At 44.1% G+C, this 144,179-nt stretch overlaps 3 protein-coding genes across 3 annotated transcripts; all 3 read right to left on the bottom strand.

The window, feature by feature from the left end:
• Window positions 1-21,281: 21,281 nt before the first annotated feature.
• LOC126273202 (serum response factor-binding protein 1-like) lies at window positions 21,282-22,109 on the bottom strand. The gene has a single exon (XM_049976746.1). The coding sequence runs from the start codon at window positions 22,107-22,109 to the stop codon at window positions 21,282-21,284; it is 828 nt and encodes a 275-aa protein (XP_049832703.1).
• Window positions 22,110-24,332: 2,223 nt separating this feature from the next.
• LOC126272796 (keratin-associated protein 5-5-like) lies at window positions 24,333-24,935 on the bottom strand. Its single transcript, XM_049975947.1, has 2 exons — window positions 24,757-24,935; window positions 24,333-24,657 (listed from the first exon to the last, which is right to left on the bottom strand). Exons 1-2 carry the CDS (start codon window positions 24,933-24,935, stop codon window positions 24,333-24,335), a joined length of 504 nt encoding a protein of 167 aa, XP_049831904.1.
• Window positions 24,936-41,931: 16,996 nt separating this feature from the next.
• LOC126272794 (keratin-associated protein 5-5-like) lies at window positions 41,932-127,131 on the bottom strand. The gene is made up of 2 exons (XM_049975944.1): window positions 127,059-127,131; window positions 41,932-42,299 (listed from the first exon to the last, which is right to left on the bottom strand). Exons 1-2 carry the CDS (start codon window positions 127,129-127,131, stop codon window positions 41,932-41,934), a joined length of 441 nt encoding a protein of 146 aa, XP_049831901.1.
• Between the last annotated feature and the right edge of the window lie 17,048 nt (window positions 127,132-144,179).

The raw sequence follows: 144,179 nt of genomic DNA, 5'->3' as shown, positions 1-144,179 counted from the left end.
AGATTTCGGAAGATGATTTCATCGCCGATATCCAAAGTGACCCCGATTTCGACAAGATGTGGTTCACGCAAGACTGTGCTCGATCTTATCGAAGCGGGAGTGTTTAATGCTCTGGAGAAGCGCTTTGGGGACGACATTCTGGCTCTGGCCCAGAGCGGCTTCGATTGGCGGCCTTACTCTCCGGATCTGGACACTTGCGACTCCATTTTGCGCTGCTAGACATTAATATCGGTGAACAACAATATCCCAAAAACCATTGCTGAGCTGAAAACAACTATTCAGGTCATCTAATGCATCGATGTTCCGACACTTCAGCGGTTCATGCAGTATTTCGCTATTCGACTGCGCCACATCATCGCCAATGATGGCAGGTGTGTAAAACATGTCATAAACTGAATCCGAATATCTATAGTGACGGTTACATGTTGAATGAAGTGTGGGCACGCTGTAGTTTCGAAGTAATTTAAGTTTTTTGTCATGTATTTCAATAACTGTCACCTTTCGAGCAGAAGTAATATTGACAGATCAGTTACATCAGTACGTTCATGAAGTTGCACTGGAAACATATCACAAGCACTCAGTCTGCATCTCAGTTCATCTTAAAAGTGGTCGATATTTTGTGCACAAAATCAGATAGAGTGTTATTTGAACACTGCACTTCTGCAACTATATCGCGTCTTCTCCAAACTATAGCTGACTATTACTAAGATGCATGGTATAATTAAGTTCTCTGCAATTTATAAGGTTATCCAGATAGAACTAGCCTGTAACTTAGGAGGTACTGTGGTTCGGTAGCGTTTTAATTACCAGTTTTTGCAAATTTAGACAGTTGGACACTGCGCCTTCGTCTCTTCGTCTTTTTGAAAAATAGAGAAACTCATAACTTTTCCTTTAGATTTTCGTTGTTGGTATTAAAGTGTCATTTTAGCTTTGCTAGTGCCAGAAAACTATTTACTAATACTTTCTTACAAATAAGGCATAACCCATCAGATTCCTCGGTACACCCAATACACATAAATTCGAAGATAAATCAATTATTTTCAACGAAAAATGTAATTTTAATAGATATAAGAAGTTAAACTATAAATAAAAATAGTAAAAAACACGTTTTTGCAGCGATGTTAACTCAGAAGTAAAAAATTTATTTTGAATATAAAGATTATGTTCAGCAGCGATAAGAAGTGCCTTAGCTCAACACCACTGAGTTATTAATGAATTGCTAATCATAAAGGTTACATTAATTACGGTAATACGAATAATAATAATCAAACTCATCCATACATCGTAACAAATTACTTGTCACTTGATTTAAAAATCCATATATTAGGGTGAGGGACTTCTTATTACAGTTGAATGAAAGGTTTCTATTTGTAACTTATTTTTTAATTCACATCGTTAGGAAGGAATGTATTTTTTAGTTGTTTAAACTTTTATTTTGTAAAGGTAATGGGAAGACTGAACGCTTAGCATTTGATATGTGATGATAAACAGAAATTTATTTAATGCACATTTTGTGAGGCATACACACGGACAAGAAGGAAATTCCCATATTTTCCCGAATTTTCTGGTTGAAAGCATTCATTTCCGTAGGTGAAAAAATATTTTTTACCGCCTGAAAAACCATTTTTTGCGTCTTAACTTTTTTGCAAGATCCTCAATATTCGGCGACATGTACACTGCATGTTTTCGTAGAAAAGCCATTTACGTGGGAAACTGCTCAAGAATTCACGTCGCACTTTTTTGAAGGAGAATTGCAATTTTTTTAGTACATAATTTGTAATTTATAAAAGAACTAAACAAAAATATGAATCTGTAAATATATGAAACTCTCCTTGAAGTTTGGTCTTCTTTAGCGTGTGTTACTCTTTAACGTGCATTAGATACAAATTTTAAATACTGGCGTACATGACTGGTCACCTTAGCCCTTCATTTTTCCAACTTCCTTGTCCTGAAATGGTTAAGTTCTGAATTAGAATCAAACGCTAGGTGAATAAAAAATTTCTCTCTCATTCTCACAAGTAGCACGATTCATCTTGCGTAAAAGGCAATTTGCTTTGTAAATAACGCTTCTCAAACCACCGTTCGGAATATTTTGCCACGACCTGTTAAGCCGCGTACACAATTATCTTCAAATACGTTTAGGGAAACACAGTGATGGGTGTTAAAAAAATTTCGGGCTTGCAGCCGGTCGTCGTTCAATACTTCGCACGACATTTCACCTGGGCACTAACAGTTAAAACCAAGAAGCAGGAAGTGAATAAAGAGAAGAACATGCCGGAACAATCTTTAGCTTTTCTTACTTTCGTTGGCAGCACTACGTTTAAAATAGCAAGAACCCTAAGAAAATTTCAGGTAAAAGTGGTTTTCCACCCACCATCGAAGACTGCGGGCCCCGTGGGATCGTTAAAATGGTTCAAATGGCTCTGAGCACTATGGGACTTAACATCTGAGGTCATTAGTCCCCTAGAACTTCTAACTACTTAAACCTAACTAAACTAAGGACATCACACACATCCATGCCCGTGGCAGGATTCTAATCTGTGACCGTAGCGGTCAAGCGGTTCCAGACTGAAACGCCTAGAACCGCACGGCCATAAGGCCGGCTCCTCGTGGGATCAGTTAAGGACAATCTGTTACTACGAATGGCCGGAATTTACAAGATACCGTGCCAATGTGGTATGGCTTATATAGGTCAAACCACATGCACCGTGAAAGAACGCTGCACTGAACATCAACGTTACACCCGCCTTTTGCGGCCAAGCAAGTCCGCTATTACTGAACATTGTATTTCTACTGGACATTCAATGGAGTATGAGAAAACAATGATTTTTTTCACAGCAACCTCTTTCTGGGACTCCATTATTAAAGAATCCTTAGAAATACCACTGGCGGAAAATCTGTTAAACCGTGACAGTGGCTACCAGCTGGACAGTGCATGGAATCCCATCATCTCCACGATTTGCTGTAATCGAAGACGACAGAGTGCGCCGACGGCCGCGGTAAACAGCAACGCAGAGGGAGACTGAGTTCCACCAGCGAGGGCGCTGCTGGCGGGCACAGTGGTTCCTCCATCAAGTTTTCTACACATGCACAGAATAGTTACAATACGCTATATATTGCGGAATGGAGGACGTTTCCGAACCTGTGCATGCGCATTCAGTGTCTTCTCTGTGTTTTAAGAATCGCCAACTCTGTTTCTTTTCTTTTTTTTAACTTTCTGGTGAGTTTTTTAACTGTCCCCCATGAACGTCTCCATGTCAGCCTATATTTTACCTCCATTTTCTCCCCTTACTCTGTTTTATGTTCCCCTTTTTTGTCTCCTTATGTATGCATTATTTTATTCTTGTGTTAGTCGTAGTGTCACTGGGCTGAAGAGCGGCAGATTGTGCCGCTGACAGCCCTCCCCTGCCTATATGGCGCAGGGGAATGAAATCACAATAAAGAAAAAAAAAGACGTCTTCGCCAGTCTGCGACGGCCCAACTGAAGATGACTGGCAGGTGCCCAGTTGAAATATCGTGCCAAGTATTGAACGACGACCGGCTGCAAGCCCGAAATTTGTTTGAACAGTCAGTTTGCTGGGAAAATTTTAAAATTCACATTGATGGGTGCTTGATGTGCACACCGTTTGGAAACGCCTTTTTAAACACTGAAACATCTATCCGTGCCAGAGCCTGCACGGCCAAAGGGAAACACTGTTTCAGGGTAGCTGCTACACGTCAACGCTGAACGGCGCTAGTGGAAGTAGCATTATGTTGAATAGTGTTATTAGGCACCACGTTTTCGCTTGCTGCATTACGTTTTTCGGGAACAAGTGGAAAGAATTAGGCAGCAGAATGTCTAGCTCATAAAGATTGAAGATGCTCTGCAATGCATTGCTGCTACATTTCGTAGGATACTGACAGAAACTGTGTAGAAATAAAATGAGGTCGTCTGTCGTAGATCACTTCGAAATGCAACATAAATGCGCAAGGCTCGGAAAGAAATTTACTATTGTCAAAATATAAAGACTAACAGAGTCTTTTCGGTTGACTGTAATTGCTTATCTGAAAATTCTGTTTACCTGAAACAAATGGTGGTGCTATATGTGCCAGAAATTCAAACTCGAAGGATGACATCGGAATGAAATTGCGGAAACCAGAGCCGTCTTCCATATTCAGCAACTGATTCAAATTATTCGCACCAGTTGCAAGGCATGTTTTCGTCGACCAAAGACGACGACGCTTTTCACTTTGTTAGCAGGCCCTTCGGGTGTTAATAAAGGACCATCAAATGCAGTTTCCTTGTCTTTGCACACAATGCAGCAGACTATATGAAAACAATTCGGCAAATAGACTCTGTGAATGCACAACATGAATTTACCGCCGTTGTGGACAGAAACAGAGACAAGAAACAGAGTAGATAACATGTTGGTAAACACCGCAGGAAACATGTTTCCAACCGAAACATGATTCCGGTGATGGTGTATACGTGGCTTTAGGAACGTAAACAAACGATGGAATACAAACATTGGTAGTGTGCACACATCGAAAGCGTGTTGTTACGAAGTACTGCATAGTCTTCATCCTAAAGACTTGGACACATTTAACTGTCGGCAGACCCTTGTGTATGCAGTGTCACGGTAACCGGCCGATGTTAGAAATGCAATTCAAACAAATAAATCTCACGGAACAACTAGCAAGAACGTTCTCAGGAAAATTTCCTTTGGGCTTTGTTCTGTCTTTAGTATTAGTCACAGCATTTGAGCTTGTCGTGTGTCTGCCGTCGAAACTTAGCCATTTATCAATGATAAACTGGAAATTAAAATGCAGTTTTAAGCATCTACCTGTCAACACTGAAACAACTTTATAACAATGAGAAATAGTATTTGTAGTTATACATTATTACAACCATTATCAAATTTAGCATTACTAGCAGTGCACATAGAGCTGTACATACATATTCTGATCATCCAGTACGTTATGACCATCTGTATAATAGCTGGTATGTACACCTTTGGCACGGATAACAGCGGCGATGCGTCGTGACCTGGAAGAAATGAGGCCCTGGTAGGTAGCTGGAGGGAGTTGGCACCTAATTCCCGTAAACTCCGGGGATGGGGGCGATGAACTCTGACGCCACTTTCAATCGCATCCAAGATGTGTTTGGTCGAGTTAAGATCTGGTGGGTTGGGGATCCAGCACATGAAATGGAACTCTACACTGTGTTACTCGAGCCCCCCATCACACTCCTGACATTGTGACATAGCGCGTTATCTTGTTGAAAATTGCCATTGCTGTCAGGACACACGATAACCATGAAGGGATGTACGGGGTTTGAAACCAGTTTACGATACTGCTTGGCCGTCATGATGGCTTTCGCGAGCTCCAGTGGTCTCACGGATGCCAGCGTGAATGTTCCCCAGGTCATAACGGAGCTTGTCTCCGTCCCAAAAAACAGTTTTCAAGTAGCTTGTCCCCTAGAAGACGACGGTTTCGCGTCCTCTTTTCAGTACGATGAAGATGGGTCGGGATTCATCAGACCGTGTAACGCCCTGCCACTGCGCGAACGTCCAGTGCCGATGGCCACGTGCCTGTTTCAGTTGTAGTTGGGGATGTCATGCTATTAACATTGGCACATGAGTGGGTCGCTGGCTGCAGAGTCAAACCGTTACGAGACACTCTACTCTGCCAGCGTTAAGGCCTGGTGTTAGTTCCGCCAGAGTTCCGCGGCTTCACTTTGGTTTCGCCACGTGCTGCAGATACTCAGCTCAGAACTTCGCGGCTAGCCGACAGCTTGAGGCTGTTGCCAATGGGCATCACTGTGGGGGGCCGCATGGGGGTTTGTCGGGGACGGCCAGCTCGTCCCACGCATCCCCCGATCGGACTACGACTGTGGCTGCCCGGGATACTGCCCACATTGAGGCTGATCCCTCACCTGTGGTAGAGTGGGAGGTCGTTTCGAGGTGTGGCAGGGGACGAAAGACATTCTGGAGGGCTGAACGGAAGGCCTCTCCATTTTGTTTGACGAACCGGTTTCAGGCTCTGTCTCAGGCTGATACTGATCTTCGGCCGGACATGGCTGCTTGTCCTGTTCCAGCGGTTGCCCCTCAGTCGCAGAGGGTGGGATTACTGGTAGTTGGGAGCTCCAACGTCAGGCGCGTAATGGGGCGTCTTAGGGATATGGCAGCAAGAGAGGAGAAGAAAACCAATGTGCACGCCATGTGCATACCGGGTGGAGTCATTCCAGATGTGGAAAGGGTTCTTCAGGATGCCATGAAGGGGACAGGGTGCACCCATCTGCAGGTGGTCGCTCGTGTCGGCACCAATGATGTGTTTCGCTATGGACCGGAGGAAATCCTCTCTGGCTTGCGGCGGCTATCTGATCTGGTGAAGACTGCCAGTCTCGCTAGCGGGATGAAAGCAGAGGTCACCATCTGCAGCATCGTCGACAGGACTGACTGCGGACCTTTGGTACAGAGCCGAGTGGAGGGTCTGAATCGGAGGCTGAGACGGTTCTGCTACCGTGTGGGCTGCAGATTCCTCGACTTGCGCCATAGGGTGGTGGGGTTTCGGGTTTCGCTGGATAGGTCAGGAGTCCACGACACGCAGCAAGCGGCTACACGGGTAGCAGGGGTTGTGTGGCGTGGAGTGGGCGGTTTTTTAGGTTAGAAGGCCTCGGGCAAGCACAGAAAGTGCAGCAGCCTCAAAGGGTGCGGGGCAAAGGCAGGACATGCGAGGACCAAGCAGCAATCGGTATTGTAATTGTAAACTGTCGAAGCTGCATTGGTAAAGTACCGGAACTTCAAGCGCTGATAGAAAGCACCGAAGCTGAAATCGTTATAGGTACAGAAAGCTGGCTGAAGCCAGAGATAAATTCTCCCGAAATTTTTACAAAGGCACAGCCAGTGTTTAGAGAGGATAGATTGCATGCAACCGGTGGTGGAGTGTTCGTCGCTGTTAGTGGTAGTTTATCCTGTAGTGAAGTAGAAGTGGATAGTTCCTGTGAATTATTATGGGTGGAGGTTTACCTCAACAACCGAGCTAGGTTAATAGTTGGCTTCTTTTACAGACCTCCCGACTCAGCAGCATTAGTGGCCGTACAACTGAGAGAAAATTGGGAATACATTTCACATAAATTTTCTCAGCATGTTATAGTCTTAGGTGGAGATTTCAATTTACCAGATATAGACTGGGACACTCAGATGTTTAGGACGGGTGGTAGGGAGAGAGCATCGAGTGACATTATACTGAGTGCACTATCCGAAAATTACCTCGAGCAATTAAACAGAGAGCCGACTTGTGGAGATAACATCTTGGACCTACTGATAACAAACAGACCCGAAGTTTTCGATTCTGTAAGTGCAGAACAGAGAATAATTGATCATAAGGCCGTTGCAGCATCCCTGAATATGGAAGTAAATAGGAATATAAAAAAAGGGAGGAAGGTTTGTCTGTTTAGCAAGAGTAATAGAAAGCAGATTTCAGACTACCTAACAGATCAAAACGAAAATTACTATCCCGACACTGACAATGTTGAGTGTTTATGGAAAAAGTTCAAGGCAATCGCAAAATATATTTTAGACAGGTACGTGCCGAGTGAAACTGTGAGCGACGGGCAAAACCCACCGTGGATCAACAACAAAGTTAGGAAACTACTGCGAAAGCAAAGAGAGCTTCACTCCAAGTGTAAACGCAGCCAAAACCTCTCAGACAAACAGAAGCTAAACGATGTCAAAGTTAGCGTAAGGAGGGCCATGCGTGAAGCGTTCAGTGAATTCAAAAGTAAAATTCTATATACCGACTTGACAGAAAATCCTCGGAAGTTGTGGTCTTACGTTAAATCAGTAAGTGGCTCGAAACAGCATATCCAGACACTCCGGGATGGTGATGGCGTTGTAACAGAGGATGACACGCGTAAAGCTGAAATACTAAACACCTTTTTCCAAAGCTGTTTCACAGAGGAAGACCGCACTGCAGTTCCTTCCCTAAATCCTCGCACAAACGAAAAAATGGCTGACATTGAAATAAGTGTCCAAGGAATAGAAAAGCAACTGGAATCAATCAACAGAGGAAAGTCCACTGGTCCTGACGGGATACCAATTCGATTCTACACAGAGTACGCGAAAGAACTTGCCCCCCTTCTAACAGCCGTGTACCGCAAGTCTCTAGAGGAACGGAATGTTCCAAATGATTGGAAAAGAGCACAGGTAGTCCCAGTCTTCAAGAAGAGTCGTCAAGCAGATGCGCAAAATTATAGACCTATATCTCTGACGTCGATCTGTTGTAGAATTTTGGAACATGTTTTTTGCTCGCGTATCATGTCATTTCTGGAAACCCAGAATCTACTCTGTAGGAATCAACCTGGATTCCGGAAACAGCGATCGTGTGAGACCCAACTTGCTTTAGTTGTTCATGAGACCCAGATAATATTAGATACAGGCTCCCAGGTAGCTGCCATTTTCCTTGACTTCCGGAAGGCGTTCGATACAGTTCCGCACTGTCGTCTGATAAACAAAGTAAGAGCCTACGGAATATCAATCCAGCTGTGTGGCTGGATTGAAGACTTTTAGCAAACAGAACACAGCATGTTGTTATCAATGGAGAGACGTCTACAGACGTTAAAATAAACTCTGGCGTGCCACAGGGGAGTGTTATGGGACCATTGCTTTTCACAATATATATAAATGACCTAGTAGATAGTGTCGGAGGTTCCATGCGGCTTTTCTCGGATGATGCTGTGGTATACAGAGAAGTTGCAGCATTAGAAAATTGTAGCGAAATGCAGGAAGCTCTGCAGCGGATAGGCACTTGGTGTAGGGAATGGCAACTGACCCTTAGCATAGACAAATGTGATGTATTGCGAATACATAGAAAGAAGGATCCTTTATTGTTTGATTATATGGTAGCGGAACAAACACTGGTAGCAGTTACTTCTGTAAAATATCGGGGAGTATGCGTGCGGAACGGTTTGAAGTAGAATGATCAAATAAAATTAATTGTTGGTACCAGGTTGAGATTCGTTGGGAGAGTTCTTAGAAAATGTAGTCCATCAACAAAGGAGGTGGCTTACAAAACACTCGTTCGACCTATACTTGGCTATTACTCATCAGTGTGGGATCCGTACCAGATCGGGTTGACGGAGGAGATAGAGCGGCGCGTTTCGCCACAGGGTTTTTGGTTACCGTGCTAGCGTTACGGAGATGTTTAGCAAAATCAACTGGCAGACTCTGCAAGAGAGGCTCTCTGCGTCGCGGTGTAGCTTGCTCGCCAGGTTTTGAGAGGGTGCGTTTCTGGATGAGGTCTCGAATATATTGCTTCCCTCTACTTATACCTCCCGAGGAGATTACGAATGTAAAATCAGTGAGATTCGAGCGCGCACGAACGCTTTCAGACAGTCGTTCTTCCCGCGAACTATACGCGACTGGAACAGGGAACAGAAAAGGGAGGAAATGCCAGTGGCACGTAAAGTGCCCTCCGCCACACACCGTTGGGTGGCTTGCGGATTACAGATGTAGATGTAGATGTAGGTGTAGTATTTCATCAAGGCAGCACAACTGCAGGTGATGCTGACCAAGAAACACAGGAAGACTGACAACGACCTCAGACGGCCTATGTCAGTACAGTATTCATTCACAGCAATCGTGAGTGAAGGATGAGGACATTCACACAGCAGTTCTCGAATGGTCCTGAGACTTGTCAAGAAATTTAATGGTTGTTAGAGCGTTCTAATCGTTGTTTAAAGACTCTTAGTAACTCTTCTTCTTTTCCTTCAGCCGTTGCTCCGTAGTAGTGTAGGGTCGGTGTTGTTATTAACGGATATTCGATGGTTAGTTTAAGCGGTTGGCAAGGCCCCTTCCTGTCGCCACCCCGTTAACTCTTTGGATGGAACACCTGAACCCACAGCTGTATGCAAGTAGTGTTATGCATGTGAAAGTGAGCGCAAGTTTTCTAAACGTTTCTGAATAGTGTGGCTGATGCTGGCTTCGGATACCAGCCTGGTATTTGAGTAGTGGAATGTTTGAAACCTGATCCAAAAGTGGTGCTTCATACTCACCGGTGTCGGGGTGGGCTACAGAGACTTGATGACTATGTGAAAAAATACTGTTATTTATCAGTGTCGCTTTGAAGTGTAATGCTGCATTCTTACTCAGCCTCCCATAATGGTGTACAAATTCAGGCACATCAGACCAAATGCAATATAAAAGTTCGTCCATATCAGCAGTGCTTTGGTATACAGTCAACTGTGACTTCATCTTGCAAAAGAATATAGTTCCTAATTCTATCTCAGAAAGTTCGCCTAGGGTCTACAGTTGTTTCTTAACGTGCAACTGATAACTCAGCTCTACTTTGTCTGCATACGTGCCAATATGAAGTATGGAACTTCATGCCCCTGAAATAAATGATTCCGCCTATGTTTGTGTAATCTTGCTTCAGGTTGCATCTGCCGGTGAAACTTCAGTTATCTTTTCAAAAATGTAGCACACTGTCGACGAAATATTGCAATGCGTGACTGTGAAAATGTAAGCAGATTTACTTCTCATTCAACAGTGACGATTAGCATAAGTGAAACGTTGTAAATTCATAAAAGGGTATTTTTAAATTATACTAAAGCCCTCTTAATGAGGTGAAGTGACTCGACTAACACGAACTGTGATCTTCAATTACTATTGTCATATCTCATAAAGATTTATTTCACGCAAAATATTTAAATTATGCAAAATTTATTTTTTTCATTCCAAATGAAATACTCTGAACTAACAGTGGCGGGAGAGAGATATTAAAATATTGAAAACATGAATGGTCATTTACCCTGGATACTAACACTTATATTCTGTTACACACGATTAAATCTTTACGTAACAACAGTTAATCGCCTAGAAGTTTCAGCAAATACACCGAACTGACAAAAGTTATGGAATAGTGATACGCAAATATGCAGATGACGTCAGTACCAGTTACACAAGATATAAAAGGGCACTGCACTAGCAGAGCTGTTGTTTGTACTGAGGTGTTTCATCGTGACTGCGCTATGTGAATTAACTGACTTTGAACGCGAAATGGTAGTTGGAGCTAGACACATGGATGATTCCATTTCGGAAGCCGTTAGGGAATGCAATATGCCGGGATCCACAGTATCAAGAGTGTGCTGATAACACGAAATTACGGGCATTACCTGTCACCACGGACACCGCAATGGCTGACAGCCTTCACTTAGCGATTGAGAGCAGGAGTATCTGCGTAGAGTAGTCAGTGCTAACAGATAACAAACACTGCTCGTAATAACCACAGAAATCGGTATGTGACACAACATATCCGTTAGGACAGCGTGGCGAAATATGGCGTTAGTGGGCTATAGCAACAAACGAGCGTCGCGAGTGCCTTCGCTACAGCGCGACATCGCCTGCAGCCCCTCTTCCGGGCTCGTGACGCTATCGGTTGATCCTTTACAACTGGAAAATCGTGTCCTGGGCAGACGAGTCCAGAATTTAGCTGGTAACAGCAAATGGTAAGGTTCGACTGTGGCACATAGTCATGGACCCAAGTTACCAACAAGGCACTGTGCAAGCTGGTGGTGGCCCCATAATGCAATGAGATGTGTTTCCATGGGATGGACTGGATCCTCTGGTCTAACTGAACCTATAATTTTCTGAGAAATACCTATGTTCGGCTATTTGGAAACCATTTTCAAGGACTTAATTTTTATGAATGACAATGCATCATTTCACGATTTGGTGGAACAATATTCTGGACGTTCTGAGATAATTATTTGGCCAGCCACATCAGTCGACGTGAGTCTCATCGAACATTTATGGAACATAATCGAGAGGTCAGTTCGTGCACAAAATATTGCACTGGTAAGACTTTCACAATTATGGACGGCTATAAAGACAGCATGGAACAATCTTTCTGCAGGGGACTTCCAACGACTTACGATATCAGGGCTATAACATGACTTTTGTCATCCCAGTGTAAACTCGATGCAAGTTACGTTTAGTGAAATGAAGCGTCTCTCTGTAAAATCATCCTTTATTCTTAATCATACGTCAGGGAGAATTACAAATAAAACTCCATTTTCTGTGTGGCACGTCCGCTATCCAAGCATCTCACTCTGCGACGACACAACGCGCACTCTCTCTTTCTCTCTCTCTTCTGTCTGTCTCTCTCTCTCTCTCTCTCTCTCTCTTTGTGACTGATCCGCACTCTACTAATAATACAACCCCTGGTAGCCAAAGAATACCTATCACCTACGTGTTCAGGCAAGCAAGGAAACTTTCAGTGGCAAACATACCCAACATATTTCTCAATCCTGATTTCAGCTGTTGTCGCCCGTCCTTTTTGTTAGATCGAGACGAACTAACCTACGACCTTCTCGCGGAGTAGTCCCAGTGCAACAATCTGTGCCCACGCTTCTTGGCGTACTGTTGACATGATTCCTTCTCGTCACCATCGGTTCTGCAGTCATTGCAGAAGTATGGAAATGCCCGAGCATCAGTTCGGAAACGTTCGGTCACAATGTTCATCGTGCGAACGTTCTATTCCGTCGGAGAACAATAAACTTCAACAACGGGTCTTAGTGATATTCAGTGGAATGCTAGATCGATTCTTTGCATCAAAGCGACTACGGAAAGAGAGTTGTTGCAAAATAAACCATCAGCATTGGTGCGAACTGAGACGCGGTACGAGCATCAGTCACAGTTACGCTTCAAATGAAACGAGTATCTTAGAAAGGAGAGAGTAATTTGAAGAGATGGAGGTGGATCATATGACGAATTCCATTATTTCAAGAAGGTGAGAGAGAAACGGTCGTTTGGCTTAGGACATCACAAAGGATTGTTAGAGCTGCATAAAAAAGTGTTTCTTCCTACCGTACTAAATACCTCTACATATGAGGTCCGCAAGGCATGCATGACATCCATCCTAAGACCATCTGTTGAGTGCAGGTAACTGGAAAGTCGTGTGTAAAGTGCAGTGTCATCTTTGTGATGTATGAGAGCGACAGAATGTAGCGGTAGGAATCTTAGATAGAACCAATCGCTCAACGTGTCGATACGATGGAGTGAATGACCACCAGCAGCGTCACATAACAGTGCTTGGAATTTAAACGACTATTTCGGAACTTTAGGGCACCACCTCTTTTCCACATGCCGGCCAAACACAGAGAGTATCTCCTACCTGCAGCTTTCTGACTAGCTGCCTTCGAATGGTATCCGTTCCTAGATACACACATCAAAAATTGTTTGGCATCACCTCGGTTCCGAGAGTTCCGGAAGCTGTACAGAAAATTGGAATAGAGATCAACATAAACATCATTTCCGACCTTTTTATTGCTCGTAAAAAACCACACATTACATGTTGTACTACCATTAGCGAGACCTTCAGAGGTAGTGGTGTAGATTACCCGTACCTCTGATACCCAGTAGCACATCCTCTTGCATTGATGTATGCCTGTATTCGTCGTGGCATACTATCCACAAGTTCATAAAGGCACTGTTGGTCCAGATTGTTCCACTCCTCAACTGTGATTCGTCGTAGATTCCTCAGAGTGGTTGGTTGGTCACGTCGTCCATAAACAGCCCTTTTCGATCCATCCCAGACATGTTCGATAGGGATTATGTCTCGGGAACGTGCTGGCCACTCTAGTCGTTCGATATTGTTGTCATGAAGGAACTCATACACAAGATTTGCACGATGGGGGCGCGAACTGTCGTACATGAAGACGAATGGCTCGTCAGTATGTTCTCGATATGGTTGCACTATCGAACGGATGATGGTATTCACGTATCGTACAGCCGTTACGGTGCCTTCCATGACCACCAGCGGCGTACGTTGGCCCCCATAGTACTACCCCAAAACAGAAGGGGAACCTCCACTTTGCTGCACTCGCTCGACAGTGTGTCTAAGGCGTTCAGCCTGATCGGGTTGGCCTCCAAACATATCTCGGACGATTGTCTGGTTGAAAGTATATGTGACACTCATCGGTGAAGAGAACATGCCAATCCTGAGCGGTCCATCCGGCATGTTGTTGGCCCATCTGTAGCGCGCTGCATGGTGACGTGGTTGCAAAGATGGAACTCACCATGAACGTCTGGAGTGAAGTTGCACACCATGCAGCCTATTCGCACAGTTTGAGTAGCACGACGTCCTGTTGCTTCAATTAAAAGAGTATTCAACATGGTGGCGTTCCTGTCGGGGTTCCTCCGAGACATGATCAGTAGGTAGCGGTCATCCACTGCAGTAGCAGCCCTTGGGTGGCCTGAGCGAAGCATGTCACCGAAAGTTACTGTCTCTCTGTATCTTCCCCATATCCGGGTCACCGAAAGTTCCTGTCTCTCTGTATCTCCTCCATATCCGGATCACCGAAAGTTCCTGTCTCTCTGTATCTCCTCCATATCCGGATCACCGAAAGTTCCTGTCTCTCCGTATCTCCTCCATATCCGGATCACCGAAAGTTCCTGTCTCTCTATATCTCCTCCATATCCGGATCACCGAAAGTTCCTGTCTCTCTGTATCTCCTCCATATCCGGATCACCGAAAGTTCCTGTCTCTCTGTATCTCCTTCATATCCGGACAACCTCGCTTTGGTTCACTCCGAGACGCCTGGACACTTCCCTTGTTGAGAGCTCTTCCTCACACAAAGTAAGAATGCGTACGCGATAGAAACGCGGTATTGACCGTCTAGACATGGTTGAACTACAGACAACACGAGCCTCGTACCTCCTTCCTGGTGGAATGAATGGAACTGATCAGCTGTCGGACCCCTCCGTATAATAGGCGCTGCTCTTGCATGTTTGTTTACATCTTTGGGTGAGTTTAGTGACATCTCTGGTCAAAGGGACTGTGTCTGTGATACAATATTCACAGTCAATGTCTATCTTCATGTGTACTGGGAACTGGGGTAATGCACAACTTTTTTTTTCATATGTGCATAATAAAATCTGTCGTAACGTACGAAATTCCATACGACACAGAAAAATAACATCTAATCTTGCGTTTGCCTCCGAAACCTTCCAAGAACTTATAGGTACCGAGTGCAGGAACCTTCTGCGGTAACAAATCTGAATCGTGATAGTTTTTTAGTGTAACGATTTACCAACTTCCTCGTACAATAGCAAGCACAATTTCATGTAATAATCTTTTCAAGTATACGCCTCTTACGCTTTCGCCATGTGCACATGTAAAACTCACATAGTCATGCAGAGAAATGAACGATGAACATGGAACGGAAAAGTTACGATCTAACAAGAATCTAGTATCATTGAGTAATGGATCAACAACAAATGCAGAGTCTCCAATGTGGAGAGCATCGACCGTTGATATGGCTTGAAGCTCCATCGGGTTTCAATATTTTAACGGTTGGAACGAGAAAACTGACACCTTCGGCTCCGATCACTTCCCAGCTGAGTCCAACGTGAATGTTTACTGTGAGAATATGGCAGTACAACAATGTGGAAATAAGAGATAAATCAAAGAAGTGCGTCTCTTTGAATAAAATTTAACTGCGAAAAATTTATCGCTTTTCTGGATAAAATTAATGACATTTGAGAAAATTCGTAATACACAGTGTTGACAATTCCACAAAATACAGAAAAACTAAGAACAGAGCTTCAACCAAGTGGGTGAATTAGTAGCAGTGTAGAGCTGTACTCCGGTGAACTGAAGCATTAACGGGATATGGGAAACATGAGACACTAGGTAATTACTACGCTGTGCACGAAGGAACATATCCCTTTTCCAAACACCGTAATTGTCTCCCGTTGCGACGCGTAAGTTTCAAATTTGGCTGAAAGGTGCCTAAAATGTTCCTCTGTAATGGTGCAACAGGGTGGCACCTTGGGGTACCCTGGGGAACGTGTCACATTCTAAAAGAAGGCCGCAGGGCGAAAGTTCATGTGAGCTGCACGGTGGGTCAATGATGTCACATTGGCACCAAATTTCACCACTATTCCGTCCAATGTCAGCGTGCAAGTGCCACTCGATGCGAACGTCGTCACATCCCGTCTTCCCCACCCACGCACCTACGTCGAGCACATCAAAAGTGTACATGTCAGAAGCTTCGACACCTATTCAGCAGAGTGATGCATCGTGGCCGATCTAGCCCTGTAGGCAAGAACAGTTCTTACGTGCTCCACTATGGTGCGTGAGTGGCACCTTAGGTGTCGCCACACTAGCGATCTAAGAGGGAACCTCTGCCTTTCTCTTCAAGTAAATGCCAGTGGTTGACCCATCTGTTATCACGACACAGCCGAAAAAAGCATAAGCGTCTTTTTCTGCCTCAGATCGCGTTCAAATTACTTCGAATGGTTTTAAACGGGTCCTAGTGCTTCCACCCTGTCCACTAGAGCAAATACTGCCGTTACCCCACTGCCGTTACACTACGCTGCAAGTGGGTCAGATCACGTTCAGTGCCGCCGAACATCTACGACGTCCGTTGAGTGGGTGTGAATCTTATGAGGGCTGTCAGCAGTGTTGAGCATTGTCAAGAACCTCCTCCTGTTGCTCAGAGCATGTGGAGCACTGTTTTCGACAGCGACCTGTGTGAGAACCAATGCCCCAAGGGATGGTGTGCTTTCAGTGACGCCCATATAGCACTTCCTGGGGGCTTCTCGTGTCCGTACTGGGCTGCGGTATGTCTGAAATGCTTTCTTTGGCCTATTATAAGAAAACCGCGAGACATCAGCGCTAGTTGTCCTGGTTGGGACCTCCATCGCAGAGGACTTAAAAGAAGGGGTTAAATGTGGGTAAAAGGGGCTGTGACAACTTTCCCATCGTATGAGACGTCCATACTGGCAGAATTTTGAGCCAATGTGACATACTTAACCCACTTTACAACTCACACAAACCTCTGGCCAATGGCCTCCTTTTTTTAAAGGAAATATAGCTCTTGGAAGCATCACCCGGCCCGAGGGGGACGTCACAGTGCGCCACGTGTCTGTACCATCACAGAGGGAAGTTGCAGGCACGTCTCACATTGCGACATACAGGTCTGAAATTATTTCGAACCTACCCGTCAAAATGGGAAACAATTACGGGGTTTCGAAGAAGTGATCCTTTTTTACGATGTCTATAAATCCAAACACACGGTAAAAGGTGTGCTTTCGCCTGCATATCTGAGCTGTTGATTCCATGATATCGCTCTCGAACCTGCACAAAATCACACTGATAATTCTGGATTTATTGTCACCTACAGGTCTCTTAAACAAATAGTGTGGACCGTGATCTTTTTACAATCCAGTTACTTTTACCTGATTCTTATTCCGAGTAAAACAGTCTAAACTTCACACAAATTACTTTGTTTCCTTCATATAGAAGATGGCTACATTGAGTCTTCCTCAGATGTCTCAGTAACGTTATGGCTAGATACGGCAAAAACAGCTTCACTACTGAGTATTCAGCATGGTAGTTAGCGCTATTGGGTAGTTATTTTGATGGTTGGCAACAATGAACCGCATCAGTTAATCGAAGTGAACAGTGAACGCCCTGTATTCACACTTCTGTTGAATTTCTACTATCGTTTGCAGCCATTTCATTCACAAATTTTCTCAAAAGTCACAAAAATCTCACGAACATAGACCATTGGACTGGTATCGATGAGTCGAGATTTCACCGTCAGGCCACTTTACGGTGTGAAGACGACAGATCTGATATCGATGAATCAAGATTTCACCATGAGGTCGCTCGCAGCAGCTCACAAGACTTGGAACTTGTGTTCATGCTCTTTTGCAACGCAAGTCATTCATTATCCCAGATAAAAATTAAACTATGTATTTCTTTTCTTTCTATGTGTGATTTTCATTTGTGTATAATGTCTTGTTACTATGCGTCGTGCTATAACCAGTAAGTTTAAAAATTGTGTTGTAAACAGACTGATATAAAAGTACCTTATTTAAGTGGACATTTAGTGGCATAGATGTAATTGTAAAACGATAACTACTGTTCGATTATTTCATAGAACAATATATATTGCTCTTAAATTTTTAGGGGTTTATTGACAGAAGGAAATGTTCGGAACTTTTCTGAATTAATCCCACATTTATTTGTGCACTGTACTCAAAAATGATTTTGCACAAAGTAAGTGTTACAGAGGGAGTTGGAATGCAAGAAAGATCGCTGGAAATTGTAGAGATTGAGGGATATTTGTAAATGGATATGTTTCAACATATGATTATATTTTCAAAGTGTGATTATGGTATGATTTGACCCACCAGCCGTAAGGAGACGCACAGTGAAGCCTCCTTCAAACTCCGCAGGGAACTCATATTGCAGACTCACCCGAATAGGTGGTACATCCGTGTTCTTCATGAAGATCACTCAACATACGGCGATCACGCTGCTTACATGCCCTATCAGGAGTGGTAACAACACTAAACACCAACAACACTATTGTACCCTGATGGCTGTTTCCACTTGCCACAGAGAATTACAACTTACATACCGATCGATGGTGTATATCCGTGCATAGCGTTACATAAACGTCCGATCATACCCTACAGGTGCTTTTCATTTTTGGCAAGCATCGTAGATGTCATTTTCGTCACGTGCTCCATCGTCCCAACCTTATTATCAGTGGCTGCTCCTTTGCTTCAGGAGGTTTGTTGATGATTCAGGAACCTAGATCGTTTGGCGAGAAGATCTTATAGATGCAATCGTTCATGTTCCATAAACTCCCAAAGAATCCTTAGAAATAGTTTGTCTTATCTTTGTTGCTGGCCGAAGCACAGCAGACCGTGATCCTGCTGGCCAGTGCACGGCAAACTGTCCTGTCTCTGGCCAGTGCATGGCAGACTTTGAGGCTGCTGGCCGGTGCACGGCAAACTGTAATACCTCTGGCCGCTGAACGGCGGACCGTGCTGCCACAGGCCGGAGCACGGCAGACCGTGCTGCTGCTGGCCGGTACATGGCAGACAGTGCGGCCGCTGGCCGCTGAACGGCAGACCGTGCTGCCGCTTGCCGGTGCACAGCAGATCGTGCTGAAACTGACCGGTGCACGACAGACCGTGCTGCTGCTGGCCAGTGCACGGCAGAATACGCTGCCGCTGGCTGGTGCAAGGGAGACTGTGCTGCTGCTGGCCGGTGCAAGGAAGGCTGTGCTGCCGCTGGCCGGTGCATGGCAAGCCATGCTGCCGTTGGCCGGTGCACGGAAGACCGTGCTGCCGCTGGCTGTTGCACGGAAACAGTGCTGCTGCTGAACGGTGCACGGCAGACCGTGCTGCCTCTGGCCGGTGCACGGCAGACTGTGCTGCCTCTGGCCTGTGCATGGCATACCATGCTGCTACTGACCGGTGCACGACAGACTGTGCTACTGCTGATTGGTGCATGGCAGACAGTGCTGCCTCTGGTCGGTTCACGGCAGGCCGTTCTGCCTCTGGCTGGTGCACAGCACACTGTGCGGCTGCTGGCTAGTACTCGGTAGACCATGCTGCCACTGGCTGGTTCACAGCAGACCTTACCCCCATTGGCCGTTGCACTGCTGACCGTGCTGCCTCTGGCCTGTCCACGGCAGACCGTGCTGCAGCTGGCAGGTGCACAGCATACAGTGCTGCTGCTGGCAGGTGCACAGCAGTCCGTGCTGCCTCTGGCCAGTGCACGGTAGTCCGTGCTGCCTCTGACCGGAGCATGGCAGGCCGTGCGGCCTCTGGCCAGAGCATGGCAGGCCGTGCTCCTTCTGGCCGGTGTATGGCAGACCGTGCTCCTTCTGGCCGGTGTACGGCAGACCGTGCTGCTGCTGGCCGGTGCACAGCAGACCGAGCTGCATCTGGCCGATGGACGGCAGACAATGCTGCCGCTGGCTGATGCACGGCAGACTGTGCTGGAGCTGTCCATTGCACGGCTGACCGTGCTGCCGCTGGCCGGTGCACGGCAAAACGTACTGACACTGGCCGGTGCACGGCAGACTGCACTGCTGCTGGATGGTGCATGGCAAACCCAGGTGCCCTGGCTGGTGCACGACATTCCATGCCGCCACTGGCTGGTGCACGGCAGACTACAATGCCGCTGGCTGGAGCAAGGGAGACTATGCTGCTGCTGACCGGTGCAAGGAAGGCTGCGCTGTCGCTGGCTGGTGCATGGCATGCCATGCTGCCGCTGGCTGGTGCACGGAAGACCGTGCTCCCGCTGGCTGGTGCACAGCAAACCGTGCTGCTGCTGGACGGTGCACTGCAGACCGTACTGCCTATGGCCGGTGCATGGCTGATTGTGCCTGTGCTGGAAGGTGCACTGCAGACCGTGCTGCTTCTGGCAGGTGCAGGACTATATGTGTTGCTGTTGGCTAGTGCATGGCTGACCGTGCTGCTGGTGGCAGGTGCACGGCAGAGTGAGCTGCTGCTGGCCTCTGCACGGCAGACCGTGCTGCCTCTGGCCGGTGCATGGCATACCATGCTGCCACTGGCCGCTGCACAACAGACTGTGCTACTGCTAACTGGTGCACGGCAGACAGTGCTGCCTCTGGTTGGTGCACAGCACACCGTGCTGCTGCTGGCCAGTGCTCGGCAGACCATGCTGCCACTGGCTGGTTCACAGCATACAGTGCTGCTGCTGGCAGGTGCATGGTACACCTTGCTGCCACTTGTCGGTGTATTGCAGACTGTGCTGCCTCTGGCGGTGCATGGCAGATCGTACTGCAGCTGCCATGTGCACGCCCACCAGTACTGCTACTGGCAGGTGCACGGCAGACTGTTTTGCGTCTGGCCGGTGCACGGTAGACCGAGCTGCCCTGGCTGGTGCACGGCAGACCGTGCTGCTGCCGGCCAGTGCACGGCAGACCGTGCTGACTCTGGCCAGTTTACAGAAGACTGTGCTGCCGCTGGCAAGTGCGCGGTAGACCCAGTGGCCCCTGGCCGGTGGACGACATTCCGTGCTGCTGCGGGCTGGTTCACAGCAGGCCGTGATACCGCTGTATGGTGCACGACATTCCGTACTGCCGCTGGCTGGGGCACTACATTCCATGATGCAGTTGGCGGTGCACGGCAGACCAAGCTACTGCTGGCCGGTGCACGGCAAACTGTGCTGCCCCTGGCCGGTGCGAGACTATATGTGTTGCCGCTGCCTGGTGCACGGTAGACCATGCTGCCATTGGCTGTTGCATGGCAGACCGTGCTGCTGCTGGCCGGTGCATGGCAGCCCGTGCTACTGCTGACTGGTGCATGGCAGACAATGCTGCCTCTGGTTGGTTTACTTCAGGCCTTGCTACCTCTGGCTGGTGCAGGCAGACCATGCTGCCACTGACTGGTGCACGGTAGTCCGTGCTGCTGGTGGACGGTGCACAGCAGACTGTGCTGTTGTTGGCCAGTGCACGGCAGACCGTGCTAGCCCTGGCTAGTGCACGGCAGGCCCTGCTCCCGCTGTCTAGTATACGGCAGACCATGCTGCTGCTGGCCGTTGAAAGGAAGGCTGTGCTGCTGCTGGCCGGTCCATGGCAGGCCATGCTTCTGCTGGACGGTGCACGGCAGACCGTGCTGCTCTGGTCGGTCCACGACAGGCTGTGCTGCCGCTGGGCAGTGCACTACATTCCATGCTGTTGCTGGCTGGTGCATGGAAGACATGGCTGCCGCTGGCTGGTGCATGGCAGAAAGTGCTGCAGCTGGCCAGTGCATGGCTGATCGTGCTTCCACTGGCCGGTGCACGGCAGAATACGCTGCCGCTGGCTGGTGCAAGGGAGACTGTGCTGATGCTGGCCAGTGCAAGGAAGGCTGTGCTGCCACTGGCCGGTGCATGGCAAGCCATGCTGCTGCTGGACAGTGCATGGCAGACCGTGCTGCCTCTGGCCGGTGCACGGCAGACTGTGCTGCCTGTGGCCGATGGATGGCATACCATGCTGCCACTGACCGGTGCACGACAGACTGTGCTACTGCTGACTGGTGCATGGCAGACAGTGCTGCCTCTAGTCGGTTCACGGCAGGCCGTGCTCCCTCTGGCTGCTGCAAGGCACACTGTGCTGCTGCTGGCCGGTGCTCGGTAGACCATGCTGCCACTGGCTGGTTCACAGCAGACTGTACTGCCATTGGCCGTTGCACTGCTGACCGTGCTGCCTCTGGCCTGTGCACGGCAGACCGTGCTGCAGCTGGCAGGTGCACGGCAGACCCTGCTGCCTCTGGCTGGTGCACGGTAGTCCGTGCTGCCTCTGGCCGGAGCATGGCAGGCCGAGCTGCATCTGGCCAATGGACGGCAGACTATGCAGATGCTGGCTGGTGCACGGCATACTGTGCTGCAGCTGTCCATTGCACGGCAGACCATACTGACACTGGCCGGTGCACGGCAGACCGCACTGCTGCTGGCTGGTGCACGGCAAACCCAGGTGCCCCTGGCCGGTGCATGACATTCGATGCTGCCGCTGGGTGGTGCACGGTAGTCCGTGCTGCCGCTGGCCAGTGCATGGGAGACTGTACTGCCTCTGGCCGGTGCATGGCTGAGTGTGCAGATGCACTGCAGACTGTGCTGCCTCTGCCTGGTGTACGACAGACCATGCTGCTACTGGCCGGTGCACGGCAGACTACGATGCCGCTGGCTGGTGCAAGGGAGACTGTGCTGCTGCTGGCCGGTGCAAGGAAGGCTGTGCTGCCACTGGCCGGTGCATGGCAGGCCATGCTACTGCTGGCCGGTGAACGGAAGACCGTGCTGCCGCTGGCTGGTGCATAGCAAACCGTGCTGCTGCTGGACGGTGCACGGCAGACCATGCTGCCTCTGGTCGGTGCACGACAGGCCTTGCTGCTGCTGGCCGGTGCACTACATTCTCTGCTGATGCTGGCTGGTGCATGGCAGACATGGCTGCCACTGGCTGGTGAATGACAGACAGTGCTGCTGCTGGCCGGTGCATGGCTTATCGTGCAGACAGTGGCCGGTACATGGGAGACCGCGCTGCTTCTTGCCGGTGCACAGCATTACCAGCTACCCCTGGCCGGGCCCCGACATTCCGTGCTGCCACTGGCTGATGCACAAAATTCCGTTAGCGGTGCAATTCAGACCGTACTGCCTATGGCCGGCGCATGGCTGATTGTGCCCGCGCTGGCAGGTGCACAGCAGACCGTGTTGCCTCTGGCCGGTATACGACAGACCATGATTCCCCTGGCCGGTGCACGGCAGACTGCGCTGCTTCTGGCCAGTGCAAGACTATATGTGTTGCCGTTGGCTGGTGCATGGCTCACCGTTCTGCTGCTGGCAGGTGCACAGCAGACCGTGCTGCTGCTGGCCTCTGCACGGCGAACTGTGCTGCCTCTGGCTGGTGCATGGCATACCATGCTGCCACTGGCCGCTGCACGACAGACTGTGCTACTGCTAACTGGTGCACGGCACACTGTGCTGCTGGCCGGTGCTCGGCAGACCATGCTGCCGCTGGCTGGTTCACAGCAAACAGTGCTGCCGTTGGCCGTTGCACAGCTGACCGTGCTGCAGCTGGCAGGTGCACAGCATACACTGCTGTTGCTGGCAGGTGCATGGTACACGGTGCTGCCACTTGAAGGTGTATGGCAGACTATGCTGCCTCTGGCCGATGCACGGCAGATAGTACTGCAGCTGGCAGGTGCACGGCAATCAGTACTGCTGCTGGCAGGTGCACGGCAGACTGAGCTGCGTCTGGCCAGTGCATGGTAGACCGAGCTGAAGCTGGCTGGTGCACAGCAGACTGTGCTGTTGCCGGCCAGTGCACGGCAAACCTTGCTGACTCTCGCCAGTTTACGGAAGACCGTGCTGCCACTGGCAGGTGCACGGTAGACCATGCTGCAATTGGCTGTTGCACGGTGGACAGTTCTGCTGCTGGCAGGTGCACGGCAGACCATGCTGCTGCTGGCCGGAGCACGGCAGCCCGTGCTACTACTGACTGGTGCATTGCTGATAGTTCTGCCTCTGGTCTGTTCACTTCAGGCCTTGCTACCTCTTGCTGGCGCACGGCAGACCGTGCTTTCGCTGACTGGTGCACGGTACTCCGTGCTGCTGGTGGACAGTGCACGGCAGACTGTGCTGTTGTTGGCCAGTGCACGGCAGACCATGCTGGCTCTGGCTGGTGCACGGCAGGCCCTGCTCCCGCTGTCTAGTGCACGGTAGACCGTGCTGCTGCAGGACAGTGCACGGCAGACCATGCTGCTGCTGGACAGTGCACAGCAGACCGAGCTGCATCTGCCCGATGCATGGCAGACAAAGCTGCCCCTGGCCGGTGCATGACATTCCTTGCTGCCACTGGCGGTGCACGGCAGACCGTACTGCCACTGGCCGGTGCATGGCTGATTGTGCTGCCGCTGGCAGGTGCGCAGCAGACCGTGCTGCTTCTGGTCGGTTCACGGCAGGCCGTGCTGCCTCTGGCTGGTGCACGGCACACTGTGCTGCTGCTGGCCGGTGCTCGGTACATCATGCTGCCACTGGCTGGTTCACAGCAGACCGTACTGCCGTTGGCCGTTGCAGTGCTGATTGTGATGCCTCTGGCCTGTGCATGGCAGACCGTGCTGCAGCTGGCAGGTGCATGGCAAACAGTACTGCTGCTGGCAGGTGCACGGCAGACCGTGCTGCCTCTGGCTGGTGCACGGTAGTCTGTGCTGCCTCTGTCCGGAGCATGGCAGGCCATGCAGCCTCTGGCCGGAGCATGGCAGGCTTTGCTCCTTCTGGCCGGTGCACGGCAGACAGTGCTGCTGCTGGCCAGTGCACAGCAGACCGAGCTGCATCTGGCCGATGAACCCCAGAGAATGCAGCCACTGGCTGGTGCACGGCAGATTGTGCTAGAGCTGTCCATTGCACGGCTGACCGTGCTGCCACTGGCCGTTGCACGGCACACCGTACTGTCAGTGACCGGTGCACGGTAGACTGCACTGCTGCTGGCCGGTGCAAGGCAAACCCAGGTGCCCCTGGCCGGTGCACGACATTCCATGCTGCCGCTTGGTGGTGCAAGGCAGGCCGTGCTGCTGCTGGCCGGTGCACAACATTCTGTGCTGCCGCTGGCGGAGCACGGGAGACCGTATTGCCTCTGGCCGGTGCATGGCTGATTGTGCTGCCACTGGCAGATGCACAGCAGACCGTCTGCCTCTGCCTGGTGTACGACAGACCATGCTGCTACTGGCCAGTGCATAGCTGATCGTGCTGACACTGGCCGGTACACGGCAGACCGCGCTGTTCCTTGCCGGTGCACAGCATTCCCAACTACCCCTGGCCGGTGCCCGACATTCCGTGCTGCCGCTGGCTATGCACGACATTCCGTGCACATTCCGGTGCACTGCAGACTGTACTGCCCATGGCCGGTGCATGGCTGATTGTGCCTGCGCTGGCAGGTGCACAGCAGACTGTGCTGCCTCTGGCCGGTATACGACAGACCATGTTTCCCCTGGCCGGTGCACGGCAGACCAAGCTGCTGCTGGCCGGTGCACGGCAGACTGTGCTGCTTCTGGCCAGTGCAAGACTATATGTGTTGCCGTTGGCTGATGCATGGCTGACAGTGCTGCTGCTGGCAGGTGCACAGCAGACCGTGCTGCTACTGTCCTCTGCACGGCAGACCGTGCTGCCTCTGGCCGGTGCATGGCATACCATGATGCCACTGGCCGCTGCATGACAGACTGTGCTACTGCTAACTGGTGCACGGCAGACAGTGCTGCCTCTGGTCAGTTCACAGCAGGCCGTGCTGCCTCTGGCTGTTGCACGGCACACCGTGTTGCTGGTGGCCTGTGCTCGGAAGACCATGCTGCTGCTGGCTGGTTCAGAGCAGACCGTGCTGCCGTTGGCCGTTCCACAGCTGACCGTGTTGCCTCTGTCCTGTGCACGGCAGACCGTGCTACAGCTGGCAGGTTCACAGCATACAGTGCTGCTGCTGGCAGGTGCATGGTACAACATGCTGCCACTTGCCGGTGTATGGCAGACTGTGCTGCCTCTGGCCGGTGCACGGCAGATCGTACTGCAGCTTGGAGGTGCACGGCAATCTGTACTGCTGCTGGCAGGTGCACGGCAGACTGTGCTGCATCTGGCCGGTGCACGGTAGACCGAGCTGCCGCTGGCTGGAGCACGGCAGACCGTGCTGCTACCGGCCAGTGCACAGCAGACCATGCTGACTCTCTCCAGTTTACGGAAGACTGTGCTGCCGCTGGCAAGTGCACGGTAGATCCAGCTTCCCCTGGCCAGTGCACGACATTCCGTGCTGCTGCTGGCTGGTTCACAGCAGACCTTGATGCCGCTTTCCGGTTCACGACATTCCGTACTGCCGCTGGCTGGCGCAAGACATTCCATGATGCAGCTGGCAGTGCACGGCAGACTGTGCTGCCCCTGGGCGGTGCAAGACTATATGTGTTGCCGCTGCCTGGTGCACGGTAGACCATGCTGCCATTGGCTGTTGCACGGCAGACCATTCTGCTGCTGGCAGGTGCATGGCAGACCTTGCTGCTGCTGGCCGGTGCACGGCAGCCCGTGCTACTGATGACTGGTGCATGGCAGACAGTGCTGACGCTGGACGGTGCACGACATTCCGTGCTGCCACTGGCTGGCGCAAGACATACCATGATGCCACTGGCCGCTGCATGACAGACTGTGCTACTGCTAACTGGTGCACGGCAGACAGTGCTGCCTCTGGTCGGTTCACTTCAGGCCTTGCTACCTCTGGCTGGTGCACGGCAGACCGTGCTGGCCCTGGCTGATGCACGGCAGGCACAGATCCCGCTGTCTAGTGCACGGCAGACCGGTGCACGGCAGACCATGCTGCTGCCGGCCAGTGCACAGCAGACCAAGCTGCATCTGCCTGATGCATGGCAGACAATGCTGCCGCTGGCCGGTGCACGACATTCTGTGCTGCCGAAGGCTGGTGCACGACATTCCATGCTGCCGCTGGCAGGGCACGGCAGATCGTACTGCTTCTGGCCGGTGCATGGCTGATTGAGCTGCCGCTGGCAGGTGCACAGCAGACCGTGCTGCCTGTGGAAGGTGTACGACAGACCATGGTGTCACTGGCCGGTGCACGCCAGACAAAGCTGTTGCTGGCCGGTGCACAGCAGATCGTGCTGCACCTGGCATGTTCACGGCAACCAGTACTGCTGCTGGCAGGTGTACGGCAGACCATGCTGCCTCTGACCGGTGCACAGTAGACCGAGCTGCCACTGGCTGGTGCACGGCAGACCATGCTGCCACTTGCCGGTACACGGCTGATTGTGCTTCCACAGGCTGGTGCACAGCAGACCGTACTGCCACTGCTCGGTACATGACAGACTGTGCTGCCGCTGGCAGATGCACAACAGACCGTGCTGCCTCTAGCCGGTATACTAGAGACCATACTGCCACTGGCCTGTGTATGGCAGACCGTGCTACCGCTGGCTGGTGAAGGGCAGACTGTGCTACCACTTGCCGGTGCATAGCTGACCATGCTGCCGCTGACCCGTGCACCGCATGCCTTGTTGCCACTGGCCGGTGCACGGCCGACCGTGATGCCGCTGGCCGTGCATGGAGGCTGTGCTGCCACTGGCTGGTGTACGGCAGACGACACTGCCACTGGCTGGTGCACAGCAGACTGCGCTGCCGCTTGCCGGTGCAAGGCAGACCGTGCTGCCTCTGGCCGGTGCATGGCAGACCATGCTGCTGCTAGCCGGTGCACAGCATTCCTTGCTGCCTCTCGATGGTACACGATATCGCGTGCTGTTGCTGGCTGGTGCATGGCTCACCGTGTTGCCGCTGGATGGTACACGACAGACCGTGCCGCTAATGCACGGTTTACAGCTGATCATGCTGCCACTGGCGGGTGCAGGGCAGACCATGCTAATACTGGCCGGTGCACGGCAGACCGCGGTGCAGCTGGTCGGTGCACGGCAGACCCAGCTCCCCCTGGCTGGTGCACGACATTCCGTGCTACTGCTGGCTGGTGCACGGCAGGCTGTACTGCTGCTGGCCAGTGCATGACTTTCCGTGCTGCCGCTGGCTGGTGCACGACATTCCATGCTGCCGCTGGCCGGTGCACAGCAGACCATGCTGACACTGGCCGGTGCACAGCGGACCAAGCTGCTGCTGGCCGGTGCACGGAGGACAGTGCTGCCTCTGGCCGTAGTACGACAGACCATGCTGCCACTGGCCGGTGAACAGCGGACCAAGCTGCTGCTGGCCGGTGCATTGCAGACCGTGCTGCCTCTGGCCGGTGTACGACAGACCATGCTGCCACTGGCCGGTTCACAGCGGACCAAACTGCTGCTGGCCGGTGCATGGCAGACCATGCTGCTCCTGGGCGGTGCACGGCAGAATGTGCTGCCACTGGCTGGTGCACTGCAGTCTGTGCTGCTGTTGGCCATTGCATGGCTCACCATACTGCCTCTGGCCTGTGCACGGCCGACCGTGATGCAGATGGCAGGTGCACGGCATACAGTTCTGCTGCTGGCAGGTGCATGGCAGAACGTTTTAACTCAGGCCGGTGTACGGCAGGCCATGCTGCCTCTGACCGGTGCACGGCAGACCGTGCTGCAGCTGGCAGGTTCATTGTACTGCATTGGAGTGAAGCTAGAGAACTAGCCTTCACACCCTCAGGACAAAGACGTAACACAGAAATGGAGTCGCGATCCAATATGTAAATTTCCATTTCCGCTTCTCTCCGAGATATAGTTGTGGCTGTTGTTACTGCATTTAGCATCACCTAGTTGTCTGCTAGGTGCACTCCGAAGCAATACAATGAGCGTAACTTAGCATTCACTCCCTCAGGATAAAGACGCAACACAGAAACTGCGTCGCGATTCAATACATAAGCTATTATGGCTGCTTCTCTCTGAGAGATTAGAGTGGCTGTTGTCACAGCATGTAGCCTCACCTGGTGGTCCTGTAGCTGGTCTCCGATGCACCGCAGTGTACATAACTTAGCCTTCGCACCCTCAGGATGAAGATAAACTCTGAAAGTGCGTGACGGATCAATACTTTAGTTTCCATTGTGGCTTCGCTCCGAGAGACTGGTGTGGCTGTTGTCACAACATGTAGCATCACCTGGTGGTCAAGTAGCTGGTCTCTGATGCACCACAGTGTACATAACTTAGCCTTCGCACCCTCAGGATGAAGATAAACTCAGAAAGTGCGATGCGGATAAATACTTTAGTTTCCATTGCGGCTTCTCCCCGAGAGACTAGTGTGGCTGTTGTCACAGCATGTAGCATCACCTGGTGGTCCTCTAGCAGCACTCCGATGCATTACAATGAGCGTAACTTAGCCTTCTCACCCTCATTATAAAGACGCAACACAGAAATTTCGTCGCGATCCAAAATATGTAAGTTTCCATTTCCGCTTCTCTCCGAGAGACAGTTGTGGCTGTTGTTACTGCATTTAGCATCACATAGTTGCTTGCTAGCTGCACTCCGTTGCAATACAATGAGCGTAACTTAGCCTTCACACCCTCAGGATAAAGACGAAACACAGAAACTTAGTCGCGATTCAGTTCGTAAGCTACTATGGCTGCTTCTCTCCGAGAGAATAGTGTGGCTGTTGTCACAGCATGTAGCATCACCTGGTGGTCGTCTAGCAGCGCTCCTATGAAGTGCAATGAGCGTAACGTAGCCTTCACACCTTCAGCACGAAGATACAAAAAAGGAATTGCGTCGCTATCGAATACGTAAGTTTCCAAGGCAGCTTCTCTTCAAGAGACTAGTGTTGCTGTTGTCACAGCATGTGGCATTAGCTGGTGGTCCTGTAGCAGCACTTCGATGCATTCCAATGAGCGTAACTTAGCCTTCACACCCTCAGGATAAAGACGCAACACAGAAATTTCGTCGCGATCCAATATGTAAATTTCCATTTCCGGTTCTCTCCGAGATATAGTTGTGGCTGTTGTAACTGCATTTAGCATCACCTAGTTGTCTGCTAGGTGCACTACGATGCAATACTAAGAGCGTAACTTAGCATTCACTCCCTCAGGATAAAGACGCAACACAGAAACTGCGTCGCGATTCAATACGTAAGCTTATATAGCTGCTTCTCTCCGAGATATAAGAGTGGCTGTTGTCACAGCATGTAGCCTCACCTGGTGGTCCTGTAGCTGGTGTCCGATGCACCACAGTGTACATAACTTAGCCTTCGCACCCTCAGTATGAAGATAAACTCAGAAAGTGCGTTGCGGATCAATACTTTAGTTTCCAATGCAGCTTCTCTCCGAGAACTAGTGTGGCTGTTGTCACAGCATGTAGCCTCACCTGGTGGTCCTGTAGCTGGTGTCCGATGCACCACAGTGTACATAACTTAGCCTCCGCACCCTCAGGATGAAGATAAACTCAGAAAGTGTGTCGCGGATCCATACTTTAGTTTCCATTGCGGTTCCTCCCCGAGAGACTTGTGTGGCGGTTGTCACAACTTGTAGCATCACCTGGTGGTCGTCTAGCTGAACGCAGATGCAATACAATGTGCGTAACGTAGCCTCCACACCCTCAGGACGAAGATAAAGTCAGAAAGTGCGTCGCGGATCAATACATTTGTTTCCATTGCGGCTTCTCTCCGAGAGATGTATGTCGCTGTTGTCACAGAATGTAGCATCAGGTGGTGGTCCTCTAGCAGCACTCCGAATCATTACAATGAGCGTAACTTAGCCTTCACACCCTCAGGATAAAGACGCAACACAGAAATTTCGTCGCGATCCAATATGTAAGTTTCCACTGCCGCTTCTTCCGAGAGACTGTTGTGGCTGTTGTTACTGCTTTTAGCATCACCAAGTGGTCTTCTAGCTGGCCTCCGACAATACAATGAAAGTATCTCAGCATTCACTCCCTCAGCATAAAGACGCAACACAGAAACTGCGTCGATATTAAATACGTAAGCTACTATGGCTGCTTCTCTCCGAGAGAATAGTGTGGCTGTTGTCACAGCATGTAGCCACACCTTGTGGCATTGTAGCTGGTCTCCGTTGCACCACACTGTGCATAACGTAGCCTTCACACCCTCAGAACGAAGATACAAAACAGGAATTGCGTCGCGATCCAATACGTAAATTTCCATGGCGGCTTCTCTCCGAGAGACTAGTGTGGCTGTTGTCACAGCATGTAGCATCAGCTGGTGGTCCTCTAGCAGCACTCCGATGCATTACAATGATTGTAACGTAGCCTTCACACCCTCAGGATAAAGACGCAACACAGAAATTTCGTAGCGATTCAATATCAAAGTTTATATTGCAGCTTCTCACCGAGAGACCGTTGTGGCTGTTGTTACAGCATTTAGCATCACCTAGTGGTCTTCTAGGTGAACACCGATGCAATGCATTGAGCGCAACTTAGTATTCAGCCCCTCAGGATAAAAACGCAACCAGGAATTGCGTCGCGGTTCAATACATAAGCTACAATGGCTGCTTCTCCCCGAGAGACTAGTGTGGCAGTTGTCACAGCATGTAGCATCAGCTGGTGGTCCTCTAGCAGCACTCCGATGCATTACAATGAGCGTAACTGAGCCTTCACACCCTCAGGATAAAGACGCAACACAGAAACTGAGTCGCGATTCATTTTGTAAGCTACTATGGGTGCTTCCCTCCGAGAGAATAGTGTGGCTGTTGTCACTGCATGTAGCATCACCTGGTGGTCCTGTAGCTGGTCTCTGATGCACCACCGTGTGCATAACATAGCTTTCGCACCCTCAGGATGCAGATAAACTCAGAAAGTGTGTCGCGGATCAATACTTTAGTTTCGTTTGCGGCTCCTCTCCGAGAGACTTGTGTGGCGGTTGTCACAGCATGTTGTATCACCTTGTGGTCGTCTAGCTGATCTCAGATGCAATACAATGTGCGTAACGTACCCATCACACCCTCAGGACGAAGATAAAGTCAGAAAGTGCGTCGCGGATCAATACTTTAGTTTCCATTGCGGCTTCTCTCCGAAAGATGAGTGTGGCTGTTGTCACAGCATGTTACCTCACCTGGTGGCCCTGTAGCTGGTCTCTGATGCACCACACTGTGCATAACTTAGTCTTCGCACCCTCAGGATGAAGATAAACCCAGAAATTGCTTCGGGGATCAATACTTTAGTTTCCATGGCGTCTTCTCTATGATAGACTAGTGTGGCTGTTGTCACAGCATGTAGCATCACCTGGTGGTCGTCCAGCTGAACTCAGATGCAATACAATGTGCGTAACGTAGCCTTAACACCCTCAGGATAAAGACGCAACACAGAAACTGAGTCACGATTTAATTCGCAAGCTACTGTGGCTGCTTCTCTCCGATAGACTAGTGTGGCTGTTGTCACAGCACGTAGCCTCACCTGGTGATCCTGTAGCTGGTCTCCGATGCACCACACTGTTCATAACTTTTAGTCATCGCACCCTCAGGATGAAGATAAACCCAGAAATTGCTTTGGGGTTCAATACTTTAGTTTCCATTGCGGCTTCTCTCCGAGAGACTAGTGTGGCTGTTGTAACAGCATGTAGCGTCAGCTGGTGGTCCTCTAGCAGCACTCCGATGCATAACAATCATCGTAACGTAGCCTTCACACCATCAGGATAAAGGCACAACACAGAAATTTCGTCGCGATCCAATATGTAAGTTTCCATTGCCGCTTCTTCCGAGAGACTGTTGTGGCTGTTGATACTGCATTTAGCATCACCGAGTGGTCTTCTAGCTGGGCTCCGACAATACAATTAGCGTATCTCAGCATTCACTCCCTCAGGATAAAGACGCAACACTGAAACTGCGTCGCGATTCAATTCGTAAGCTACTATGGCTGCTTTTCTCCGAGAGACTAGTGTGGCTGTTGTCACAGCATGTAGCATCAGCTGGAGGTCCTCTAGCAGCATTCCGATGCATTACAATGATGGTAACGTAGCCTTCACACCCTCAGCATAAAGACGCAACACAGAAATTTCGTCCGGATCCAACATGTAAGTTTCCATTGCCGCGTCACTCCGAGAGACAGTTGTGGCTGTTGTTACAGCATTTAGCATCACCTAGTGGTCTTCCAGCTGCACTCCGATGCAATGCATTGAGCGCAACTTAGCCTTCACACCCTCAGGATAAGGACGCAACACAGAAACTGAGTCGTGATTCAATTCGTAAGCTACTATGGCCGCTTCTCTCCGAGAGAATATTGTTTCTGTTGTCACTGCATGTAGCATCACCTGGTGGTCCTGTAGCTGGTCTCCGATGCACCACAGTGTGCATACCTTATCCTTCGCACCCTCAGGATGACGATAAAGTCAGAAAGTGCGTCGCGGATCAATACTTTAGTTTCCAATGCGGCTTCTCTCCGAAAGAATAGTGTGGCTGTTGTCACAGCATGTAGCATCACCTGGTGGTCATCTATCTGCAGTCCGATGCATTACAATTAGCGTAACGTATCCTTCACACCCTCAGAACGAAGATACAAAACAGGAATTGCGTCGCGATCCAATATGTAAGTTTCCATGGCGGCCACTCCCCAAGAGACAAGGGTGGCTGTTGTCACAGCATGTAGCCTCACCTGGTGGTCCTGTAGCTGGTCTCCGTTGCACCACACTGTGCATAACTTAGTCTTCGCACCCTCCGGATGAAGATAAGCCCAGAAATTGCTTCGGGGATCAATACTTTAGTTTCCATTTCCGCTTCTCTCCGAGAGACTTGTGTGGCGGTTGTCACAGGATGTAGCATCACCTAGTGGTCGTCTAGCTGAACTCAGATGCAATACAATGTGCGTAACGTAGCCTTCACACCCTCAGTACGAAGATAAAGTCAGAAAGTGCGTCGCGGATCAATACTTTAGTTTCCATTGCGGCTTCTCTGCGAGAGATGAGTGTGGCTGTTGTCACAGAATGTAGCATAAGGTGGTGGTCCTCTAGCAGCATTTCGATGCATTACAATGAGCGTAACTTAGCCTTCACACCCTCAGGATAAAGACGCAACACAGAAATTTCGTCGCGATACAATATGTAAGTTTCCATTGCCACTTTTTCCGAGAGACTGTTGTGGCTGTTGTTACTGAATTTAGCATCACCAAGTGGTCTTCTAGCCGGCCTCCGACAATACAATGAGCGTGTCTCAGCATTCACTCCCTCAGGATAAAAACGCAACACAGGAATTGCGTCGCCGTTCAATACGTAAGATACTATGGCTGCTTCTCTCCGAGAGACTAGTGTGGCTGCTGTCACAGCATGTAGCCTCAGCTGGTGGTCCTGTAGCTGGTCTCCGTTGCTCCACACTGTGCATAACTTAGTCTTCGCTCCTTAGGATGATGATAAACCCAGAAATTGCTTCGGGGAGCATCACTTTAGTTTTCATCGCGGCTTCTCTCCGAGAGACTAGTGTGGCTGTTGTCACAGCATTTAGTATCAGCTGGTGGTCCTCTATCTGCACTCCGATGCATTACAATGAGCGTAACGTAGCCTTCACACCATCAGGATAAAGACGCAACACAGAAATTTCGTCGCGATCCAATATTTAAGTTTCCATTGTCGCTTTTCTCCGAGAGACAGTTGTTTCTGTTGTTACAGCATTTAGCATCACCTAGTGGTCTTCTAGCTGCACTCCGAAAGACTAGTGTGGCTGTTGTCACAGCATGTAGTATCAGCTGGTGGTCCTCTAGCAGCACTCCGATGCATTACAATGAGCGTAACATAGCCTTCACACCCTCAGGATAAAGACGCAACACAGAAATTTCGTCGCGATCCAATATGCAAGTTTCCCTTGTCGCTTTTCTCCGAGAGACAGTTGTGGCTGTTGTTACAGCATGTAGCATCAGCTGGTGGTCCTCTAGCAGCACTCCGATGCATTACAATGAGTGTAACTTAGCCTTCACACCCTCAGGATAAAGACGCAAGACAGAAACTGAGTCGCGACAATTCGTAAGCTACTATGGCTGCTTCTCTCCGAGAGAATAGTGTGGTTGTTGTCACAGCATGTAGCATCACCTGGTGGTCCTGTAGCTGGTCTCTGATGCACCACCATGTGCATAGCTTAGCCTCCGCACCCTCAGGATGAAGATAAACTCAGAAAGTGTGTGACGGATCAAAACTTTAGTTTACATTGCGGCTCCTCTCCGAGAGACTTGTGTGGCGGTTGTCACAGCATGTAGCTTCATCTGGTGGTCGTTTAGCTGAACTCATATGCTATACAATGTGCGTAACGTAGCCTTCACACCCTCAGGACGAAGATAAAGTCAGAAAGTGCGCCGCTTAATACTTTAGTTTCCATTGCGGCTTCTCTCCGAGAGATGAGTGTGACTGTTGTCACAGAATGTAGCATCAGGTGGTAGTCCTCTAGCAGCACTCCGATTCATAACAATGAGCGAAACTTAGCCTTCACACCCTCAGGATAAAGACGCAACACAGAAATTTCTTCGCGAACCAATATGTAAGTTTCCATTGCCGCTTCTTCCCAGAGACTTTTGTGGCTGTTGTTACTGCATGTAGCATCACCAAGTGGTCTTCTAGCTGGCCTACGACCATACAATGAGCGTATCTCAGCATTCACTCCCTCAGGATAACAGCGCAACACAGAAGCTGCGTAGCGATTCAATACGTAAGCTACTATGGCTGCTTCCCTCCGAGACCTAGTGTGGCTGTTGTCACAGCATGTAGCTCACCTGGTTGTCCTTTAGCTAGTCTCCGATGCACCACAGTGTGCATAACTTAGCCTTCGCACCCTCAGGATGAAGATAAACCCAGAAATTGCTTCGGGGATCAATACTTTATTTTCCGTTGCGGCTTCTCTCAGAGAGACTAGTGTGGCTGTTGTCACAGCATGTAGCATCACCTAGTGGTCGTCTAGCTGCAGTCCGATGCATTACAATTAGCGTAACGTAGCCTTCACACCCTCGGAACGAAGATACAAAACAGGAATTGCGTCGCGATCCAATACGTAAGTTTCCATGGCGGCCACTCCCCAAGAGAATAGTGTGGTTGTTGTCATAGCATGTAGCCACACCTTGTGGTACTGTAGCTGGTCTCCGATGCACCACAGTGTGCGTAACTTAGCTTTCGAACCGCCAGTTTAAAGATAAACTCAGAAAGTGCGTCGCGGATCAATACTTCAGTTTCCATTGCGGCTTCTCTCCGAGAGATGAGTATGGCTGTTGTCACAGAATGTAGCATCAGGTGGTGGTCCTCTAGCAGCACTCCGATTCATTACAATGAGCGTAACTTAGCCTTCACACCCTCAGGATAAAGACTCAACACAGAAATTTCGTCGCGATCGAATAAGTAAGTTTCCATAGCCGCTTCTTCCGAGAGACTGTTGTGGCTGTTGTTTCTGCATTTAGCATCACCATGTGGTCTTCTAGCTGGCCTCCGACAATACAATGAGCGTATCTCAGCATACGCTCCCTCAGGATAAAAACGCAACACAGGAATTGCGTCGCGGTTCAATACGTAAGCTACTATGGCTGCTTCTCTGCGAGTGACTAGTGTGGCTGTTGTCACAGCATGTACCCTACATTGTGGTCCTGTAGCTGGTCTCCGATGCACCTCAGAGTGCATAACGTAGCCTTCGCACCGCCAGGATGAAGATAAACTCAGGGAGTGCGTCGCGGATCAATACTTTAGTTTCTATTGCAGCTTGTCTTCAAGGGACTAGTGTTTCAGTTGTCACAGCATGTAGCCACACCTGGTGGTCGTCTAGCTGCACTCCGATGCAATACAATGAGCGTAATGTAGCCTTCACACAGTCAGGACGAAGATACAAAACAGGAATTGCGTCGCGATCCAATACGTAAGTTTCCATGGCGGCTTCTCTCCGAGAGACTAGTGTCGCTGTTATCACAGCATGTAGCATCAGCTGGTGGTCCTCTAGCAGCACTCCGATGCATTACAATGAGCGTAACTTAGCCTTCACACCCTCAGGATAAAGACGCAACACAGAAACTGAGTCGCGATTCAATTCGTAAGCTACTATGGCTGCTTCTCTCCGAGAGAATAGTGTGGCTGTTGTCACTGCATATAGCATCACCTGGTGGTCCTGTAGCCGGTCTCTGATGCACCACCGTGTGCATAACTTAGCCTTCGCACCCTCAGGATGAAGATAACCTCAGAAAGTGTGTCGCGGATCAATACTTTAGTTTCGATTGCGGCTCCTCTCCGAGAGACTTGTGTGGCGGTTCTCACAGCATGTAGCATCACCTGGTGGTCGTCTAGCTGAACTCAGATGCAATACAATGTGCGTAACGTAGCCTTCACACCCTCAGGACGAAGATAAAGTCAGAAAGTGCGTCGCGGATCAATACTTTAGTTTCCATTGCGGCTTCTCTCCGACAGATGAGAGTGGCTGTTGTCACAGAATGTAGCATCAGGTGGTGGTCCTCTAGCAGCACTCCGATTCATTACAATGAGCGTAACTTAGCCTTCACACCCTCAGGATAAAGACGCAACACAGAAATTTCGTCGCGATCCAATATGTAAGTTTCCATTGCCGCTTCTTCCGAGAGACTGTTGTCTTTGTTGTTACTGCATTTAGCATCACCAAGTGGTCTTCTAGCTGGCCTCCGACAATACAATGAGCGTATCTCAGCATTCACACACTCAGGACAAAGACGCAACACAAATATTTCGTCGCGATCCAATATGTAAGTTTCCATTGCCGCTTCTCTCCGAGAGACAGTTGTGGCTGTTGTTACCGCATTTAGCCTCACCTAGAGGTCATCTAGCAGCCCTCCAATGCAATACAATGAGCGTAACTTAGCCTTCACAACCTCAGGTTAAAGACGCAACACAGAAATTTCGTCGCGATCCAATATGTAAGTTTCCATTGCCGCTTCTTCCGAGAGACTGTTGTGGCTGTTGTTACTGCATTTAGCATCACCTAGTGGTCTTCTATCTGCACTCCGATGCAATACAATGAGCGTAACTTACCATTCACTCCCTCGGGATAAAGACGCAACACAGAAACTGCGTCGCGAGTCAATACGTAAGCCACTATGTCTGTCTCTCCCCGAGAGACTAGTGTTGCTGTTGTCACAATATGTAGCATCACCTGCTGGTCGTCTAACATCACTCCGATGCAATACAATGAGCGTAACGTGGCCTTCACATCCTCAGGACGATGATACAAATGAGGAATTGCGTCGCCATACAATACGTAAGGTTCCATGGAGGCTTCTCTCCAAGAGACTAGTGTGGCTTCTGTCACAACATGTAGCATCACCTGGTGGTCCTCTAGCAGCACTCGGATGCATTACAATGAGCGTAACTTAGGCTTCACACCCTCAGGATAAAGACGCTACACAGAAATTTCGTCGGGATCAAATATGTAAGTTTAAATTTCCGCTTCTCTCCGAGAGACAGTTGTGGCTGTTGTTCCTGCATTTAGCATGACAAAGTGGTCTTCTAGCTGCACTCCTAAGCAATACAATGAGCGTAACTTAGCATTCACTCCCTCAGGATAAAGACGCAACATAAACTGCGTCGCTGTTCAATACGTAAGCTACTATGGCTGCTTCTCTCCGAGAGACTGGCGTGGCTGTTGTCATAGCATGTAGCATCACTTGGTGGTCGGCTAGCTCCACTCCCATGCAATACAATGAGCGTAACGTAGCTTTCACACTTTCAGGATAAAGACGCAACACAGAAATTTCTTCGCGATGCAATATGTAAGTTTCCATTGCCGCTTCTCACCAAGAGACAGTTCTGGATGTTGTCACAGCATTTAGAACATACTGATGCTCCTCTTGCTGGACTCCAATGCAATACAATGAGCGTAACTTAGCATTCACTCTCTCAGGATAAGGACGCAACACAGAAACTGCGTCGCTATTCAGTACGTAAGCTACTACGGCTGCCCTTTTTCCGAGAGACTAGTGTGGCTGTTGTCACAGCATGTAGCCTCTCCTGGTGGTCCTGTAGCTGGTCTCCGATGCACCACAGTGTGCATAACTTAGCTTTCGCACCCACAGGATAAAAATAAACTCTGAAAGTGCGTCGTGGATCAATACTTTAGTTTCCATTGCTTCTTCTCTCCAAGAGACTAGTGTGGCTGTTGTCACAGCATGTAGCATCACCTGGTGATCCTCTAGCAGCACTCCGATGCATTACAATGGGCGTAACTTAGACTTCACACCCTTAGGATGAAGACGCTACACAGAAATTTCGTCGCGATCCAATAAGGAAGTTTCCATTGTCGCTTCTCTCCGAGAGACAGTTGTGGCTGTTGTCACAGGATTTAGCACCACCTGATGCTGAATTCCAATGCAATACAATGAGCATAACTTACCATTCACTCCCTCAGGATAAAGACGCAACCCAGAAACTGCGTCGCGATTCAATACATAAGCTACTATGGCTGCTTCTCTCCGTGAGACTAGTGTGGCTGTTGTCACAGCGTGTAGCCTCACCTGGTGGTCCTGTAGCTGGTCGCCGATACACCACAGTGTGCATAACTTATTATTCGCACCCTCAGGATCATTACAAACTCAGAAAGTGCGTCGCAGATAAATACGTTACTTTCCATTGCTGCTTCTCTCCGAGAGACTAGTGTGGCTGTTGTCACAGCATGAAGCATCACCTGGTGATCCTCTAGCAGCACTCCGATGCATTACAATGGGCGTAACTTAGACTTCACACCCTTAGGATAAAGACGCTACACAGAAATTTCGTCGCGATCCAATATTGAAGTTTCCATTGTCGCTTCTCTCCGAGAGACAGTTGTGGCTGTTGTCACAGCATTTAGCACCACCTGATGCTGGACTCCGATGCAATACAATGAGCATAACTTACCATTCACTCACTCAGGATAAAGACGCAACCCAGAAACTGCGTCGCGATTCAATACATAAGCTACTATGGCTGCTTCTCTCCGAGAGACTAGTGGGGCTGTTGTCACACCATGTAGCCTCTCCTGGTGGTCCTGTAGCTGGTCTCCCATGCACCACAGTGGGCATAACTTAGCCTTCGCACCCTCAGGATGAAGATAAACTCAGAAAGTGCGTCGCGGATCAATACTTAGGTTTCGATTTCGGCTTCTCTCCGAGAGACTGGTGTGGCTGTTGTCACAGCATGTAGCATCACCTGGTGGTCGACTAGCTGCACACCGACGCATAACAATGAGCGTAACGTAGCCTTCACACCCTCAGGACGAAGATACAAAACAGATCCAATATATAAGTTTCCATCACCGCTTCTCTCTGAGAGACAGTTAGGCTGTTGTTACTGCATTTTGCATAACCTAGTGGTCTTCTAGCTGCACTCCGATGCAATAATATGAGTGTAATTTCGCATTCACTCCCTCAAGATAAGGATGCAACACAAAAACTGCGTCGCGATTTAATACATAAGCTACTATGGCTGCTTCTCTCCGAGAGACTACTGTGGCTGTTGTCACAGCATGTAGCATCACCTGGTATTCGTCTAGCTGCACTCCGATGCAATACAATGAGCGTAACGTGAGCTTCACACCCTCAGGACGAAGATACAAAACAGGAATTGCGCCGCGATCCAATACGTAAGTTTCCATGGCGGCTTCTGTCCGAGAGACAACTGTGGCTGTTGTTACTGCATTGAGCATCACCTGGTGGTCCTCTAGCTGCACTCCGATGCAATACAATGAGCGTAACTTAGCATTCACACCCTCAGGATAAACACGCAACGCAAAAACTGCGTCGTGGATCAATACTTTTGTTTCCACTGCGGCTTCTCTCCGAGAGACTAGTGTGGCTGTTGTCACAGCATGTAGCATCACCTGGTGGTCCTCTAGAAGCACTCCTATGCATTTCAACGAGCGTAACTTTGCCTTCACACAATCAGGATAAAGACGGAACACAGAAATTTCGTCGCGATCCAATATGTAAATTTCCATTGCCGCTTCTCACCGAGAGACAGTTGTCGCTGTTGTTACTGCATTTAGCATCACCTAGTGGTCTTCTAGCTGCACTCCGATCCAATACAATGAGCGTAACTTAGCATTCTCTCGCTCAGGATAAAGACGCAACACAGAAACTGCGTCGCGATTCAATACGTTAGCTATTATGGCTGCTTCTTTCCGAGAGACTAGTGTGGTTGTTGTCACAGCATGTAGCCTCACCGGGTGGTCCTGTAGCTGGTCATTGATGCACCACAGTGTACATAACTTAGCCTTCGCACCCTCAGAATGAAGATAAACACAGAAAGTGCGTCGCGGATCAATACTTTAGTTTCCATTGCGGTTTCGCTCCGAGATACTAGTGTGGCTGTTGTCACAGCATGTAGCATCACCTGGTGGACGTCTAGCTGCACTCCGATGCAATACAATGAGCGTAACGTAGCCTTCAAACCCTCAGGACGAAGATCCAAAGAAGAATTGCGTCGCGATCCAATACATAAGTTTCCATGGCGGCTTCTCTCCAAGAGACTAGTGTGGCTGTTGTCACAGCATGTAGCATCACCTTGTGGTCGTCTAGCATCACTCCGATGCAATACAATGAGCGTAACGTAGCCTTCACACCCTCAGGACGAAGATACAAAAAAGGAATTGTGTCGCGATCCCATACGTAAGTTTCCATGGTGGCTTCTCTCCAAGAGACTAGTGTGGCTGTTGCCACAGCATGAAGCATCACCTGGTGGTCCTGTAGCAGAACTCCGATGCATTACAATGAGCGTAACTTAGGCTTCACACCCTCTGGATAAAGACGTTACACAGAAATTTCGTCGCGATCCAATTTGTATGTTTCCATTGCCGCTTCTCTCCTGAGCCAATTGTGGCTGTTGTTACTGCATTTAGCATCACCTAGTGGTCTTCTAGCTGCACTCCGATGCAATACAATGAGCGTAACTTAGCATTCACTCCCTCACGTTAAAGACGCAACACAGAAATTGCGTCTCGATCCAATACATAAGTTACCATCGTTGCTTCTGTCCGAGAGACTTCATATCGGCTTCTCTCCGAGAGACTCGTGGGGCTATTGTCAGAGCATGTAGTCTCAACTGGAGGTCCACTATCTGGACTCCGATGCGCCACAATGTGCATAAGCTAACCTTCGTACCCTCAGGATGAAGATGCAACACAGAATTTGCGTCGCGATTCAACACGTAAGTTTCCAGACCGTGCTGCTGCTGGAAGGTGCACGGCAGACCTTGCTGCTGCTGGCCGGTGCACGGAAGACCGTGCTGCCTCTGGACGGTGCACGGCATGCCATGCTGCTAGTGGCCAGTGCACGGCAGACCATGCTGCCGCCGGCTGGTGCACGGCAGACTGTGCTGCCGCTGGCCGTTGCACGGCTGTCTGTGCTGCCTCTGGCCTGTGCACGGCAGGCTGTGCTGCAGCTGGCAGGTGCACAGCATACAGTGCTGCTGCTGGCAGGTGCATGGCAGACCATGCTGCTGCTGGCTGGTGCACGACAGACAATACTGCCTCTGTCCGGTGCACGGCAGACCGTGATCCAGCTGGCTGGTGCACGGTAGACGATGCTGCATCTGGCCGGTGCATGGCAGACCATGCTGCCGCTGGCTGGTGCACGGCAGACTGTGCTGCCGCTGGCCGTTGCATGGATGTCTGTGCTGCCTCTGGCCTGTGAAAAATAATTCCATTCCGTAGTCACAATACACCACAAATTCATCAGCTCAAAACGGTTTGGAGTTCTACGTGATGATTCATAAATTAATAGACGTGATGCGAAGGACAGGAAGTTAAATTACTTGTGTTCTCAGTTCCACACAACAAGTGGAAAATGTTAGAGTCCTGTATTGGATCACGTTCAGATCTCTCGGCATATTAAGTCCGTTGTACGTTGAAGCACGATAGCGGCAGTTCACTTCCCTGAATTAATCAACTATATTACTGCATCTCGCACGTCACCATAAGGAGGTGTGTCTACTTCCGCCACTAGACACAAAGTGTCCAGAACAGTTCCCTTGAGTTCTTCACTCGAAAATTCCCAATCTTCACTTGACTCCCATATCGTTCCAATGCTGTCTGCTTTTCGAGTGGCTAAAGGCCATCCCTACCAAAAATACATTGTTCTCAAGTTCTAGATCATCTAGTATTTTACAACAATATTTAATTAAAAGAAATGTTATAAACTTTTGGTCACACTTAATCACTACAAATAGGCGTTTGTTCATAAATAAATAAGATAGTATTCTCGTGCCAGTGCACTCATGTTAAATAATAACAAATTGTCGATAAATTTTGTTTAAACAATTATTTATACTTTCTTGACAGAAGAGTCTTTTGCTTCTCTTTCGAACTGCGATGTCCACTAATACATCCGATTGACCACTTTTAAATTAGCGCGAATTTTTAATGGCGCTTGTGATCGACATTTGAATAAGGTTAGTGACATAATAGTAAACTGTTGATTTAATAAATACAGAAGCATAACAAAATATGAGGCACATTTGCTGTGTTCATTTGCTCTGTCAAAGTGGAGAGTACGATGTTCTGACAAATACTTGTGTAATAAAACAAAATACAAGGGATGTAATTTGAGCAAGAAATAATATAGATACTGATACGTAGCTTTCTTAGACGATGTATATAGTGTAATGCTGTTATCTAAGATATGGGTTGTTGATATCGCACAAAGCCATTACAAGTTGTTAATTCTTGGATTAAATGTCTAACTGTTTATTCACTGTAAACTACTAACTTTTGTTGTTTAAGAATACTGAAATATTGTTCTGCCATTGGATGAACCTCATTTTTCCGAGATCGCAGTTGTATTCAGATTCGTATTAACATTTGACTATAAATTATTATACACTCTCCAAGATATTGAAGAAGTCGTTTTTCGGGTTGTCTCAAAATCTGCCACTGCTGACCGTTCCGCATTCTGCTAAGCGATTCACCACCGTCCAGCTTCCCTCTTTCGGAACTCTTCCACATGCAGCTACACCGCCCGTCGTCATCCCTGACCGGCCCCAAGCGGCCACTGCGGCCCGGCTGGAGGCCCGGCTGGAGGCCCGGCTGGAGGCCCGGCTGGAGGCACAGGCCCTCTAGCGTTCAGCTGTCCGTCACCCTTCACCAGTTCCTGTTGGCCGACTACTTCACCCACGTAAACGTAACGTTGCAGGGTGCACTTCGCCCTGCTCTTATGTACGGCGGTCAAAACTGCATTCTAACGAAAGGAGGGAAATTAATATTTCAAGCAGGTGAGATTATGTTCCAGAGGTCAATTCTTGGGCTAAAATTAAAGCACAGAGAGCGAGACGTGAAAACAACAATAACAGAAGAAATTAGGAACTGCAAATAACAAAAAGGTTTGACCACATCCAAGAGTTGTCACCTGAGTGCCTACCAGGGCGAGCACTACATTTCAACCAAACTGATGGGCGGGATTTAGGACGGCCAGTGAAGAGATGCAGTTGTGTTTAATTCATTTCTTTACGGAACAGGCCGACAGCCACTTTTTGAAACGGAAGAAGGAGATGACAAAAGGAGAAGAGGACAGACAAAGTACTCGTTCTTGGTAGGTCACTAAACATAGCTAATACTGGAGTCAGTTTCTCGCCAATTTTTGCTTTAAAGTCAGTTGCATGGTCTTTAAAACCTTCTTGGCGTCGTTTTACTGGCTCACTGAGTAGTGTCCTGTTCAGTACAGAATATTACCTCATCATCTTCATTCTTTGAATTTTTCACTTTTTTCCTTTCTGCATGTTTTCTTCAACGTGCGTGTACTTGAGAAAGTGATGGTTCAATCACAGGTCCCTCCCCCTGTGGAGTATCACCTCTGCATCGATACATTGCTATTGCCATCAGAATGTTTGCTATGCCTATCCAGTTCGTTATCTTCACCATTTTAATACCTCGCTGCACCGTGTTACATAAATTACTATCGAATTTGCTCATTTCTTTATTAAACTCGCAAATTACACGACAAACAGTTCTAAAACATCCCCAACTGGCATGCACGAACACAAAACTCCCATGTCCCATACTACATTCTGAATTTTACCTGCGTGTAGACATTATACAATACAGTTATTCGTGATATAAAACAAAGTTACATATTTACACAATACACTTATGTATTTCTGCACATTACTCTCAGCGAACTAAGCAGTAAAAGATTACAAGGCTCACTTTGTAGCGCTGTTAATCGTGCAGAAGTGATACTAAACGATCACGTGACCCTCCACCGCTGAAATCAATGACGCTCGTGATGTGGTGTGCACCTGATAGTCGGTTGTATCGACTCAGCGGACGATAATGGCTCGAGCTGGAGACGTGACGAAATGGGAGGTAGGAGTTTTTTTTCGGACGTGCCATCTAACACTGGTAGTCACGTAGCACGATGTAGGAAGCTTGCCGACAGAAGTCGCACACTGCTGTCACGCCCCTCAATGACACTCGGCTTCAAACTCGAGTAGTTCCACTCGTTGAATGTAGATCCCCCTAAAACAGTATCCGAGCGAGAGCTGCAAAGGCAACTGCAAGCACTGGGCATTTCTAATCATATCTTACGCAAAAGTTCTTTGCACACGAGAAGACAAAGGTGCGGAAGAACACTGAAACTGCATTGTGGCTGTCTGGTAGCATATAGGGTGAGTCGGAGAGTCTCGATGCTGCGTCTTTTGAAGTTGCGCAGATCCTTTAGTCCATCGGAGAGCAACTACAAACGGCCACTAAATGATACACATGTAAAGATGTTGAATTTTGTATGAAACAAAAACTGGTTACATTCAGTTCTACAAACAGAGTCTTTGGACTATGAAGACAGGAAGGCAATACGGTGTCCTTAGAAAAAATCAGGGTACAAGCTGCAAAACGAGCAATATCTGTACGAGTACAGTATAGCCCAGGAGCAAGGCCGTGCCGTACCGTTGTATCAATTTAGCTGCAAACTGGTGAGCGAAGCTCCAGGTCATGGAAACTGTCAACACAAGGAATTAACACAGATGAAATAAAATATAGACGAATCATATGCAGTGGACAAGCTTTGACCATATATTGCCATTGTCAACAATAAAACGCAGGAATTATCTTAATTATTTTCCAGGAACTCCCGACAGTATAGAAGTTTCAGTTCAGACTCGAATGTGAAAGGATTACCGCTAAGACTTTTTAATTCTTGTGTAGCTTGTGAAAAATGAATGCAGCGGAAAACTGCACCCCGTTCTGCACAACCGATGCGACTCACATTGAGACTGGGTTTTTGCCCAGTACTAACTGCGTAAACGCTGCTAATTCTCTGCAATACGATCACTTTGTTATCGACGAACGACGTTAAACGAAATTTTTTCTCGGAGGCCAATGTCACAATTGCAAGACTCCTTGACACGAATCGACAATCGATTCGCGAACTTACAGCTCATGCTACTCTAACCACCCGCTTCTGAGTAAAAAATAACCTTTGTGAAGAGAAGAATTACTCCAGACTGTGATACTGTACGTTATAAACGAATGAAAATAAGCAAGGTAGACTAATTTCGGTGTTGGGCTATCACTTAATGTAGATACTGTTGTAATGGTAATTCTGGCAGTATTCAGTTTATGAACAAGATCCTTCCCATGGCAGCTTACTACCTATCTGAACGCTTAGAAATTTGGAATGTTCGGACTCATTAATCATATTATGTCCATTCCGTATAACCAAAATATCAGTGTTGGTAGAAATGTGTGTTAGAAACTGTAAAAACTAAGTCTGTTGTGATTTAGCACCAGTTTATGTTCTATAAACCATGAACATATCTCTTGACCTGCGGTATATGATACATTGTCTATGTTGAACTCAGCATCTTTCACTAGCAAGTTAGCAAACAGTAAACATAAATATTGAAGAATTACTTGTCTTATTAGTAGGCTCCCGAACCAGTGGCGTCTCACAGCCGTTTCATTACAGTGAAGAATGATCTTTTGCTGTCTGATTGGAAAGCATGAAAGCAACCAGTTATGAGCTACTCTTGTTATTCCATAAATGTGATCTACAAAATGAAACGCCTTACTGAAATAAAAGAAGATGGCTAGAGTTCCCAAATTTTTGTTTAACCCATCCAGTGCTCATTCATACTGACGCTCTCACTTACACTATGTGATCCAAAGTATCCGGACACATGGGTGAAAATGACTTACACGTTGGGGCGCCCTCCATCGGTAATGCTGGAATTCAGTATGATGTTGGCCCTCCCTTAGCGTTAAGGACAGCTTCCACTCTGCAGACATACCTTCAGTCAGGTTCTGGAAGGTTTCTTGGGGAATGGCAGCGCGTTCTTCACGTAGTGCAGCGCTGAGTGCTATCGATGATGGTCGGTGAGGCCTGGCATGAAGTCGGCGTTCCAAAACATCTCAGAGGTGTTCTATAGGATTCAGCCCAAGACTCTGGGCAAGCCAGTCCTTTACAGGGATGTTACTGTCGTGTAACCACTTCGCCACAGGCTGTGCATTATTAACAGGCGCTCGATCATGTTGAAAGATGCAATCGCCATCCCCGAATTGCTCTTCAACAGTGGGCAACAAGGAGGTGCTTAAAACAGCAATGTAGGCCTGCATGTGATATTGCCACGCGAAACAACAAGGGGTGCAAGAACCCTCCTTGAAAAACACCACCACACTATAACACCACCCGCGCCGAATTTTACTGTAGGCGCTACATACGCTGGTAGACGACGTTCGCCGGCCGCTGTGGCCGAGCGGTTCTAGACGCTTCAGGCTGGAACCGCGCGACCGCTACTGTCGCAGGCTTGAATCCTGCCTCGGGCATGGCTGTGGGTGTTGTCCTTAGGTTAGTTAAGTAGTTCTAAGTTCTTGGGGACTGATGACCTCAGATGTTAAGACCCATAGTGCTCAGAGACATTTGAACCAATTTTGAGATGACTTTCACCGGGCATCCGCCATACCTAAACCTTGCCATCGGATCGCCATATTGCGTACCATGATTCGTCACTCCACACAACGTTTTTTCACTGTTCAGTCGTCTAAAGTTTACGCTCTTGATACCAAGCGAGGCGTCGTTTGGCATTTACCGGTGTGATGTGTGGCTTAAGAGTAGCCACTCGAACATGAAATTCAAATTTTCTGACCTCCCGCCTAACTGTCATAGTACTTGCCGTGGATCCTGATGCAGTTTCTAATTCCTGTGCAATGGTCTGGATAGATGTCTGCCTATTACACACTACGACCATCTGCAACTGTCGGCGGTCTCTGTCAGTCAACAGACGAGGTCGGCCTGTACGCTTTTGTGCTGTACGAGTCCCTTCACGTTCCCACTTCACTATCACATCGGAAACAAGGGACCTAGGGATATTTAGGATTGTGGATATCGCTCGTACAGACGTATGACACAAGTGACACCCAATCACCTGTCCACTTTCGAAGACCGTGAGTTCCGCGGAGGCCCCCATTCCGTTCTCTCATGATGTCTAACGACTACTGAGGTCGCTGATATGGAGTACCTAACAGTAGGTGTCACCACAATGCACTTAATGAAATTCTCCCAATCCAACTGTGGCATGATCAGCAAACCAGTGTTTAATAGTATTAGTTGAAAACAGTCTTGGTTGCAATTTTAGTTTTTTGTTTATGAACTACGCGTTTCTCTTACTGAGGCATCTTCATGCTGATCTTAATTTGGTTTTTTTTAAGACGATCCTTTATACAAAGGCATCGTCGAGTACATCAGGCCAATGCCGCCTTCGTTAACCTCAGTTAATACTTTCTAGATCGACGTGAGTGACTCCAAGACCTGCATAACACGTACCCGTTCACAGGCACAGGCACAAGCAGTTTAAATACACTACGGAAAAAATACCGCCGTCATGCAGAGTAATGAAATTTTGCGAATAAGTTTGTTTGGGTATTATGTGATTAACATTGCAAAATTACAGCTTAATGTAAGGGCGAGACAAGCCATGGCAAATGTGAAATGCTGGTATATCAACAACCTGTGTAAGCGCGATTACTGAACTCAACTATGCAAATGTTCATGCAGTGTGTTGTCCAGATGCTGGATGTCAGTTTGTGGGATGGAATTCCATGCCTGTTGCACTTTGTCGGTCATTGCAGGATCGTGTGAAGCAACGGATGTCAGTTTGTGGGATCGATGCCTGTTGCACCTGGACGGCAATACATGAGCGGTTAACGCTGGATGTGGATGACGCTGGAGATGTCCCATACGTACTCAATTGTGGAGAGGTCTGGTGATAGAGCAGGACAAGGAAACATACCGACACTCTACACAGCGTGTTGTGTTATAACGTCGGCATGTGGGCGAGCGTTATCATGCTGGAAAACACCCTCTGCAATGCTGTGCATGAACGGCAGCACAACAAGTCGAATCACCAGAGTGACGCACAATGTTGCAGTCAGGGAGCGCGGTATAACCGCGATTAAGCACGCCTGCTGTCATACGAAACCCCGCTCCAGACCATAACTCCAGGTGTAGGTCCAGTGTGTGTGTCTAGCACACAGACAGGTTGGTTGCAGGCCTCCTCCTAAGCAACACGCGACTGTCACCGGCACCGAGGCAGAGCCAGCTCTCATCAGAAAACGCAGCAGGCCTCCTCACTGCCCTCCAATGAACTCTCTCTAGCCACCATTGGAGTCGCCAATGGCGGTGGTTTGGGTTTAGAGGAACGCACGCTACAGGGCGCCTAGCTCGGAGCTGTACTTGAGTAACCGATTTGGAACATGTCGTTTTGTCACTTAAGTGCTAACAGCAGTACATGTCGCTGCTGCATTACAGCACGATGCGACAGAGCTATACGCCGAACATGAAGTTCTTCCAACTGGGTATTGCCACGTGCCCATCTGGATCACGATCTTCCTGCTACCGTACCTTCTCGTGACTATCGCTGCCAGCATTCCTATACAGTGGCTACAATCATGCCAAGTCTTTCTGAATTATAGCAGAAGGATCATCCAGCTTCTCATAGACCTGATACGCGACCTCGTTCAAAAACAGCGAGGTGTCGATAATGGTGTCTTTGTAGTCTCAAAGGCGTTCTTGATGAATTCGCCGCGTCCTGTCTCGACTTTGCAGTTGGTATTTGAAGCAAATTGATTTGTATCCTCATAGATCCGCTCCTAACACCACTCTTATCCGACTGGCGCAAAATTTGAATATGTATCATTTTTCAGATATAGAAACATGCCTACTAACTCTCGTTTGTCGCACAACTCTTTCTAGGTGTCGATAATTTTTCCGTCAGTGTGTGATAACACTCCATACACAATTTATACGACTGGCAGACATATGGGATACACGGCTTCCCTCACTTAGATTATCTTAACGACTGTGGCGTCACGACCGGCGTCCGGCCACAGAGATATAAAATAAGGTACAGTTTGCCAAATGCTGGAAAAAGCGGATCCCACACTTTGCGGGACAAATGGTAGGGAAAAGCAAAATTGTCTTTCAGGTTCCGAGTAGTACCGAACTTCCACAAGCCAACAAAGAGCTACATCTTGTTAGAACTGTCAGTTTTCCGACAGTAAATGAGCCGCTGAGGAAGGGTCGTCTGGCGCAAACCTCACGTGCAGTATTTATTGTTACCGAGCGGAATCACCTGGCTGACGGCCTGCCATTGTGCGCGGAGCGGCTGCCGACCGCCCAGGCAGCGAGTAATCAGCGAGAGCGCCTCCCCCTCCCCCCCCCCCCCCCTTTCTCCCGCCACAGCTCTTTCAGTCCGCAGCAGCCTCCTGTGTCCCGGTGCGCCGACAGACCTTCCGGCTGCTGAATGGACAGAGTCCCCTGGCGGCACAGCTCGCCTCATTCGCGCAGGCGCCGGCGTCTGCTGACTCCTGGTCATCCCCCGACGTCATTCTTACCTTTTGTCCTCGGCCAACGACGCCGTGTAAGGTTTGTAGTATTCTGTGCTGCAGCACTAGCCTAGCTGCGGCTAGGACGCTGCCCTAAGGCGGCGGGAAATGTAAGGAGGGAAGGACTAACCAAATTTTACGCACTCAGTTTTCTTCTTCACTTTTACGACATCTTTCTGTTTCTTATCGGCAGTTATGAGCCTCACAGTTTGCTCCCGTAGCTGCCGGATAGTTATTTTGGAGCACGAGTTGCAGTAGGTCCCCCAGAACTTTATCGAAACATTCAATCTGAAGCCAAGCCAAGGGGCGTATGTTGTCCAGTTTTCGTTTTTCAGCTTGATAGCTATGTCTCAAACGCATTCGAAGCCGAGGTCCATTTTCCCTGCACACACGGTGTTCGTCCCCTGATTTTCTGAACAACTTTTTGCTGTCACTTGAGTTCCCACAGTTATTATTTATTCCTTCCCACTCAGCAATCCATACAGTCCTCCATATGTATTTAGATCAAAATTAATGGATTCTCGTCGTTGATTACTGTGGGACTAAAACTTCCATTAGAGTACAAAATCACTGCAACCAAGCTCGCCGTGCAAAAAATTAATCACCCATAGAAAAATCTCTAGGAGCGTCATTTAATACCTTATACTTCTGCCCTAGGACCTCATTACTGCCTGGTTTCAGTTGTTAAGTCAGTCCAAGTACGTCGCATCCAAGTTAGGCAACTGGCTGAGGATTTGATCACCAAATTCCAACAAATTGCGTGGATGCTGATGTCGGCGTTTGACCCACTGTCCGAGCATGTCCTACAGATTTTCTGTGGGGTCCAAGTTAGGAGATTGTGCAGCCCAGTTGAGTTGTAATAGGGTGGGGGTGTTCAGAAAACTAGTCACATATTCTTGCAGACAGACGAACCTGTGGTCTTTAGGAGCATATGTGAGGAGCGGCGTCTCGCGAGCTGACCGTCTTTAAATGTTCAGTGCATGCAGTTTCCGTCGCAACGTTCTTGCGTCAGTGGCTGGGGATGTACCTCTAGTCACTGCTTGCAGCTGTTCTTGTCGGGTTTAGAAGTGACTTCTTCCAAGAGCCGTGAACGGCTCTCCAGCCCCTCTCAGTCGGGATCTTTATCCAGGCGCCATTCTGACGCCGTGTTTCGCGGCCACGTGTGTTACACCACTGCCTGCAGACACGTCGAACAGCCCGCCGCTTACACCACGAAGTCCCGCCAACTTCACACACCGTCTGACCAGGGCGCGGCCCGAAACGAGTCCTCCTTTTTGCCAATCTGTCACGTCCTTACACCTACCCATGTTGACGCACAATGTCCACTTGGAACATAATCGTCTCACTGATCGCTGCCGCCTGATGCTCACGTAGATACAGTACGATCGTGATTGATCACGCGAATAGATGGTGCGCCATCTCTAAGCATTTAACGATTTATGTGTGCGGGCGCACAGCATTAACTAATTATTTGTCCTGTGAGTTTATTATCACAGAGTTCGTATATATTTAGGGTTTGGAGCATACACTGTTCGTGAATGTAACAATGGTGCCCACTCGCTTAGTCGTTATCTTAGTTTCTCTCTTGTTGTCTCTTTCCTTACAAGGTTGCACTCTAGCCAAACATCTTCAGAAATATATATATATTTTTTTTTTTGTCATCACTCTTCTGTGTGATTTGATGCCGACCGCCACGAATTCCTCTCCTTCATCTCAGAGTAGCACTTGCAAGCTATGTCCTCAACTATTTGCTGTCTTCCTCTACAGTTTTTGTCCTCTACAGCTACCACCGAATTCATTACCTCATGTTTCAACAGATGTCCTATCATTCTGTCCGTTCTTCTTATCAGTGTTTACCACGTATTCCTTTCCTCTCCGATTCTGCACAGAATCTCTTCGTATCTTACTTTATCACTCCACCTAATTCTCAACACTCGTCTGTAGCACCACATCTCAAATGCTTCGATTCGCTTATGTTGCGGTTTTCCCAGAGTCCATGTTTCACTACCATACAATGCTGTACTCCAGACCTACACTATCAGAAATTTCTTCCTCCAATTAAGGCCTGTGTTTGATACTACTAGATTTCTCTTGGCCAGGAATGCCCTTCTAGACATCGCTACTCTGCTTTTGATGTCCTCCTTGCTCTGTCCAACATCGGTTATTTTACTGCCTAGGTAGCAGAATTCTTTAACTCCAAGTACTTCGAGACCATCAATCCTGATGTTAACTTTCTCGCTGTTCTCATTTTTGCAACTTCTCATTACTTTCGTCTTTCTCCTGTTTCCTCGGAATCTATATTCTGTAGTCGTTAGACTGTTCATTCCATTCAGCAGATCGTATAATTCTTTTTCACTTTCACTTAGGATAACATTGCCATCCGCGAATCGTATCATTAATATCCTTTTACCTTGAATTTTAATTCCTCTGCCGAACATTTCTTTTATTTCCATCATTGCTTCAACGACGTACAGATTGAAGAGTAGAGGGGAAACCTACATCTCTGTCTTACATCCTTTTTAATCCGAGCACATCGTTATTGGTCGTCCACTCTTATGGTTCGCTCTTGGTTCTTATAAATATCGTATATTACCTGTCCGTCTCCGTAGCTTAAACCTATTTTTCTCCGAATTTCGAACATATTGCACAATTTGACACTGTCGAACGCTTTTTACAGGTCGACAAATCCTATGAACGTGTCTTGATTTTTCTTTAGTCTTGCTTCCATTATCAGCAGCAACGTCCTTTTCTAAAAATGTTTTAATTAATAGTGCTTACAGCGGTAAGCACTATGTAACTTACCATCTGAGGTCATCAGTCCCCTAGACATAGAATAACTTAAACCAAACACACACATCGATGCCCGAGGCAGGATTCGAACCTGCGTCAGTAGCAGCAGCGCGGCTCCGGACTGAAGCGCATAGGACCGCTCGACCGCGACGGCCGGCTTACCTTTCCTAAAGCCAAACTGATCGTCATCTAGCACATCCTCAATTTTCTTTTCCATTCTGCTGTATATTATTCACGGCAGCAACTTTGCTGCATGAGCTTTTAAGCTGATAGTGCCATAATTCTCGCATTTGTCAGCTCTCGCAGTCTTCGGAATGTGTGGATGATATTTTTCCGAAAGTCAAATGTTATGTCGGCAGCCTCATACATTCTATACACCAACGTAAATAGTAGTCTTGTTGCCACTTACCCCAGTGATTTTAGGAATTCTGATGGACTGTTATCTATCCGTGCTGCCTTATCTGTTATCAAGTCCTCCAAAGTTCTTTTAAATTCAGATTCTAATACTGGATCCCGTATCTCTTCTAAAACAACCCCTCTTTCTTCTTCAACTACATAAGATAAATCCCGCTCATAAACGTTATCAATGTATGCACCTGTCCGCTCTCTCTTCTGCATTTAACAGTGGAATTTGTATTAGATATTAACAAGTTCTTGTTTTTCAAACATGATTTTCGTACTGTGGCCAGTCTGCATTTTATACCATCTCCCCCCTACAGTGATCGCCAGTTATTTTGTTGCATAAACAGCAAAAGTCATTTACTGTTTTCAGTGTTTCGTTTCATAATATGATTCCTCCAGAGTCGTATGACTTAATTCGACTATATTCCCGTAACTTTGTTTTACTTTTGTTGATGTCTGTGTAACATCCCACCCATCACTTATCTGGTTTTAGGGTGTGTTCGCCCCAGCTAATTGACTAACAGATCAACAGAGAGTGCAAAACTGCCTCAATATCAGATAACGCAAAAAAAGTAATAAGGCCCTGTGACTCCTGACTGAACTGCGGTGGCAGTGTTGACATTAATTGATTCACAACTAATCACTTTTAATTAAAAAGGGGTGCACATTGATGTTATATTCAGCTATTGAAGACCAAATGCAAATGTTGAACATAAAATTAATTAAGAAAGTGACTTGGGATTTCAACTACTTGATTGAAAACAGATGCAGTCGATTACCACAAATTTAATTTAACTCCCGACCTTCAATCATCACATTACAAGACTCTCCTATCTGGTAGTGGTAATAAATTGCGTTTTGCGTGGAGTAAAGTGCGATAACTCAAAAGTGATTCCTATCGACTGACCCAGGAGTAATGCGAAATGCGAGAAGAATTCTACAATACATGGTCTATGAAACCGTCGAGGAAACCTTGCTGACATGATCCAACAAATTAATCATTTGCCGGAGCGGGCACAATATCACCGAATACAGCATGGCAGAGTGGAGTCGTTATGTGGACATCGGCGACCTTGTGGTGCTGCAAGGCTGCACTCTTCTATTCACTCCTAGCTATCTTGCTCAGTACATAGCTGAACCAAAACTTCCTATCTCCAAGCTCAATCGTTCCATTTGCTAAGTCTTAAATTGCAGATATGTTCACTCTTTCTCAGGCAAGCTGAGTAAAGAACGCCACGTCCGAACTAATGGCAAACTGGTAACAGAAGACCCCTACGGAGACTTCTCCCAGTCCACTCTTCACCTTGGTTTCCCCTCCAGCAAAATCACTTATGCCAATTACACTGCAAGTCACGTTAATTATGCGTTGCTTCCCAGCGCCGACCAATACCTACTCTGGGAAGTCAATAAATTCCCACAAAACTTCCCTTCCTCTCAACTTTTGCTATTTAGCTTCTCCCAGGCTACCCATCAAGGTTAGCGTCTGCAAAAAACAAGAATTTTTCCGGAATTCTGACTCCCAGGAGAGTACTTCAAATTCCTTGGTCCTACATTCCCATCATAGGCAAGCATATTTCATTCTGTAGCTCTTCACCTGATTTACTTCAGACTCTGCAGACCGTGAATTAAGTGTGAAGTATCTATAGTCGAAACACGCGTATTTTGGCCTCTGTTGACTGCTCCACCGTAGCTTTGTGCAGCTTTCTCGCATGTTTCATTGAAAATGGGACACCGGACATTTATCAACAGGCATACAAGTTCTCCGTCTGCTTCCCGGTACACCAGCATGGAGTCGGGGTCAACCACTCACTCACTGTCACTCATCTTAAGGCAGGTGGAGGCCGCGTCCCATTACCACTTTGTCAGAGCTTGAGCTGCCCTAAGCTGCCTATTGTTGGATCCCTTCGCTGCTCCCCAGCTGGCCACAGTCTATTCCTGAATACTTCCCTGGGATGAACTAGCCTCTAGTCTATCGACGGATTTCCAGAAAGTTTTCATGTCGTGTGAATTACTTTAAAACCATCATCCAACATCAATTATTCCAATATGTCCATACTATACCCTCTACAAGATGCATTACGCCTTGTCAGTCATTTTTGTTCAGCCCTACTGTTCGCTCAACGTGAGTTCGGTGATCTTTAATGATTACATGTAAGGGGCATAGTTCTTGCCATCTTACATCCGTTTTCTAACCTTTTTTCAAAATACTATCTATTCCATGCGAATGTTCTTTCAAGTACTTTGCTGTCTGTGACAGAATTACAGTCTCACTGACAAATTTCACAGTTTTTATTTCTTCTTCTTGTAGTTTAATTTACTTTTCCAAGTTCTCCTTCCTTTGTTTCATTGTTTGTTCAGTTTATAGACTGAATAACAGTGAGCCCTACTTGACTCCCTTCTCAGCCTCTGTGTGCCTTTCATATCCTTCAACTCTCATAACTGCAAAGCGCTCCCTGGACAAATTGTAGGCAATTTTTTCTCCATTTTACCGCTGCTGCCTCGATAACTTCAAAGAGTGTATTCCAGTCAACATTGTCAAAAACTTTCTCTACTCAACAAAAGTTCTAAGTATAAGTTTATCTGTGTGGGATATAATAGGTATGTGTGCCACTGAGGTCTTTGTCACTTCTGCAGACCCACTTTGCAAGTAAACTGAATGTGCCTGGTAGAAAAGTGGCGCACTTGTTCCTCTCGGTGCCACAATCGTGGCAATTCTGCATGTTCTTTTCGTCAGAGTCAGTTACTTCATGTTCTTGAAGGCAGACGAATTTGAAATAAAATGTGTAGTTTGGTTTTTGTAATTATCTTTTGACTTCGAGTTGAAAGTGATTCTGAAAACACTTACAAAATCCAGTGGAACGTAAGTAGTGAAAATCCTGATTCCTGTAATGAGAGTAGCGGCTGGAGGAGGGCTGCGATCAGGGCGAGGCAGCGGGCCGCGGAGTTGGACGACTCTTGTACCAGTTTCTGTGAAATTAATTCAGGGCCGTCTGCTGGCTCGTTTGCCGTCTTGTCGATTCCTTAGTCTCTCCGTACCAAAATAAATGCGTGAAGTCTTAAAATAATCGATTAGAAATGATGAAGAGGCGTAAAAGATCTAGGTAAGTCAATAACCTAGTTAAATCTCACCATGTGTTCGGTAATGAAATTGAACAGTTTGTTGCACATTAAGCAATAGCAGAATTCAGTTTGTCACAAAATTATAATCATAATCCTAAGTTATGCATTAGCTCATGGATTGACTATATGAGACGTTATTATCATATTTCTTTTAAAACGGCTAACGGAAGAGCATGTATGCATCCATACCATGAGTTGCCAACTAGTGCCAAGAAGGTGGGTTCAATGAAAATCCCGTGCACTAAGAATACCACAAACAGGAAATAATCAAGCAAGACGAAACCCCATATTAACAATCCTGTATTTGTTGAATAAAGTGTTTGTGAGTTGGTGCTTGACACCGGCACGTCGATAAAATATCTAGTTGTAACGATGAAGTGTGATATGAAATGGAACTAGCACATGAGAACTTTAGCAGGAAGGAAGAATAATTGACTTTGATTTACTGGGGGGCCTTTAGGAAAGTGTGGCTCATCCGGAAAGGAGACATGTATAGTAGACTAGTGTGATCCATTGTTGAATGCTGCTGTAGTGTTTGGGATCCTACCATGTCAGATTAATGGCAGACATCGAAGCAATTCAGATGTAGGCTGCTAGATTTGTTATCGTGTAAAGTGGCAGTATTTTGCACATTACAGTGATTCAGTTTCTACCCCTTGCTGCGTGATTAATCAAAATTTTGAAATATTTGATAGGTTTCGTATCGTTTACAAGGACATTTTGATATGACTGACATCATCAGGTAAACATTTATACTAATTCTTAATGTTCATTGGATGTTCAGTCATTTGCTTTATTATCAAGGTCTTTGGGCTCGGTGAAACAAGATTCAGAAAAGGGACATAGGTCTCACAGTGTGTGAGCAGACCGCACACACCATCTCGGAATCGACTAGTGTTGTGGGGTTGTAGCGATATGGCTTTAAAAAGCGGTTTCGCAGTCCAGCTAACCGCGGGAGCTCCCACAGAGATACGTGGACGGTTCACGGTACTTTCATGTTAGAACGGTCGGCGACTTCACAGACTAGACCGCCAGAGGATCCACACACTGTGCACCTAAGCTCGGTCGACTCCCCTGAGTCGCATGTGGAGATCTTGTTGAACAATACAAAGGTGCGACACGATGTCCCCAGCAGCCTTTAGCTCGGCAGTCACGTACGCCAGGCTGCTTCCGAAGAGTTTTTCAGTGAGTGGACTCCGACTGGTGGAATTTTGATTTGACGGTGAAGTAGTGATAAGTTCTAGAAGTTCTGACGCCAAAAAAAATTGAAGTTGATGGTTGGTCGTCAGGAAAAAACAGAGAGGGGAATGTAGAAGGAATTCCACGATTATGATTCGTAGGTCGCAGCGTGCTGGTGAACCGGGAGTTTGTAGAGAGGGTGTTCCACCAGGAAGCCCGTGAAGAATGGATGTCTTCCGTGTCAGCTTTTGTCGGTGGCAGACAGATATCTTTTGCGTTTGAGGAAACACTGTACTTGTTGTAAACATAGACGATTATGAACTTGGCCTAGCTGGCTGGCAGTTCTCGTCTATTACGCAGCATAGAGTTCTCTTAATTGCACTTCTGTTAGTATACTCTCAAGACCTGGGTCGAAACAAGGCCTCCGGAATAGACAACATTCCATTGGAACTACTGACGGCCTTGGGAGAGCCAGTCCTGACAAAACTCTACCATCTAGTGAGCAAGATGTATGACACAGGTGAAATACCCTCAGACTTCAAGAAGAATATAATAATTCGAATCCCAAAGAAAGAAGGTGTTGACAGATGTGAAAATTACCGAACTGTCAGTTTAATAAGTCACAGCTGCAAAATACTAACGCGAATTCTTTACAGACGAATGGAAAAACTAGTAGTATCCGACCTTGGGGAAGATCAGTTTGGATTCCGTAGAAATGTTGGAAACGTGAGGCAATACTGACCCTGCGACTTATCTTAGAAGCTAGATTAAGGAAGGGCAAACCTACGTTTCTAGCATTTGTAGACTTAGAGAAAGCTTTTGACAATGTTGACTGGAATACTCTCTTTCAAATTCTGAAGGTGGCAGGGGTAAAATACAGGGAGCGAAAGGCTATTTACAATTTGTAGAGAAACCAGATGGCAGTTATAAGAGTCGAGGGGCATGAAAGGGAAGCAGTGGTTGGTGAGACAGGGTTGTAGCCTCTCCCCGATGTTATTCAATCTGTATATTGAGCAGGCAGTGAAGGAAACAAAAGAAAAGTTAGGAGTAGGTATTAAAATCCATGGAGAAGAAATAAAAACTTTGAGGTTCGCCGATGACATTGTAATTCTGTCAGAGACAGCAAAGGACTTAGAAGAGCAGTTGGACGGAATGGATAGTGTCTTGAAAGGAGGATATAAGATGAACATCAACAAAAGCAAAACGAGGATAATGGAATGTAGTCGAATTAAGTCGGGTGATGCTGAGGGAATTAGATTAGGAAATGAGACACTTAACGTAGGTAAGGAGTTTTGCTATTTGGGGAGCAAAATAACTGATGATGATCGAAGTAGAGAGTTTATAAAATGTAGACTGGCAATGGCAAGGAAAGCGTTTCTGAAGAAGAGAAATTTGTTAACATCGAATATAGATTTATGTATCAGGAAGTCGTTTCTGAAAGTATTTGTATGGAGAGTAGCCATGTATGGAAGTGAAACATGGACGATAAATGGTTTGGACAAGAAGAGAATAGAAGCTTTCGAAATGTGGTGCTACAGAAGAATGTTGAAGATTAGATGGGTAGATCACATAACTACTGAGGAAATATTGAATAGGATTGGGGAGAAGAGAAGTTTGTGGCACAACTTGACCAGAAGAAGGGATCGGTTGGTAGGACATGTTCTGAGGCATCAAGGTATCACCAATTTAGTATTGGAGGGCAGCGGAGAGGGTAAAAATCGTAGAGGGAGACCAAGAGGTGACTACACTACTCAGATTCAGAAGGATGTAGGTTGCAGTGGATACTGGGAGATGAAGAGGCTTCCACAGGATAGAGTAGCATGGAGAGCTGCATCAAACCAGTCTCAGGACTGAAGACCACAACAACAACAACTCTCAAGTTAAGACGTTTCTCGTCTGTTGTGAGAAGAGAAGTTTCAAGACTAGATTCAGGTTTAGTAGTCAGTGGACTGATTGTGCTGCCAAGTCCTTGAATGTTAGGATTCAGAATATTCTGAATGGCTACGCCGCAGGGCTCTTCGAGAATCGTCACTCTGTTTCGCCACCACGGGGTACTCACGGTGGTACTGCGATTCGCTCCGGCATTGTAGAGCTAAAAATGTTAATTGCTGTGATCACTGTTCCCTTATTTTTTATCTCCGCTGAGCTTCCACACCAATTGTTTGGGAGCTGCTTCTTCTAGAGTTTCGTACTGAAGTGATGTCAGTCACTTCGAGTTTTACGAGTATTTCGCATTGACGTATCCAAAAATAAGGTAGAACTAGACAGTTGATTGTTAGTCTGAGTTTAGAGAGTACTTTATTTTGTATTATATGTCTTTTGGACGATTATGGCATTGTATCATCTTCAGTTAAATATTTCTGAATTAAAATAAATTTATATAGTGCAGAATTGCATTTATTGATTGAGTAGAGATTAGCTTCTCTTGATTTTTTTAATTGTTTTGTGTTTTTGTTGTTATTAATAATTCTCATATCCAATGGGTATGTGGACGAGCTTGTAGACTAAAATATAGTCTGAATACCTTAGGAAATAAGTGAATGACTCACGAGATATTCTATGTGATGCAATAGGTTGTTGTTATTGGTTAGGTGTTGTTTCCAATCACTGCGTGCAGGGGGTATTTATAGGTGACAGGGCCGCTGTTCATACACCGTCAGCTAAATCCTCAAATTTCCACACATGTAGGAACCAATGGTTTGTCTCGCCCCATACTCTGAGATTTCAGAGGTGTGTAACACAAAGAAACTGGGAGGGGTGTTAGAAACGGCTTAACTTTCTAGGCCAGAGCTTTCTAGGATAGACTCTTCCGACAGGTAGTCAATGAAAGGAGTGGTCTGAAACCTCAGTATTTTTATATTTTGAGTGATTAAGTTTGATTTCAAAGTGTTCAACAACTTGATTCTACAGCTTGTTTTCTTTTTTTATTTTTCATTTGTTTCTTGGTACAGTCAGGGAACTGTATTAGAATTGGCATTAGTCGTATCTATATTTCAAGTTTAATGTGACTGCTTCCGCTTCAGTCCACTGGCTACGGTCATTTGTTATTTTGTGAGTATGTCGGGGTACTTCTTATACTAATGATCGCTGAAATTTGAATGTATGGGGAGCCTAAATTGTGCCTACGTTAGGAGGTAACTGTTTTCAGTGATCACGTTTCACACGCTAACGAGGGCTAAGGCTCGCTTGGCTGCACAATACAACGTAGGGAATAATAATATTGAGGTGGATGAGACACGTGGCAGTAGGGGGAGCTTGTGGGATGAGCAAGAGCTGCAGTTGTTTGCTGCACAGGGAGCAAATAATGAGAATGCCGATTCCCAGGAATTTTGTGAAGCCGATACGTTCAGTCAAGCCTTTGGTGAGCATTCAGAAAGCGAGGACGAGGTGCAAAAGCACGTAGAGACGGTCGGCAAGATCCGTGATTATGATGCAGGCAGTCCACGTAAACCGCAGTAGTAGACGACCGCCATGGGCAGCTGCACGGTGCAGCCGAACTGGTGCATGCGTTCTCCAACTCTGTGGGCAGACAGAAGAAGACACGGAAGAGGGGAGGAGATCCACTGCCAGTACAGTAAGGGGACTGCAAATTCACACACAAGATTTAGATAAGGAGGTGCGTCGTACATCCTACAATATCTCATATGTCTGACCAATAAGGTCAGTACCGAACTTGATAATCAGATCGAAAAGGGGAACTGTGAAACCCATAAAAGTCTCATTGAAAAAGTAACCTTCATTATGGGAAGCCAAATCCAGGAAGTCAGTACCGAAATTGAAACAATTACAAATAAGATCCCGAAAGTCAAAGGTAAGGTCGCAGCACTCAGAACCAAAGTGAAGCGAGAAATTGCGAGGGCCGCAATAACCGCGAACGAGGCTAAATTAATTGCGCGGGGCACGAAGTCAACTGCTCGCGAAACAAGTGACGAATACGCGTAAAAGTGTTTTGTCTAAGTTGCAGGCACGGAAAAACGTCAGGCAAGGCCAACCACGCTTACGGAAACAGAAACAGTGACTTGCAGACGGCAGCATTCGAGGTAGCGGGTGCGAGTTTGTCAAAACCAAATCTCGTTCCGGTTGACAGAAACATGAACTCGGATATCACAATTTCATTCCGGCTTCACACAGAAAGCGTGCTTGAAGAACAACACGCCGTTAACCGTGGAATGGCCCCCGCGTTGAAATAGTGTCTTGCGGAGTCTGAGTACTTGGGAGCGGCAACGGCACATATGATATGCACGACAGCTGTCAGACGATGCGCACCACGGCACACTTTACCAGTCCTAATAGTGTGGTGGAGAATAGGAGACAGTATGGTAGCTGCACCAACAGGTGCGAGAACGAAGTGACTATGTGGTAACTCGACGAGTCAGGAAACTAACGATTTTAAACGATTTATTTCGGTGAGGCAGTTTCAGAACTGTAAAGATGAAGGAAGCATATTACTTTCCAAGACCTTCTTAGAGCAATTTCATCTACCTCCATCTATACATTGGCCACTGATGTATAAGTTAGATTTCGTGTGTTCACATATGGAAGGAAGAAAATCAGGATGTATGCCAAATATTGTGGGAAGGTGCACATCATATGATGAGTTCCATGAAGCTTTGTTGAACAAACGTAGGTCCAGTGAAATGCAGCATACAATAAAGCAGAAACTAACGGTGTGTGAGAACATAGAGTGTTCTGACTTCCACAGTCCCGTGAAGTTATTCTGAAACATGACAAAGAGAACCCGATATCTGGATGATCCCCGTAGTCCAGCAGAAATCATACGACGTTGCTGTGCGAAGTTGCACTTTCGTTTCAATAAACGCTCGCTGGCAGGTGCAAAAATGACGTAGACGCATTTAAAGGAACATTAGGACAGTCATAATTTACGTTCAGTGAATAAGAGGTGCGAGAGAAACGAATGAAAGAAGAGAAAATCACGCAGAAACAACAGAGGAAAAAAACTTGAAGAACGACGGAAACAGGCAGTCGCCACAAAGTACACATCGAAGAAACCTCAGGAGGACCAATTCATATTGGAAGAATAACGGAAGGGACAGCAGCTAACAGCACGAACAAAAGCGGCATCCTCAGGGCAGTGGTGTAACGTGGGTAGACAACAACAGAGACAAAATGCTGGGGAGCAAATAATAACGATAATCGGAACAAAAAGATGGAATTAAGACCACCAAACCCGGGGCACGCACGTCAGGAAGAGATCGAGCAATAGGAGTGACAAGGCTGGGAGACGGGCAGGACTGAAAATTCGCCCGTGACCAGTCTCCAAGTCAGTCAGTATTACAAACGTGTGGAGTGAAAAGCAACTATAAAAGCTGTCTATATTTAGTGAGTAAGTTAGTTATAGGATTTAGGAGAGTTACGGCAGCGTGTTGCACAAAAGATATGATTACATAGTAGTGTTTTTGTACTCTATAATCAAATACATAGCACATTTGTCGTATGGTTTGAAAGTCTATCTGGAGCTTGAAAATTGTCGTGTCTCTCACTAACAAGGAAAAGAGTGAAACATAAATTATTATTTTTATCTTGGAACACTTTCATTGGTGTATGTTTCCATACAAAACCAACAATATGAGAAGTGTCGGTCCGCCTTGATGAAAACAAATTTGGTAATTATTTCCTCGCCAAATTAGTTTCAGCAACAAATATCGCCGTCATTCTTCTCCAGAAATTTCTAGGCAAAATGCACTGAGAAAACACAAACATTTCTGGAAGAGAATAAAATAACCAGAGCTAATTTTCTCACATTAAACACCTATCATCATTCCACAATCGCAATACCAGATCGGATACGTCTATCATCTTGGCTGTACCTTTACATAACACAAAATCTTTCTCCGTGTCATTCTCCATCTCAGCCATACGACTATGGAACGCACTCCCCTGTGATCTGCGCCTTATCCAGAACTACTCAACATTCAAGAGGGAACTCAAAACTTACATATTAGGGACGGTATAGCCACCATTGTTGTGCCCCTCCCATCTCTTTCTTTCTCCTCTCCATCACAGCTTCGAATTTTACCATTATTTTTCTCTTCCTCTAACCCATCTACCTCTTATATATCTCTTTCACCCCATTCTATCGTCTTATGTCTCTGCTCGATGAGAATAACTCACAAGCTGCAAGTATATAACGAGAAAATTCCCAACTAACAATGGGACTGACATTCACAAAAGAAAAGTGTTTACTTTCATATACATAGTCACTATCATCATCATCATTATTATTATTATTATTATCATTATTATTATCATTGTTATTCTTGATTGTTATAATTATTTTTATTGTTATAATTATCATTGTACTACTGTTATAATCTCAATTTTTTTGTTTTACATCAATACTGCATAATACGTTAAATGTCCTTAATGTTATTTAGAAACTGTAACTCCTTCAATCTGAGTATGCCTGGTTAGGTGTAAGAGAGGGCCTGAAGGCCCTAATCTTGCCAGGTAAAATAAATGCATAAATAAATAAATAAATAAATAATCAGCCCTTAAGGAACCTTTCAGCATACAAAAGGCTGTAATGGAAGGTAAAAACGTAATAGAAAACACGGCACTTTGCAACAACACACTCTTCACCGCTCTGAGAGAACTGACATAGGACACAGAACAGAAAAGACACACCCGCAAAAGAACTACTACCCCATCACACACAGAGACATAAATAAAGAATACAAGTCGTCATAACTCCTGCTACAATTTTCATAGCCTTTTCGCAACGTTCAATACATTTCTCTGCGGTACCCAAGAATAGCAACATGGCATAGTGTTTTGGATTAAGGACGATGTGCGAAAGTTATGTTTTTCTGTGTATAAAAGCAGCTGCAAGCCGTCCAAAGAACGTGAGTACACAACACACTACATAACAACCTACTACACACCAAAACTGTATCCACAACACTACCGCAATCGCAGTTGTATAACGCTGTCATACATAAGTTCAAGTTTTTGTATGTGTTTATCAACAGCCGTTCACACAGTTGCAGATGACATGATGTATGCCAAGAAAAACAGCAACGAAAATCCACAGAAAATAGGCTACAAACAGCGTCAACAGACTTTAAGTAAATAACGTGTTCTGAAAGTACGCACAGAAAACAATACTTAAAAAACAGTCAGTACACATGTAATAATGTTTTACAACTGTAATATTTCTGCATGTTTTAGAATTAAAGAACCCACCGATGATGGCGATATTTGTCGCTGAAGCTAGTTTGGGGAATAATAACAAAAGTGTTTTGCATCAAGGTAGACCCACAATTCCCAAATTGTTGTTATGTGAAATTTTTGTTGCCACAATAACCCGTATAGAACACTCTCGTCCTCAGTAAATTTGGTACCTGGTCCATACCGAATAAGCCGGGCACAGTGGTCGCGTTGTTACAGGCGACATGCACGGATTGCTCCGCCGGAGATTAGAGTCCTCCCTCGGGCATGGGTATGTGTGTTGTTCTTAGCATAAGTTAGTTTAAGTTCATTAGAGTAGTGTGTAATTCTAGGGACCGATGACCTCCGCAGTTTGGTCCCTTAGGAATTCACACACATTTAAACATTTGAATACTGAATGTAACCATAAACGAACTGGAATGTAGATGTAGAAGAGGTGAACGCCACTGTGAAATTGTATAACAGTACACAATTGTTGATGCCTCTAGAAAGACGTAAATATTGGAATTGCTTCTTAAAATGAGATAGTTTGAACGAATTTTGTGTGGATGTAGATAGCCTCACAAAAGGGTGATTTGACATTTGTTGTATGTGATGGCATGCAAGTGTGTTGACTGCTATTGTATTTGTCTCCATCGAGCGTGATGAAAGATGTTGTAAGGTGGCCTGCTCCATGTAGCGACATGAGAACGCACCGTTATTCGTGTGTATTGTTAGGAATTGATTTCGTTTCCGTTCAGAGAGATGGGAAACTTTCGTTATGTGGCCAGCTCTGTGCCTCAATATATTACTGATGATGCTGTGGCTTGGCGAGAAAGCGTCAAATACAATGTTGTGGAAGCAAAATTGTACAGAGGTGAGAGCAAAGGGAGGAAGGAAGTTCTGAGAACTGTTGAAGCCCAAATTAATGAAGTTGTTGTAATATTTAGTGATCACGGCAGTCCTGCTAGTGAGTAGTGATTGCGTTATATTGCATAGTAAAACTGTTGTATTCCGCACGTTCCACTGAAAACTCATAAAAAAGTACTCTTGTTAGCACCACAATGGAGACGTATGAGGAAGGAAAGATGAACAATATCAAGTACCAGAAACTACAAAATGGGTATTGTCATTATTGAATATAAAGTGAAGGTACTGTAGAAACTGACATAAACAGTATTAAAATTTTCTCTGCTATAATTATGAATTTCCAGCTCATATGAGTCAAGAGCATACAAAGGAAAGGGAAAGGTCACCCACAATCATATATTCGCTTAGTGCAGTCGCGCATTCTGGATTGTTCACAGAGTTAGTTAATTAGATAGTTGTTTGCGTGTTCCAATGAACAATCTCACAGTACGGTGGCCATTATGATGTGGAACGTCTCAAGTGCACAAGAATTAGACATATGAAACAATATATATAGATATATATATTTATTTATAGATTTATTTATTCTTATCCAAGAAGTCATCTAAGGTATAGAAGAGTTGTCAAGAAGATATCATTCCAATTTATTTTTGAAGCTATTACTGTTGTCAGTCAGACATTTTATTTCATCTCGTAATTTGTCGAAAACTTTTATAGCAGCATATTTTACCCCTTTCCATGCCAAAGATAGGTTGAGTAAAGGATAGTGTAAGTCTTTCTTTTTTCTGGTATTATAATCATGAACGTCACTGTTGTTTTTAAACTGTTCCATGTTGTTGGCAACAAATTTCATTAGTGAGTAAATGTACTGTCAGGCTGTTGTAAGAATTCCCAATCTTTTGAAAAGATGCCTACAGGATGTGCGACTATGAACACCACACATTATTCTAACCACTTTCTTTTGAGCAGTGAATACTTTTTGTCTGAATGCTGAGTTACTGGAAAATATTATTCTGTATGACAGCAGAGAGTGAAAGTATGTGAAGTATGTTAGCTTACAAATTTCTTTGTCCTCTAAGTAGGCAATTATTCTGATTGCAATAGTTGCTGAAACTAGTCGCTTTAGAAGATCCAAGATATGAATTAGTGAGTAAATGTACTGTCAGGCTGTTGTAAGAATTCCCAATCTTTTAAAAAGATGCCTACAGGATGTGCGACTACGAACACCACACATTATTCTAACCACTTTCTTTTGAGCAGTGAATACTTTTTGTCTGAATGCTGAGTTACTGCAAAATATTATTCTGTATGACATCAGAGAGTGAAAGTATGTGAAGTATGTTAGCTTTCTAATTTCTTTGTCCTCTAAGTAGGCAATTATTCTGATTGCAATAGTTGCTGAAACTAGTCGCTTTAGAAGATCCAAGATATGAATTAGTGAGTAAATGTACTGTCAGGCTGTTGTAAGAATTCCCAATCTTTTAAAAAGATGCCTACAGGATGTGCGACTACGAACACCACACATTATTCTAACCACTTTCTTTTGAGCAGTGAATACTTTTTGTCTGAATGCTGAGTTACTGCAAAATATTATTCTGTATGACATCAGAGAGTGAAAGTATGTGAAGTATGTTAGCTTTCTAATTTCTTTGTCCTCTAAGTAGGCAATTATTCTGATTGCAATAGTTGCTGAAACTAGTCGCTTTAGAAGATCCAAGATATGAATTTTCCAGTTAAGATTCTCACCTATGTGTACACCCAAAAACTTGTTATGCTCTACCCTGTCTACTGACTTCTGTTAATATGTTATATTTATTGCAGGTACTGTACTTTTTGCAGCAGAAAATTGAATATACTGTGTTTCTTCAAAGTTTAGAGCAAGCCCATTTGCAGAAAACCAATTAATGACTTTTGCAAAGACCTTATTTGTTTCATTTTCAATTGGAGTTTCTTTTACCAGATTAATAATGATGCTTGTATCATCTGCAAACAGTGTCACTTCAGCTTCCTGTTTTAGATAGGAAGGGAGGTCGGTCACATATATCAAGAACAGAAAGGGACCCATGATTGAACCCTGTGGAACACCTAATGTAATTGCACCCCAGTTAGTTGAAGTGGTAAAGTTATTTCATTCACTTGACCCATATAAGGAAACTTTTTGCTTCCTGTTCTGTAGATATGACTTAAACGATTTATACCATAGAACTGTAATTTCTGTAACATAATGTCGTGGTTCACACAATCAAGTGCTTTGGACAAGTCACAGAAAATTAATATTGGGGACATTTTACTATTTAAAGACTCTATTATGTGCACAGTGAAATTGTATATTGCTGTCTCAGTAGAACAGCATTTTTTAAATCCGAACTGTGATTTACTAAGTATCCTATTACTGTTCCGATGGCGAGCCCCTCTTGAGTACATTACTTTCTCGAAGATAATTCAAAATGCTGTAAGTAAGGTTACTGGCCGATAATTATTGACATCTGTGGTGTCCCCCTTTTGTAAAGCGACCTGACAATAGCTTATTTTAAAGTGTCTGGGAAAATACCTTGAGTTAATGATGAATTACGTATGTTAATCAAAACATCAGCTATAGTTGCTCCACATTGTTTTAATATTTTATTAGAGATGTCATCAACTCCTAAAGAACATTTATTTTTCAAAAAATTAATAATTTTACTTATTTCACAAGAGGTTGTTAGGTGAAACATAATCTGACATTGTTTATTTCAAAACAGATCCTTCCATGTATTGCCTGGCTTTTTCTTTTGAGCTGTTCTCACCAATTTTCGCTCCTAGATGTAAGAAATGGTTGTTAAATACATAGGCTCCTTTTGTACTGTTGGTTAGGATGGTCTTGTTCTCCTTAATAGTAAAAATACCTACCCCAGTGGTTACTTTTCCTGTCTCCCTTCTAACAACATTCCATATTAATTGTATTTTCCTGCCAGAGTTGTTAATTTTTTCTCTAACATACATATTTCTTGATTTCCTTACAACTTTCCTCAGTATGTTACAATAATTTTTATAATGTAAACTACTTCTGGATATTTACTACTTCTTGCTATCTCATAAAGCTTTCTTTTTCTTTATGAAGACGCTTTAATACCTGTAGTAATCCAAGGTTTCTTTGAAAAGCTTGCAGTGTTACATTTAGTAATTTTCTTTGGGAAACAATATTCAAATAGGGATATAAATTTATCAAGAAATATGTTGCATTGTCATTAGCATTTGGCTCATTATATACATCTCCCCAATGAATATTTCTTAAGCTTTCTTTGAAGTGCTCTATAGATACTGGGTTGAGCAACCTTAACACTTTTACTTAATGATTTCCAAACTGTACACTCTTTTAGGTTTTGTAAGTTAATGAGTTGGGCATTATGGCCTGACAACCCATTTACCACAGGGAAAGCTTATGTTTGTTTTACATCCTCTTTCTGTAGAAATACGTTGTCTATTAGTGCGCTACTGTCTTGAACGTGTAGGGAAATTGGTCACTGATTCTAAGTTATTTGTTGTTAATACCACTTCTAGCTCACTTTTCCTCTCAGAATTATTTAGAAAATTTACACTGAAATCAATTAATACCTTCTTCTTTTTGACTGACAGACAGCATAATAGGGAGTCAAACTTTTTTATGAAAAGCTCCCAGTCTCCTAATGGCGACCTATACACTGTTGCTAATATCAATACTACATTATCTAGCTGAAATTCACATGCACTAACCGCAACACAAAATTTCCTTACTTGTACCGTTTTGTATTTATACCCTTGTTTTATGAGAACGGCAACTCCTCCTTTATCCATACTAGATCTACAAGTGTAAAATGCTAAATTATACCCACTTATGCAGACACCATCCATGCCCACAGCTACATGGTGTTCAGACAGACAGAGTATATCAATCTCATTCTTATTTTTGACAACATCTAAATACACTAATAGCTCATGTACTATGTTTTTTATTCCCCTGATATTTTGATGAAGTAGGTTGATACTGCCCTTAGCTTTACCCCTATTTACGGTACATGAAGTTGCCTTTATTCTATATATTTTGATTGTCAGCTGTCTGGACTTTGGCTTGACCCTAAAAAAATCTGTCTGCCTTGACCCATTAATCATAGGGATCACCCCCTGTGTGACTGTGGATCCCCTTACAGTTTCTGCTAATAGAGAAGCTAACTTTTTTTCCCCATCTTATTCAGATACAGGCCATGTGTAGTGTATCCCCACCTAGCAAGAGCATTTACTGGAACAACACTTATGTGAGATTTTGCTGGTGTCCGGAGCATCCTGTTCAGCTCAATGTTAACATGCCGTACAACAGTGTTTTCCCAGGGCTGATCATGGCCTTGAAAGACCTTGTAAATGACAGATACAGTCAAAACGACATCCGCAGCTAACTGAGGTGCTGCAAGATTGGGCAATCTTGTAATTCTATACAGCGACATCCAATCATTAGGAATAAACGATGGTATCTGGCATAATACAGCAACAGGAACTTGCTGAAAAGCTGCCAGAGAACGACGCATTGACTCAGCTGTCAAACCGTGAAAACTTTATGATCATTATTATGTTGTTTGAACCATTTAATGACATACGGCCTCTAGACAGACTTCTCACATGGCAATACTACCTCAATGCAGAACTGTAATAGCTGCCGTTCACATACAACTATTTCACTAACAACGAACAGTCCCTCTTCCCGATAGCCATGCTTGTAAAATGACAATGCGCATGTCATACCATCATACAAACGGTGTACAGCGACAGATTTGCTACTGGTGGACACAACTGAAAGTGTTGTGACTCGTTGTGGCATGGAAGCAATGAGGCCTTGTTAGGTCGCTGGATAGTACCACACCTGCCGATTCCTGGAAGGGGGCCGATGTGCTCTGACGACACATTTAGTCACATCTCAGATGAGTCTAATCAGGTTACAATCTGTCGAGTTCGGTGGACAACAGTTCAACTGTAACTCGCCACTGTGTTCCTCGTACCTCTCCATCACACTCTTGGCCTTGTGACTTGGCGCGTTATTGTGATGAAAAATGCTATTGCCATTTTGATATATGATAGTTATGAAGGGATACACGTGGACTGCAACCAGTGTACGATACTGTTTGGCGTCATGGTGCCCTTTAGGAGCGCCACTGGACCCACGCCTGTTCTTGTGAATGATCCCCAGAGCATAATAAAGCCGCCTCCAGCTCGTCTCCGTCCAACAGTACAGGTGTCAGTGAGCTGTCCCCCTGGAACACAATGGAATCGCGGCCTTCCATCAGCACGATGAAGAAGATACAGGGAGTGATTCATGAGACCACGCAACGCACTATCACTGTGCCAACGTCCAGTGCCGATGGTCACGTGCCCATTTCAGTCGTAGTTCCTGATGTAGTAGTGTTAACATTGACGCATGCATGGGTTGTCAGCGGCAGAGGACCGTCTACATCTGCATCTATACTCTATAAATCGTCCTGATGTAGTAGTGTTAACATTGACGCATGCATGGGTTGTCAGCTGCAGAGGACCGTCTACATCTGCATCTATACTCTATAAATCGTCCTGATGTAGTAGTGTTAACATTGATGCATGCATGGGTTGTCAGCTGCAGAGGACCGTCTACATCTGCATCTTTACTCTATAAATCGTCCTGATGTAGTACTGTTAACATTGACGCATGCATGGGTTGTCAGCTGCAGAGGACCGCCTACATCTACATCTATACTCTATAAATCGCCGTGAGGTACATGGAAGAGGGTTTCTTTCTGTTCCATTCACATATGGAGCATGGGTAGAGTGGTCGTTTGAATGCCTCTATGGGTGCAGTAATTATTCTAATCTTGTCATCAAGATTCCTGTGTGAGCGGTACGTAGGGGGTTGCAGTATATCCGTAGAGTATTCATTTAAAGCTGGTTCTTGAAATTTTTGTTAATAAACTTCACAGGATAGTTTACATCTGTTTTCTAGAATCTGCCATTTCAAATATTCCAGTAGCTCTAAGCACTATAGGACCTAATATCTGAGGTCATCAGTCCCCTAGACTTAGAATTACTTAAACGTAACTAATCTAAGGACATCACACACATCCATGCCCGAGGCAGGATTCGAACCTGCGACCGTAGCAGACGCGTGGTTCTAGACTGAATCTCCTAGAACCGCTCGGCCACCGCGGCCGGCTTATACCATTTCAGTTCCTTCAGTATCTCTGTGACACTCTTCCATGGATTAAATAAACCTGTGACAATTCGTGCTGCCCTTCACTGTAAACGTTTAATATCACTTGTTAGTCCCTTCTGGTACAGGTCCCACAAACTTGAACAATATTTCTTGATGGGTAGCACGAGTGATTTGCAAGCTGTCTCTTTAGTAGACTGATTGCACTTCCCCAGTGTTCTATCAATAAACCGAAGTCTACCACCTGCTTTACCCACGACTCAAACTATGTGATCATTCCATTTCATATCCCTACAGACTGTTACACCCAGTATTTGTATGGGGTCCAATTCCAACACTGACTAGTTGATATTATAGTCGTAGGATACTACGTTTTTTCAGAAGTGCAAGATTTTACATTTCTGAACATTTAGAGAAAGTTGCCAATCTCTGCACCAAGTTGAAATCTTATCAAGATATAGCTGAATATTTATGCAACTTCTCTTAGATAGAACTTCATTATAGGTAACTGCATCATATGCGCAACGTCATTAATATACAACATGAACAGCAAGGGTCCCAACACACATGCCTGGGGCACACCCTAAGTTACTTCTACATCTGACAATGACTCACAATCCAAGATACCACGCTGTGTCCCTACCAAAAAGTCCCAATCCAGTCGCAAATTTCACTTGATTCCCCATGTAATCGTACTTTTGACAATAAGTGTAGGTGCGGTACTGCGACAAATGCTTTACGGAAATCAAGAAATACTGCATCTACGTGGTTGCCTTAAACCAAAGCGTTCAGTATGTCATATGAGAAAAGTGCGAGTTGGCTTTCACATTATCGATGCTTTCGAAAACCATGCTGGTTGACATTAAGGAGCTCAATCTGGAGCTTAATCTGTTCAAGATACCTCTTTATATTGGGCCCCAGAAGGTATTCTAAGATTCTACAACAAATCGATGTCAAGGATATTGGACAGTAATTTTGCGGATAACTTCTACTACTCTTTGTAGCTGGGTGTCACCTGTGTCGTTTTCCAAGAACTGGGCACGGCGTTTTGATCGAGGGATCTACGATAGATTAGAGTGAGAAGAGGCGCTAATTCAGCTTCAAATTCAGTATAGAATCTGACAGGGATTCCGTTGGGGTGGCGCTTTGTTCAGTAATAACAATTTCGGTTGTGTCTCAACATCACTTAGACTAATTCTTATATCATCCATCTTTTCAGTGGTACAAGGATTAAATTGGGGCAGTTGTCCTGGGTTTTCCTTTGAAAAGGAAAATTTGAAAACGGAGTTAATCATTTCAGCCTTTGCTTTGCTACCCTCAATTTCAGTTCCTGTCTCACTCGCTAGAGACTGGACACTAACTTTGATGCCACTAACAACCTCTATATACAACCAGAATTTCTTTAGGTTTTGTGAAATGTCATTGACAGTATTCTCCTAAGGTACTAATTGAAGGCATCACGCATTGCTCTCTTGACAGCCAAATGTGTTTCACACATGTTATCTGTATCTATATTTATATCTTATTTAAGGGCCTACTCTTTGTTTGACACCTATTATATAGTAATCTTTGTTCCTTTAGACATTTCTTTGCTGCGACTGTATACCATGGAGGTTCCCTCCCATCATGAACAGTTCTGCTGGGTACATATCTATCCAGTACGTGGCCAACAATTCTTTTAAAGTTGATTCAGAGTTCCTCTAGATGCTCCTGCCCAGTGCTGAAAGTTTCAAGTTCCTCACTGAGATGTGACATTACTCATATTTTACTTAGTATACTGAACATATTTATATTTCAGATTGTTTTAGCTGTCCTTTGTATTTTGGTAATCATTGATGCCACAACCGTCTCATGGTCAGTTTTGGTGTGGACGTCCTCAAAGAGATCAAATCTATTTGTTGCCATTACATCGAATATATTTTCGTCATGAGTAGGGTCCCTAACTATGCGTCGTAGGTAGTTTTCTGAGAAGGCATTTAGTAATGTTTCACAGGACATCTTCTCACATCCAACAAAACTGTTAATTTCCCAATTAATTATTGGATGATTAAAGTCTCCACCGATGACTCCAGTATGACAGAGGAACTAATGTACAAGTGAATTGAGGTTTTCTCTCAAGCTTTCGATCGCATCAGGCGATGAGTCTGGTAGGCGATAGCGAAACTTTATGCCCACCCCTGCGTAAATAATATAACATACAGCTTCAATTTCTGTCTCGGTGGATTTGAGATTTTTTTGTACTGCAAGAAACGTATCACCTCAGTTTCCTATTTGCCTGTCGTTTCGATACACCCTTAACTTTAATCTAAAAATCTCACTGGTGTCAGTTTCAGGTTTCAATCGGCTTTCTGTACCTAGTAAGTAGTACGTGACCTTCACCGGTTTTCATGTGCGCACCTACGTCAAGGCATTTTGTTTGCAAGTACTTCAGCGGTTTACCATAAGAAATTTAACACTCTCACATGTAGGTCTAGGGGTGCCGTCTTTAATTCATAATCAAAAACGTCTTCGGTCCCGGGTTCGATCCCAGCCACTGCATAAATTTTGATAAATAATCAGCATTGGCGGCCGAAGACTTCCGGAATAAGAAATCAGCCTCATTCTGCCAACGGCCTTGTCAAAGAGGGCGGAGGAGCGGATAGAGGTTCAGGGCACTCTCTTGTCCTAGGGGTGGGAAATTGCCCCTAAAGGCGGAAGAATCAGCATTGATCAACGACATGAGGATGCAGAAGGCAATGGAAACCACTGCATTAAAGACGCGTAACGTGTATCCACAGGACACGTGGCCTGTAGTTGAAGAAGTGTCATGATGATCTCTCCCTTGACAAAAGATTCCGGAATAGTGCCCCATTCGGATCTCCGGGAGGGGACTGCCAAGGGGGATGTTACCATGCGAAAAAGATTGAGTAATCAACGAAAGGATAATGATCTACGAGTAGGGGCGTGGAATGTCATAAGCTTGAACGTGGTAGGGAAACTAGAAAATCTGAAAAGGGAAATGCAAAGGCTCAATCTAGATATAGTAGGGGTCAGTGAAGTGAAGTGGAAGGAAGACAAGGATTTCTGGTCAGATGAATATCGGGTAATATCAACAGCAGCAGAAAATGGTATAACAGGTGTAGGATTTGTTATGAATAGGAAGGTAGGGCAGAGGGTCTGTAACTGTGAACAGTTCAGTGACCGGGTTTTCTAATCAGAATCGACAGCAGACCAACACCGACAACGATAGTTCAGGTATACATGGCGACGTCGCAAGCTGAAGATGAACAGATAGAGAAAGTGTATGAGGATATTGAAAGGGTAATGCAGTATGTAAAGGGGGACGAAAATCTAATAGTCATGGGCGACTGGAATGCAGTTGTAGGGGAAGGAGTAGAAGAAAAGGTTACAGGAGAATATGGGCTTGGGACAAGGAATGAAAGAGGAGAAAGACTAATTGAGTTCTGTAACAGGTTTCAGCTAGTAATAGCGAATACCCTGTTGAAGAATCACAAGAGAAGGAGGTATACTTGGAAAAGGTCGGGAGATACGGGAAGATTTCAATTAGATAACATCATGGTCAGACAGAGATTCCGAAATCAGATACTGGATTGTAAGGCGTACCCAGGAGCAGATATAGACTCAGATCACAATATAGTAGTGATGAAGAGTAGGCTGAAGTTCAAGACATTAGTCAGGAAGGATCAATACGCTAAGAAGTGGGATACGGAAGTTCTAAGGAATGACGAGATACGTTTGAAGTTCTCTTACGCTATAGATACAGCAATAAGGAATAGCGCAGTAGGCAACACAGTTGAAGAGAAATGGTCGTCTCTAAAAAGGGCCATCACAGAATTTGGGAAGGAAAACATAGGTACAAAGAAGGTAGTTGCGAAGAAAACATGGGTAACAGAAGAAATACTTCAGTTGATTGATGAAAGGAGGAAGTACAAACATGTTCCAGGAAAATCAGGAATACAGAAATACAAGTCGCTGAGGAATGAAATAAATAGGAAGTGCAGGGAAGCTAAGACGAAAGGCCTGCAGGAAAAATGTGAAGACATCGAAAAAGATATGACTGTCGGAAGGACACACTCAGCATACAGGAAAGTCAAAACAACCTTTGGTGATATCAAAAGCAACGGTGGTAACATTAAGAGTGCAACGGGAATTCCACTGTTAAATGCAGAGGACAGAGCAGATAGGTGGAAAGAATACATTGAAAGCCTCTATGAGGGTGAAGATTTGTCTGATGTGATAGAAGAAGAAACAGGAGTATTAGAATCGGAATTTATAAGAGCTTTGGAGGACTTACGGTCAAATAAGGCAGTAGGGATAGATAACATTCCATCAGAATTTCTAAAATCATTGGGGAAGTGGCAACGAAACGACTATTCACGTTGGTGTGTAGAATATATGAGTCTGGTGACATACCATCTGACTTTCGGAAAAGCATCATCCACACAAGTCCGAAGACGGCAAGAGCTGACAAGTGCGAGAATTATCGCACAATCAGCTTAACAGCTCACGCATCGGAGCTGCTTACAAGAATAATATACAGAAGAATGGAAAAGAAAATTGATAATGCGCTAGGTGACGATCAGTTTGGTTTTAGGAAAAGTAAAGGCACGAGAGAGTCAATTCTGACGTTACGTAATGGAAGCAAGGCTAAAGAAAAATCAAGACACGTTCATAGAATTTGTCGACCTGGAAAAATCGTCCGACAATATAAAATGGTGCAAGCTGTTCAAGATTCTGAAAAACGTTGGTGTAAGCTATAGGGAGAGACGGGTCATATACAATATGTACAACAACCAAGAAGGAATAATAAGAGTGGACCATCAAGAACGAAGTGCTCGTATTAAGAAGGGAGTAAGACAAGGCTGTAGCCTTTCGCCCCTCCTCTTCAAACTGTACATCGAGGAAGCAATGATGGAAATAAAAGAAAGGTTCAGTAGTGGAATTAAAACACAAGGTGAAAGGATATCAATGATACGATTCGCTGATGACATTGCTATCCTGAGTGAAAGTGAAGAAGAATTAAATGATCCGCTGAACGGAATGAACAGTCTAATGAGTACACAGTATGGTTTGAGAGTAAATCGGAAAAAGACGAAGGTAATGAAAAGTAGTAGAAACGAGAACAGCGAGAAACTTAACATCAGGATTGATGGTCACGAAGTCAATGAAGTTAAGGGTTTCTGATACCTAGGCAGTAAAATAACCAATGACGGACGGAGCAAGGAGGACATCAAAAGCAGACTCGCTATGGCAAAAAAGGCATTTCTGGGCAAGAGAAGTCTACTAATACCAAATACCGGCCTTAATTTGAGGAAGAAATTTCCGAGGATGTACGTCTGGAGTACAGCATTGTATGGTAGTGAAACATGGACTGTGGGAAAACCGGAACAGAAGAGAATCGAAGCGTTTGAGATGTGGTGCTATAGACGAATGTTGAAAATTAGGTGGACTGATAAGGTAAGGAATGAGGAGGTTCTACGCAGAATCGGAGACTAAAAGAATATGTGGAAAACACTGATAAGGAGAAGGGACAGGATGATAGGACAACTGCTAAGATATGAGGGAATGACTTCCATGGTATTAGAGGGAGCTTTAGATGGCAAAAACTGTAGAGGAAGACAGACATTGGAATATATCAAGCAAATAATTGAGGACGTAGGTTGCAAGTGCTACTCTGAGATGAAGAGGTTAGCACAGGAAAGGAATTGGTGGCGGGCCGCATCAAACCAGTCAGTAGACTGATGACGAAAAAAAAAAAAAAGGAGTAATGTCTTTCGATCTAACACTGATACTTCTGTTCGGTGCACTGCGTATTGAGACACATTTTGCCAAGCATTACAGTCTGATGTTAGTCCCGCCGCAGTTGGCAGCCAGTCCTATTTTACCAGTCTGCCCAGCCTACAACGTTCGACATCTGTAATGAGGGGTGGACGCCCAAGCGCACGACGTGAGGAGGGATTTCATGTTGGTTTCGTCACGTGTTGAAGACATTCCCCACATCACTTCTCAAATACCTGACAAGTTGTGCAGTTTGCGAAATGCTTGTGCCGAGCCTCCTGGGCATCACAATCTGCCGTCGGTCAGACTCATATCGCACACCTTCCCCATTCAACAGACAGACAGCAGGCTCACTGATACTACATGCACTCTGTGTGTGTCCAACCAGGAGTTACTTACACCAGGCGACGCTGCTGTCGCATGATCAGCTTACATCGATAGCAGGTCAGTGGTCAAAATGTTCTGGCTGATCATTCTATATCAAGTTACGGCCAACACTCCATCTCCTTTTGTATGTTGTCGTTGTGGTTTGATACAGCTCTCCATGCTACTCTATCCTGTGTAAGCGTCTTCTTCTCCCAGTAAATACTGCAACCTACATCCTTCTGAATCTGCTTAGTGTATTCATCTCTTATCTCCCTCTACGATTTTTACCCACCACGCTGCCCTCCAATACTAAACTGGTGATCCCTTGATGCCTCAGAACATGTCCTACCAAACGATCCCTTCTTCTGGTCAAGTTGTGCCACAAACTTCTCTTCTCCCCAATCCTATGCAATACTTCCTCATTAGTTATGTGATCCACCCATCTAATCTTCAGCATTCTTCTGTAGCACCACATTTCGAAAGCTTCTATCCTCTTCTTGTCCAAACTATTTATTGTCCATGTTTCACTTCCATACATGGCTACACTCCATACAAATACTTCCAGAAATGACTTCCTGACACTTAAATCTATGTTCGATGTTAACAAATTTCTCTCTTCAGAAACGCTTTCCTTGCCATTGCCAGTCTACATTTCATATCCTCTCTACTTCGACCATCATCAGTTATTTTGCTCCCCAAAAAGCAAAACTCCTTTACTACTTTAAGTGTCTCATTTCCTAATCTAATTCCCTCAGCATCACCCGACTTAATTCGACTACATTCCATTATCCTCGTTTTGATTTTGTTGATGTTCATCTTATATCCTCAAGACGCTATCCATACCATTAAACTCTTCTTCCAAGTCCATTGCTGTCTCTGACAGAATTACAAAGTCATCGGCGTACCTCGAAGATTTCATTTCTTCTCCATGGATTTTAATACCTACTCCAAATTTTTCTTTGGTTTCCTTTACTGCTTGCTCAATATACAGATTGAATAACATCGGGGAGAGGCTACAGCCCTGTCTCACTCCCTTCCCAACAACTGCTTCCCTTTCATGTCCCTCGACTCTTATAACTGCTATCTGGATTCTGTACAAATTTGTAAATAGCCTTTCGCTCCCTGCATTTTACCCCTGGCACCTTTAGAATTTGAAAGAGATTATTCCAGTCAACATTGTCAAAAGCTTTCTCTAAGTCTACAAATGCTAGAAACGTAGGTTTGCCTTTCCTTAATCTTTTTTCTAAGATAAGTCGTCAGGTCAGTATTGCCTCACGTGTTCCAGTATTTCTACGGAATCCAAACTGATCTTCATCGAGGTCTGCTTCTTCTAGTTTATCCATTCGTCTGTTAAGTATTCGTGTTAGTATTTTGCAGCTGTGGCTTATTAAATTAATTGGTCGGTAATTTTCACATCTGTCAACACCTTCTTTCTTTGGATTTCGAATTATTATATTCTTCTTGAAGTCTGAGGTTATTTCGCCTGTTACATACATCTTGCTCACCAGATGTTAGTGTTTTCTCAGAGCAGGCTCTGCCAAGGCCGTCAGTAGTTCTAATGGAATGTTGTCTACTCCCGGAGCCTTGTTTCGACTCAGGTCTTTCAGTGCTCTGTCAAATTCTCCTCGCAGTATCGTATCTCCCATTTCATCTTCATCTACATCCTCTTCCATTCCCATAATATTGTCCTCAAGTACATCGCCCTTGTATAGACCTTCTAAATACTCCTTCCACCTTTCTGCTTTCCCTTCATTTGTTAGAACTTTGTTTCCATCTGAGCTCTTGATGATCATACAAGTGGTTCTCTTATCTCGAAAGGTCTCTTTAATTTTCCTGTCGGCAGTATCTATCTTACCCGTAGTAATATGAGCCTTACATCCTTACATTTGTCCTCTAGCCATCCCTGCTTAGCCATTTTGCACTTCCTGTCGATCTCATTTTTCAGACGTTTGCATTCCTTTTTTCCTGCTTCATTTACTGCGTATTTATATTTTCTCCTTTCATCAATTAAATTCAACATTCCTTCTGTTACCCAAGGATTTCTACTAGCCCTCGTGTTTTTACCTACTTGATTCTCTGCTGCCTTCACCACTTCATCCCTCAAAACTACCCATTCTTCTTCTACTGTATTTCTTTCCTCCATTCCTGCCAATTCTTCCCTTATGCTCTCCCTGAAACTTTGTACAACCTCTGGTTCTTTCAGTTTATCCAGGTCACATCTCCTTAAGTTCCCACCATTTTACAGTTTCCTCAGTTTTAATCTACAGGTCATAACCAATAGATTGAGGTCAGAGTCCACATCTGCCCCTGGAAATGTCTTACAATTTAAAACCTGGTTCCTAAATCTCTGTCTTACCATTATATAACCTATCTGATACTTTTTTATTATCTCTAGGGTTATTCCATGTATACAACCTTCTTTCATGATTCTTAAACCAAGTGTTAGTTACGATTAAGTTGTGCTGTGTGCAAAATTCTACCAGTCGGCTTCCTGTTTCATTTCGCACACCCAATCCATTCACCTACTACGTTTCCTTCTCTCCCTTTTCCTACTACCGAAATCCAGTCACCCATGACTATTAAATTTTCGTCACCCTTCACTATCTGAATAATTTCTTTTATTTGATCATACATTTCTTCAATTTCTGCGTCATCTGCGGAGCTAGTTGGCATATAAACTTGTACTGCTGTTGTGGGCGTGGGCTTCGCGTCTATCTGAGCCACAAGGTGCACTTTAGTTATATTCACCTAGTACTCGTGAACCTTTGCGCACTGTGAGTTGTATGTAGACGCACCACTGCAACGGCTGCCTCTCTGTGCCACGGTATTACCTGAGCCAGTGTCCCCACCTTAAAGGGCGCTGCTGGAGATGCAGTCGGAGCGTTAAGTGGCTGCCTGTGGCCCGGCAGTGGACAGACTCTGCTGCCCCGCAGGCCTCTGTCGCTGGACTCGCCACGTTTTGCGGAAAAACCTGCGCACCGCCGAGGTCAGCAGCCGCCAGATAATCTCTCTCGGCTGCAGCGAAATTAACAGCGGGCCCAGGATTACTTGGCCGCGGCCACCGCCCGCCGCTGTGCTCGCAATCGATATAAGGAGACAGATGGCGGCTGGTGAGGGCTTCCGGTTTGGAAGGCCGCCAGCTGCGGCCCGCCAGGCCAGTGTCCCAGCCGCGCCCACACTGGTTAGGAGATCAGATCTTCTCCACCAAGAACTTAGGTCATCCTCTTCCTCCTGGCGTTGTCAGTGTTTCTTAAAGAAAGAACTTTGCAAACGTCTTTGGGAGCTAATAATCTGTTACAGAAAAATAAGTTCACCATTAATTTGTAGCTGCCATAACTGTATCGCCTCCAGTACTACCACGTATTGTCTCAGGTTTCCGTCTCCCACGAACGGCTCTCACGTCTGTGAGCCCACAATTTATATAGACTGCTGTAGGCTACCAGTACTTGATGAAGATACAGAATTTGCGTTGTACAGGACCAGATAATGAAATGGGAGAATAAAAAGTGAATGGTAATTCATGAAATAATTTTTTAAATATCTTATGACATATACTTAACATGTTGAATTTTTTGCCGAATACAGTCGACAGGCGAGGTACGTTATGCCGAGAGGAATTTTAAATACCACTGAAATACATGAATCGACTTAAGACACCCGCAGAAGTATCGAAATCAGTGGGAGAGTCACCCACAACAAGACTATTCCACGTGGTGTGTAACATATATGAGATGGGTGAAATAACCTGTGAATTCAAGAAGAGTGTAGTAATTCCAGTTCCGAAAACAGTAGGTACTCGCAGTTGTTAATGCCGCCCAACAATCGGTTTAGTAAATCATCCTTCAAAATACTGGCGCGAACTGTTTGCAGAAGAATTGAAAACTGATAGAATATTAAGGGGGGAAGTACACTTTGGATTCCGGACAAATGTAGGAACACGAGGTACAACACTGACTCTACGACAAATCCTAGAACATTCTCTGAACTAAGACAGATATAATTTTATTGCTCTGATTATTTTCAGAACAATCGAAAAACTGCTAGCATAGTGCATGGGGAAGTTGAGTTCGGAGTCCGGAGAAATGTAGGAGCGCGAGATGCAATACTGACCCTATGAGACATCGTTGAACATTCTCTGAACCATGAAAGACATACTTTTATACCTCTGATTGATTCAGAGAAAGCTTTTGAAAAAGTTCACTGATTTAAATGTTTATTTCACACAAAAATAGCGAAGCCATAGTCACAGTACATAAAATTTTTCTTTAAAGAAAAAGGGGTTACATTACCGGTTTCAACGAACTTCATCGTCATTTTGAAATGTAGAACATCAGTTGGAGTATATATATATTGGGAATTGTGACCATACATCTGATAACAATTACGAAAAATAATGTTGGCATGTGTATGGTCACAATTCCCATTACATACCGTATTCCCTAACTTATGTTTTACTTTGAAAAATGACAAAGTAGTTCGTTGGAGCCGGTAATGTAACCCATTTTTTTAAAGAAAAATTTTATGTACTGTGACTATGGATTCACTGTTGTAGATTCAAATAAACATTTAACTTATAATCAACTGTTTTACGACAATGATATCGGACTGAGTTCACTAAAATTAACTGTTTGAAGATCTGAAATACAAGGTGCAAAATTTCATTCATACAAGAAACAGAGAACAGTTATACGAATGGAAGAACGTTAGGGGGGAGCAGTAGCTGACAATGCAGTCAGACGGGATTTAGTGTATTTTCGCATTTATTCAATATGTACAATGGAAAACCTGTGAAGGGAACCACGGAGAAATTTGGAAACAGAATTAAAGCTTTGGGAGGAGAATTAAAATATTTTAGATTTACCTCTCATGCTGTAATTCTGTCAGAGACACAAAAATCTTGGCAGACGAGTGGAACGGAATGTGTAGTGTACCGAGAAGAGGTCGTAGGATGAACTTTAACAAGATCAAACAAGAGCAATGGAATGTAGTCGCATTAAAGCAGCGGATGCTGAATCAATTACATTAGCAAATGATATATTAAAGTCGTAGATAAGTATGGGTATTTGTCCAGCAAGGTAAATGATGATGCTGATACATACAGTATATTAAATGACAAGAGAAGTTTTCTGTAAGAAAAATGATTTTGATGATGCTGGATACAAATCTAAGTGGTAGTAAGTGTTTTCTGAAGGGAATTGTCAGGAAATTAATCTTATGTGGGAGTGGATTAGGACGGATAAACAGTTCAAATAAGGGGAAAGCATAAGCTTTCGAAAGGGCTATTGTCTTCTTGAAGTGTGGGTCTACAGCTCGACTGTGTTTGTGAAGGACAAGACCATTTAAAATGTCCTCTGTAGACTGTAAGACGAACTGAAATACGTCATGTCATGGAATAGATTATCGAATAGTTTTACACTGCATTTTAAAATAAATGCAGCTGCGCCAGAGAAATGTTTGACGTATTTAAAAGGAAATATTTTTCTCACATGACACTCATTACTTACGACACACATTTCACTGACGCAGCTGCAAATTGGAAATGGACACAGGCCGAAACTGACTACTAATGAAATACATGGTGCAATGAAATTCACCTGTACAGAAAACGTTCTGACAATCTACGGTTTAGATTTAACGGTTTAAACCTTAGAAACCTGGTGCTACAAAATAATGCTGAAGATTAGATGAGTATCTGGAATAACTAATGAGGAGAAAAGAAATACGGCACAGAATACGAAAAGAGGGAAATGGTTGGTAGAACACAAACTGAAGTATCAATCATGAAGTATCAATAAATCATCATCTTAATAGTAGAGCGAAGTGCGTGTGTATAGGGCGTGGAGAGCAAAAATTGTAGGTGTAGAACAAGATTCGAACGCAGTAAGGAAATTCAAATGCATACATACAAGCTGCAATAGTTGTTTACAGATGGAGATTCTTGCGTAGGATAGATAATGGTTGAGAGCTCCATGAAATCATCCTTTGACTGATGAGCACACCAACAACATCTCTCTCAAAATTAATTCATTATATGTCAGGCACTGTTAGAGGCTTTCCTAATAGCTTACAGTGAGCTATAAGGGGCGATCAAAGATTTTCCATTTGAGGCGTGGCCGCAGCTTACATGCAACCCAGCGTGACCCCGATGTTGGTGTACAAGCACCGTAGTGTGGGCAAGGGGCTTGCGTGGCTCCAATTAGGGTTATTTGAAACTGTAATCCCTAAGTATTTAGCTGAATTTACAGCCTTCATATTTGTGTGACTTATAGCGTAATCGAAATTTAGCTGATTTATTATAGTACTCATGTGAATAACTTCACACTATTCTTTATTCAGGGTCAATTGCCAGTTTTCGCACCATACAGATATCTTATCTAAACAATTATGCAAGTCGTTTTGAGCATCTGATGACTTTACAAGACGGTAAATGACAGTATCATCTGCAAACAATATAAGACAGCTACTCAGATTGTCTCCTATGTCGTTAATGTAGATCAGGAACCATAGATGGCCTATAACACTTCCTTGGGGAACGCCGGATATTACTTCTGTTTTACTCGATCGCTTTCCGTCTATTACTACGAACTGTGACCTTTCTGACATGAAATCACAAATCCAGTCGCACAGCTGAGGCGATACTCCGTAGGCACGCAGTGTGGTTAGAAGACGCTTGTGAAGAACGGTGTCGAAAGCCTTCGGAAAATCTAAAAATATGGAATCAATTTGACATCCCTATCGATAGCACGTATTACTTCGTGGGTATAAAGAGCTAGTTGTGTCTCACAAGAACGATATTTTCTCAATAAATCGTTTTCTTCGAGGTACTTCGTAATGTTCGAATACAGTATATGTTCCAAAACCCTACTGCAAATCGACGTTAGTGATATAGACATGTCATTCAGTGGATTACTCCTACTTCCCTTTGTGGGTATTGGTGTGACCTGAGTCTTTAAGTACGGATCTTTCTGTGAGCAAGTGGTTGTATATAATGGCTAAATATGGATGGAGCTATTTTATCAGCATACTCTGAGAGGAACCTGACAGGTACACAATCTGGACCGGAGGCCTTGCCTTTATTAAGTGGTTTAAGCTGCTTTGTTACACCGGAGATATCTACTTCTTTGTTTTTCATCTTGCCAGTTGCTCTTGACTGGAATTCAGGAATATTTACTTCGTCTTCTTTGGTGAAGTAGTTTCGGAAAACCGTGTTTAATAACCTTGCTTTAGTGGCACAGTCATCAGTGACTTCACCGTTGTTATCGCGCAGTGAAGGTATTGATTGTGTCTTGCCACTGGTGTGCTTTATGTATGACCAGACTCTCTTTGGGTTTTCTGCCAGATTTCGAGACAGAATTTCGTTGTGGAAACTATTAAAAGCGCTATATTTCGAACTTCTGTAAAACTTTGCCAATCTTGGAGACTTTGCCTTCTCTCAAATTTGGCATGCCTTTTTCGTTGCTTCTGCAAAACGGTCTGACCCGTTTTGTGTACCATGGAGGGATCAGTACCATCACTTAATAATTTATGTGGTATATATCTCTCACTTGCTGTCGATACTATCTCTTTGAAAAAATTCCACAACTTTTCTACACTTAACATGATCAGATCGGAAGGAGTGAAAGACTGTCTCTTATGAAGGCGTTAAGAGCATTTTTATCAGCTATTTTAGACAGATACACTCTGCGTTTCTTTTTGATGGTTGTAGGTGTTACGGTATTCAGCCTAGCAGCAACTGCCTTGTGCTCGCTAATCCCTGTATTCGTTACAATACTATTTGTCCAGGATTATTTGTTGCTAAAAGGTCAAGTATGCTTTCCCAACTATTTACGCATCGAGTGGGCTCATGAACTAATTGTTCAAAATAATAAAAAAAATGGCTCTGAACACTATGGGACTTAACTTCTGAGGTCATCAGTCCCCTAGAACTTAGAACAACTTAAACCTAACTAACCCAAGGACATCACACACATCCATGCCCGAGGCAGGATTCGAACCTGTGACCGTAGCGGTCGCGCAGTTCCAGACTGTAGCGCCTAGAACCGCTCGGCCACCCTGGCCGGCTTCAAAATAATCTTCTGAGAAACCATTCAGTATAATTTCGGATGACTTTTATGCCTGCCGCCGGCTTTAAACATACAATTTTTCTAGCATATCGAGGGTAGATTGAAGTCACCACCGATTATTATTGTATGAGAGGGGTACTTATTTGAAATGAGACTCAAGTTTTCTTTGAACTGTTTAGCAACTATGTCTTCTGAGACGGGCGTCGGTAAAACGATCCAATTAATGGTTTAGTCCGATTGTGAGGTATAACCTCTACCCATACTATTTCACACGAACTATCTACTTCAATTTCGCTACATGGCGAACTACCCCTGACAGCAACAAATACTCCACCACCAACTGCATTGAATCTATCTTTTCTGAAGACTGTTAGGTCGTTGAAAAAATTTCGGCTTAAATTACTTCCGGCTTTAGCCAACTCTCTGTACCTACAACTTTTTGAGATTCAGTGCTTTCGATTAGGGCTTGGAGCTCTGGTTCTTTCCCAACACAGCTACGACAATTTAAAATTACAATACCAATCGTTTCTACAACTACCTTAATGTGTTTTACATGTCCACTTTTAGACGGACGGCCCGTTTGTGGTTCCCCGAGACCCTCTAACCTAAAAAAACCGAACAGTCCCTTCCACACAGCCCCCGCTACCCGTGTAGCCGCCTGCTGTGTGTGGTGTACTCCTGACCGATCAAGCGGAACCCGGAAACCCACCACCCGATGGCGCTACTCAAGTAAGCTGCAGCCTACACGATCACAGAACCGCCTGGGCCTCTGATTCAGACCCTCCACTCGGCTCTGCACCAAAGGACCACAGTCGGTTCTATTGACGATGCTGTGGATGATGAACTCCGCCTTAATCTCGGAAACAAGACTAGCAGTATTTACCACTTCCGCTAGCCTCCCAATGCCAGACAGAATCTGCTCCGATCCAAAGCGACACACGTCACTGGTACCGACATGAGCCACCAACTGCAGCTGGCTGCACCCTGTACTTTTCATGGAATCAGTCTAAAACACGTTTGCTTGTAGGTACTACCATGAAAAAAGTTTTAAGGGAGTTAAATTGGGCGAGCGATAGGAAAAAGAATATTTATGTGTCCAGAAATAACAAGACTTACGAACCAAGTATTCACAGCGTCCAGTGAGATTCTTGTTGTATGACTTGCAGTTGGATCTGGTTGGATACGTATGTGAACATTTGTAGCCGAAAATTCCTGATCACACCCTTTCCGTTCCTTTTGGCTACTCTGAACGCCACATCTGGTTCGACTATCTTAGGGAAAGCGGTGTGTGTAATCTGGAATACCGAAATATCGTAACTCTTATCAATCGAAATGCCTACAACCTACTGTGCTGTATTACGGAATGGTGGCTTTCCAATGACAGCAGGTATTTTCCATTACGTATGGATACTTCTGAAGTTCCTCGAGAGGAAGCTGCACTTTACTGCGGAATGTTGTTAGAGGTAGTAGGAAATGGTCTATAAAAATACTTGAATTCTGCTCCTTAGAAGTTATATAATGGAGTGGAACCGAATGGTGTTCGTGAAACTGAGTAGGAGGTCGATAGTTCTCGCGGGTGTAGAAGGCTGCTAGTATGTCTTATGGGTCAAGGTTTTAAGGGTCTTTTGAATTTTTGAAGTTACGAGTGAGGCATTCCCAGAGCTTAATAAAATATTTACTAACACTTTTTAAATAGTTCGGAAAAGCGCTACCATTTGCTGCATACAAAAGACTTTCTGATAACATATTTCTAGAGCTTTAGAACTAATTTTTAGTATTTAGGTATGGCTGAAATTTAAGTTGTGGAAAGCTCGCTTTGTAATTTAAAAAAAAATTTTAGCCACTGGATGGAAATCAAGCACTACTTCGACATGTTCTCAAAGTTTGCTAAATTGGAGGAGCTTCTTCCTTGAAACATGTTGCAGAAGAATGAGATAGTTACATTGGGAACGAGAGGGTGAGAGGTACGGAAAATTATGCTCGGAATGTGGGAAAACATTCCAACAACTATGGCGACTTCTGTGTTAAGGCAACAAACAACAGAAACGATAATGGGCTTCAAATTCTGGACACCAGAATTGATGTACGTGACCAGTGGATGGAGGTACACGTAGTGTGACAAATTACAAACTGAATTGTTCAAAGTTATCCATACATCAAGAAAATAGATGGAATCAAAATGTAAGCCACTTTAAAAGAAAAACACTGGATACCGAACACACATTGACCATGAATTGAATGACCGGTCGTCCGTGAAAGAAGTTACTATTCCAGTGCAGGATCTGCGGTCACCACCTAATTACAAACCCTGCGCCATAATTCGACCAAATTGTGACTTTAATTACACTCGGAAATCAGCACAAGGATGAGGAAGATACTGAGACCACGAAACAAACAAGTTCCGGAATATAGCTGTAGGTGCTTGTCATAAAGTGGATAGAACAAGTGTTTAGTGGTTGCAGCCTCATAACACACAAGACTCGTGTTTCACACTGCTGAACGAGAAGTAGGCCAAAGACATTAGGCAGTGTGCGTAGCAACAATAAGACGCCTTCGCCAACTGCAGCTGTTTCCAGCACGACCCGTCCAGAGCGTTCGCCGGTTGGCTCTTTGTCCGCAGCGGCCGGCGCAGTATGCTTGTGCACCCTAGGCTTCCTACCAGCAGGACAGTCAGTGAAAACTGATGTCACATTCCCACCTCACAAACACAACAGAGTGGGTCAGGAGTGTCCACTCAGCTCCCAGAGGTATACTAGCACAACAAAGATCGACAATGAGACACGAAAAAAAGTAGTTCCTATCTACACGCCGATAAGTTAACGTAACTTGTAGAGGATGATGGTGGTTGGTTCCCTTTAAGAGGGTGGCTATCCTTTCTACTGAGACACATCTTACCCGTGATTATAGATGGTACGGAATAATATGGTAATAACAGACAGTATGGGACAGAGGAATTAAGCATCATAGTATTAGATATGGCAGTTATTGCAAAGGCAGCACTAACTATCTATGGTTGCTCTTTGTTTCTATTTTGCAAAAGACGGACGATGTGCCGTTCTGGGCGGACGAGAACGAGGCACCGAGGGCCTGCTGCAGGGGTCGATCTGATGGAACGCAAGCAGTGTTCTCTTTTTCACAACTGGGCCAAGAGTCCACAACAGAGAAAGGAAGCGGCGTAACGTGCTTCTTACGGGCGGATCGCCAGGTGCCAGATTTCGTTCCCTCCGGGCCTAGCACAATTTAGAAGAAGGCAACTGCAAAGAGCGGTCTAAAAGTTTTGCACAGTCGTCTTTAATTATTTGATTTTGCAGGAGAAGAATAAATTTTTTGTGAACATACGTGCAACATTTAGTTATAGGTTAGTGTATAAAAGTTTTTTTTTTACAGGTGAGCCATAATGGACCGTGAAGTAGATGTCAGGTTGCGACAACGGTCGGTGATGGAGTTTCACTTCAAGATCGGCGATGACTCTGCCACATCTATTTACAGGAAGTTGCTCCCTGTTTATGGGGAGTACACAGTGGATCGCTGCGTTTCAAATGATTCCAGTGGCTCTGAGCATGATGGAACTTATCATCTGAGGTCATCAGTTCCCTAGACCTAGAACTACTTAAACCTAACTAACCTAAGGACATCACACACATCCATTCCCGAGGCAGGATTCGAACCTGCGACCGTTGCGGTCTCGCGGTTCCCGACTGAAGTGCCTAGAACTGCTCTGCCACACCGGTCGGCGATCTCTGCAGTACTCAGCGGCGGTTGCAAAGGTTTAAGGGAGGTGATTTTTCTCTACTGGAAAATCCATGATGCGGTAGACCATCTACGGCATTGAGTAATGTTAATAAGAAAATGATCAAATCATCCAAAATGACAGATGTGGGACGACACGATAGCTTGCTGAAATGACTCGTTTGTCATTCGGTAGTTTGGTATCACTGGTACACTCACTAGGGTACAGAAAAATCTGTGCACGTTGGGTGCCAAGATTATTGACAAGAGAAATGAAAACGATGAGGAAGAATGTGTGCGAGGGTCTCATGAAGACCTTTACTGAAGAGTGGAAACAATGTTTTGACGGCATCATTACATAGGATGAAGTATTTTGTCTTTTTCCGAACCTGAGAGCAAAACTCAATCCATAGAGTGGCGTCATCCGGGTTTCCCTCCGCAGAAGAAACCAAGACTTCCACGAACAGCAGGCCGAAAGGTGATGGCCTCCTTCTTCTGGGCTCAGTGTGGTGTCGTTTTCATTGACTTTTCTTAACCTGGCTCCACAATTAACTGGGAACGTTACTGTTCGTCATTGGGCAACAAGACCCACAGAGCAAAGCGTCAGGGTCAGCTCATCAGACTACAACATGACAATCCCAAACCCCATGCAGCCCTTATGACACAGGAGAAAATCAGGAAAATGGATTAGAGTGATGTTCCTCATCCTTCCTACACTCTGATGTTTACCTCTCTGGTCGCCTGAGGGCCCACCTGCGAGGTAAAACATTTGATAGTGAGAAAGATCTTATTTCCTGTGTCAGTCGATGGTCTAAAAGGCAATCCCCAGAATTTTACCAAAGTGCATTTAAATTATGGAAAGAACGTTGGGTCACATGCTTCACAGCTGATGTATAGTTAAATGTTCCAAGTATGTTACAAACATGTTCGTTCTCCTCCTCCAAAAAATAAATAAAGGAGACGACTGTGCAAAGCTTTTCGAACGTCTTTTGTACTGAGGTAAAAATGCGAACCCACCACTCTTTCGACCAACGTAGACTACAGATAGCTCAGAGCACCCGCAGATGGCATGAGGGAATTAAAAAAAAAAAATTCTCGGAGTACGTCGGTACAGGCTCTGGATGTAGAAAAAACTTTTCGAAAGCTGACCATCGATGCCGTTGCAGCGGGGTTGATGTCTCTCCCACGACGCTAAAAGAGCAGAAACTCTTTTTTATTTTTTTCTCCCATTGTGGTGAGATTGTTCTGATGGAAGGAACGCACATTTAGGTTGTCAGGCGGTCTGTGATGTCCGTCTCAAAGTTCCGCCTTTTGAGCTGATACGAGCCTTATGGTTGTCCATTGGGGGATGAGCTTTTAAGGAACAGATGGAGGGAGCTGAAGAAGGTTTATAAAACTGTAGCATGAGCCGGTGATGGCCGGAAAGTGGGAGAGAAAATTTGTGGCGTGCGAAAACCTGCAACCAAGGGCGGAGGAGTCAGGTACCTAGAAACATCGTCAGCTTCCTAGAAACATTCACATTCCGGAAGTGTACCTGAGTCAAATTCAGATTTCGGAAGTGAGAGGGAAGACAGCCGGACTTGACAGTCTGGAGGCCAGCAGGCTAGACAGTCGTTTATAGCATTCCGAGTCGGAGCACACCACCACAAAACACTCACGATCAGCAGTAATGAGCGGCCACCAAGAGTTGAACAGTTGCTACGGTTCGACACCAGCCAGTGCAGCTGACAGTAGGATTACTTCGTTGCATGTCAGCTCTCATACAGAATGCCTCAAACCTTTTGCGTCAGACTGAAACAGGTGATAATGAATTCACAATAGATAACATTGAGAAAGGGGATCAATGGTCAGAATTACATATTTACGGTGTTACGGACATTCACGGCGTACACCACATTACAATGGCTCATTCTGTTCTGCCACACTCTCGCAATGACCCCAGACGTCTGTCATACACTAAAACGAGCAACATCTGATAAGCAGCTCACACTCCTGACCACCAAACAGATATGCCACACACAAATTTGCTCAGAGGACGTGTTAGGTGATGACTGGATGAATCACACATATGCGTTAACCTGTTCTACACACACACCTGTATCCCTGGTTTCAGTTGTAGATTGCAGACTTTGGTATGTTATTGTGCACAGTGTGTTAAGTATAAAGAAAGATGTAACGTCATTCTTCACGCGTCAAGAGATACCATAATTCCAATTCATTCCGTAAAAATGGTAATCATGGCTGAATACTCTCTGATCAAAATGGGAAACAATGTGTAGATTCCACTAACATATGCCTAAACCCAAACCACTATGAGCTAGCCTTCAACTTCGAGCCTAGATTGAATCACGCTGCTTAACCATATTGAGTGTGAAAAGCTTTTAAAGCACCCAATATTGATCTTCATGTGGCAACCCACGCTGCAAGGTACTCTTAACATTGTCGAAGAGGCAAGGCAACAACACATTAGTGATGGAATATTGATTTTTGAGAAAGCAGGCAGTGGCTATAGCTACACCTCCCACAGAAGTCTGTTTTCTTCCATGTCTCTAAACCGAGTCTCTGTGTCTCAAGCCTGACTATTTGTTTCCTCAAGCCTGATTATTTGTTTCCACATCTATACCCTTCCCTTCTGCCTTGCACAAAATCTGACAAAATGATATTTGGAATCGCTTAGTCACAGATGAACCAATAAGACTTTTCCAAACTGCAGTCCAACACACCACCTTGCAGGTATCTTTTTAATTGGCCAATGAGCTGCCTTCCCGCACATGAAATTTTAGGAAGTGGACTTCAGAAATGTCACATAAATCATGTATTTCTTGTTAAGCAATGAGCTGCCGTCCCAAGTTGTGCAGAACAGAAATTTTGAAACCAAGTGCAATGACATGCAGATGTCACTAAAACTTCCACACAAAAAAGTGAAGAAAGACTTTCTCAGACGACTGGTAAGTGAAAAGTATGAGAGCAGGTTATCTTTTGAATAGAGATTTCTATTAAAAAAACAATTTATTTCGCATTGGCTTGGGCATTCTGACCACACACTGTGTTGGAAATAGTGCTGAAGAAATTTGTGTGCACGAGTCTGGCTGGCAGTGTAGCAGACAAAGCTGTGTATCCGGTGCAGATTCCTTGCCATACTACTAAATGTACATAATGAAAAATGAACTGAAATGCATGTTAGTTACTCGATTTTTGAAGTCAAAGACATGCTTCACGATATCAACACAGACCTCCACCAACGCGTAACATCGTGATATGGATACAAAGAAATTTATGTAATGGCAATTATATATGAAGCTGATCAGTCCAAACCTGACAGAAGAGTTTCAGCTTCATAATTTGAATGGTACAGCCCTCCCAGTTGCGTTTATTATCTCTTATTCTAATCACTGGTGGTAATAGTGCGCACTCAAAGCCAACACAAGTCGTTCAAGTGACTGCAGGGAAGAACATCTCTCACGATCCACCATCATGAACGAAAATGTTGCTGTGGGTTCCTGAATGTATTTCTTAGGAAGCTCACGTTTAACTTGTACATCAGTATATGTTCGACTATCTCAATCGATATTATCTGCAACAAATTGTTTCACCATTAGCCAGAACCGAGCTGAAGAGGTGAATTCACTATGGAGGGCACCACCAATATGAACTGCGACAAAATCGAGTCGGTCTGAAAGAGTAGACTCTTTGCCAGGATGAATATTAAACCCTTGCTGTAAGCTACTTGAGACTCGAGGAATAAGGAAAACCCACAAATTTCGCTGAGGAATGATGTAGTTAGGGTCGGAATTCCACGTGTTTTGATTCTGGATGAAGGTGGTGCAGAAGGAATGTTTACACATTAATTGCGGGTGATAATATAATATATCAGAACTAGTTGGGCAAAGAGAGTGAGAACAGTTTTGACAGATGATTGATTTATGACCTTACCCTATTGTAATGCTAAGCGATTTATAATCCGCTGTGGGTTGCTTTACGACACTTGGGGAGAATCCGTCCTTCAGAGAAACCCCCCCCCCCCCCAAATCCACTCCATCCCTCTTTCCCCTCTCACCCCTTTTCCCTCTCACTCCTTTGCAAGGCACAAGCGTAATTTTTTCTACAGCTATCAGTCAAACTCATTCATTGACTTATGAGTCCTATTTTTCTACTAAGTTCTGAGGGGGTGGAAGATACATCCCCAAACCAAATACATTGTGTCTGAGAAGTTCCCCACCAAATCACAAACCACTGCTAATTCTATCGAAATCTCATTATGTTTCGACGTCACTGTTTAATTAGTTAGAAGGCTATGAATTCCTCCGTCTGAAGAGAGCTATCACAATGAGGACAATAGCACACTAATGAATAGGAGAGAGGTCAGAAGCGTGCAGAGTATACGTGGACAAATAAATTCGGAAGCATAACACTTGCAATTCATCGATATTGAATGATTGTCCTAATCTCCTTAATCGTATTCCTATGATTACTACGGTGTAAGTACAACAGTGTAATGGTGTCAGTCTTCATTGATAGCACAGCGTTTTGTCAAATGGAGCGAACTTCTATGATACAAACATAACAGTATCAAATAGCTTCCATTGAATCATTTACATCGGTGCAATAGCCTCACACTCCAACACATAATTCAGAGCTACTGCAAGAGTAGGGAGAAATTTTGGACGTAATGTCAGCATTGCTTATTCCTTACCTACATGTGCTGTTCGGTAGTAGACCAACCATCAGCCAAGATAAAATTGTATCCACATGGGTAGTACACATATGCACAGTGTTAGTTATTTATTTAGAAGCAAACCCAGTGGTTACACGATTATCCTGCTACTGTACATCGGTAGCCAAATAAACAACAAGTACAGGCCAGACCAAATCAATGATAATGCTTCCTCCAGCAACATCAGATAAGATATCCACCATATGTGGAAGTAAAATCACTAACTTTCCAAACATATATTTTATTGGAGAAGAACAGTACTCCCTCTGCACCGATGGAGAGAACACAATTAACATTCAAGAGTGCCTCATAGGCCGAAGGTCTTTGTCCAGCAACTCAAAGTCTTTTACTTGGGCGAGTTTCCCCAAAATAATATTTACAAAGTTCTAGTGCTGCATATGAAAATCAGGTTCCATAAGAGTTTACTTTTAGTGTGTGCACAATGTTACAATTCTTGGATAAACATGTAAGTAGGCTGTTTAGGTTTTTTTTATTGGTAACGCCGCCGCCACATAGCGCACTGTATAAAAATCACTGGCTGTGCCGTGTGCAGTCAGTGGCTGGTTTGCATTGTTGTCTGCCACTGTAGTGTTGGGCAGAGGCAGCTGGATGCTAACAGCGCGTGGCGTTGCGCAGTTGGAGGTGAGCCGCCAGCAGTGGTGGACGTGGGGAGAGAGAGGGCGGAGTTTTGAAATTTGTAAGAATTGGTGTCATGAACTGATATATATATATATTATGACTATTAAGGTAAATACATTGTTTGTTCTGTATTACAATCTTTCATTTGCTAACTATGCCTATCAGTAGTTAGTGCCTTCAGTAGTTCGAATCTTTTATTTAGCTGGCAGTAGTGGCGCTCGCTGTATTGCAATAGCTTGAGTAACGAAGATTTTTGTGAGGTAAGTGATTTGTGAAACGTATAGGTTAATGTCAGTCAGGGCCATTCTTTCGTAGGGATTTTTGGAAGTCAGATTGCGTTGCGCTAAAAATATTGTGTGTCAGTTTAAGCACAGTCTTGTACAAATTTTACAAAGGGGACGTTTCATATAGACCAGTCTTGTATAATTTTTCTAAGGGGACGTTTCATATGTCGACCCTTAGCCACGGATACCTCACTGGAATCTTCTGATTTATGTTACATAAGAATCAGTATCTTTCAAACCCATACAGCCCCTCAGAACTCATCCGCATTTGCTTAATCAAATTACCTGAACATTTACGACATATTATTTTAGCAGGACGATGCAAAGACGACTTTGAAGCTTTTCAGGGACTGATACAAGAACTGGAAATTGACACTGACAATCGCGGAACGCGAAAACAGGAGCACAACAATTACAGGTCACACCTGTCACAATTCCGCGATGACAGAAATAATACACGACAAGGCTATTCGTACAACGTAAATCGTGACCAAAACAGACACCACCCGTATGACAACCGTTGGCAGAGTAGTAATTATTACAGGGAAAGATCACCTCTCCGCGGTAATGACTATCACAGAGACAATCAGAGAAACAGACAATATGGAAACCAAAATAATTATTATCAAGGGAGACGGAATAACTTCAGACGCAACGGTCCAGCGCGCAGTTACGATTCAGGGAGAAATTCTCCACCACGTGACCGACAAGAAAGAAACTATGGAATCTACCAACATGACGACAGACGATATGATCGTAACGACAGACCTGAATTGCAGCAGAACTGGCGGGATTCAAACAGAGCAGGGCCCTCTCGACAAGGTGAATTTGTAGAAGTTAGGTCCCCAAATCCCAATAACGACGCGCGCCAACAAAGAGACAGACAATGACTCGCACCGCAGGCAGCTATGTGCGCCGGCTGGCTCCGCGAAAAATAACATAGACGCTAACCTTGAGAAAAATTTTAGCATTCCGTACCGACGTATACAACATGATAATTGCTGTGAAATTTAAACTCTGTCCACTAGGAAGAGTGAAGGATTGCACCACATTTCACATGTAAAACCGTTTATTGAAATATAATCAGCTTTTTAACTTTGTCTTTGCCATAAAACATTTCACTTCACATATCTAGTATGCTTTGTCACACTGAGAAACTGTTAACATGCAACAATGTTTGAAGTTTACTATGCAGTCTAGAACCTAGGGAACATATTTAGACAGTATTTACGAGTGCATTGTTATAGTGAACAGACATCACTATGTTATTACATGTGTACATTCTTGCTTGTTAGTTGCACGATTATGTAACGACTATAAGGCTCACATACTTAGAACATTTACTAGTATTGCTAATGAGATTTTAATGCAACATTTTGGTTTACTTGAAAATACATTCTGGATTTAAAGTACTTTCTGTGAGATACCAGATGACACAGTGGTTAGTTTATGTGACAGCTACACGATTTTATCACGACGCTACTAATGAGTGACAATTTACAATGTTGCTTTTGCAGTTTATCTGTTTTATATCTGCACAGTTTTTCTGAATTTTTCTGGAAAGTAAAACATGTTTTAGTAGTAACGTTTGTGGTATAGCTACAATGAGACAGCCTTTTCTGTAGCACAACAATACGTACAGTACAGTACTTACTTCATCACGGCAATAAGCGTAATAACTAAGATATCTATACGCAAAGCATTTTAATTTCGTTTATCATGAGGTAAGTACATTGACTTCTGCAGAACTTAGTTTTCGGGGGACGATAACTACGACACTTCTACAGAGATTATCTTACAGCAAGACGCACAGTTTAGCGCTACAGTACACGTATTTGAGTGATTAATTTTGTGCTTAACACATTTATTTTGAAACATATTTGAATTACAAAGAAAGTTTTCCATGATACATTTCATTCCATTGCTGTAACCTGTAACACCTGAAGATATAATTACATTATTCCTCAGGGGGGTACACGCTTACTTTGTGTACCATGTGTTTGGCAAGCACAAGGAGCCCTAGCTAATATGGTATTTGTTTATACAACTTTACACATCGGTACCATATTTCTCTAACACATAAATTACATAGCTATCTGATCATTTAACTGAGAGAGACAAACATTTACTTTACTACATCAGTGACAGATGTTTACGTAATTACACCATTGGATAACTTCACACTTATGAAGTTGTATTTTGTCTGTACTTTGTGAACAGTTCATATTTTTTCGAAACCATTGTGATACTATGAGAGCTTTGAATGACATATTTGGTATGGGATAACGATTTTTAAGTACGTTTGAGGCAGATGACACTTTTGACATGAGCAGAGAATTTTTTTTAATTTTTGAAATTATTGGAGGAAGCTACGGAGATTTTGAGAATTTGACTGTGGTGTTATGTTGTTATTATTACGATGACGATGTGAATTATGCTGCTGAGGTATGTTTAAGCTGATGCTATATGAGTTATTTAGTTATGCTACGTATCTGTTATGATGAAATATTGAAGAAGTTTCGACGAATATATATATGTGTAATAAGGTAAGAAATAATGAGTAGTGGTTAGGGACTCTGATTTGTGAAAAAGGATGTTGTAAACCGAGAATCGTACTTTAAGAGTTATGAAATGAGTGTATATGCGTGAATGTATCACTATTCTGGCGAAAATTTTTTGGACACAATTATGTTTAAATGATTTTATTTCTACAGATTTGTAACGCAAATTCTTGAACTGTGAATTTTTTTAATATGAGACTGCCACTGTAGCGGAAACTGGTGTCGTAAATATTTCGATAAGACAGTTAAGTGACCACCTGCATGTAATGCGTCGTGGGCACCCAGCTGCGGGATAACCACCTGACAAAAGAAAGCCATTAGTGTGTGCCTGTCAGAGGCACAGGTGGAGAAACAAAAAGAGGTCATTATCCTCGCTATTGAGATTCCTTTGTAAAAAGCATCGCAAATACTACACGCCCAAACTTGAAAACATATGATTACACTGTGGAGCTCTTAATTTATGATATTTACTAAAATGCCTAATGAAACGACGAGAAACATTTCATGGCTATTGTCCTGCTACTTGAGAGAAATGCCATGTGGCTTGCTTTGTGCATTTATTTACTCATTTTGTTTAATATCTAGTTTCTAACTGCACTGATGCATTGGTTAAAATAAATTTTATGGATGTACTAATATAAATATTTTATGCCTACAAATCCAGTAAATAATAACTTTATGATGTACTTAAAAAAACGAAGTAGCATAAAAAGACATTTCCCTTCACAGAAATTGCATACAGAATTGTCTTTTCAATTACATGGTAATATATTTTTACAATAAATTTTTGTGGTGCACCACTTTAATTGCATAGACATTAAGATGTGAATAGACATTGTCCTTATCTGCATTGTTGTCTTTAGTGTAATATTTTTTCTGCTTGAGCTTTGTCATGTTTAAGTATAAGTTATAGCATTTGCTGCAGCTGTTTGCCATTCATAGTGCTACTGAATGTCACTTTGTATTACTAGGTTAAGCCAATTTTATTACTGATTTATTTTTCTTGTTTGCTGCGCATTGCCTTATATTAGTTGTAATATTGCTGCTTTTTTTGCCAATTTCCATTTTTTAACATTGCTGCTTGTGTAAATTGTTTTGTGCTGCTGCATTGCCTCATCCCTTAGTTAAGCATCTGAGCTCAGTAGATTTAAGTTAGCTTAAGAGGGGGTAGACTATATAAGAAAATAACTATGATGAATTGGAAGAAATGCATTGAGAAGCTATAAGAAAATGGTTTGGCCAAAAAAGTAGTGTATAGTGGAGAAAAACTATTTTTGAAACAGGATGTGAGCATAATACTGAAAGCAGGCTTCGATATGACTTTTTGGAAATAATGAAGAATGAAGGGAGATCTCCGAGAAGTAAAGAATGTTTTGTTTGCAAAATACTGCAGTAAAACAAACCATGTCCTTTCTTTGTGTTATCCCACTATGTGTTTGGGTACCCTTGTGTATTTGATTTCTTCCTGTCTCTGTGTACTGTTTCATAGAATTTTTCTAATACTCAGCTACATTCACTATGATGAGGAATACTGTTATCCTCAAATATAATTTGCATTTAATAACATGTTATTTACTTGGTAAATATGTTTACACATTATTTATTCTGTTTTGTTCTAATGCTCGTGTGTGAAGTCGATGTTTCAAAAGTTATTCTGATCTTTTATGTATGTACTTATGTCTTAATTTTTGTAACATTGATGTATTTGTTATTTCGATTCTTTTGTAAAGCCCATATTACTACAAATGTTATCTGTATTGTTATGCTCTTTAATGATGTATTTTGTACCTTTGTTATTGTATTCTTATGTTATAAAATTGTAATTGACACCAGTTCATCAAATTAAGTAACTTGTAAATTACATTTCACTGCACACGTTTCTGTTGGTCACAGTATATGGACAATATGTGAGAAGTAGGGACTGATAGTGTTTGCACGTGTGTTAATAATTCAGTAAGGGACTGGATAACAGCATTGCTGGTTCTAAGGACATTTAAAAAACAATTTTTGTAAGTGCACAAGTGGTGGTTATGGACTTGCTATATTATCCGTAAGACTCTTCAATGGTGATTGTGTATCTGCACAGTCAAACAGATGGCTGCTGGCCATATCTACAAGGACTACAGTGGGTCTACACCTTTGATGACCCACCAATACCATTATTTCTACAAGGTCTACAGTGGGTCTGCATCTTTGATGGCCCACCAATACCATTATTTCTACAAGGACTGCACTGCGTCTGCACCTTTGATGACCCACCAATACCATTATCTCTACAAGGACTGAATTGGGTCTGCTCTGTGATGACATACCTACAAATTGTCTTCAACTTCGACTGACTCTGCTGTGGGTTTGCTCTGTTGTGGCCCATTACCTGTCAGCAAGTCAAGAGTCAGCACTGTCTTTCCTTTGGAAGGACAACACTACTTCTTCAAGACTGCTTAGAAATCCACTACTTCCAAGTGCAATTTCTTTTATTGCTGAGACTTTGAGAAAAACACTGCAATTTTACTGTGATGAACGATCAGGACTGTCTTTATGGACTGTGAGATAATTTTAGCTTTTTAGCAACATTGTATCAATAAGTGTGTGCATTTCATTTCTTTGTTATTGTAATTATGTAAACAATTTTCAAATCTGTATTGGCCACTGCCCAAAACAACTTGTAAATTTTTTGTGGGGAACATGGGGGATATGTAAGTAGGCTGTTTCGGTTTTTTTATTGGTAACGCCGACGCCACATAGCGCTCTGTATAAAAATCACTGGCTGTGCCATGTGCAGTCTGTGGCTGGTTTGCATTGTTGTCTGCCATTGTAGTGTTGGGCAGCGGCAGCTGGATGCTAACAGCGCGTAGCGTTGCGCAGTTGGAGGTGAGCCGCCAGCAGTGGTGGACGTGGGGAGAGAGATGGCGGAGTTTTGAAATTTGTAAGAATTGGCGTCATGAACTGATATATATATTATGACTATTAAGGTAAATACATTGTTTGTTCTGTATTACAATCTTTCATTTGCTAACTATGCCTATCAGTAGTTAGTGCCTTCAGTAGTTTGAATCTTTTATTTAGCTGGCAGTAGTGGCGCTCGCTGTATTGCAATAGCTTGAGTAACGAAGATTTTTGTGAGGTAAGTGATTTGTGAAACGTATAGGTTAATGTCAGTCAGGGCCATTCTTTCGTAGGGATTTTTGGAAGTCAGATTGCGTTGCGTTAAAAATATTGTGGCGCTGCAGATGTCACGTAGCGTCAGTCAGTGAGGGAGCTGGGCGGGAGCGGGCAACAGCTTTGTAGTGGAGCGGATGTCCGTCTGTAGTCGTTGCTTGATGCAATCTGCCTCTGCATGGTAGTGTGAGAGTAAATACTGTCTCCCAGCAGGATATTGCAAGAAATGTTTTACCTTATGTGGGTCATGGACGCAAATATGTCGTCCCCAGTCCACAACCCCTGTTTCTGGTGCCGAGTATTTGTGTGCCATGTAGGTAGCCCGTGACGCTCTTGTACCAGATGTGCTTCCGTCTCTACGGGCAGAATGCAGTAATACGTCAGCAGTCAATTTAGTACCTCTTACACCTTGAGCCGCATTCAACAGTCTCTAGGTGACATACCGAATGGATTTGTGATCAATCGCTTCCTACACTGTAACATCTTAGTGGGCAGATCACAGCTCCTTAAAAATCAATGTAGATGAATCTGAGACTGAAATATTCTTATGCATTAGCTCATCGACTTGCAGTCATTAATGTTTGGACTGCAACCCTTAAGATTACAACATATCAACCTGAACCTGATAAATGCCGCTATGCATTTCACTGTATTTAACGCTTCCGAGAACAGTGTATGTGATTTTAGTCCTATTACTCTGCAACAGATTTAGTCATACACAGGTAAACTACCAACTCCACCACAGGTTTTTCTCCCTGCTTGCAGACAACTCCATCACGTATGAGCATCACATATCTAAAGCAAATACACTGCAAGCGGATGTACACTGTATAGTGAAGGGTACATCACACCAGTATTATCGCTTACCCCTTCCAACCCAATCCCAAACAATGGTCAAGTAATAAATGATTGCAGAAGTACGGCATATTTACCAGACAGTTTTTTCTGTGGCATATTCGAATGGACTTAGCCCACCTATACGATCCTAGTAGGCTCCAGATGATGCTTTTGCTTTGCATATCGGTTACATTACACGAACAGATGTGGGGTTCACAGAATTGATAAACATCGGCTATGTAGTATTGAGCAGTCGAATCCATGAATTCAATGGTACGTATCGTTTAACCACTAATGGGTCTATTTGTGTTAATGTTGAGATGACAGTTGACAGTGACCTGAAAGTTATAGTGGAAATTTAGAGTGTAAAGTGAGGTATGAAGGTGAGGCTCGTTCAGGTATGGTTAGTGGAAACTGTGCAGCAGAGTGGCATATCTGAAGAGGAGCAGTTGACAGCTGATTAAGACACATTCTGTCTCACCAATCCTGTCCTTGACAGCAGCAGTGTTAGTGTGTCAGTACTCATTGTGATCGGTAGTGCTATACTAAAATTAGCGCCTCTAAAATCATCACAGGACGTATTTCTAAAGCTAAAAAGTGCTGTCAAGATACATGGTCAGCTCGAAGTGGTATTGTTTTGTTTAAGATAATGGAAGCATTGAGCTTGAGATGTGCTGTTCGTGATTTCGGTAACTCAGTCTTTACAAGATCAACGAAAGATCATTGCAAGATCGTGTATTAGTTCAACAGGTTTTGCTTGGGACGATTGTGGAATTCAAAGCACACAAAGAAAAGTTATTTGCGAAATAGTATGGTGTAGTTTCACAATATCAGTCAGTGCTATTTAAGTACAGTGATTTTGTGAGTGTGGGCCCTTAACAAATGTTCTATTAAAACTAGAGTCTTCCATGTCGTATACATGCATACCGATTTCATTCTGATTTCCAAATCTAATTTCCCTACGAAGAAAGAAATACCCAGTAATCCAACTGCCCAATCGAATCAGTTGCGTGTAACATTGGCCAAAACGACTGCCAGGACTTCTGAAGTACAGTGATGCTGTGTAGCGTACTCCCTTCCATAATTAACAAATTTTCCATTAAAATTAGTCTTCTACACCATGTACATCCCATATTAATTTTTTAAATGTACTTCCGTATTGCTAGCATTCAAATAGGCTCAAACTCGACCAGTCTATTTCCATAGATATAAACCAGAACTTAAGAACTAGGTTCTCTTTAACGTAGACGTCTTCAAATCACATTTCTAAATGCATGGGAAGATTCTGTCTCTGCCAGAGATGTAGATTTCCGATGGAATAGCGACTTAACGTTTCATATTGTAAGAATATAGGTGCAAGCTATAAGAAAAACAGTTGTAAGAACTGGTAGCTATTGTGATATTTCAGATACCTGCTTCACCACAATGGCAATTTTTAAGTCAGTCGTTTCCAGTCTATATGGTTTCATAATGGCCTTCAGATACTATCCTGTTGCCACATTTTGAATGATGTCGAATTTAACAGTTTAGATATTTCACTGGCAGAAGAATTGTCACTTTTTATACCACGATAATACATGTTACATTCCAACCAAATAGGCGAATCATGTTATTTCTGACCTAACCTCCACCCCTATACCACTACCTCTGAAAGGTCTAAGAGCTATATTTCCCGGTACGACTTCTCTCAGTTTCTTCCAACATACCAGTATGGCCATTATCAAGGTTCTTCGGATCACATTCTGAAATCCCTGGGCTAGCAGGACAGAGCGGATGCGGTTATGTTTGTGGAAAGGGGCCAAAATAAGTTACTGTCAGTTGCACTCAACATATAACTTCATTTCTTAAAACACACAATCACACAAAAAAGAATCAAATCTCTCAAGGTTTTAACGAAAGACTCCTTTGATTTAATTTAGATCAGCTGAAGGCCACATCGAAAATGCAACGCACAAGGCCTAAGGAAGGTACAGGAGTACTTCTGGAGGTTTCACGTCTTAAAAAAATATTTTTATCTTCAATATACACTCCTGGAAATTGAAATAAGAACACCGTGAATTCATTGTCCCAGGAAGGGGAAACTTTATTGACACATTCCTGGGGTCAGATACATCACATGATCACACTGACAGAACCACAGGCACATAGACACAGGCAACAGAGCATGCACAATGTCGGCACTACCACAGTGTATATACACTTTTCGCAGCAATACAGGCTGCTATTCTCCCATGGAGACGATCGTAGAGATGCTAGATGTAGTCCTGTGGAACGGCTTGCCATGCCATTTCCACCTGGCGCCTCAGTTGGACCAGCGTTCGTGCTGGACGTGCAGACCGCGTGAGACGACGCTGCATCCAGTCCCAAACATGCTCAATGGGGGACCGATCCGGAGATCTTGCTGGCCAGGGTAGTTGACTTACACCTTCTAGAGCACGTTGGGTGGCACGGGATACATGCGGACGTGCATTGTCCTGTTGGAACAGCAAGTTCCCTTGCCGGTCTAGGAATGGTAGAACGATGGGTTCGATGACGGTTTGGATGTACCGTGCACTATTCAGTGTCCCCTCGACGATCACCAGAGGTGTACGGCCAGTGTAGGAGATCGCTCCCCACACCAGGATGCCGGGTGTTGGCACTGTGTGCCTCGGTCGTATGCAGTCCTGATTGTGGCGCTCACCTGCACGGCGCCAAACACGCATACGACCGCCATTGGCACCAAGGCAGAAGCGACTCTCATCGTTGAAGACGACACGTCTCCATTCGTCCCTCCATTCACGCCTGTCGCGACACCACTGGAGGCGGGCTGCACGATGTTGGGGCGTGAGCGCAAGACGGCCTTACCCTTTTGCGGGACCGTAGCCCAGCTTCATGGAGACGGTTGCGAATGGTCCTCGCCGATACCCCAGGAGCAACAGTGTCCCTAATTTGCTGGGAAGTGGCGGTGCGGTCTCCTACGGCACTGCTAGGGTCCTACGGTCTTGGCGTGCATCCGTGTGTCGCTGTGGTCCGGTCCCAGGTCGACGGGCACGTGCACCTTCCGCCAACCACTGGCGACAACATCGATGTACTGTGGGGACCTCATTTCCCACGTGTTGAGCAATTCGGCGGTACGTCCACCCGGCCTCCCGCATGCCCACTATACGCCCTCGCTCAAAGTCAACTGCACATACGGGTCACGTCCACGCTGTCGCGGCATGCTACCAGTGTTAAAGACTGCGATGGAGCTCCGTATGCCACGGCAAACTGGCTGACACTGACGGCGGCGGTGCACAAATTCTGTGCAGCTAGCGCCATTCGACGGCCAACACCGCGGTTCCTGGTGTGTCCGCTGTGCCGTGCGTGTGATCATTGCTTGTACAGCCCTCTCGCAGTGTCCGGAGCAAGTATGGTGGGTCTGACACACCGGTGTCAATGTGTTCTTTTTTCCATTTCCAGGATTGTAAATAGGCTGAAAGCCTTAGCTTAAATTTTTCCCATAGAACTCGGCTGAAGGCCTCACATGAATCAAGAACAGTGTTGCGACTTAAGGCCGAGACAAAGAGTTCCAATATTTAATCTAAAGAGGCTGAAAATTTGGCTGAATCCGCATACCAACAAAAGGCCTAGGAGGAAGAGCTCGCAATTTGAAAAGGCTGAAGGCCTTATCTTGAAATATTTCGTCTAAAACTCGGTTGAAGGCCTCATACTAAAGAATAACAATCTAATGACTTAAGGGCAAGACAAGGATTCTGAATTTTCAATTTAAGGGAGATTAAAATTCGGCTGAAGGTCACACACCATGCAGAAAACAATTTTACGGCTTAGGGCGTAAAGGGAAGACCTTCTAAATTTCAACTAAAATAGGCTAAAGGCTTTGTGCTAAAATGCTTCACATAAAACTCGGCTGAAGTCCGCGTACAGAACCCAAACAATGTCACAACTTAGAGCCGAGATATGTCACAACTTAAAGCCGAGACAAAGAAATTTCCAATTTTTAATTTAAGATGGAAAACTCGGCTGAAGGTCACATACAACTAGAAAAAATTTCTTACGGGTTACGGCCTAGACAAAAGTTTTCAACTTTTGATTTGAAAAGGCTGAAAACTTGGCTGAAGGCAACATACCAACTTGAAACAGATTTACTTCTGAAGTCCTAGGCACAAAGAATTTTCCATTTTAATTTTGAAAGGCTGAAACTCGGCTGAAGGCCACATACTAAACACGAAACACTTTTTTTTTTTTTTTTTTTTACGGCTTAAGGCCTAAGAAGAAAATCCTTGCAATTTTAATAAGCTAAAACTCGGCTGAAGGCCACACAGAGTACTTAAGACTAAAAAGGAAATCATTGTGTAAAACACAAGGAGCGGCGATCAGAAGGTTCCAAGAGTCGGCGCCGGCAGTAGTGGCCGTGCGGTTCTAGGCGCTGCAGTCTGGAACCGCGAGACCGCTACGGTCGCAGGTTCGAATCCTGCCTCGGTCATGGATGTGTGTGATGTCCTTAGGTTAGGTAGGTTTAACAAGTTCTAAGTTCTAGGGGACTAATGACCTCAGAAGTTGAATCCCATAGTTTTCAGAGCCATTTGAACCAAGAGTCGGCTTGGGAAGGTAACACTTGTGTTTTTAAAAGTACACTCAATATTTCTTATGCAATTGTTAACACGAAAAACCAAAACAGTAGTGCATTGATTGCGTCACAGTACGTCAGTTACATCCCGACAAATTGCGAAGCAAAGTCGACACTTGAAATAAACAAAACGCACTACCATTGCACATATCCAGTGAAAGTATGATTAAGTATGTCAATCATATCGCGATTGCGAGCAGTGTGCGGTTCACGCTTGCATCTCGGGATGTGCAGGAGGTGCGCCTTTTGATTATTTCAAGCGTAAACTTCCTCTTTCCAACTTCTCACTTCGTAATTGACATATTTTTGTGCAAGCAATGACATTCTTATTGTGATTTTTCACATTATTGATTGTTTAAAATATCATACGGGGTGCCCATAAAAGAAAACAAACATACGTTTTTGTTTGCTTACGTTTTAGAATGTCTCATAGTATTTACTTTCATGAGACCCTGCCTTAATTTCGTACTCGCGGAAGTCGTTTTCCAATATCAATTGTTCCGGAGACATTTACTTTTAGATGGGCCACCCGGTGTACTGGCCGTGAAATTAACTATCTGGAATAATGTATTCGGACAGCATGGCACTGAGTGAAGTTAGTGCGTCATAAGGGGAACGCCAGCCAATCGACGGACATTAGACGTTAGAGAGAGGACGACACTTGCAGTACGGACCAGTAACGAGAACAGTGATTTGAAACAATGATGCTAGAAAGTGAATTTTATTGAGCAAATACCGATGTGCCTCGCACAACATGTTTAGTTTTCTTACTAGTAAGTATCCACGACTCAGAAAAGCCACGTTTCGTCGAAAGATAATACTCAGTTCATCCTCAATTAATGGTGCGGTTTCTACGCTATTATGCAGCATAGCTTCCATGTAAACTTTGCTTTTGCGGATGATCAACAGCTGCTCATCTTAGCAACTCGTGTACGTGAACCCAAACTACATATCACAGTTTTGGAAGAGTGTTTTGCAATCTTCAGTGAGGCGATCAGTAGTGCTCAGAACAGACTAAAGTATTATTTTCAGTTGTGTTTGTGAAAGTAACGGACGTAACTGAGATGCCGTTACACACAAGATAGTTCGGGAAAGTATTATTCAAAGTTGTGCAGCCAAGTTTTCTTCAGTTGTTGTTTCATTTAGCTGATTGAATAATAAATAGGTTCTGAAAGATGAATTAATATCGTCTTATCATTTCGTAGAAACTCTGTCAACGACATCATCTACAAGCAAATAGTATCGCTACACTTTGAAGACTACAGGTATTGTGCCACCGCTTACACTATTCAGAATTGGCGCAGAGGATTTCAAGATAATTCAGCCAAAAGTTAAAGAGCGAGTGACAACAGTGCAATGATAGGAAGCATAATGTGTAGTGAATGCAGTGCTGTAGATTGTAAGATAAAATTTTATATTCAGTTCCCATAATTTACAGCCAACACAGTGCACATTGTGACTTGAAGACAATGAAGAATAATTCATTACTTTTCCACTCGGTTTGGCTATTGCACTCAGAGCACTAAGCTCTCTTAAACTCGTTTCATAAAAAGTACTTTCAGTAACACTACAGATTGCAGAATAAAATTTTCACTCTGCAGCGGGCTGTACGCTGTTATGAAACTTTCTGGCAGATTAAAACAGTGTGCCGGACCGAGACTCGAACTCTACACTCGCCCGCGAAAGGCAAAGGTCCCGAGTTTCGTATCTCGGTCCGGCACACAGTTTTAATCTGCCAGGAAGTTACAACACTACAGATTGTTGCCGTGCCTTCAGCATAATACAAACCAAATACTGTCTCAAAACTTACTGCCATTACAATATTTGTTTAGTATCTCGTGTAATATTATTCTGTGTATTATAAATAATATGTTTCGGCGTTATCAAGAGTGTTGTCTTTAAAAATTTATTTTTGTGCTATAACTATCAGTGTTCAGTCATTTCAAAGTGACTACTCACCATAACTCTGTGTTATAGTCCATTAAATCGTTATCATTTGTAAATTACAGTGTGGTAGCTGAGCGTTAGCAATAATTCTGTTCAGTCATTATGCGCGTACGCTTCTGTCCTGAAACATAATGCTACATGGGCAAGTTTCATAGGAAATAAAAGGGGAGAGGCATCTCATGCTGCTACAACAATTAGGGTTTCTTCCCACTACATTCGTGTGCACGCACCAGATCAATCAGTGCTAAAAATCACTGCAAAGACCTTTGGTTCCCTTAGACGAGGTAGGGAAAAAATATTATACTGGAGGTTTACGTTTCTCTACAGATCACGTAAGATAAGTGGTAGCAACATCCTTACCTGTTAGTTTCAGCAAGTTTTTCTATTCTTTTGAAAGTAATTCCTGTCAATATTCACCAAAAACGTCTTATCAAACTGATTGTTTATTGTGTTAACACTGTCTGTGTCCACCATTCTGGGAAAGAGAATTATTAAATTGTTCTTGACATTGAGAGTATTTCCGCTGCCATACATCTTGCAAAGCAGGTGGAAAGGTTTGTCATGGTTTGCTATCTCAAGTATATCAGCCGCTATGAAGGAATGTCAGCTTCTCCATAGGCAGTGTTTTCGCTTAGGTTTTTCTGTACTTTGTGAAATTCCTCTCACAGAATCAAATCTTTTCTCTTATTTTCACGCATTTCTTCTTCTCTTTGTATAGTATTGTTCGCAAGTTCGGTTCCGTTATGTGGACTCTCTGTACACTGAGGTGACAAAAGTCGTGGAATAGTAATGATAATGTCGTATACGTAAGGCATATAAGGATAGTGCCCTGGTGGACCTGTCATTTGTACTCGAGTGATTCACGGGAAAGGGTTTCTGATGTGATTATGGCAGCACGACGAGAATTAACAGACTTTCAACGCGGAATGGTAGCTGCAGATAGCCGCATGGGTCATACCATTTCGGAAATCGTTAGGGTATTGAATACTGAGAGATCCACACTGTCGAGAGTGTGCCGAGAATACCAAATTTCAGGCGCTGACTCTCTCCACGGACAACGCAGTGGCCGACGGCCTGCAGTGAACGTTCAAGAGCAACGGCGTTTGCCTAGAGTTATCAGTGCTAACAGACCAGCAACAGAACGACAATAATCAGTGTGGGACTTACGACGAACGTATCCGTTGAGACAGTGCGGCGAAATCTGGTGCAAATGGGCTATGGCACCATACACCGGCGCGATTTGTTTGCTAGCAGTACTACATCGCCAGCAGTGACTCTCGTGGGCAGATGACCATATCGGCTCGACTCTGGACGACTGGTTCACCATAGCCTGGTCAGGTAAATCCCGTTTTCTGTTGATAAGACTTCATGATGGGGTTCGAGGGCGGTGCAGACTCCACAAAGTCATGGACCCAAACTGTCAACAAGGCACTATGCAAGGGGTGGTGTTTCCAGAAAGATGTGGACATGTTTACATGGAACGAATTGGGTCGTCTGGCGCAACTGAACCGATCATTGGCCATTCTCAGCCATTCATGGATTTCATGTTCCCAGACAACGATGGAACTTTTATGGATGACAATGCGCCCTGCCACTGGGCAGTAATTGCTCGTAGTTGCTTTGAGGAACATGCAGGACAATTCGAGCGAGTTATGGACAGCTATAGAGGCAGCATGGCTGCAACACTGGGGGGAGGGGGGGATGGGGGGCCGTGCTTTGAACGACAGAGCACAGAGGTGATTACATACCTGGCATCTGTGCAGTACAAATCAGCAGCTGATGGTCGAATGGTTTTCACAGGTTGTAGTACACACACGAGCAATATCAACACGACCAACACTACGTTAAAAATCCTATTCCATGCGTGTTTATGTGTTCTTTGTTCATTCTATTTTGACGTTTTTCATTCCCATTTAGCGTGAGCAGAACAAGCTTTCGTAAAACTTGATTTTTTTTTTTCGCCCAAAGATACCATCAGACTGAGAGTTGACGATAAATGTTGTCCATCCCCAACATACTTATTAATATTTTGTGTGGGTGGGTGGGTATGAGGCTTTTGTGTATAAGTTTTGTACTTCTGCACCTCGTTCAGTAACGAACGAGCACTGAGCGGCTTAACGCTCCTTTGGGGTCAGATACTCGATAGCGTAATTGGGCCAGGTCATTAGGTAAGCTGCGCGCTCCGATCTTGTGTCACCAGCAGTTACTCACGTTGCTAATAGCGGGCTTCCGAGTTACTGAACAACAACCGCTAACCACATAAGACATTAAAGTTTGTACAACGATATACTGGCAAATATAATACTGGAGCTCTCTCCTCTGTGTGTTAACTTCAATACATCTGAGCGTCAATCGACAGGGATTTCTTCCACGTCTCTGAATAAACACAAGCAAAGTTGCGACCAGTGAGTGTACAACAGTTTTCTGCAGCGTCCATTTATTAGTTCTCAATTTGGTGTCAAAATCATCACGTCTCGCAGACACATTAATACTTTTCCCTTTTATGTTTTATCTCTATTTTAGGAGCAGTGTAATACGTCTCCCACGGAAATTTTATTTAGTTTTGTAAGATAAGTCACAAGTTACCTACAAACGAAGATAAGTAATGCAACTAGGAACAACAGATTCCAATAACCCAGGATCGTTTTCTACATTTGTAATGTTTATGTATTCCCGACACGATCAGTATGGGGGCGTTCTGCAGAGTACGGTAACTTGAGAAAGCGTCACAAGCCAAGATCGCTGAAAAAGTATTTTATTGGATTAAAAGTTTGGACCAAGCTTCTCTATCGTGGATAGTATATGGGTAAGATCCAATGATGACAGCGTAGCTCTGTCGCAACGGGTCGTCCAGTAAAATGTTGTTCTGCCAATCTTGGATTGTCAAGTTTATTTAAATTAGAACTTACAATTTTGATCGTGTACCCACTTAAAGGAAAAGAGAGTGAGAGTACGCAATCCACTTCTACAGTTGCTTTCTTCAACTAAACTTAATAATATGTTTTGTTGCAATTTTTTGTTGTTGTTTCACCCTGCAGGCTGATTTCATGTACTTCTTCGTACTGATCTACCTTGTGATGATCTCAGTGTCTCTAAATAACGTCTGTAAAGTACATCCTCTGCTGAAACAGCACAGTTCTCATATTACTTTTGGTGTCCCATTGCCTAATTTAACCCTCCGAGAGTTATCTGGTTTAATTCGACTACATGCCATTACTCTTGCTTCACAACTGTTGATTTTGATCTCATAACGTCTTTCCAAGACCCTATTAAATCCTTTTAACGGATCTTTCAAGTCCTTCTTTGTCTCTGAAAGGATTTCTATGTCATGTGTAAAGTTATTACTTCTTTTTCCTGGAGATTAATTGTCTATTTTAGATTAATTGTCTATTCTAGACTAGGTTCCTTCCCACGGGAAACAAACAGTTGGCCTGAAAAATTACCAGTTAATGACACTGATGTGGGTGTAAAAACTGTAAAAATTGTTAGTTCCCCTAAAGAGGCCATTCCAAAGGATTTAAATACGCCAAATCTCATGTTAGTAAATTGTCGAAGCGTCTATATCAGGATCCCCGAGTTACTCTCCAAAATAAACAGTAGTAATGCCAATATTGTATTAGGTACCGGAAGCTCGTTGAAACCAAATACAAATAGCTGTGAAATTTTGAACACGGATTGGACAATTTGCTATGGGCGGTGTTGTGTTCATTGCAGTTGAGATCGATACTGGGTCGGACTGTGAAATAGTCTGGATAAAGCTGTCAATCAGACAAGGAGTGACCATTGTATTAGGATGTTTCTATAGACCACCAGCATTCGCAAGAAACGTCGCAGAATGTTTCACAGAAAGTCTTGAGTACACAGGAAGTAAACATGCAAATTATCCATTAGTTATAGGTGAAGACTATAATCTGGCGTCCATTGACTGGGAAAATTACACGTTTATCACAGGGGAAAAAGGCAAATATTCGTGTGAAGTTATTCTAGGAGCGCTATCAACATACAACCTTGAGCAATTGGTTAGAAAACCAACTCTAGATGGGGACACACTAGATATCTTGGCGACAAACCAACCTGATCTTTTTGAGGAAATTAATCTAGAAGAAGGTATTAGAACCATAATGTCGTTGTCGCTTCTACGTCAGTGGAAATCGCAAAAAAACCAAAGAAACAGCGTAGAGTTTTATTGTTGGGGAAAGCAAATAAATGTGTCATTAATGAACATCTTACTAGTTAGCTCCAAGTATTCACCGCGCAACACAAAGCTATTGAGCGTCTTTGTTAGGAATTTAACGGTATTGTGCACCACGTGCTAGAGAAATATGAGCCTAGCAAAAATATAGGAGAGGGAAAGGATCCATCTTGGTTCAACAAACATATTAGGAAGTTTCTGAGAAAGCACAGAATTTTCCACAGTCGTTTTAAAAGTAGTCACTGCCGCACTGACAAACAGAAATTATGCGAAATGAAAGCAGCTGTCAAAAGGTCAACGAGAAATACATTTAACGAACTGGAAACAACTCCGCAGATTCTAAAAATAACCCCCAAAATTTTGGTAGTACGTAAAATCTATGAACGCTACAAATAATTCAATACCTTATCTTGCTGACAGTACGGGTAATGTCAGGGATGATGGTAAACAAAAGGCCGCAGTACTAAACTTACCCTTCAAAAAGTCGTTTACGGTAGAGAACTGCAGCACCATTCCCCCTTTCACTTATCGAACAAACGAAAGGATGGCTGCCATAGTGTTTAGTGTATCTGGGATTGTAAAACAGTTAAGATCCTTAGACGCCATGAAGGCAACTGACCCATACGGTATTACCGTAAGATTTTATGTTGATTATGCTACAAATAAAGGACCATTCTTATCCATCATAGCCGGCCGCGGTGGTCTCGCGGTTATAGGCGCGCTGTCCGGAACCGTGCGACTGCTACGGTCGCAGGTTCGAATCCTGCCTCGGGCATGGATGTGTGTGATGTCCTTAGGTTAGTTAGGTTTAAGTAGTTCTAAGTTCTAGGGGACTAATGACCACAGCAGTTGAGTCCCATAGTGCTCAGAGCCATTTGAACCATTTTTTTATCCATCATATATCAGAGATAATTGGAACAGCGGAAAGTTCCACGGGACTGGAAAAAGGCCCAGATCATAGCAGTTTATAAAAAGGGTAGAAAATCGGATGCACGTAATTACCTGCCGGTTTCACTGACATCGATTTGTTGTAGAATCATGGAACATATGTGTTCAGACATAATGACCTTTCTATACTCTGAGAAGCTCATCTGCAAAAACCAGCACGGTTTTAGGAAACAGCGGTCATGCGAGACACAGCTGGCCTTCTTTGTGTATGATATACAACAGGCTCTAGATACCGGCTCCCAGGTTGATGCCATTCCTCGACTTTCGAAAGGCGTTCGACTCAGTTTCGCACTGTGGCTTGATCCAAAGGTGCGCGTTTTCCGTCTGTCCGATGACATATGTGGTTGGATAGAAAGTTTTCTAATAGACAGAGAGCAGTATGTCGTCCTGAATGGGGAGACTTCAACAGAAACAAGCGTAATTTCAGGTGTGCCCCAGGGCAGCGTAATAGCTCCGCTGCTTTTTACAGTTTACATAAACGACCTGATTGATGGTATTGACAGCGGCATTAGACTGTTTGCCGCTGATGGGAAAGTAGTATCAAACGAAAGTTGTGAACAAATCAATGAGGATATGCAGAAAATAAATGCGTGGTGTAATGACTGGTAATTATCTATCAATATTAGTAAGTGTAACCTACTGCGTATAACAAAGCGAAAATCGCCGTTAATGTACGAGTACAAAACAAATGCCCAGCCTTTGGAAGCGGTAACGTTCGTCAAGTATCTCGGTGTGACTATTCGAAATGATCTCAAATGGCACGAACAAATTACACAATTAACAGGTAAGCGAACTCTAGATTGCGGTTTATTGGTAGAATCCTGAAGCGACGCAGTCCTTCAACAAAGGAAATTACTTAAAGTACTTTAGTTTGTCCAGTCTTAGAGTACTGTTCGCCTGTATGGGACTCTTACCAGTTGGGTCTTATTCAAGAGATTGAGAAGGTCCAAAGAAAAGTGACAAGATTCGTGACTGGTACATTTAGCCATCGCAAGAGCGTTACAGATCTAATACATAGTTTGAGGTGGGTGATATTTGCAGATAGACGACGCCCTATACGGAAGGAGTTGCTCTCTAAATTCCAAAATCCGATGTCCACGGAGGATTTAGAGCATATGTTATTACCACAGACTTTTGAATTGCACAATGATCACCATAGATAAGCGAAATTAGAGCTCGTACTGAGGCGTTCAGAGAGTCGTTTCTCCCTCGCGAGGGTGAAATATGGCCCGAATAGTGCCCCCCGCCACACACCGCTTGGTGGCTAGCGCAGTATGTATGTATATGTAGATGAATTCCTTTCTTTAATGACTGCTCAAGGGACTGACTGGATACCACCATGAATACACTACAAACCTATGTCGCTCCCGTTTCAAGAACTACTTTGCTTTGATGCCCATCGACATCTCCCTCTGCAGTGTGTTTTCTGTATAAGCTGTAGACAACATTTCACTTCCCGTTTTCTTCTCAATAACTACACAGTTTCAAAGAGAGTGTATCAGTAAACAGTGTTAAAAGCTTTTGTAACTGTACAAACGATATAAATGACTGTAGGCTTGTCTCTCTTTAACCTATTTTCTAATATAAAACGCCTTAACAGTGTCGCGTGTTCCTGAATTAATTCGAAATCCAAACTGAGTTTCCTCAGGTTGAGGTCTTACCAGTCGCTCCAGTCTTCCGTAATTCTGCACTAATTTTACTTACGTGCACGTTCATATCAGTGGTCCAAAGTGACGATTCCGTAGCCCTCGTCCAGAGTTTCCATTCGAGCACTCTCACTGTTGTCTGTATAATGAATGCCTCCTCCTACTCAGTCTCGACTGGAATCTTTTCACCTGACCCCACTAGCAGAAACCAACTGGAATCAGATGTGTGATTAGATCTGAACGAGAAAAACTTCCTCCTTCGCTCAAGGAGACGTCTGAGGCAGATGACCACGAGCAAGATTCGAAATGTAAGTTGCGGTGCCTTCACGATACCCATCCATAGTTCCTCCTTCGCTCACGGAGACGTCTGAGACAGCAGACCACGAGCAAGATTCGAAATGTAGGTTGCGGTGCCTTCACGATACCCATCCATACTTCCACTGTAAATGTTGCTTGACAAGCCTTCACAACCAGTAGCCCTGGCTTAGCGGTTCGCACAAGGCTATTGACGCCAGTCAGCAAAAAGTCTCTGTGAAACAAGCTCTACCCTTGAACCTTACATAAGCATAAGTGTGAGGGGCAACTTTCAGAGCATCGGCGCCCACACTGGCTCAACACAGCGGGATTCAGAAGGCAGAAACCATTTGGAGTTTTTCCTCCGTGCGAGAAGTGGTGCCGTAGCCTGTTCTCAACACTTATGAGCGATACCCATTTTACATGCTAATCGAGTGACGATGGGAAATGTCTAAACGACACGAGATACCACTGATTTCTCCAAGCCAGGATTCGATGAAGCTCATTGTTCTCTGTGATCGTTGTTTCGTGGTACCACGTAACACACACTGACTAACCAGAATATTACGACCACTGCCGACCGCTATGTTAGATGCCGTCTGGTGGCGTTGCGACGACTTGACACGGTAGCAAAAGTATGTAAGCGGAGAACACACGGACGGGGGATCATCCTATCGAAGATATGGGCTCAGAGTGGTCTTGAAAATATTTCCGACATTTCACAGTGACAACAGTTTAACAAAAGTCTTATGTGGCTATACTGAACTGACAAATGGAGCAGTGGATTTTGTTTTTACCACGAAAACGAAACAATGTCTTTATCTCTAGATGCGCTGAGGTTTATGACGTAATGATCAAAGTGGAAATGCCTGAACTGTCATGGATCGTAATTTATCTTATGGAGCAAGCCATCTACACAGACGTAATTGCAGTGTGTTACACCATAAAAAGGCCAGTCCAATGTTTATCAAACCTGGTGGATGAGACCATGACATCAGTGGCGTTAAATGATAAAACTGTCATTCCATTCATAACTGATTCCCAGCATCATCATCAGTATGAAGTGTTACCCACACGACCAGTAGTACACACTTATATTCGCTGTAGCATGGAAGCCATCTTGCCACTTCTGAAACACGTGCTGTGTCAGTTCATAAATTTGTATTGTTGGCTGAAATGTGGTGTGAAATGTCGTCCTTCCGTCGCATCGCCAGTATCATCTAAGCATGAGAAATCGAGAGCCTTGGCAGATCAGTCAGACGATTCGTATTGCTCATCAAGGCTTAAGGCGTTCATGGTCGAAACTGCTGTGTGATGTCATGTATTATTCTTCTGGAGTATTCTGTTTGTCACCTTGTTCATTAAGGGTGCAAGAGGAGGGTTCACCATCTGTCCCACATACTGCCTAGCATTCAGTCTGTGTGCAACAGTATTCAGAGTGATCTTGTTCTCATACCCAATAGTTAGGCACTCCCTGATGCTACGAGATGGGCCGGTATGTGTCTCGAGAATTGCTATTCTCTGTGACTTTTCCCGCAGATCTCGACACGTTGGTCTCGATCAGACCACCGTAAAAAGAAGTGCGATTCGTCGCTGAACAACACATGGCTCTACATAGCTCAGCCTTCCGTCCGTGGTAAATACTGCAGACTGACTTTAGAACTCAACAAAACTTCCAGGAATATGATCTCGACTCTTGATAGTGACACTCTTCGTGTTAAGTTCGCCTCGGTTTCGGCTGTTATTATATAATCGTCATAGACAGTTGGAGAATGTTACGACCTACTCGTGGTTTCGTCTATCGGAAATTACACATGCCTACTCTTCTGATCACATTTGTGATGCAGTCATTGTATGACAGGCAGATGATTCTGCGGTCTGTCGGTATCAATGATTCGACCTGTCTTACGGTTCAAAGACTGGAAGTAAACCGGAGAAGCACGTTTTCTGGACATGTTCTCCGCCCGAAATGTTACAGGAAAGTTAGAAATACCTAAAAGCAATCACGTTCTCACATTATCCGTTATCAACGAGCGTAGGCTGTTTCGTCGTATATAATGAAATTACCAGTGCTTCGGTAGCTATTGCAGATGACCGTCATCAATCTGTCAACTTTGGTTTGTGGTTGTTGTTTTTTATTTATTACGTGAAAGTGGTTTTTTCTGGCATCGTCATAATCATCAACTTTCTGTTATGTTAGCAGGTCCTTTCCGTTTCCATTTCATGCTATCCACTGCTTCCTTCTGAATGTTGGTGTGTGTGCTACCGTTCTCTGCACCATCCATCTCTGAAATCTCTTCCTCCATCGCCTCGTCTTTTCTTCCACATACCCTTCAAAGACTGTTTTTATACTCCCTTCCTTCCCTTCCTTCACTCTTAATATATGTCCAACCCGATTTCTTTTCCTTCTTTTTAGTTGTATTACATCCATTAACCGACTTTGTTCTCCTTCTCTTCCCAGTATCTCTTTATTTTTCACTCTCTCCTTTCAACCCATTTCTTCCATCATCCACCATGTTTCCATTTCAAAAGCCTCCAGCCTTTCTCTGTCTTCTCCCTCACTGTCCGCCTTTCAGCACCGTGCAAGAATACACTCCATACATTTTTTAATCATTTTCCTCAAATCTTTGTCTGTATTTATGCAGAAAAGTGTCCTTTTCTTATAACATGCCTCCTTTACCACTATTATTGTGCTTTTAATTTCTGTGCTGCTTTTCAAGTCCGTTTGAAACCTGCTTCAGCGGTATTTAAAGCTTTATACATGATCTAATACTTTTCCATGCAGTAATATGTTTACCTTTCTTTTTCGTCCCAGTGCCATTACTTTTGTTTTCTTTGTATATATTTTCATTGCATAGATCTTTCCCTCAACTTCAGTTCTATCGACTACATCCTGTACTTCTTTTTGACCTGTTGCTAGGAGAACTGTGTGGTCTGCAAACCACAGTATACCGTATTTTTATTGCGTGACTGTGTTAAACGAGGAGGCATATCTCATGTTACTGCTGGGAAGTTTGATGTGAAGTTGTTGCTGCTTTTTATAGGAGAATCCAGTGCTGACGTTATGCTGACTACATAGCAGCTGGCTGTGCCTCAGACCCCCTACTGTTTGCTGTAACCTGCAGAGCGGTCGAAAGAGCTGTGCTGAAACTCTTTCATGAATGCTAAGTGCGACTTCCGCACTAACAGGCTTGATTTGAGTATTTCTTGCTTTTGTACTGTGGTGGTCCCATACGGAGCCTCTCGACGAGGAATGAGCGCACGGCTCTGTTTGTTGGTGTTCAGTCCTTGCACAGCCCCATTTCCTTTCATCTGCGTTGCGTAAATGAGAGAATAAGCCATATTCAGGGCATTTCAGAACTCGCTCCAGTACAGCCAGTAGTCCGTTGCGGTTTGAGGCAGTACTGCGAACTCATACTTTTGGGTAGGTAATGCTGGTACCGAACGAGGTGACCTGATGGCGTGGTCGAACCCCCGCCTTCTGTATGAAAAGTACAGGGCAGGTTATACCTGTCCCACCGTCCAGCGCCTGGCGGGAAAGTTAGGACAGGGAGAACAGCGCTCGTATTCGGCTTCTGGCAGCACACAGGTTGGGTGAGGAGGTGCCTGGCAGATGTCAGTTGTGTGGTGACTCAGTATTTTATTACGTACGGAAATGCGAGTGAAACGTTTTTGTTGTAATTAGCTTTCTATGTGAATTACATTTTGCTATTGTGTCCCCTCCAGCCATGCACGTGGTCCTTGCTCTGTCTCTCGCGGTCATAGGACCAAAATAAAATGTTTACGTGGATTATGGCAATCTTACATGATATACAATTAGCGTGTGAAATTTTTATTTTCTTTGTGAACAAAATCTTGCTATTGTGCCTTTCAGACAGGCACGTGGGCTTTACCCTGTCTCTTACTATGGTGGAACGATTATAAAATGATTAAATATGTTATGCTGAGCCTAAGGATGTACACATTAAATGAGGAATTTCATATTTTTAAATTGCTTCCTTTGAGAACCACATATTGCTACTGTGGGAATCAACAAAATACGTGAACTTCACTCCTTGGTCCCTTCCACAAATCACGTTAAATGGATTGTGTTTTAAAGAAATTTGAAGTATTAAGATCATTAGCCAGTGCGTTGTCAATGGTGAGAGGTAATATCTGGAATTTAGTATTCTCGGCACACTCTTGACGGTGTGGTTCTCGGAATACTGAATTTCCTAACGACTCCGGAAATGAAATATCTCATGCGTCTCGCTCCAACTATCATTCCGCGCCGATCAGAGTCTATTAATGCCCGTCATGTGGCCATAATCACGTCGGGTACCTTTTCACATGAATGTACAATACATGAGTACAAGTTACAGCTCGACCAATGCACCTTTCTTCTGTGGGTTGTGTACAGGGTACTGCCGCCATCTGTATACGTACACGTCGCTATCCCTTGAATCTTGTCACTTCAATGTACACTTATGTTACTGAACATTTTACTGTGTACTACTGGAAAAATGTTTTCACTATGGGAAGTAGTTACAGATGACAATGTGTCTTTTGCCTTTTGTTTTACATCGTATGGCTCACTCGCTACATCACTGATTTGTTTCGTGTTGTGTTATTGTCTTACGTTTCTGGTAAAATTTTACTTGATGGATTCTCAGAGGGATTACCTTCTGTCTCAATAACTTTCTCCCAAGTGACACTTTCCGGTAAAAGTTGAATAACTGGAAGTTGCTGTACGTGTGTTAGTTCAGAATTTAATTGTTCATTACACTTTCCAACTGAAACCATTCCTGGTTTAGATAATACAAAATCAGATGCCATTAATATTTCAGAGGCATATTTCAATGCTGTGAGTTCGTCTATTAATGTGCCGTATTCGAAAGACAAATTTGTCATGTCAGTTTTAACAGCATTGTGCTGCGAAGTTAAATTCGAATCAACATTGGTTAAGGTCGTTATCGCAGAAGTAAATGCCTCAGATTTTGTTCATATTTCACTCTCACCACATATTTAATATCCAAAGTTTGTATTTCATCACATGCGGAGAACATTTTGCCACATATTTCAGATGATAATTCACTTGAAATTCTTGATGATAATTCGATTTTTAATTCTGACATTTCATTTCTTATTGTCTTCACTAAACTGTAAGTGAGCGTGGTATTCGAATGCTGTACTTGGTTACTGGTGTGACACGATAGCCAATGGGAGTGGATTGCTCTCAAGAAGGCCATTGTAATACGGTCGAAAGGTCGGCTTTGACGCGGTACAACACGAGAAACAGTTTTAACCATCAATACAATTTATAGCTTCACTTTGAGCATAGATTCAGTTTCGATAGATGAAGCGTCTACATTATATACAGCCACGTCACTATCTTCATTCTTGTCTGTGAATTCTATCTCCTGTGAGTTTTCAGGCTTCGTGTTAAGCAAATTTCCGATCTTTTCCGTAACACCTACTAATGAATCCACGTAAAAGAAACTAATATCCGTACACAACTGACTAACAATGCTAATCAAGAATGCTCTCGAATAGGACAAAAGCAATTATCGAGCTTTGCTGCTGTGTTATGCACGTTCGTGGCATGATTTTGGCCATCTTTTACCACTAAACTAACTAATATTTGTCGTTGTATTCCATGCATTGTATCCATATCATAAGATAAAGTTTGTTTTTTTACAGTACACGTAACCAGAAGTTATGTTGTCCTGCCATGATCCCCTGTGGAACGCTTATCAGTGTATTTGGGAAATAATTTACAATTTAGACTGAGATGCTGATGCTGTATTCTTCTGAAGAATAATTGTTCGGAATTCGAAACGCGTCACAGTGACCATTGCAGGAACAAAGCATGAAAAGCATAAATAAAACTGGTAATAACAATGTATTTGAGTGGTCGACGTACACGTAAATTAATTGGATTAACTGTGTGGATGGTCGTCAGTCACCGAATCGTTGTTGACGAGTAAATGAGTTTGGTGACGGAGGACAGTATTTGTACAGAATATAATGCAACAACATGATTTTTACCTGACTTCGTTGAACAAACGTAGACTGAAAGGTTCGATTTTTTCTTTATCGTGCAAATCTGCACGTTATGTCACGCAGATGGCGCGCGAATCGGCAGGCACCTAACTGATCCCTTTCCAAAGCAACTGATACTGAAATATAACGAAGTTTGCATATCGTTAGTTAAAGGTAGTAACCTCATATTTGTAAATGAAATTTTGACTAAATCAGAATTTCCAGCAGTTATTTCTAAAGATCTTACGAACCTATACAAGAGAAGGTTACAATCTGCGGTGCAGTAGCAGTCAGACAGAAGGTGAGAGCCAATTATTGCTTCTCTTATTTTGAAAAATAGACACTGGAAATAGCAGCAACTATGGATATACAAATATGTTAGTGGTAATATACAACTTTGTCTTTCTGTAGGCCCGCATCTCGTTGTCGTGCGGTAGCGTTCTCGCTACCCAAGCCCGGGTTCCCGGGTTCGATTCCCGGCGGGGTCAGGGATTTTCTCTGCCTCGTGATGGCTGGGTGTTGTGTGATGTCCTTAGGTTAGTTAGGTTTAAGTAGTTCTAAGTTCTAGGGGACTGATGACCATAGCTGTTAAGTCCCATAGTGCTCAGAGCCATTTGAACCATCTTTCTGGAGCGAAATAATAAATTACAGTTGATAATGTTAATAGTGAAAATAAAACTCGTAAGTCATTAATTTAAAGAAACCTTCCTGTTTATATAATTTGATCATAGGGACATGATAAACGGATGGATTGTTGCTTCGGAAGGGGCAAGTGTATAAAATTTTGTCACACCGGGAATAAAACTATGGATTTCTGTACTTAACATTCAAATGCTCTTGCTCCATTCTCTTTTCCCGTTAAATGGTAATTTGTTATTGTTAGTTGTGGTGTCAATAACCGTCACCTTTTTATTGACGCCTAGTCGTTGATAAGATGGGCTCTTTTGTGTTTGATTTCTACGTAACACTCCTTTTTTTCCCTTCACACCATTTCCACCGTGGTTGTCTGAGTGCTCGAAAGTGAGTTTGGGGTAAATATCGCGAGATCAGGGGTGACCAAAGATAATGTCGGTAGAGTACAGTGAGCAAATTCAGCAGAGGGAAGCCAACGCCAAAGATAATCAAAGTTAGCTGAGCAGAACGTGTCAGGTTGGTCAGCGCTAAGGAGGAGCTGCCCCTCGACTGGGATTGAATAGGGCCGCTGTTCCCCTGGTTCCGACTGGTATTCAGTATTTGCTATATATGACGGTAGTATCTGTTCCCGAAAGAACAGTTACCGTTGATGACCACGCAGCTTTTACTAGATTGAAATGATAATTAAATGGACACCCTAGCTGCAAACAGGCGTCGATATACTTCATTGGGGACCTGTTGGGAATGTGTTCCCACGTCCGGGTCTCGAACCCGGGATCTCCTGCTTACATGGCGGACGCTCTATCTATCTGAGCCACCGACGGCACAGAGAACAGTGCGTCTGCACGGACTGATCCCTTGCACGCTCCCCATGAGACCCACATTCCCAACATGTCCACACCACTACATTCGTAGTGCGCGTAATGGATATTTGCTCATCATACTCATTACTCGTGGCAGATTAAATACCAAGTCCCGTACGAGTTCGGGCATAGCGTGTGCGTTCGCACAAGAAATTCAGTGGTCGGGAAGTCACGCTATGCCCGAACTCGAACGGGGCTTGGCAGATTAATCTGCGCCGAGTAATGAGTATGATGGGCAAACATCCATTGGGGGCACTACGAATGTAGTGGTGTGGACATGTTGGGAATGTGGGTCCCACGGGGAGCGTGCAAGGGATCAGTCCCTGCAGGCGCACTGTTCTCTGTGCCGTCGGTGGCTCAGATGGATAGAGCGTCTGCCATGTAAGCAGGAGATCCCGGGTTCGAGTCCCGGACACACATTTTCAACATCTCCCCAATGAAGTATATCAACGTCTGTTTGCAGCTAGAGTGCTCATTTAACTTTCATTTCAATTCAGTATTTCGTCTGTACAGTGAGCGGAGGGGTCATAGCTGTGTGGAATTCCCTCTCCACGTTGTGGCAAAATGGAGATATTAGAATGTAGTGTGCAGTCATACAGAACGCTAATAACGTTTCTTTTAGAGTCAATTTAGAGAGAGGAACATTAAATGATGTCTTCATTATCATTTGTTTGTTGGGTTTGACGGCAAAAGAAGGGGGCTTAATTGCGAGTACATGTGTAGTGTGGACCACCAGTCCATGCTCTTATTTCGATTGCAGGGCGTTTTCTCAGTGTATAGTCTGGTGTAAAATGTCGTTCTTTTACTGGAACGGTATACTTTTGATTCATTACTTTAACAGTTTCAGACTTTTATTTTTATGTAGTAGCTAGCCGCTTGTTGGCACCATTCCTCAAAAAAATGGCTCTGAGCACTATGGGACTTAACATCTGAGGTCATCAATCCCCTAAAACTTAGAACTACTTAAACCTAACTAACCGAAGGACATCCATGCCCGAGACAGGATTCGAACCTGCGACCGTAGCGGTAGCGCGGTTCCAGCCTGAAGCACCTAGAACCGCTCGGTCACACCGGCCGGCCACCATTTGTCCCGAACTTCCTTAAAAATGAACAAATTTCAATCGAGATTGCTTTCGATTGTGTTTGTGAGAATATGATTGCAAGCTTATTAGATTTCTTGGCGAACTGTTTCGAATTTTTCGTGTGTATTTTATGACTTTTGTTTGACTAGATGTTCATCGCTATTTTTCTTGAATTATCCTAACTTGGCTCACATTACATTCCAGCAGAAGTTTATTGAGTTCAATATGTTTCAGGCAATAGCTGACTGGTGTGGAAATTTTATTTAATCCGTGCCACTTTCTCTGTGAGTTGTACCCCACCAAGTGCGCACACCAGTCGCCACCTGTTAGAACAAACGAGTGTAATTTCTGTTCCCTTGGGATATTTCGGACACTGCACAATTACTTAACAGAGGACAAGTAGTGCCAGCGACCTGCTGTGGGAGAACTTTATTTGTTTTTGCTGTGTTTCTTTGTGAGTGGTATTCGATCACGTGCTCATGCTACAAGTGCGGCTTTAAATTAACCCTCCCTAGATTGCACTTGGTCACGATATATTCGCGTTACAAGTTTGCGAAGAGAGATATTATTGAACTAATGAAAATGTTGTGGGGGAAATACTGTTTCCATTTGAGTGTGTTCCTTGTGATTGTGTTCAAACGTGTGTGAATTCCTAAGAGAGAAAACTGCTGGGGTTAACGGTCCCTCGACTTACATACTACTTAAAGTAACTTAACCTAACGTACGCTGAGGACGAGACACACACACACCCAAGCCCGAGGGAGGACTTGAACCTCCGGCGGGAGCGGCCACGCAATCCGTGACACGGCGCCTCAAACCATGCGGCCACTCCGCGCGGTCTTGTGATTCGTATCCAACCATGTTTCCTTACTATGTGCAACATTGATCGAACTTAATAATTCTGAGCATCATCCGAGCTTATTTGAGTCTTAATTACTATCGTTGATCTGTTTAGTGCAAGAGGTTTGGTTAATTTGATGTGGTTTCACTGTGAGATCAGTTTCACCAAGTATTCCCAGCTTTGTAGTCTATGAAATATTTTGTAGCTTACTGATAACGCAGTCATCATTATTCCGCTTACATTCACTCAAAATTCAAGTAAAGCCAGAACTTAAGTATATAGGTTTGGATTTTCAATGATGAATCTCAATTTCTCTTTTTACGCTCAACCCCCCCCCCTCCCCCTGTCTTCGTACGTTAGTATCAGATTCGAGGCCATGTGGACAGATTTCACCATGCGCCATATGTTGCTACTGAGTTTACTGAAAGAATATTACGCGGATTAACGTACATTGAGAAAAGAGGTTTAACCAGTTGTATGTCGTTAGTCTGTTGGTTTCATGAAAGCTCATGACCAGCCAAAGAATTAGATAGTACTTATTTTGTCGACCTTATATAGCCGCGTTTATGCCATGATTTTGCTCATTGCATTATGTACTTTTTGGTGTGCACCGTATACTGCACTAACTTCACTCCCGTGTACGTGAATTGGCATGCTCGTTGCGTTGACGCGTATCGTGTTCATATTGCATCCTCTCCCATCGATAACTGATATGCAACTGTAGCCATATTCCTATAGATATCAAATATAAAAGTTGTTGACTCGATGGGCTTGAATATCGGAACAAATTGTCACGGACGTTTTCTGGCTTTATTAAAGGGTGAGGCTGGTAGTAGCTGCAGTGTGACGAACCGTGGCTGCAGAAGCTCCTGCTGCGCTCCTTCTCGCCTTGGTGGGTTTCCGAACAGCACGTTTGCCGTCTGGTCTTTGGTCATTAGAAGCTTATTCACTGTCAGTACCGGATTCATACCACCTATTCGAATTGGTATGGGGAAGCGTTAGCTGTTGAATAATTATCTCCTTTTAATTTTGTAGAGACTTTAACTTCCATTACTATTTTAAGTCAGTTTCCAGACTGTTGTGGAAAACGGGACATCAGTTACGCAGAAACTTTGTGTGATATCCACGGAGACCCATGGTTCCACAAAGGACAGTTTAAGGTAAGCATATGAGCATACAAATTCATAAATTTGCGAATATTTGTGTGTGTGTGTGTGTGTGTGTGTGTGTGTGTGTGTGTGTGTGTCTGTATGTGTCAGTATTTAGAAATAAATAATATTGCATGGTGTTGTTGATGTAAGAGAATTTCAGTCTTGAGCGACCGACTACGGTATATGTATAATCAGCATGTTTGGGGGCACACCTCCATCTACGTTTCCGCGCCGTTCCTTCAGAGACTGTGACCGGACACGGCGGCGGCAGCAGCAGCAGCAGCAGGGGCGGCTCGGGCTCCAGGGTGGCCTACTGGCACAGCCGCTTTGTGCGGAGCCGGCGGCTTGTCGCCCCTGGGAGTCAGAAGCGACTCCCAGCCGCTTTGTCTTCAGCAAATGGCCGCGGGCGCTGAGAAAACCCTGCCGAAACTTCAGTCTGACAGGAGGGCGCGGCCAGGGGGGGGGGGGGGGGGGGGTGGAGGAACTGCGAGGGCGCAGAGCAAACACGGGCCGCGATAAGGCCGGTGGCGGGGGCGGCGGGGGCGGCGGTCTGCCCGCGGCGCCCGCGACTGCCCACCATCGCCCCGCGCCGGCTTCCGCCCCCCAGTCTAGCCGCCCTGTCGGCCTTATGCAAGCTCTTCTGTCGCCCTACTGTCTGACTTTAGTCTCTGTCGAAAGAATCGTGTGGCAATAAATAACTAAAACCTGTAATAGCTTCTTTAAATGTATAACATCTTGACAATTTACTGTTTACATAGTTGTGTCGAAGACAATAGCCCTTCCCACTTTTTGTGCAACACCTTCTGGTGGAGCTGCCTGGATGTTACCTTTTCACGTGTTAATGAATCTAGAATATGTGCAGTGATGAGCCGAAACATTATGACCATCTGCTTAATAGCTTTTGTCAGTCTTTGGAACGAAATACACCATTGTTTCTGCGTATCACGGTTCCTACAGTTTGTCGCTAAGTATCTGGAGGCATGTGGCATTAGAAGTCTAATCACAGCGTTTCGTATCTTTTATACGTGAAGCTTCTTAACTGGCCTATGATACATGTTTCTTTTTATATAATAAACGTATTCTATTGTAGTTACAGTACGTTACTATGTTACATTTTGTCATGGAGTCTCTTGTTTTCCAGATTATAATAAACTTTGATAGCACAAATTTCGTGAAGTGAAATTATCTTTCAGTGGTACTTACGACTTCCAGTGCTGCTGGCCCTGGTGTATCATTCTGGAGATGTGGTCAATAATCCCCACGCCCCAGCTCGCAGATTTCCGACGTATTTTCAGCCACGTTTGTTACAACACGTCACTTACAGCATTTGCACTTTCCATTTTATGATAAACGTGTGTGTGTTTACGCTCTGTAGTGTTACCAACTATTACTGTGTGTTTATCTTTAGTCTTTTTTGTGTTTATTGTGTGGTTTGATATTTTTCATTTGTTTGCTGTGTGTGTTTTGTGCCTGTATACGTATTTTGCTACGCGTTTTTCTTTCTTTTTATCTGTGTGTGTGTGTGTGTGTGTGTGTGTGTTGTTGTTGTTGTTTTTGTCTGTTCTGAGGAATTCTTTGACAATTTCGGCTGGAATACGCTCTTTGAAATTTTGAAGTTAGCCAGGATAAAATGCATGAAGGGAAAGGTTATTTACAACTAAAACAGAAATAGTGAATTTCCTCGATCATGGATGCTGTTGCACTCCGTGACTGTTCCTTTACAGGGTACACCCTAAAACAGAAATACTTGTAAGAGTCGAACAACGTGAAAGGAAAGTAGGAGATGAGAAAGGAGTGAGATACCATGTCGACATTTCCCCAGTTTTCTTCAATGTGTGCACTGAACAAATAGTAAAGAAAACAAAAAACATCTGAAAAAAGTAATGTTCAGGAAGAAGAAACAAAAGCTTTGATTTATCACTGGCATTGTAATTCTGTCGAGGACCTGGGAAAGCAGTTCAACGGAGTGATGATAGAAACAACATCAACAAAAGTAATAAAACACGAATAAATGAAATGTATTCAAATTATACCTGGCGATGCAGAGTGAATCAGATTAGCAAATAAGGTACTTAAAGTAGTCGATTTGTTCCAAACTAGAGAAAACACAAAATGCATACTGGCCATACGAGAAAGACATTTCTGAAAAAGGACGTTTGTTAACATCGAATACAAATTTAGGTGTTGTGAAATCTGTTCTGAAGGTACTGTCGAAATGAAATGGTAAGCTGTTTAGACAGTAAGTGGACAGAGCATTTTCAAATGTAGGGCCACAGAAGAACGTCGATGATTAGATGGGTATATCGCGTATCTAATGAGGTGGTACTGAAAGAAACTGGAGAAAAGAGAAGTTTATGTCACAGAGCAATAAGGCACCAAGCAACAGTGAATTATAATGAACTGAAGCCTGGGGAGTGATACTTATACAGTGATACCTAGGCAAGTAAACAGAAAGACGAGGATTGTACAGTACAGTCCAGTGTGAAGGGGTGCTTGAAACCAATTTTACGGGTGAACGGCACACCAAAAGCAGATGGTCAGACGCACTAGCGCCACTAGTTAATAAAGATCACTTTAAAAAGCGTAGTTGACACAGATATCCCTGTAGTTAGTAGTACTCTGACAAGACACAATACTTCGTTTAGTGGTCTTACAGCTCTCTTAGATGAAAACTAGATTTAGATATGGCAAAAGACTGCGGTAGCGGAAAGACTGATCGTAGGAAACATTATCTGCATGAAATATTCGTATTGGGCAGCCGCTCTTGTCGCCAGGTCACCCCCACTTGGGGCGGTGGGATTTCGGGCTCTCGTCGCTCCCTGTCACAACCTGCCTGGATGCCCCCTCCCCCTCCTGCACAGTCGCTGCTCTCGCCTCTGGGGATCAACAACACGCTCGCGGAGCTCTGCGCGCATCGCGAGACCGCATTCGCCGTCACTTTATTTTATGCAGATATTCCGCTTGCATGTGGAGTAGGAACTCCACTACACAGGAGAGTTCCTGCTGTTGCTTTGCACACGTATGTTACTTTAATGTGGGAGCCTCAGATGAAGACAAGCGCAATCCCCTGACAAGCATTTGAGCGGGCGGCTAAAAAGTGGCCTCTGCAGTAAACACGTCACGCTACCTCCACCTTCCTTCGTCACGTTATAGTACTCAGCTTTACTGCTGGTCGCTGCGTTAGACCAAACATATTACTTTCTTTCTACGTTTTTCTACAAGCCCCTCCTGCGATAGGTAATGCTGAGAATTTATCTTTACTTCGTGAAATGGTCACCCCTAGTAATAAAAACAAGTAGTCAGACCAAGTGACTTGTACCATCAGTGGCTGCAAGAAATATTCCACCCTCTTAATCACGTTGCATCTACTCATTAATATGAACAGCGCAGTCGAGTCCTCTTTTCAGCGCCTTGTCGGTTGCGGTTTACCGGTGTCGTCTCCTCCCTGACGGTTTGGCGGACCTGACATCAGAAGTGCACCACGGATGCCGTACTCGGCTAATTACGAGCATGAGTGGCGCTTCTCGTGTGTTCTGCGCAACTCGTTCTTCTCTAATATAAAAAAATCCCTACGTTTGATGAATGCACGATCTTCAACGAAGAACCGCAGATTCGCTTAATTTGCGCACAAATCTCACGATTACGTTGTATCACGGTACTGCTATAGATTCGACTGACCTGTAGCGGCGCTGCTGTTCCTTACTAGCTTCCCCTCAGTCCTTTCAACAAAAGGGCACTGTACTATCTGCAACAAGCTCCTAAATATATTAAGTTAAATTTAGGTTCCAGTAATGCTTTCTTATTTCCTTTTTAAAGTTACATGATTGCCTCAATGAATACTGGGAATATTGCACAATGTTCTTATTTTTAGTAATGATTTTCAGTCTAATTAATTGACAGGAACGAGAGAAAGAAATACAGTAGAAGACGAATGGATAGCTTTGAGAGATGAAATTGTGAAGGCAGCAAATTACCAAATGGGTAAAAAGACAAGGCTGTTGGAAGTGCTTGGATAACAAAAAATGTTGCTGAAATTAACTAATGAAAGGAGAAATTTTAAAAATGCATTGTATGAAGAAGGCGAATGGAAATACAAACGTCTCAAAAATGACATTGACAGTAAGTGAAAAATGGATAAGCAGGAAAGCCTAGAGGCCAAATGTAAGGATTCAGAACAATATATCACTAGAGGCGAGATGGACACCGCCTACAAAAAAATTCAAGAGGCCTTTACAGAAAGGACAGGTAGCTACATCAATATCAAAAGCTCTGTTGGAACATCAGTCCTAAATGACGCAGGGAAAGCTGAAATGTGAAAGAAAGATATAAACAGTCTATGCAGTGGAAATGAACTTTCAGTACTATAGAAATGGAAAAGAATGTAATGAATGTGAAACGGTGGATATGATAGTTGAGAAGAAATTAACAGAGCAATGAAAAACGTAAGTCGAAATAACGCTTCGGGAGTGAAGGAAATTCCGTCAGAACTACTGATAACCTTGGAAAGAAACCATGACAAAACATACAAGACGTATGAGACAGGTGATACACCTGCAGACTTGAAGAAGAATATAATAACTCCAGTTCCAAAGAAAGCAGGTGCTGGAAGGTGTGAATATTACGCACTTATCACTTTAACAAATCATGGTTCCAAAATACTAACTCGAATTCTGTACAGAAGAACGGGAAAACTGGTAGAAGCCTACCTCGGGGAAGATCAGTTTGAATTCGGGAGTAATGCAGGAACACGGGAGGCAATACTGATCTTACGAATTCATTTGGAAGATAGGTGAAGGAAAGGCAAACCTACGTTTACAGCATTTGTAAACTTAGAGAAAGCTTTTGCCAATTTTGGGTAAAGCATTCTAATACTACTGCCAACTTGTGCAGCAACCATACGGCAGTCATAAGGACGGGCACAAGGAGCCAGTGTCCGTGAAGGGCGTCAGACGGGATTGTAGTCTGTCCCGCAGGTTAAAAGTCTGTTCATTGAGTAATCATGAAGGAAATCCAAGGTGAAATTGGAGTAGGAATAAAAGTTTATGAAGAAGAAATAAACACGTTGAGGTTTACCAATGATATCGTGATTCTGTCAGTCAGAACATGACTGGGAAAAGCAGTTGAATGATACAGGCAGTGTCTTTTTAAGAATGATGTAAGACGAACATCAACAAGAGGAAAATGAGGACAATGGAACATAGTCGCATTCAATCAGGTGACGCTTACGAAAATAGAAAACGATGCACTTAAAGTGGTAGATGAGTTTTGCTGTTTGGGTTGCAACTGATGATGGACAGAGCAGAGAGGATACAAGATTCAGACTCGGGATGACAAGAAAAGCGTTTCTTAAGAGTAGAAATTTTTCAATACCGAATGTAGATTTAAGTGTTAATAACTCTTTTCTGGAAGTATTCGTATGGTGTGTAGCCACGTATGGAAGTGGAACAGAAACAAGAAGCAGCTTAGAGAAGACGAAAATAACTTTCGAAATTTGGCACCACAGAAGATTGCTGAAGACTAGATGGGTATATCAGATACACTATGTGATCAAAAGTATCTGGACACCCCCAAAAATATACGATTTTCAAATTAGGTGTTTGTGCTGCTGTAACAACAACGACTTTGTACTATTTTACATATAAAAATATTTTTTCCATCTGATTTTTCGTTAAACTTGTGTAATTGATGTTCTGATTTCATTTCTTTTTTGCTTCATTTCATTGTGTTAAGAAAACTGTAAACAAGTTTCAATTTCAAGATTAATGTTTATGTCAAATGTCTAGCAATATTGTAATAGAACTGAAATGTAACAAATGTTGAAACTGTTGTAAGATGTTTCAAATTGTAGCTGTGCGTCTGGTCCATACATAGGCAATGTGTTAGGATATGTAGAATGCAAAACCTCGGGTGAATACCCGGCCTGTCAGGGAGCGGTAAAAGGTGGATGGCAGGCGAGCGCGGGAAGATGCCCTCGGGCACTGCACGGCAAAACGGTCTCAGCAGTAGTAGTTGGAGTTTGGCACTGGTTTGAGCAACACCTTCTGGAGCGAGCAGGCGCTGCTGGAAGACGTAGCTTCACTGAACCTCGGGTATGCCGTTCCAACGCCCACACAGTATGGCACAATTCCATAGGCACTAAATGGAAAAGTATTGCGGCGCTAAGAAGAATTAAAGTGGCGATACGTCAAGAGCGATAGCTGTGGTTGTATGTGTGCTCTGTGCCTCGCCATCTCGCCGCCCGCCAACTGCCGCAATCGATACAAGCAGGTTGAAACTTCTAGTACTGTATTCGTATGGACCAGAGAGTGAACTGTTCAATAATAACCTAAATTATACCAGAACTCTCCCATCATTTAATTATCCTCACAACTAACCTAGACAGGGTCCTTTCCAAATGTTGTACAATCCGAGTGTCCCGAAATGAAAAATTAAATTTTGTGTTAATAATAATTACTTGCAGACCTAGCTATGTTAGAACTGTTTTGTTAATGAACCAGTAAATGAATAACGAAGGTCTAACGAAGTTGAAAGATAACTTTAATATTGATATAGTAATGAAGTTTAATTATTCCGAGACAGATATAACGGTACTTTTTTGAGCAGTAAATAAGATGAAAAGAGTAGTAATACTGGAAATCTTGAACGCATAATAAATTCAGTAATGAATTTTTTAATACAGTGATCATAACAGTTTCAGGCCCCCCCCTTTTTTTATTCATTTGAATTCTGAAGTGTTCTAAATTGGTTTGACCAGCAAAAGTTAAAGTCAATATAAAAGTCAAAATTTATCAGTGTTTTATCTTTATCAAAATTGCCATTTTGTGTGTGGCATGAAAGCGATATTTCGAGGGTAACCTATGCCCGATTTTAATCAGATTAATAGACAGTATAAAGTTTTGTAGAATACATTATAGTGTAGTGTTATGTATTCATGGTTTTTCCATATCAGTACAGAACGTGAAACTATCAGTTCAATAGATTTTCTGGTTCTAAAATTCTACTATATTATGCAGTGTTACTACGTGTTGTTTTGGATGAATGTATACCAACTTGTACAGGGAATAAACTCAGTTAATGCGTAATTAGGCTGGCGACCGTATTATTATCAAATTGGTAGCATCTTCAGTGTTGCTTTTGGTCCATCCTGAGGTGTAGTTGCATTTCGGACTTGCTTGAAGGATCATTGTTATTACAGGGTGGGTGTAAGTCTGATTTGCCACCACTGAGGTACACGCGGTCGATAATACGAAAATCCTTTCTCATAAGGTGAACCCCGCTCACTTACCATAGTACAGGCTTTAATGAGTACTGTGTGCCCAACGTGTACGTTACAAGTGGCTTCCCGGTGACGGGACATCCAGTTGCTTTCGGTCACAAATTAACGTGAATACCTAACAGTGGATGTTCAGTGCACGAATTGCAATAATATTTAGTGAAGTAAATACCAGTGAACGTCAAGTACGATGGTGGGGTGTAATTTGCGTTCAGTATGGACAAGAATGTAGACACAGTAGTTGTGCTGAGCGTAATGGAAGATGCGACTGGCAATGGCAGGAATTCACGCGGCCAGATAACAGATGGCATTAGCGGTAGACAACTGGCGTACATACAATACCACGAACATGTTAGCGAACAGATTGAAATGTCGAGATTCCCTCGAACACAGCAAGGAATGAAACAGGTAGTAGAGAATGACTTTGTAGATGATAGTGTGTATATGAACGAATCCACTGACATTTTTGATTCACCATAGATAAAGAAAGAACCGAAAGAAAATTTTGAAGTAGGATCGGAACGCACCGATTCCGTAGAACAAGACAGTGTGAAAATTTTAAGCATGAACGACTTATTTGAATGATTAACGAAACAAACTGCAGGACAGAATGTTCAGCTTCAAAGACAAGTCAGTAATCAGGTTAGTCAGCTTACAATACACGTTGTCGAGCAGCTTAAAACACAAAGTAATCTCAGAACCCAGAATAATCAGCTTAAAAGACTTGGTCAGCTTAAAGCACAGGTCGAAGAGCAAGGAATTAAGACTAGTAAACAAATAGAACAGGTAGAACAAAAAGTGGGTAATTTAAGTTCTGCAGTAAATACTATGAAGTCTGAAATTGACACAATTAATAAAAAAATGAATACTATGCAGGGGGAAATAGACGACATTTCTATTTGTAGACTGTTATTTGACTAATCTTACAACATTTTCTCTAGTATTTGCAGTTAATTTCTGTTAAAATTGTTCATCCACCCTCAGATTTTTTCTTTAAAATAACGTCAGACATTCCACAATTCTATAACATTCATGATGTTGATGATTGTGTAAGACAAGTGAAGTTAACAAAGGATTCATTACTCTAACATGTACTCTCAGCACTTAAATGCTATATCACCATTGTCATCGTCATCGTCATCATAAACATAAACAGACCTTTATGTACTTATATATTACTTATATATTTAAAATATTTTTGCATATTTCCACACATTAACACATACTTTATGTTTATTGACATTAAGTATCATTAAAACATATGTTTCCAAAATATCTACAATATACAAGTCCTTATTAACATATATTTAGATTGAATGGGCATATATAAATCACACATGAAATAAATAAAAATTGTGGTACATTTATGAATATACTTTAACAATTTACAAATTGAATTACAGAATACAAATGAAACACAAAGTACAAATTCTCAGTGGTACAGGTGCAACTGAATATTTACAGGCATCTCAACTCCTTGCTGAAGTGATTATCTTTTGCACCCTTTACAGTATTACTATGAATGTGTCACATGCATCACTTGCTTTTTTTATCGCACTTTTGCACCCTTTACAGTATTACTATGAATGTGTCACATGCATCACTTGCTTTTTTTATCGCACTTTTCACTTTGGCTCGGTTTGCTTCCTGTCGCTCCTCTCGATCAGTGGTGGTTGATGCTGCTAGTCATTGTAGACTCTGCACGACATTGATCAAGATTATAGACATTTACAGGTCCGAGTGTTTGAGCATGAATATCATTACATGTTTAATTCCACGTTGCATTGTTTTGACGACAAACTTCTCGCCCAAGGCAGTGCCATGATGTGACAACAGAGGTGGCGTAGTCCTTTATTGGTGTAGTTGCCACCAAGGTTGATGCATGTAGGCCCACAATGGTTGCTGCATTTTGATGTCCCCATTATGGATACTCAGTTTGATAGTTTGAAGCCTTTGGTTTGTTTGATAGATCTGCCGTGGTTTTGTTAGAATATTGCTTTCTGTTGATTCTGTCAAATCTCATACTGGCTTTAAGGCATAGGATTGAGAAAGGAATCCTGTCTTCTGCTCTCATCTTGGGACCTGTTCTTCTCTTTGTTACTTCCTGTATCTTCATGTCTTTCTTTGAACTAGCAAGTTTTTGGGCATAGGGACAGAATATGCTATTCAGCGAAAGTTATTCAGATGGACTACCTACTGTTGTTACATGATCACGTCTCAACAGAATTTCGGAAGTGGTTTTATATATATATATATATATATATATATATATATATATATATATATATATATATTCGCTTATCGGCTTCTCCATCTGGTATATTGAGAGAAATATTATCTTTATTTCCTGGCGTTTGTACTAATGAGCAGTTGCAGACAGCTTGCTATTGTGCATCACTGCTAAAGTGTTTGCTTGGCCTACGTTGCAGTTGTGTGGGCTTTTTGTCCCTGGCTGCTACTGGGTTTTTCCGTCCTCTTTCAATTGGGGTGATATGTGGGATAATATTCTTTAAAATACACCTATTTCAGTCTCTGTACTAATGTGAAGAGTGAGACAGTGAATTCCTTACTTCTGTCTTCGGTTTGTCGCCAGTGCTGTATTGTGAAACCGTATAAAAACTCACACTCAGACTAGGTACACGTCGACTTTCTGCTTCTGTTGTCAACGTGTCTCCCTTCCCCAGATGGTTGTAGTGATGTGTTTCTTTTGTTTTACAATGACTTTTGATTAATGCTACAAGTTTCTTTATCTAAATTTACTGTAAGATTTACATTTGAACACTTACATGAATAATACAAAATGAACCTTTAAAGAGTTGTTTTCAGTACTTTATAGACGACGTTAAAATATATCTCTGACACATGAAGTAACTTCCTTTTAGAATGGTTCCTTTACTTCTTCAACGAACGTAGATTGATGATGTGCAGGTTTGTTTATTAGTACATCATGCAAATATTTTTATGTATTTTTTTCTAACCTACTTTGATTATTTAAATTATTAGTTTTATTGTACCTTTATTTGAATATTTAAATGTTTGTAGCTCATCCTGTTTGCCTCTGGACATCTGCAGCTACCTGAAAATTACCTACATTCTTTTGCTGTATCATCTGTGATCTATTTAGTTTTTACAGATAATTGCCATATGACCACTGCAAAAACTATCAATCATTATCAGCCTTAAGGTGGCTGACATGTTGTAGACCAATATTTTTCCCATTCTTGGGTTCACCAATTCGAATCCATTTGCATGTACCACTCTACTAATAAACATGTGTCCCTTAAAAAATGGATAAAATTTATGACAAACCTGTTTTCCTTTATTAGATAATAAGTGTATTCTAACAAGAACCAATTGTCCCACAGTGAATACCCATGTGGACACACCTTTGTGTGCTCTAAACTTCCATTTTGTACCTGCTTGTTCATTGTTTCCGAGTGTTAATTTTATTATCTGCTGGTGTGATGGTCTTCTGGATGGGGGGAACTGCACAACTTCTCTTACCCTATCCAATGGTCTTTTCTCTTTGAGCACTGTGACTGGTGGTAATTGTGTAGTACTGTGTGGCATTTCGTTAATAACAGCCTGTAAATGATGTAAATTGGCATCCCATGTATGTCATGAACTACAGTACAGACAACACCATGTTCCAACACCCTTCATCGTTTATTCTGCATAATTGGCGATTTGTTTGTACCTGGATATGAAGATGGGTTTAATTTTATATCTTTTTAAAGTCTCCAACCAAGGTTTAGATATATATTGGGGCCCATTATCTGAAATTAATCTTTCTACGTGCCCTACCTGCTTGAGGAAAGCACGTTGTACTGCCTTACAGATCGTAACACCAGTTGCTCATTTCAAAGCGGTCAAAGTAACATACTTTGATGTTAACTCTAAACGTTTCTTGTCCTTGGAAACGGCCCCATCAAATTTGTTGCTGCTAGATGTTTTAGCGTTTTCGGTATTATGGGTTGCAATGGTGGTTTAGTTTGAAAAGTAACGTGTTTGGCACGTTAGCAATCCTTAAATTTTTCGAGTACTTGCTGAATGTGTCATTCCATGTTGGGGAATCATATGGTCTCTTTAGTTTCATAAAACATTTCTTCGCCCCAAAGTGCCCATTACTTAAGTGAGTGTACGATATATATACTTGTTCACGAGTTCATAAGGACTATATAATATCCATAAACTTGTACTTGGGTCTCGTCTGTAGAACAGCACGTCATTCTTCAGCAAATGATAGTGACAAATGTCAACCAAGTTTTGGTCTTTCCACTTAACACCTCTGGGTCTGTGTTCTGTTCGTCTGAAATATTTCAGAAATCTGTTATGTAGTTTTCAAAAGGAAGTCCTGTTATGTAGTGTACACCAATTTGGTCTTCATCTGCACCGAACTTCGTTTTACTTGGGGTTGCACCATGTGGACACCGAGCAAAATAATTAGCTAAGGTGTTTGCCGGCCCTGGACATATTTCAAACAGAAATCATACTCTTGCAAGATTAAAATCCACCCTGATACTTCCTTTAGGTTTGTCTCCTCGTCACACATCTGTGTAATTGTGTTTAATTTGGATTTTAAAGCGTAGCCAGTGTGAGAGTACTTTATGCTTAGATTTTGGGAAGTCGTCAGATTCTATGTTAAGTATGTGTACTTGCACCCTGATTTTACATCTTATCATATTTGTTATTGGCCACTGTGAGTGGCAGATTCATGTATTCAGCTGTGTCGTCATTTATTACCACGCTGTTTTCTGTGTCTGGTGTGGTGATTACATAGTCTGGGTAATACTATCGTACTATGTCCTCGTATTTTGAACAAACTCTAGACTCAACATTTACTTGGCCCAATACACAATGGTACTTTACCAAGTGGCAACTGCAAAGGCGTTGTCTCTGTGCTGTATCTGAAACGCTGATTTCCTACTCTGGCCTTGACTGAACCCACTTAGTCACAGCTTTCCTGTGTTCTGTAGAATGTTAATCTTTCCCTAGTCGAAATAATGGCTATTGCACACTTGCTATGGGTTGGAACGATGTGCACAGTTTCTTTGCCCACAAAAATTCCTGCAGGAATAATTAACTACCGTTTGCTATTTGTCGCCACAATACATGAAGCACATTGTCCTCACTTCACAGAAAGCAAGGCTTTCAATGCCCTAGCTTATTTGCACACTCTTGTGCAGTCTGTCATGAGATGAGAGAGAGAGAGAGAGAGAGAGAGAGAGAGAGAGAGAGAGAGAGAGAGAGAGAGAGAGCCGTAAGGTCTCAAAATGCTTTTACGTAATGGGTATCTCGCCACCGTGTCGCGTCTACATCACAAAGTATGGCTTCAGCTAACCACTGTGTCACTAGAGGTGACTAAAACATATTTTTCTTGCTGGGTTGCAGCCTAGCTGCGTTATTGATGTGCAGCCACTTACCCTTTGTCCCAGAGTTATTTACTTTAAAAGGAATAATGTATTGTTCTGGACTTATCCCTTTCTGCACTGAAGCTCACCATTATCTTGCTAGATGGTTTTATGATATCATTAACCACCTGCTTGGTTCATCTCCAAAATGCATTTTACTTTAAATTTTTTTTTCATTCCAGACCATATACTGGTAGATATCGTTTTGTTAGTTTTAGGTACATGACATTAACTGCAGTTCCCTTTCAGTGACATAATATAATTATTTTCTGATCTCATACTGTATTATCCCGTCATTACGGATCAAGCTTCTTTAAGGTTCTTAAGATCTGGACGTCTTACAATGTGGCGATCTGATGGCAGTGTGTTGGTATGGCCAATTCCTGGTGAACGTCATCTGCCAATGTGTGTAGTGCCAACAGTAATATTCGGAGGCGATGGTGTTGTGGTGTGGTTGTGTTTTTCATAGAGAGGACTTGCAACCCTTGTTGTTTTGCGTGCCGCTATCACAGCGAAGGCCTACATTGATGTTTTAAGCATCTTCTTGCTTCCCACTGTTGAAGAGCAATTTGGGGATGGCGACTGCACCTTTCAATGTGATCAAGCACCTGTTCATAATGCACGCCCTGTCGCAGAGTGGTTACACTACGATAACTTCCGTATAACGGACTGGCCTGCACTGAGTCCTGACCTGAATCCTACAGAACACCTTTATGATATTTTGGAACGCCGACTTCGTGCCAGGCCTACACGACTGACATCGATACCTCTCCTGAATGTACCACTCCATGGAGAATGGAATGCCATTCCCACTCAGCACCTGACTGAATGCATGCCTGCGGGAGTGGAAGCTGTCATCAAGGCTAAGGATGGACTAACACCATACCGAATTCCAGCATTACCGGTGGAGGGTGCCACGAACTTTTAAGTCAGTTTGAGCCAAGTGTACAGATACTTTTGATCACATACCGTACATAATGAGGAGGTGCTGAATAGAATTGGGGAGAAAAGGAATTTGTGACAACCTAACCAGAAAAAGGAATCGCTTGATAAAATACATTTGAGATATTAAGGATTCACCAGTTCAGTATTGGAAGGGGGGGGGGGGCGCAAAGGGAGGAGGGTAAAAATCGTAGAAGGAGACAAAGTGATGAATCCAGTAAGCAGACTCAGAGAGATGTGGGTTGCAGTAATTATTCGAAGATAAAGACGCTAGCACATGACAGGTAGCACGAAGAGCTGCATCAAACCAGTCTCTGGACTGAAGACCGCAACAACAGTAATTAGATTCTCACTTTCAAAAGGTATTTTCAGTCATTCTACAACTACCTATTTCAGTACTGTATATTGCTCATTTAATTTCTGTTTCATGTCTTGAATTTTAAGACCTCATTAGTATCTACAGGTAGAAGTAAATTCTAATAAAGTACTTCTAGGTGTACTGCCTCACCGTTAGAATTAACACTAAACACAATAAATTATCCCATGTCTAACCCTGCTGTATCAACCTTCCTGAGTAGTTCCTTGGACCATATGTGTGTATGTACCACCCCAGGTAATCCCGAAGAATGTCCACCCAAATTTAAACGTTTAAAGAAGCTATCCTGTGCGTTTAGCATACGCAGTTGCAGCCGATCTTTAACCTGTTGCTAAAGTTAGATTTCAGCTCATTGTCGATTCTATAATGATTTCCTCCCAAAAATTGCCTCAGCTTATAATGAAGTTGGTAATGACTCGGGCCCAAGTCCAGGTCGTAGGAGGTCTGTTCAACAATTCCTTACATTAACCGCCGAGAGAAGTACATCGTTAGTGTAGGGTAACACTGACACGCGTTACCGTGTGGAAGCAGAATACCGATGAACAATAATTCACGCCGTTTGTTTTGAATGGCGCGGTGTAGTCGACGAGGGGTCTGACAGTGGGCTGCTGCACTTGTGAACTGTGCTCTAGGCACGAAGTCGATGATGAGGAAGCCCTTTAGATCTCTTTCTTGGTGCTCATAAAATGCTTGGCTTTCATTTTGGTTTTGTTGGGGATGATGGTTTTCCACTGACTGGTACTTTGTAGGTGGACATTCGTGTGAGACGTAGGTCTCGTTAGCTGTAACAAAGTGGTTGTACGTTTGCGATCGTTTATCGAATGTCGAGGGACCCACCTGCCATAGACGTTTCTACAGCGCAAAAAACAAACCATTTGATACGTAAATCATTGCGAAATCTTAGAAAGGAAGAAGTTCACTCCATCAATAGTGAAACGTACGTCCTCTTCAACTTTATGCTCAATCCTAGATATGAGTTCGTGAATTTTAAACTGGTACAAATTAACAGTAAACGAGCATTTCCACTTTTTGTTGATATCAAACTAGAGCCAACGATTACGAAAACCTGTGACACAACGACGTGGATGAGAGTGCAGGGAAGGGGGAGACTCTGTCCTCTGGGAGTGATGCTCGTGTAATGTCCGCCTCCCACCAGCAGCTGCCTGACCCCGCGGCTGCACGCAGCTCCCGTCCCAGGCGATGCGACGCTGCTGCCCCCACCACGCCTAATTTCCTCCTACTGACTTCCCGCCTCCGCCTTGTCCACTCTAATGCAAGTCAAGGAATGTGGCACACATTCGCCTGGCTACATATTTCGGCACCAATATTTGGTTCCATTTTATTACAACTCTAAGTACGTTATTTACTCTTAACCAATCCCGTACTTTACTTTTCCGTGTCCAGATCAAATTTTATTTTTGCAATAGTTAGCCACCGCTACGGCTTTGTCGTTGGCTTGTAGCAGGTCACTAAAACTGCAGGGCTCCGGCAGTAGTCGGCACATGAGCAGATGTGCCTCGTCTTGTACCTCTCCGCATCCGCAAAGTACGCCATCATCGTTAGTCAGCAATCCCCACTTGCACAGATTAGTTTTGCATATGGGTACACCACCCCTCAGCCTATTTAGTGTTCTCCACACCGTATAAGGAAGTTTGTTTTCGGGTGCCATTTGCTCTTTTGGTATTATCTCCAGTGCGGTTTGTTCATTCTCCCATTTACGGACTATTATCTTCCTGTGAACCGTCAAGGATCTTGGTTCTTGCAATAAAGCTATTTCTAGACTTCAGCCTCCGAGCCTGAGTGACGTGCATATTCAGTGGGTGTCGAGAATCTGTTTCTTTCTTCGTTCTCTCAGCGTCTGCTGCCACCTGCCTTCTGATCTTGGATGGGGCAATTCCAGCAAGTAGGTACAAATTACCCGTTGGTGTGGGTCTGAGACAGCCTGTAACAATTCGCATTGTCTCATTTACACTTACATCAACCTGTTTAGCATGTGCAGATGCTTCCCATACTGGCGCTGCATAGTCTGCTGCAGGAACATACAGAGCAAGTGCTGATATTCTCAGTACTGATGGTTGAGCTCCCCATTCATAGTTTGTCAGCCTGCAGATGATGTTATTCCTGGAGCAGACTTTAGCCTTGGTGTTTTGGCAATGCTGTTTGAAGGAAAGCGTTCTGTCAAGTACAACCCCAAGGTATTTAGGTGTTGGACAGTGCTTTAGCTTCTTACCTTGCCATGTAACGTCGAGCTCAACTCCAGGATCTCTATTGCGCAGGTGGAAAGCACGTACTTGGGTTTTGTCAGGGTTTGGCTTGAGGTGATTGGCGTCATAGTATTGAGATACTTCTTGAAGCGCTCTAGAGAGATTTCCGGATGTTGCATGAAAATTGGACCCCTGGACCACCACAGCTGTGTCATCAGCATATACGAACAGTATTGCATCTTGAGGTATAGGTTGGTCATTAATGTACACGTTATAAAGGATGGGAGAAAGTACACTTCCTTGTGGTAAGGCGTTCTTCTGCAGTCGCCATCTACTGTTCTTACCATTTAGGGAGACATAAAATCTTTGATTCTGCAGAAGACTACCAATAACCATCGACAACCTACAGTCCCCTGTGAGGTGATGTAATTTGCGCAATAGCTTTCTGTGGTTTACCGTGTCGTATGCAGCAGTAAGATCTATGAAAGCTGCTCCAGTTATTAATTTTTTTCAAACCCTTCTTCTATATGTTGCGTCAGATTAAGTATTTGCCCACAACAAGATCTTCCTTGTCTGAAACCGGCTTGTTCCTTAATGAGCTTTCCATCTATGATTTCTACCACCCAGTTGAGAATCATCCGCTCCAGTATCTTATAGAGATGGCATAGAAGTGACACTGGTCTGTAACTTTTGGGGTCCTTTATCTCCTTGCCAGGTTTTAGTAAAGCCACCACTCTCGCCTGCAGCCATAGTTTTGGAATATTCAGCTCTTTAATACAGGTGTTCATCATTTGTAGTAACCAGTTTCGAGCTTTGGCCCCAAACTGTTTTATCCGCTCCGTTCTAAGGTCATCAGTTCCAGCGGCCATATTCAGTTTCATACTCTGAATGGCGTCTTCCAGTTCGTTTACTGTGAATGAAGCATTGAGGAGTCCGTACTCTTTTTGTTCTTGGGGTATAACTCTTTCCCTTACTATTTTGCCTTTGGTTTTCGCATTCTTCAGAAGTTGGCTAGCAATCTGATTTGCTGCTACTCCGTTGTTCTTCTGCTGGTGGTCAGTTGGGTCCCCACTTAAGTTTTTCAGTAATTACCATGCACATCTGCTGTTTTGTTTCATGTCAAGATTCTCGACTAGTTTGCACCACCGTGTTCTCTTATCCTCAGCAATAGCCTGCATTAGTTCCTCCCCAGCCTCCATCGTCTCTTCGCTGAAGGGGTCCTGAGTGGACAGCCTTTGGTACCTGTCAAGTAAGACCCTGCTGCTGCCAGTCAGACCCTGGATGTACTGAGTACAGCAACCCCTTGGGATGTTTTTCCTTGAAATCACTTTCACATAAAACTACCACACTCAGCTGGTCGTGGAGGGATTTTATCAATCTCTTTGTCCAATTGCTCTTTAAATTTCTGCCAGTCTGCCTTTT

The sequence above is a fragment of the Schistocerca gregaria genome, chromosome 5 (genome assembly GCF_023897955.1).
Source record: "Schistocerca gregaria isolate iqSchGreg1 chromosome 5, iqSchGreg1.2, whole genome shotgun sequence".
NCBI lineage: Eukaryota > Metazoa > Arthropoda > Insecta > Orthoptera > Acrididae > Schistocerca > Schistocerca gregaria.
This window is presented reverse-complemented; position numbering and strand designations above follow the sequence as displayed.

What these genes read in the sequence shown, in the direction of transcription:
- LOC126273202 (XM_049976746.1), bottom strand. Translation starts at nt 22,109, where the DNA reads ATGCTCCGGCCAGAGGCAGCACGGACTACCGTGCACCAGCCAGAGGCA.
- LOC126272794 (XM_049975944.1), bottom strand. Translation starts at nt 127,131, where the DNA reads ATGGTGGGCAGTCGCGGGCGCCGCGGGCAGACCGCCGCCCCCGCCGCC. An exon ending in CACCGGCCTTATCGCGGCCC is followed by an intron (nt 42,300 to 127,058) that starts GTGTTTGCTCTG and finishes TATTTTTCACAG; the next exon opens with GCCAGAGGCAGCACAGACAT.
- LOC126272796 (XM_049975947.1), bottom strand. Translation starts at nt 24,935, where the DNA reads ATGCACCGGCCAGAGGCAATACGGTCTCCCGTGCTCCGCCAGCGGCAG. An exon ending in CAGCAGCAGTGCAGTCTACC is followed by an intron (nt 24,658 to 24,756) that starts GTGCACCGGTCA and finishes GCCGTGCACCAG; the next exon opens with CCAGTGGCTGCATTCTCTGG.